General features: G+C 43.3%; 1 protein-coding gene and 1 pseudogene across 1 annotated transcript; one reads left to right on the plus strand and one right to left on the minus strand.

The window, feature by feature from the left end:
* The first annotated feature begins 15,783 nt into the window (after positions 1–15,783).
* Positions 15,784–93,291, plus strand: LOC126419417 (uncharacterized). Its single transcript, XM_050086606.1, has 4 exons — positions 15,784–15,858; positions 24,786–24,863; positions 26,133–26,687; positions 93,046–93,291. The coding sequence occupies exons 1-3, from the start codon at positions 15,784–15,786 to the stop codon at positions 26,667–26,669; spliced, it is 690 nt and encodes a 229-aa protein (XP_049942563.1). The 3' UTR covers positions 26,670–26,687; positions 93,046–93,291.
* A 21,575-nt stretch (positions 93,292–114,866) lies between these two features.
* On the minus strand, positions 114,867–114,983 carry LOC126420308 (5S ribosomal RNA; annotated as a pseudogene).
* Positions 114,984–144,179: the final 29,196 nt, after the last annotated feature.

Genomic DNA, 144,179 nt, shown 5'->3' on the forward strand with positions numbered 1-144,179 from the left:
ATATTTCTTCCTGGCCTCAGAATAAGAGAGCCGATCCAAAGTTTTAATTTCTTGTATCTTCTTCTCCTTCTGATAGGCGGGGCAGTCTGAGGATCGAGGCGAGTGGACGCCAGGACAATTAATGCACCGAGGTGGTGGGGTGCATGTATGTTCCTCACGAAGAGGACGTCCACAATCGCCACAAAGGGGCTCAGCCTCACACCGTGACGACATGTGCCCAAAGCGCAAACACCTAAAACAGCGCATAGGAGGCAGGACGTAAGGTCGCACGTCGCACCGGTAGCACATCACCTTTACCTTCTCCGGGAGAACGTCCCCCTCGAAGGCGAGGATAAAGGCCCCGGTGTCGATGCGACGGTCTTTAGGGCCGCGCTGGACTCGACGGACGAAATGCACGCCGCGGCGCTCCAGGTTGGCCCTGAGCTCCTCATCAGATTGTAGCAGGAGGTCACGATGAAAAATAACCCCCTGCGTCCTATTTAGTGCCAGATGTGGGACAATGGATACTGGGATGTCCCCTAGGCGGTCGCACGCCTGGAGCGCCGCCGACTGTGTGGCGGAGGTGGTCTTGATAAGAACGGACCCAGATCGCATCTTGCTGAGAGCCTCGATTTCCCCGAAGACATCCTCAATGTGCTGAACAAAGAACATGGGCTTGGAGGTGGCGAACGTCCCCCCATCGGTTCGAGAACAGACCAAATAGCGGGGGAAGTACTTCGCCCCAAGCCGGCGGGCCTGTCCCTCCTCCCATGGAGTGGCCAAGGGGGAAAGGGCAGGAGAACCAGAACTAGAAACGGTACCTTTTCTTTTGAAAGACTCGGCCGCAGAGCGACCTGATACGTGTTGACGTTTCATCTGCGAAACATCCGCCCTGATACCACCCACTCCGACCAGGGGCTCTCCCCACGGGCGCCACCCAGCCGCAGCAAGGGCCACCTGGCAGGATGACCATTGCCGGGAGTCCTGATGCCCCAAGGAGACGGGCATCTACTCCTTGGCCGACGTGGGGAGGGTGCAGCTCAGGTATCGGCAGTACGATCCCTGTGTGGTCAGGGGGCTACAACCTAGAGGGAACATGACGACCCCACCACAACGGGCTGGCTACCGTGCTGGATTTCTGGTGCCATGGAAAGTCCATCATGATCGCTGGTGCAGATGGAGATGCACTATGGGCGTAACTTGGACAACCCATCAGGCGTTTAGGCCCAATTTGAGGAATAGTGGGTATGGTTACAACGCCGGTGCAATGCTGAGTGCCAAGGTCTTAGTGCACTTAGGACCAGTGGTACACCATGTAAGGTGTCCTTCCCCAAAAGGCTCGTACTTCTGTAGAATTTTGAAAAATGGAGGTCAAACCCCAAGGGGGACCATCACATAGAAGGCCGAAACGGTTGAAACTCCTTTTAGTCGCCTCTTACGACAGGCAGGAATACCTCGGGCCTATTCTTACCCCGGACCCGCAGGGGGTATCTTCAGATGTGACCCCTATGGCTAGTGCTGGCGGCTCCTCGGTTGTTCTTGTGGTAGCACGATCGTAACTTTAAGTCGAAACCGTCCATAATAAATACATAAATACACTACTGGCCATTAAAATTGCTGCAGCACTAACATGACGTACTAAAGACGCGAAATTTAAACGACAGGAAGAAGATGCTGTGATATGCAAATGATTAGCTTTTCAGAGCATTCACACAAGTTTGGCGCCGGTGGCGACACTTACAACATGCTGACATGAGGAACGTTTCCAACCGATTTCTCAAACACAAACAGCAGTTGCCCGGCGTTGCCTGGTGAAACGTTGTTGTGATGCCTCGTGTAAAGAGGAGACATTCTTACCATCACGTTTCCGACTTTGATAAAGGTCGGATTGTTGCCTATCGCGTTTGCGGTTTATCGTATCGCGACATTGCTGCTCGCATTGGTCGAGATCCAATGACTGTTCGCAGAATATGGAATCGGTGGGTTCGGGAGGGTAATACGGAACGCCGTGCTGGATCCCAACGGCCTCGTATCACTAGCAGTCGAGATGACAGGCATCTTATCCGCATGGCTGTAACGGATCGTGCAGCCACGGCTCGATCCCTGAGTCAACAGATGGGGACGTTTGTAAGACAACAACCATCTGCACGAAGAGTTCGACTACGTTTGCAGCAGCATGGACTATCAGCTCGGAGACCATGGCTGCGGTTACCCTTGATGCTTCATCACAGACAGGAGCACCTGCGATGGTGTACACAACGACGAACCTAGGTTCACGAATGGCAAATGTTTCGGATGAATCCAGGTTCTGTTTAGAGCATCATGACGGTCACATCCGTGTTTGGCGACATCGCGGTGAACGCACTTTGGAAGCGTGTATTCGTCATCGCCATACTGGCGTATCACCTGGCGTGATGGTATGGGGTGTCATTGGTTACACGTCTCGGTCACCTCTTGTTCGCATTGACGGCACTTTGAACAGTGGACGTTACATTTCAGATGTGTTACGACCCGTGGCTCTACCCTTCATTCGATCCCTGCGAAACCATACATTTCAGCAGGATAATGCACGACCACATGTTGTACGTCCTGTGCGGGCCTTTCTGGATACAGAAAATGTTCGACTGCTGCCCTGGCCAGCACACTCTCCAGATCTCTCACCAATTGAAAACGTCTGGTCAATGGTGGCCGAACAACTGGCTCGTCGCAATACGCCTGTCACTACTGTTGATGAAGTGTGGTATCGTGTCGAAGCTGCATGGGCAGCTGTACCTATACACGCCATCCAAGCTCTGTTTGACTCAATGTCCCGGCGTAGCAAGGCCGTTATTACGGCCAGAGGTGGTTGTTCTGGGTATTGATTTCTCAGGATCTATGCACCGAAATTGCGTGAAAATGTAATCACATGTCAGTTCCAGTATAATATATTTGTCCAATGAATACCCGTTTATCATCTGCATTTCTTCTTGGTGTAGAAATTTTAATGGCCAGTAGTGTATAATTGCGATCTAGACTGCTATTTGAACCAAATTCGTCCAAATATCACGTAAAAAATGAAATCGTCAATTCCGCAGGATCCATCTGTCAACAATGCCACTTTATTTGCAATAGATTTCGTAGTCTGTAGTCTTCTATGTCTTCATCCTCTTCTTGACGTCCCGTTTCTTGCTTCCCACATTGCAGGTAGAATAGTTTTGTCATGGTTAGTTTCCCTAAAGATCTTGAAGATTAGGAAAAAATGTCAGTTAATCAAGCTGCTTGTTTCGATTTATATCTTTCAGCGCTCTGACAAATTCTTCTCGCAGTATCGTATTTCCTATCTTCTCTTCATCTATTTCCGCTTGACTTCAAGTTTCTTTCCTCTATTCATCCCCCTTTCGGCCTTCCCTTTTCCTGCATAGTATTGTCTTGCCATATGAAGTCCTGATGTTCATGCAGTTTTTCTGCAAATACGCGCTCTAACTTTTTTTATAACAGGGATATTTCTCTCCTATAGCTCCACATGCGCCTCCAGCTTTGCATTTCTCTTCTAGCCATACCTACACTGAAACACCAAAGAAACTGATATAGGCATGCGTACTCCAATACAGAAATATGTAAACAAGCAGAATACGTCGCTGCGGCTGAGAACGCCTATATAAGACAAGTGTCTGGCGCAGTTGTTAGATGGGTTACTGCTTTTAAAATGGCAAGTTATCAAGATATAAGTGAGTTTGAACGTGGTGTTATAGTCGGCGCACGAGCGATGGGATACAGCACCTCCGAGTTAGTGATCAAGTGGGGATTCTCCCGTACCATCATTTCACGAGTTTATCGGTAAATTATCAAATACCCGACATCGCTGCAAGAATCGGACCAACGATGACTGAAGAGAATCGTTCAACGTGACAGAAGTGCAATCCTTCCGCGAGCTGCTGCAGATTTCAATGTTGGGCCATCAACTAGTGTCAGCGTGCGAACCATTCAACGAAACATCGTCGATATGGGCTTTCGGAGCCGAAGGTCCAATCGTGTACCCTTGATGACTCCACGACAGAATGCTTTACGATTCGCCTAGGCCCGTCAACACCGACAATCCACTGTTGATGACTGGAAACATGTTGCCTGGTCGGACGAGTCTCGTTTCAAATTATATCGAGCGGTTGGACGTGTACGGGTATTGAGACAACCTCATGAATCCATGGACTCTGCATGTCAGCAGGGGACTGTTCAAGCTGATGGAGGCTCTGTAATGGTGTGCAGCATGTGCAGTTGGACTGATATCGGATCCCTGATACGTCTAGATATGACTCTGACAGGTGACACGTACGTAAGCATCCTGTCTGGTCACGTGCATCCATTCATATTCATGTCCATTGTGCGTTCCGACGGACTTGAGCAGTTCCAGCAGGACAATGCGACACCCTACACGTCCAGAATTGCTATAGAAAGGTCCAGAATTACTGCAAATGGCTCCAGGAACACTCTTCTGAGTTCAAACACTTTCTCTGGCAACCAAACTCCCCAGACATGAACATTATTGAGCATATCTGAGATGCATTAAAACGTGCTTTTCAAAAGAGATTTCCACCCTGTCGTACTCTTACGAATTCATGGACAGTCCTGCAGGATTCATGGTGTAGGTTCCCTCCAGCACTACGTCAGACATTAGTCGAGTCCATGCCATGTCGTGTTGCGGCACTTCTGCGGGATCGCGGGGGCCCTACACGATATTAGGCAGGTGCACCAATTTCTTTCTCTCTTCAGTGGACGTCACAATCTTGCGCTTCAACGTGTACCGAGAAAAAGCTGTTAGATTTCGAAGATATATTTCAATGTCTAGTCCTACGAATTTAAAGGCAATTATTTCTACATAGAAGTAATTCGTGTCGTAATTGGAAAACCATCACGACGGTTTGGGGCCTCCGACGTGTGGCTAAACATCGTTTCGCTTGGAAGCAGAAACTGGCGCAGGACGCGTGCCCTGTTCCTTTCTGATCTAAATCAGCGCAGTGAATCGCATCGCATGTAGAACTTGGTGCCGAACGGCGAACCGGTTAAAGCTGTATGAAATGCTGGAGATGGTTTGATTTTCTTGCCTGAAGTGACAATTTTTGAATGTGAATGATCCAGAAACGCAATGAACAACCATAATTTGCTATTTGCCTTTGATGTCAACGAGAAGCACCATAAGGAATACTCGTCAGCAATTTCACATCTTGAATGACCTGTCGGCTCTAGGGATTTGAACTCGCTGAAAATTCCCATATGTCGCAATGTGCTAAGGGATGGGATCAGCGCCCAACATATCCTGGCAATCTGCGTCATTTATTGTGAGAGTCTTGAGCAATTGTTTTCTTTGGAGGGTGCTAGAATTGTGGTGCTTTTTATGGCTAGTTGCACTTAGTAGTCTATGTGTGGCTAGTTGCCCTTAGTAGTGGATGTGTTTTGCTATTTGGGCCGCAAATTAACTAGCGATGTGAGGAAATAAAATTCAGACTGGGAATGGAAGAAAATCGCTTCCAGAAAAGAGAAATTTTTAATGTCGAAACTAAATTTAAATGTTAGGAAGTATTTTTTGAAAGTATATGTCTGGTCTGCAGTCTTCTACAGAACTGAAACGTTGGTGATAAGCAATCAGACAAGAAGAGAAGCTTTTGTACTGTTATGCTACAGAAGAATGTTGAAGACTGGATGGATAGTTCGAGTAACTAAGGAGGAGGTACTGAGACGAACTGAGGACAAAAAAATGTGGTACAATGTGACTAAAATATGGGATCGTTTGGTAGGACATATTCTGAGGGTTCAGGGAATTGTCAGTTGGGTGATGGAAGGGACTACGCTGGTTAAATTCGTAGACGGACGCCAAGGCTTGAAAACAAATCTAGCTTGCAATAGTTATTAGGAGACGAGATTTTTACACGATAGACTACCTTGCACAGGTGCATCAAACCAGTCTTCTGACTGAAGACTGCAACAACTACATGCACTTAGTATATTCACAGTGGCTGTAAAAATCTATCGATATTCGATCTGCAGTAACTATTGTTAAGACAATACAGTCACGTCAAAAATAACTACAGTATTTCTTATGAGACTTAGTGACGCGTTCTCCAAGGTGATAGCTCTCAAGAAACAACAAAATGGTGAATGCACTGTCTCAGAATGTAGCGCTGTTGTGTATAGAGTCGTTTAGCTTCCAGCATCGATCTTATTGGACTGTCTCGATTACATTTGGGAATCGGCATTCTTAGCGTTTCTACCGACGTTACGTAACATTTGGCGTTTTAAACAGACACAGAAACCAACAATGGAAGTGCAAAAATTTTGATGTATACGACAACTGGAATAATCATTTTCCATGTAGTATCTATGCAGAGATAAACAGATTAGCACCAGACTGCAAGGAAAGAACGGTGGCATGAAATCAGGCTGATGTATAGAAACTGGTAAGAATTCTCTTCACGGAGAACTTAGTTGTCAAGAGTAGTTGGTAAATATATCTTTCGTCCTCTTCAGTGACATTTAACGTTCAGGTTGGTCGGCTTCCGTCTCTTTCTTGTTTTTTACGTTATTTGTCTTCTCGCTATAGCAGCTAAGAGCTTGCTTCTGTTAAAAATATCGAAACGGGATTTTTAATCCAGACAGGTTTCGGCGGTAGTAAACTGTGACAGCCATCCCACACTTGTCGTTCAACAGTGAAAAGGTGAAGGTCCCCCATTTGTACATTTGCCTGCTGCGTCTGTGTGTGAATTCTTGCTGTATATAAATGAGCTTCAACCTTACACTGATAAAGCAGAAATAGTGGCCTTTGCTGATGACGCAAGCGTCAAAATGAAGCCCAACAGATTTGCAAGAACAGAGGGAGATATGAATTAGATATTCAAAAGTGCTATTGGTTGGTTTTTGGTAAACACTATCTTCGTAGAAAAAAGACAGTTCATTCAGTGCTACAAAAGGAAAGACATATCATCATTAATAATCATATATCATAGGGGAAAGGAAACATATAAAACTGATTATTGGAAGTTCCTGCTTTAGGTATAATTATTGGTGGTCTAGGTGATGAAAGCCTTAGAACATTGCCTTACTTTGAATATTTCCATTTATTGATATCACAGGGAACAGTTTTCTGGGGTAACTCCATGCTCAGACACTAAGTATTCACTGCACAGGAACGTGCTGTAAAGGTAATATCTGGAGTCCATCCTCTGACTTCACATAAGTTATTGTTTAAAAATTAGGCTTACTGACAATAGCGTCGCAATAAATTCACTCTTCTATGAATTTTTCTGTAGAGAATCCGGCAGCCGCGTGGAGTGACCGCGCGCTTTAAGGCGCCTTGCACGGATTGCGCCGGCCCATCTCGCCGGAGGTTCGAGTCCTCCCTCGGGCATGGGTGTGTGTGTCGTTCATAGCATAAGTTAGTTTAAGTTAATTAAAGTAGTGTGTAAGTCTAGGGACCGATGACCTCAGCAGTTTGGTCCGTTAGGCATTCACACCCATTTGAACAAGAATCCGGCACAGTTTCAAAATAAAAGTAGCATGAATAATTATGGCTACAAAAAAAAAAAAAAAAAAAAAAACAGCTTTCACTAATCATGACTCAATCGTACTCTTGCAGATTTAGAAGCAAAGTATGGAGTCATAAAAATATTTGCCCTCCGCCCTTGTTAATTAAAGGTACTGGCAGATAATGAAAGTAGAATCCGTTTCTTTTATGCCATTCTATAATCGCAAAAACTGTTCTCACACTATCGATTTTGGTCAATCGCTAACATCTTCAGGTGTGTTTAAAACATATACTAAAACAAGAAACCCAGAGTGGAATGGACAAGAGATACTCGTACGAACAAAATCAGCTACTTCCTTCTTCTGTGCGGATGCACACATATTCGGCGAACTCTTAAGGGACTTGGAAGAATGTCTTCCACGAGTAATGAGTGTGATGGGGTGGGACACTACGAATGTAGTATGTGGACATACAAAGTGAGAATGTGAGTCTCGCGGGAGGCGTGCGGGAGATAGTCCCTGCAGTCGCACTATCCTCTGTGCCCTCGGTGGCTCAGATGGATAGAGCGTCTGCCATGTAAGCAGGAAATCCCGGGTTCGAGTCCCGGTCGCGGCACACATTTTCACCTGTCCCTGTTGATCTATGTCAACGCCCGAACGCAGCTGACGGTACTAATATAATTCTAATAACGAAAAATATCTTGCGGACCAGGCGACAGTGGCGGCAGAGACATTACGTGAACAGCGCTAACGGTCGTAACACAAACTGGCGAACGGTACCACCGTCACTCCACCCCCCCATGTTCCTGTTCCAGTCGCGTATGGTTCGCGGGAAGAACGACTACTGGTAAGCCTCCGTGTGGGCTCCAATCTCTCTAATTTTACCTTCACAGACTTTTCGCGAGATGTACGTAGGGGGCAGCAATATGTTGGTTGAGTCTTGCAGGAACGTGAATAGTAAACGTTAATAGTAAATTACATCGCCACTCTTGCAGCGTCTTCTACTGGACTAGGATGAACATCTCCATGACGTTTCCACACTTACTGAATGACGCGGTAAAGAAACGCGCTGCTCTTCTTTGGACTTTCTCTAGTTCCTCTATCAACCGCATTTGATACGGGTCCCAGACTGACCAGAAATTTTCAAGTATTAGTCGAACGAAGGTTCTGTACGCTCCTGTCTTTTGTGGATGGACTTAGGTTTCTTTTTTTGGATGGGCTCCATCTCCTGATATTCTTCCAATAAATCTGTCTGGCACCTGCCCTACCGACGATTAATTTTACGTGGTCGATCCACGTCGAATCGCTCCGTACCCATACTCCTAGATATTTTATGGATGTGACTGCTTCCAGTGATTGTTCTTCAGTCGTTCGATCATACAGTAATGGCCTTTCTTCCTATTTATGCGCAATAAGCTGCATTACTTTATGTTGAGGGTGAATAGTTAAAACATTATAATCACTATACAGCGTGAATGCCGCCTACTGGCATCTCAGGCACCTGATGCGTTAAGGAAACTACATAAGCGGAGCAGAGGCGAATGGGGAATCATTCTAGCGACGATAGGGGCCGTAAATAGGGTAATTCATGGCATAAGCGACTGCGACAAAGGACAGATTGTTATGGACGGCGCCAGGGAACGAGTTACTCGGAAAGGCCGAAGATGGCAGGCTACTGTCTTCAGTATCTACGGAAATTGGCCGAACGGCGGTGAAACCACAATTAGGGGACACAGTGTAGGGCGTCCATTCAGCATAGTAGAACGTGGAGAAAGTGAAGCGTATCATCTTGCCTATTACCTATGGCAACCTTAGAACTGGTCTCTAAACTGTGCGACTGCAAAGAATAAAAATTTACGTAAAGCTATGTATGTATAAATCGTCGCATCGAGTAGGCACACTGCAAAAGCGATGGAATTAAAAATTAATGTCAGTTCTTAGAAAATGTTTCGTCGGTAACTGTCATTCTACACAGGCCAATGAACAATGCTGGTTCGTATCATTGTTAGTGACATTTAAGGGCGTAAGTTACTGAGATTCTCATCCAGTAAAATGCTAACTGAAATTTAAGTGAACGTTGTTTTGTATGCAGGCAGATTTTTTTGTAAAAAATAAGAAAATATGACAGTACGCGACTGGCTCACGATCGTTTTAGCCACTAAATAATCCGATCCCAGCTTTCTATGTGGCCGAAAATTTCAAATACTGTAAATAGATATGTTTAATTGAATAAAAGACATGATTTTATGTACTTATGTTTGATGGTCGCAACTCAAAAAAATTAACCACTACAATAGGAAACTGGGCCCCCTCTGCAAAGTAGGATACGCGGCGATCTGTTACAGATCTAACGGCAGAAATCAAAGTATTTCGGAGCACATTTTGACATAGGGCACCGTAGCAGACGACACTTACGCCAACTTTTGTTGTCCAAACGCCATCGTCAATAACGGTTGCTGTGGGCACGGCATAATCGACATTGAACCGCGCATCAGTGGAAAAGTATCGCCTGGTCGGATATATGACGGTTCTTGTTACATGAAGTCAATGGTCGTGACGGCACACGCCGTTGACAGCTGCTCAGCCGGCCTCTGTGGCCAAGCAGTTCTAGGCGCTTCAGTCTGGAACCGCGCCACCGCTACGGTCGCAGGTTCGAATCCTGCCTCGGCACGTTGATGTTTTGGCTACCAAGTTCGCATGCTATAAACCTGATGGAACACACGTGGCAGGCTATCGAAGGCCACCTCTGCACCCGCGAACCACCAGCCCTAAATTTACGGGAGCTGCGTGACCCGTGCCTACACATCTCGATCGCCACACGCCTCCGGAAACCTACCAAGGATTTCTCGGATTTGTGCCTCGTAGAATCGCTGCTGTACGAGGGTGGTTTGATGAGTCTGACAAAAAAAGACCAAGAAGAAATATTTGTTTAGTAAACAACTCATGTTACTTTTCAACATGGTCGTGGTCCAGCGATCCTCCAGCTTTTTCATCCCACTGAAAATATAGAAGTCTGCAAAATATTCGTTGACTGCAACTATGACATCGTCATTTTATTAACATTTCTTCCCAGTAAACCAAATCTTCAAGTTACGGGACAGGATGAATTCACTTGGGGCTAAGTCTCGTGTATACAGTGGATGAGGAACCAATTCGTTACCTAACTGATGCACTTTCATCATTGTCATCGCTAATGTGTGGGATGGTGCCTTATCCCGGCCAAAGAACTTATTTTGTGGCAACCTCGGTCTTTCAGCACCCAAGTTTAAAACTATCGAACGATGAAGCATAATAGCGTCCAGTTATGGTTCCACCTTTTTCTAAGTAATCAATGAGGATTATTCTTTGGAAATCCCAAAAGACGTTTTGTATTATCGCGAAATAGAGGAGAGAGTGTCACTGCGCTGGTGCAGGATTCGGGGTGGACATAGTTAAAACAAAGGCGTTTTTCGTTGCGACGGAATCTTCTCACGAAACTCCAATCACCAGCTATCTCCTCCGAATGTGAAAATAATTTGTTTACACTGACCTACATAGGAAGAAACGATTACCATGATAAAAGAAGGGAAATCAGAGCTAGTACGGAAAAATATAGGTGTTCATTATTTTCGCGCGCTATACGAGATTGGAACAATAGAGAATTCTGAAAGTGGTTCGACGAACCCTCACCCAGGCACTTAAATGTGATTTGCAAAGTATCCATATAGATGTAGATGTAGAAGTAGAATCCTAAAGTAAATGGTCCTGAATCATGATGCAGAGGACGCGCGAACTTCATCCAGTTCTGTTTCGATTTGTGCGACAGTACAACCATTCAAATGAGAAAGTTTAGTAACAGCACGAAACTCGGTTTTCTTCTTTCTTCAATCGCAATTTATTCATTGACAAATTGAGACTTCTGTCAACAATGCACAGTACGCTGTACACTGTTGAAATTCTTTATGCGATCCTTGGAATAATCAAGCTTATCAACCGTAAAGGCGCAACAAAAATGTACCATTGTTTCATGGCAATTTACAGTGAAACTTCTTTATTTAAATGAGTGTGACTGTACTTAAATTTCTGAATGACTGAGACTCACAATTTCCTAGCGCAACGCAATCTGACTGCTCAAAAAAAGATAACATGACTTAAAATAATTAATTCAAAAGAATGGCCCTGACTAAAAAGAAAGCTTAACACTAACCTATTCATTTCATTAAGCACTTACCTCACAAAAATCTTCAATACGCGAACTACTGCAATACAGCGAGCGTCAATACTGCCAGCTAAATAAAATTACTAAAGCCACTAACTACTAATAGGCATGTGGTTGGCAAAGGAAAGATTTTCTTGCAAACCAAATAATGTATTTTTTTTTACCTTAATAATGTGACATCCAGCTCAAACACGAATATAAATCGTCATTGACATCTAGTACAGAGGTATATAATCATGAATAATATTCAATCTCCAAGTCGAACATATACAGATCGTTAGCCTACGCTAGCACTTCAGACCTCTACCCTCCATCAATGCTAACTTCTCACATCTAACATCCATCACTGCTGGCTGTTCACCTCCAACTGCCCAACTGCCCAACAGTACTTCCATCACTGCTAGCAACTATCTTCCAACTGCCCAACAGTACTGGCGATTAACTTCCGACGAGTCCGACCAGCCACAGAGTCTCTTACAAAAGAAAGCACTACACAGCGCTGCCAACACAGAAACAAGACTTATCAAATAATCTCCGTATTACGTTCTAAAGGTCGATCAATACGCTGTTAGGATGTTCCTCGTCTGTAAAGGCATCGACGCCATCGACATTTCCCCACCAATCAAAATGCGAGGTAATATCACTTCAGAAGAATATTCTCAGTCAGGTAGCGTTTCTGCTAGGAAACATACAGCTTGGACACGTAAGATACATCACTTACACTTCGCGAAATCAATGTGTGTAATGGATGAGGATGAAAATAAGCTTTGCAATGTAAATGTCTGGAACCCGAGGTAATGTCCAAACTATCATGACGTATGAAATTTCTCCCTTTTTTTCTGTATAATTATCCAAGAATGAGCCGGCCGCTGTGGCCGAGCGGTTCTAGGCGCTTCAGCACGGAACCGCGCTGCTGCTGCGGTCGCAGGTTCGAATCCTGCCTAGATGAATGTGATGTCCTTAGGTTAGTTAGGTTTAAGTAGTTCCGGATTTTCGGAAGGCTGTACCACACAACGGCTCGTAGTGAAATTGCGTGCTTATGGAATATCGTCTCAGATATGTGACTGGATTTGCGATTTCCTGTCAGAGAGGTCACAGTTCGTAGTAATTGACGGAAAGTCATCGAGTAAAACAGAAGTGATTTCTGGCTTTCCCCAAGGTAGTGTTATAGGCCCTTTGCTGTTACTTATCTATATAAACGAGAGACGTCTTCGGAAGTAAGAGTGATTTCAGGTGTGCCGCAGGGGAGTGTCGTAGGACCGTTGCTATTCACAGTATCTATAAATGACCATGTGGATAACATCGGAAGTTCACTGGGGCTTTTTGCAGATGATGCTGTAGTATATCGAGAGGCTGTAACAATGGAAAATTGTACTTAAATGCAGGAGGATCTGCAACGAATTGAAACATGGTGCAGGGAATGGTAATTGAATCTCAATGTAGACAAGTGTAATGTGCTGCGAATACATAGGAAGAAAGATCCTTTATTATTTAGCTACAATATAGCAGGTCAGCAACTGGAAGCAGTCAATTCCATAAATTATCTGGGAGTTGACAGTATCAGTGATTTAAAATGGAATGACCATATAAAATTAATCGTCGGTAAAGCAGATACCAGACTGAGATTCATTGGAATAATCCTAAGGAAATGCAGTCCGGAAACAAGGGAAGTATGTTACAGTACACTTGTTCGCCCACTGCTTGAATACCGCTCACCGGTATGGGATCCGTACCAGATAGGGTTGATAGAAGAGATAGAGAAGATCCAACGGAGAGCAGCGCTCTTCGTTCCAGGATCATTTAGTAATCGCGAAAGCGTTACGGAGACGATAAACTCCAGTGGAAAACCCTGCAAGAGAGACACTCAGTAGCTCGGTACGGGCTTTTGTTGAAGTTTCGTGAACATACCTTCACCGAGGAGTCGAGCAGTATATTGCTCTCTCCTACGTATGTCTCGCAAAGAGACCACGAGGATAAAATCAGACCTTAGAGACCATACAGAGGCATACCGACAACCTTTCTTTCCACGAACAATACGAGGCTGGAACAGAAGGGAGAACCGATGGTGGTACTCAAGGTACCCTCCACCACACACCGTCAGGTGGCTTGCGGAGTATGGATATAGATGTAGATGTAGATGTTGATTTGGGAAACGATTTGAGCAGCCGTCTTCGGTTGTTTGCAGATGACGCTGTCGTTCATCGACTAATAAAGTCATTAGAAGATCAAAACAAACTGCAAAACGATTTATAAAAAATATCTGAATCGTGCGAAAAGTGGCAGTTGGCCCTAAATAACGAAACGAAAAGCGTGAGGTCACCCACATGAGTGCTAAAAGGAACTCGTTAAACTTGAGTTACACGATAAATCAGTCTAATCTAAAAGCGGTAAATTCAACTAAATACCTAGGTATTACAATTATGAACAACTTAAATTGGAAGGAACACATAGAAAATGTTGTGGGGAAGGCCAACCAATGGCTGCGTTTTATCGGCAGGACACTTACAAGGGAACCTCCCCATCGCAGCCCCCTCAGATTTAGTTATAAGTTGGCACAGTGGATAGGCCTTGATAAACTGAACACAGATCAATTGAGAAAACAGGAAGAAGTTATGTGGAACTGTGAAAAAATAAGCAAAATATACAAACTGTGTAGTCCATGTGCCGTATAGGCAATATCAAGGAGAACGTGAGCTCAGGAGCGCCGTGGTCCCGTGGTAGTGTGAGCAGCTGTAGAAGAAGAGGTTCTTGGTTCAAGTCTTCCCACGAGTGAAAATTTTACTTTCTTTATTTTTGCATAGTTATTATCTGTCCGCTCGTTCATTGACGTCTCTGTTCACTGTAATAAGTTTAGTGTCTGTGTTTTGCGACCGCGTCGCAAAACCGTGCGATTAGTAGACGAAATGACGTGCCTCTCCAATCGGAACCGAAAACATTTGATCGCAAGGTCATAGGTCAACCGATTCCTCCACAGGAAAACACATCTGATATATTCTATACGACACTGGTGACGGCATGTGCGTCACATGACAGGAATATGTTGTCGACCCACCTAACTTGTACACTTTGCGAATGGGTAAAAAGATTCTTCTACCTTGCCCGATTTAGGTTTTCTTGTGGATGTGATAATCACTCCCAAAAAAGTGATGAAAACATAGGAGTTTGTCACATAAACTGAAAATATAAAATTAAAGTCTTCGGTCGATGGAAGATTTGAACCAAGGACTTTTCGTTCCGCAGCTGCTCACGTTACCACGAGACCACGGCGCTCCTGCGATCCTAGTGTCCTTGATGTTGCCTATCTTCCCATGAACTACTCAGTTTGTATATTTTGCTTATTTTTTCACAGTTCCACACAACTTCTTCCTGTTTTCTCAATTGATCTGTGTTCAGTTTTTCAAGGCCTATCCACTGTGCCAACTTATAACTAAATCTGAGGGGGGTGCGATGGGGATGTTCCCTTGTTAGAAAATGTAACAGACCTATTACGGAGACTACCTACACTACGCTTGTCCGTCCTCATTTAGAATACTGCTACGCGGTGTGGGATACTTACCAGATAGAATTGACGGATACATCGAAAAAGTTCAAAGAAAAGCAGCACGTTTTGTACTATCGCGAAATATGGGAGAGAGTGGCACAGAAATAATACAGAATTTGGGCTGGAAAACATTAAAAGAAAGGTGTTTTTCGTTGCGACGGAATCCTCTCACCAAATTCCAATCAACAACTTTCTCCTCCGAAAGCGAAAATGTTTTGTTGCGACCGACCTACATAGGGATGAACAATCACCACGATAAAATAAGGGAAATTCGAATAATATAGAATTGTGAAGGTGGTTCGATGAACCCTCTGCCAGGCACTTAAATGGGATTTGCAGAGTATCCACGTAGATGTAGATGTAGATGTAGTTCTAAGTCTAGGGGACTGATGACCCCAGATGTTAAGTCCCACAGTGCTTAGAGCTATTGAACCATTCTTTTTATCCAAGAATGTCAATCAAGGCTAGAAGCTAGCGCAAGCTTAAAAGAAAATCGCAGAGGTGCAGGAAAGATCTGCGACACGTGAGACACCTGGTGACGACAGAAGGTCGGCGGCTGGTGGTGTGGTGGGCGATGGGCAGCCTTGGAGGCGGCGAGTTGCAGCCGCGGCTGGCCGCCTACCCTTTGCGTCTGCCTCGTGCAGCACGAGTTCGTGAAAAGTGCAATCACAGCTTTCATCTGGCCGCTGACTCACTGGCCACTGCTCGTCCGCGCCTCCAATGAAGCGGCGCTTAAGTGATAAAGGCTGCAGCCGTGACCTCTTGCAGCGGCGCTCCATTCACTGCTAAACTGCCGACTGCAGCAGCTCAGCAGCAGCAGGGAACCGGCGTGAAGAGTTTGAAATACCGTAGGCGTCGAAGTCGTTAGAATGGGTCACAAGCCAGGAACGGAACACGGAGAAAAATATTGTCCGCGATCTGGTTTAAGGGGGGTAGGACGTCAAGCGGGCCGACTTGGAGCAGGAGAGGCACCAAAGGACGTTTAAATTTCCATTGTCTATACATTCACAAATAAATTCATAAAACTTTGTCAGCATGACCAGGAAGGATTCAGAATTCACACTCGTAGCGGTGGAAGTTCGAAACATGACGTAACAATTTTCTTTACATGTGAAATTTCATCATTTTTTTTCACTTACTAATGGCAGCATTTGTTGCTATAGGTACACTTTTCTTCATAAGTAAGAGAGATTCTTCGATGAATTTCGCACAGCATACAAACCATACTTAAAGGTATATGAAACTCTAGAATTTTCCAAACCTATTAAAAACTGTGGTAAAAATTGAGGTAAATAACTATAAAATTTCTGTTTTTTCTAAACATGAAGTTTAAAATATAACAGTTCATTCGTTTTTTCATAAATTAAATAAATTCTAGAGTTAAATACACCTGTGAGTATGGTATCTATGCTGTGCAAAATTCATCGAAGAATCTCTCTAACTTGTGACGAAAAGTGTGCCTATAGCAACAAATGCAGCCATTAGTAAGTGAAAAAATTATGAAATTTCGAGCGCAAAAAAATTATTTTGTTATGTTTTCGAACGTCTACTGCAATGGGTGTGAATCCTGAATCCTTCCTGGTGATGCTGACAAAGTTTTATGAAATTATTAGTAAAAGGATAAACAGTGGAAATTAAAATGACCTGTGATGCCTCTCCTGCTCCAAGTCGGCCCGTTTGACGTCCTACCCCCCTTAAGGAATCTGTACTGAAAAACGGAGTAAAGGAGTTTTGCTATTTAGGGAGCAAAATAACTGATGATGGTCGAAGTAGAGAGGATATAAAATGTAGACTGGCAATGGCAAGGAAAGCATTTCTGAAAAAGAGAAATTTGTTAACGTCGAGTATAGGTTTAAGTGTCAGGAAGTCGTTTCTGAAAGTATTTGTATGGAGTGTAGCCATGTATGGAGGTGAAACATGGACGATAAACAGTTTAGGCAAGAAGAGAATAGAAGCTTTTGAAATGTGGTGCTACAGAAGAATGCTGAAGATTAGATGGGTAGATCACATAAATAATGAGGAGGTATTGAATAGGATTGGGGAGAAGAAGAGTTTGTGCCACAACTTGACTAGAAGAAGGGATCGGTTGGTAGGACATGTTCTGAAGCATCAAGGGATCACCAATTTAGTACTGGAGGGCAGCGTGGAGGGTAAAAATCGCAGAGGGAGACCAAGAGATGAATACGCTAGGCAGATTCAGAAGGATGTAGGTTGCAGTAGGTACTGGGAGATGAAGAAGCTTGCACAGGATAGAGTAGCACGGAGAGCTGCATCAAACCAGTCTCAGGACTGAAGACCACAACAACAACAACATTGATAAACGGTTATCCCAGGCCATAGCCGTGACGCACAGTCACAATTGCAGGGTGCCTATCTAACGTCTGCTAGGAGCAAATGGCTCCAAGCACTATGAGACTTAACATCTGAGGTCATCAGTCCCCTAGACGTAGAACTACTTAAACCTAACTAACCTAAGGACATCACACATATCCATGCTCGAGGCAGGATTCGAACCTGCGACCGTAGCAGCAGCGTGGTTCCGGACTGAAGCGCCTAGAACCGCTTAGCCACAGCGGCCGGCTCTGCTAGAAGGAACAAAAATTAGATTTTCAATATTTCGCATAATTATTGACCGAACTTAAAAATATAAAATGCCATCACTATCTGCTCATTAAGAAATATAATATGATGTTACGGGTTCAACAAATTAACACAATTATTACCGTCAGAAACTGTTTGTGTCCTGAGACAATATAATGCAAAGCGCTTAAACGACGCACATTATATTATTCACCATTTTAGAACGTGAGCACTTAGCAACTTCCAAAAAACTTTTCATTTCATTTCAAGCCTTTTCGAAACTAGTATTCGCTCACACGCCCCCACAAAATGTTGAAAGGAAAAACGTTTACAGCTTACTAAATTTTCATTGTCCGTGCAGTAAAACTTCAGTATATTAAATCTTCAAACAGATTTAGAGATTGCAGCCGGTCGTCGTTCGGTACATTCCACGATATTTCAACTGGGCACTTGCCAGTCATCCTCAGTTGAGCCATCGAAGATCGACGAAGATGTCCTCCGTTCCACAATCTACAGCAGTATCAGCATAAGAATCAGCATCGTGCATGGTGTTTTAATTCCTTACTTCTTTCCTCCTAACTCCATTCCCAATACAGTTTGCAGACAGTATCAACATACATGATGACTTTCTGATGATCTCACTGGATATGATGCCATGCCTTCTGAACTATGTCATACAACGATGTAATAGTGCAGATACATTCAGTGGTTCACAGGGTGATTCCGTGATGCTGTTACAAGCTCTCAGGGCTGATGGAGAAGGGCAAATGTATCAATTTGAGGTAAGGAACACTGATCCGAAATGACCGAGTCGAAAATTATAAGCGAAAATCGTTTTGATGCCGCTGACAGTAGAATACATGTACCGGTATTGTTGTTGGTAGGATTGTAAGGTAGGAAATTTTCAGAGGTGGTAGTATAGATCAAAATAAGAAGAGAAAGTCTAGTAAACATCGGCTCTAAAATGCATACCTGACGAGCTATGAGCATTTGTTCATCTTCGACATTGTGAAACACACCTCTTCTATTGCAAGTTCTTCGGTTCCCACATTTTTGGAGGATATAGAACAGACCAAAACAAGAAAAAAATGTCGAGTCAAAAGGGCTCTAAAATTTATACCTTAAGAGCTACAGGAACTTGTTCAGCACAAGAGACGTGTTCCACAGTAGCTCATAGCCCTTAAGGTGTGCTTTATGGAGCCAATGTTTACTGGTAATTTATTCATGTTTTGGTCGTTAGTATCACCTCTGAAAGTTGCCTACCCTACAGTCTTAGCAACAACAGTACTTCAATCAATCAATCAATCTCTTTATTCATCCATTAACAATATACATTGTATGGGTGCAGTAAATTACAATATAGTTTCTTATCTTTAATTGGTTTCAAAAACTTGGATAAAAAATACAAATATTTTATATCAGTATATATAAATAATATTATTTTTCCATATTCAGATATTCTTCAATGCTATAAAAACTATGTGTTCGAAAAAATTGTTTAAGATCTACCTTGAATTTATAAAATTATTTTATTTTCTTGATTGTAGAAGGCAATGGACTAAAAAGTATTTTGGGCTGGTAGTTTACACTTTTTTGGAAGAGTGCTCCTTTGTGGGTGTCTCTGTGAAAATCATCCCTGTTCCTTGTTTTATTATTTAATGTTGACAATTCCTGTTGAGTTTTCAGAAAGCATACACATTCATAGATGTATAAGCTAGGAAGACTCATTACTTGAAATTGTTTAAATATTTCCTTGTATGACACTCTGCAGGGAACCCCTTTTATTATTCTAATACCCCTTTTTTGAAGTTTGAGAGCTTGTTTTGCCGTACCTGTATTTCCCCAGACTATCACACCATATCTAAGCAAACTGTTCATGTAAGCATAATAGGCACACAGCAATGATTCAGTGTTGCAGCATTCCTGAAGCATTCTTAGCACATAACAGCATTTACTTAAATTTTTGCTCAAAACTTCTAGATACTTTTCCCATCTCAAGTGCTCATCCACCCATATACCAAGGAATTTTGTGTAGGGAGCTTGTGCAATAACATAGTTCCCTAACTCAACTTTTACTCTTGCTTTCCTTTTAATATTACTGAAATTCATCAATACCGTTTTCTCCTTATTTATGATCAAAGCATTATCACTAAACCCTTTTCCTGTCTCTATTATTGTCCTAGAGACACTCTGCTGTAGATCATCCTCAGTGTATCTTTTCATAAAAATGCTAGTGTCATCAGCGAACATCACCGTTTCTGCAACTGTCAGATGGTTTGGCAAATCGTTTATGTGCACCAAGAACAACAGAGGGCCTAACACGGAACCCTGGGGCACTCCATAGCTAGTTTTTTTTTTTTTAAATCTGAAAGATACTCTTTGCCTTCATGACAAATTTGTACTTTCTGTTGTCGATCAGAGAGATAAGACTTGTACATTTAATCCACTGTAAGAGGTATCAGAACGATTTTCATTTATAACTTTCGATTCGGTCGTTTCCGGACCGGGTTCCCTTACCGCAAGCTGATATATTAACCTTTCATTATCACTGAAAGTTTGTAATATCATTACGGATCATCCTGTATATCACTGAGCGTACCTGGGCAATTATATCATTGTACGACTCATAGTTCAGGAGATATGAAGCCATATACAGTGAGATGTGTGAAAGACTAACTTTTGCAGACAATGGAGCGCAAATTACCCAGACTATCTTCATTCAGTGTTTCACGATGACAAAAATTAGCAGCTTCCAACAAACTTTAAACATTATTTGAAACACTCACATGCTTCACGTCTAATCTTTAACACATTAACTCATTTGTAACGTAATCAAACATTTCAATCTGTCTTATACATGAGAGTTCGATTCTTTATAGAATCAGGGTGTGGAGTTTACTGATTGTCTCAGAATTCTCGTCGTGTGATTTAGGAAAATCTTAATCAGAACAGCTAGACGGTGATTTTGGCCACACTCTTTCCGATTTCTTACCGCTGCTCCACATCGCTCTGTAGCAGATAAGGGTCTGGATGGTGTTGAAACGCGTAACGGACAAAACAAAATCGGTAATCCCCAGACACATCGCGCTAAAGTCCGCGTCATGAGGAAGGCGACCCAATTTTCAGCCATTCTGCGCATCCCCCTCCACTAGCCACTGGCAGCCAGTAATATTCATTTCCTTTCCGAGCGGCTAGCAGCGAGTTACAGCCAGACATCGAGAATCTCGCTCCTACATGCTGCACTGTTGCCGTACTTCGCTACAACCGAATTATTCATTCAACTGCCAGTTTTCTTGTTTCCTTTTTTTTTCTTATAGGATTGTAGCTGTGTATGTGTATCTGTAAATGTTTAAGTTCGGTTATAAAGAGACCAGGTGACGGCAAGAAACGTGAAGTGATTCACAAGCGGGGGAGGGGGGTTATTTACCGCATTTATAACTTTTCCAAACTTGCTTTTGAAAGCAGTTCTCCTAATGTTGACATTTGAAGCCACATGAACGGACTCCAGAACCCTGTGGTGTAGACAAGAGAACTGGAAAGAGAATTGTAAACGGAAGTGTCAGAGATGTAGGAATCGTAGCAAAAATTGGTTTCGTGTCGCCTGGATAGCATCTAAATCGCATGGAACCTGTAACACAAATGGATGGTTTTAATCACGATGCTTTAAAGTACTCCTCGCCAGTGATGAATGTCAGACATCACAAAAATGTGTTACAATTATGCAGGAGAAAAATGGCTTCAATGGTAAGCGCTACGTCGATGTAAAGAACTTTAAAAGACGTTATTAGAGTTACATATTAATACCTTCAGCTGCTGACGAGCGTTGATATATATCAACGGGGTCAGGTGAAAATGTATGCCCCGACCGGGACTCGAACCAGGGATCTCCTGCTTACATGGCAGACACTCTATCCTTTTTTTTTGTTATCTCGTTTTGTTCGCTTCAGTTCGCTACATCTGCTCGGGGCGGACGGCGAAAAACATCTGTTTACGTTCGTTGTTGATCGATTAACTCAGTTTTTTTGTTACAGAGGGCACGTATCCCTCTCACCGAACACGCTGAGCTACCGTGCCGGCAAATCCATCTGAGCCACCGAGGGCACAGAGGATAGTGCGACTGCAGGGACCATCTCGAGCTCGTTCCCCGCAAGACCCACATTCTCACCTTGTATGTCCACACACTACATTCGTAGTGTCCCATCCCAACACACTCATTACTCGTGGAAGACATTCTTTTCAAGTCCCGTAAGAGTTTGGGGAATATGTGTGCAGCCGCACAGAAGAAGGAGGCCATGGCCGGTATTGCCAGAACTTTGTACTTATATGGATGTGTCCGAAAGAACAGACACCATATCCATATAAGTTAAAAGACGTTGGTTCCAGATATATTAAGAAGGGATTTTTAGCTCAAAGAAGTGACACAAGTGCAGCACGAACTACATTCCATATAAAGATTCACGATACAAGAGAAGGAGGTACTTCAACAGCGTATTACCTTGATGAAATATGGGCCAATTAGAATCACCCCAGGAAGATCTGCTGAAAAATGAGTGATATTACTGGCGGTTTTAAGGCTCTCATAGGATAATTACTCTACATGTTGACTCCTCTTCTGGTTTTGTTTCTGATAATTAACTTGTACGAGTATTTAAGTATAAGAAAAACAGCAGTAACTACCATTCGGAAATGAATGCTGTCAGTTTCGTGATGTGATTCACAGTTCTTGTGATACCTTGCTTCGAAGCCGGTCATTGCCAGTTATAATTCAACTGTTACAGAGAAAACACCAAGTACAAATAACAGAGAAGTGGATATTTTCCCTGGCTTAAAAAAATATTAAGCACAGTATAAACCAGATTCGTGCCGATCTCCTGCATCTCGTTAATGTATACAAGTCATGTGTCAGAACGTACAAACTTGACTTCCTTGCACGTGAATGTGGTCACACAGTTTTTCATTTCTCCACATATCACTGTCAGTATAGCCCCACGGAATTAGTCTGAGCAAAAGGTTAAGGCTATGTGGGAGAAAAAAAAACATTCAAGATAACACACACTGAATCGCTTGTGCATGAGGGAATAGACAACATCCCCATCCCACCTGTAGCGTGTGCACAGTCTGTGCGGCATACTGAAAAGCTTCAGAAAGAATAATTTGACGGGGAAGTGATGATGGATACAAGCCTTGAAGCTATCACTGTAAATTTACAATCAGATTGTTCGGAAACAGACTCAAATAAAAGTGACGATTGTTTAAGTTGTAGACTTTGAACAATCTAATAATATTTCATAGTTGTAAATACCCGTGCTTTAAAAAATGTGTTTGCCAACATATCAGTTGCGTATATAATAATTAGAACTTCTAGCCTTTTTGATTAGGACTTTATATCCTTTCAGTTATGCAGATTATAATGTTCAACATAATGCTTAAAGAGAAGCTAAACTTCTCCCACCATGTTGTATGCTCTAATAACACGCGAGAATGCATCTGGATAAATTAGTCATAAGTCCGATATTTCCACATGTAAACCCATGTCATTTTCAAGGCACGAACTGGATAGGGCCCTAAAATGACAGTAACTGTTACTTGTCGAGATATCCGTGGTTTTCAATGTTATCTGTCAAATTCCCTGGAGTTATTCGCTGATGATGGTTAATTGTTTGCTTGTTCAATGGATTTTAAATACAGTCTCTCACTGTATTGTCGAAATGAGTTATTTTACACTCATGACGCCCATTAACACCGAAAAATATAGCTTACTGGTCATTTTTACGATGGTATTTTACATTAGTCTTTTCTACCACTAATTCTGTTGTACATACAGTGACACACACACACACACACATACACACACCTAAACACATTTTTAAAAATTCTATTTAGTAGAAGCAGTTGTCAAACAAATATAACGATTTCGGTTTGTGCTTGAAGTTAATTTTGTTGTGTATTATATTTTTACTTATAATACAGTTCAAGTCGCAATAAATGACAATTAATACAAACAGTTTCAATGACCTTGTCGTTAGAGAACTGTCATTGTACTTCACGTCTTCAGAAAGCTGTGTCAGCTGTTCTCGACTCCTGACGTCACGCAGAGTAAATCCGTGGAACAGGAGACCCAACGTCGTCAAGATGTGAGTTAATATTTCGCTCATGACAATTGATCGAAATTGGTTTTAATATTTACTATTCCCCTCATAGATTTGAATGTATAATACGATGTACCATAGGCAAATGACTGTTGTCCACTGCAACACAGTTCGGCAACGTGCACTTCGTTTGTCCATTCTCTGCCGCAACGCATGCGCAGTTCTCATCCAAGCTTGCTTGCCACTCCACCTCTATAGGCTGCTTTACACGGGGCCAGTAGTAGTGTCCACTATAACTGGCCAGTACTGGCCGCCACCAATTATGGTGCTACTGGCCTTGTGTATAGGGGTACTGGTGCCTTCCACGGCCATTAGCGAGTGGCGGCCAGTAAAGTCAAACAGGTTTGATTTTAGTGGCCGTGAGGTGGCCAGTAGCAGGTCACATGATCTATCGGCGGCCATTATTGGACGGTTCTTAAGTGTAGTGGCCGCCAGTAGAGCTGATTCAGCCATCGTGTGAGGAGCTGTGCCGTTGTTTTTGAGCCTAGATCAAGAAGCTGTGCCGTGCTGTCGTGTAGTGACTTGATATGTCTTGTTCAAAAGCAGACAAAGATACCGGTACTTAGAAGAACGTGAAGTGGGGGCCTGATAATATTGAAACGTTTTTAGAAACATTCCGAACCCATGAACTACTGTGGAATGTACGCCATGAAGATTACTCCAACAAAACAAAAAGGGAAAGCAGTATTTTGAAACTGAAAGAAGACCTTGAAAGTCAGGATGTAGTTGTTCCCGATGTTGCGTTTTTGAGAGCTAGAACAAAGACTATCAAGACAACATACAGAAGTGAGTTTCTAAAAGTAATCCCGTCAAAAAGAAGCGGAGCTGGGGCTGATGATGTTTATAGCCCAAGCTACCTTGGTTCAAAACGGCTGACACGTTTCTAAACAGCGTCGTCGTAACTCGAGACTCTCAGTCAAATTTGGCAAGTTAACGTATTCTATTCTAAGTACATGGCCTGAAAAGTACTAAATATAAAAATAGCTAAAAATTGGCTTTTTAGAATTTTAGAATTGTTAATACATGGAAATGTTTAATTGTATTTTCCAATGTAAGCAAAAACTTTAATGGTAAAATGTAACAATTTTTTAATAATTTGATAACTAACTTTTATTGATTATTTACTAAAAGGTATTTAAAGTTTCTATATCTCGATATTTAACTGTTTATTAGAAATAATTAAAATTCTAATTTTGTAAGAGTAAAAGAGCTAAGTCGTTGTACAAAAGTAGGTAAAATCAGAAGTTTTAATTACTAAACATTTTCCACCATATTTACATTCCGATGGCCTTCACTTGCCAAGGAACTTGTCCTTCTTTGTTGGAGTAAGGAGCCACTTTATTCCTCTTTTCTGATGCCTGCTTTGAGTAGGCGTTTGCTGTATGAACACTACTTATGGATGGTAGCTCCGTTCCAAGTGTGCACCATAGTCCTGGATGCAACACTCCTGTTTCTGTGTCTTCATAATCAGCCCATCCCCTTTGAAAGTACGAACCTGGCGATACTGTATGTAACCAGTTGTGAATCGTACATGCAGATTGCACAATTACATCAACTGTGGATAAATTAACTTCAATGTCTTTTCGAAATATTTTAAATCTAGCTGCTAATATGCCGAAAGTGTTCTCAACAATTCTTCATGCTCTTGATAACCGGTAGTTGAATATGCGTTCTTCTAAGGACAAGTTTCTTCTTTAGATCGGTTTCATCAAATTTGTATACAGGGGAAATGCGTCATCTGCTACAATAATGTATTCCTGAGGCAAATTCAGGCTGTTTTTGTCAATGGCTGTTTTCAAAGTAGACAGCCTAAACACACTTCCATCATTAGCCCTTCCATTTGATCCCACATCTACATAAATGAATTTATAATCGGCGTCAACCAAAGCCAACAGTATTATGCTGTAACCCCCTTTGTAGTTGTAAAATTCTGCACAACTTCCAGCTGGACATTTGATGGCTATGTGTTTACCATTCAATGTACCACAACAGGATGGAAAATTCTATTTGATCTCAAAACTATTTTGTATATGTCTCCACTCTTCCAAAGTTTGAGGTACCTTCAACAAAATCAATAAATAAACATTAAAATATAATTTATTGATTTGTTAGTCTATGTCATAACCAAACAATATACTATTTAAATCTGCAAATCATCGCAAAAATTCTGTAATGTCGCTATTGTATTTTTCAGAAAAGTCCCACTGAAGAATGTGATGATGGACAACAGGAACCCATTAGTGTCCTTACTGAGCCTCAAGAAAATGAAGAAGAAAATACTGAAGACATGGATTATGATAGCATTGCTAAGAGCACAGTAAAAGCAACTGGAACATCGGCGCAAGAGAACCAATTTGCGACGCCAGGTGCAAAGAAAAGACGCATTTCAAAATTTTCCAAAGTTGAAAGTGCAATTAACAAATTACAAAAAATTGCAATGGATAGACCACCATCTTCAAAAAAAGTTGTGGACGAGTACGAACTGTTTGGCCAACATATTGCTGGCCAATTGAGAACACTTCCTGCCAGAAGCTCTGCAATCTTGCAAGAAAAGTTCCAGAGCCTTATCACCAATGAGAAGCTAAAATACTTGCCACCAGATTCACTAGTTACTTCTGCATCACCATATGGAAGTACTTCTTCTCATGTGTCAGATGAAGAGGAAGACCTCTCCAATTTGGACTCAGCCCTATTCACAGTTGATGATATGCTACACAGAAAACTTCAGTAACTTCTCCAGCAATAAAGAGTGAGTTAATGCTTGCATAAAGTAATGTTTCATTTGTAAGAAGTTTTGGGTCAATTATAATACCTCAGGAAAAACGGATGAAATTTTTATTTACCTCGACTAAGTATTGTAATAGTAGATTGTGGATAAAGATTTTTTTGTTTCTAAATAATACTGATAAAATAATCGGTTAAAATAATTACATAATTAATAGAAGGTATGCATAGACGACTTTCTAAAATTCTACTTTTATCAAATTATACAATAATCAACCAGTGAAACTCACCTTTCAGTAGTGTTGAAATTCACTTATGATTGACTGGAGAACTTCAGGAATGAATCTTGAAATTGTGGTGGCTGGTATGCGAAATAATAATGATAGAAACTGAAAACTATCGCCAGTTGCTAAATACCACAGCACAACCTTGTAATATTAATGCATTAATTTGTTCTGAAAGTGGTGCTCAAGACCATAAAAGTGGGTTAAAAGCTGTGAGGTATCTGAGGAAGTTAACCTTGCATTATTGCGCAACTGTTTCACCAGGTATCCAGTCTAGCTTACCAAATTCCCAACCAGACTAACATTAATTATATTCTTTTAGTACTTATCTTATGATAACCAGTGCTATATATATATATATATATATATATATATAAAGACAATTTAAATAAAAAGAAATAAATAAGTTTATATTTGGACATTTATTTTAACATTGATCATTGTTCCATTAAAATTTCAGCATATCAAACTTGATTCATAACTAAACTGGTGGCTTATTTAGGATTGTGAAAATGTGAGTATGTAATCTTACGGAACACATCACATAGGGAGCCAAGATTGGGAGACTACATACAACACTGCATTCATACAATAACACACGAAGAACGAAGAAGCATATCCAAGAGGAAATTAACCACAACCAACCGATTGAATTTTTACCCAAAGAAGTCACGTTCGTAGTGCAATCTTGTCCGTCATGAAATTACCACACACTGGTATACTAAATTCATACTAACTCTCTGTGAAATCTTCCTGAAAAGAATAGCTGAGGGCTACTTTGATGCTTACACCACATGCTTCTCGTGGTCAACTTGGTTTACACAAAGAGTCTAACTCCACAAGAATTTTGATGATTAAAATAAATTACATCGAAACGCAATTAACTAAAGAAAAACCTCAAACTGGTTACTATCGTCTTACTATTAACCTGATAGGTCAAACAATTGTATAAGCACGTGATACTGGTCTCACAAAGTACACCCCACGAGGGTTGAATATAAAGAAAAGTTGCTATATTGAAAAATATTGTCAAGACGAGACGTTATAATCTCACTCACATTCGCATTTAAGATTGATGATCTTAGTTAGAGTTACTGATCAACTCGTGGTTCCACTTTACTCACAAAGTAGTGAGAAAGCAACTACCGGAAGATATTCTGAACTTCACACTCGAATTACACTGTGTTGCAATTTAAGATAACATTAGACATTTTAGAGCTAAACCTGAAATAAAGATGATTAAATTTTCAGTTAGGCTGAACTTAAGATATCTATTGTCCTACAGACTTAGCAGACACACGCTTAGCCGGAGATCTTACCACTTCAGACGCTCGCTGCGGACAGACTGACCTGGGCTCCTACCAAGGGTGCTTAACAGATACAAACGGAAGTGACCAGTGAGGCAGCTTCCTATACCAACATGACAAGGGACGGACAGGACCATACTAAGAATAGAAATCTCTCTGCTTTTAGAAAGCGTAGCTACCTGTTCCGACATTGGTCATACTGTTCTCTAGCAGACAGGCTTGTCTGCTACCATCAAGCATGCAACTAGAAATACATTTGCTCATTCATCCTCTCACACAGAAGAGAAGGGGGATGACAGTATCTTATCATATACAGTATATAAAAGAAAGCGGATGTAGGTTCCGTATGAGACTGTGTGACGTGAATTACATATAAACTGTGTTTTAAAGTGTAGTAGTGTGACAGATCGTTCTTGTTTATGTGTAAAAGTAAAACGTTCCACTGCTCAGTCTCCTCCCACATAGTCAGAAACACTACAGTAAATTTAGAAGAGGAATTTATGCCGTAAATGACAACATATTTAAGAAATTAACATGAAAGGAATCCAACAAAGACCTTTCAACCTCTAGTTTCTGTTTGGGAGTTATTGCATTTCTCACAATAGTATCTCTCTTGGCTACCTGTGGTTCAATTATGCTCAAAAGCTCATTAAATTGTTCAACAATCATTCTTAATTGTCTCTTGTATTCTAAGGGATCTTCCACTGACAGTTCACGAATCAAAGTGAATGATGCTCCAAGGGTTTCTCTTCGACCTACCCAGTATTTTACCCACACTCTATGTTGATTTAAAATGGTTCTCACCTCCTCACTTAAAATTACAACAATTTCACCCACCACTTCGTTAAAAGTCTCCTCAAACTCACTATCACTGTCAGATTCCATATTTTTCACCAAGAAACACTTAACACTGTTTACTCTACCACCTGTGACGACACACCGGCGACCACAGATGAGAAAATATTGGAAGCCATTATTGGCTTCGTGTATAAGTTTACTGGCTGGTAACACTGGTGGTGTACACTTCCGATCGCGAGAACTGGCTACCACTTCTGGCCGCATGTACAGCAACCTTATGCGCGGAAGCGCCCTCCTACGTGACACGGGCTACAGAACCGTATAACAATGCGTCTGGCCTTCAAAATTGCCCCATTTTTGAGAGGAAGACAATCCACATGTTTTTCATCACATATGCCACATCCAGGTAACGCCATGCATTGAATATTAGATGATTGCAAATCGACAAAAATGTTATGCCTAATTCTTAAGTACTTAGTGCAAGGTTCCAAGCCACTGGAAAAAAGCGCAGGTGAGCCCTGTTTATAAGACGAGTAAAAGAATGGACTTGCCAAATTACATATGAATATCCTTAACATTGTTTTGCCGCAGCATTCTTGAGTACATATCGAATTAGAATACTATAAATCTGAGAGGGAAAAGCTGCTGTCCATATATCAGCACGGATTTACAAAGCATACCTCGTGTGAAACTCAGCTAACCCTTGTCTCGTATGATATCCTGCAACCCATGAATGAAGAACACTGGCAGATTCCGTGTTCTTAGATGCTGTGGAATTATTTGACGCTGTGTCATATTGCACCCTGTTAACGAAGGTCCGATATATGGAATAGGTTTTTAAAAAGGTCAGTGGCTTAAAAACTTTTTAAGCAATAGAATACAGTACATTGTCCTGCGTGGTGAGTGTTTATAAGAGACAAAGGCACGATCAGGAGATACAGGAGCACTTTTATTCTTCATATATATATATAAACGATCTGCTGGAAGGGATGAGCAGCAATCTGCGACTGTTTGTTGATGACACTGTTGTACAGGCGAAAGTATCGTCGTTGAGTGACTATAGAAGGATACAAGAAAACTTGGACATAATTTTTATTTGGTATGACGAATGGCAGCTTCCTATAAATGTAGAGTAATGTAACTTAATGCAGATGCACAAGAGAAACAATCCTGTAATGTTCGAGTACAGCATTAGTAGCATGCTGCTAACCGCAGTAGTATTTCTTAAATATGTAGTTGTAACGCTGCAAAGTGATGGGAAGTGTACTGTAGTAGGGGATGCAAACGGTCGACTTCGGTTTATTTGAAACGCAGGAGCCGTATTTGCATGCGAGGTTCACTGAGAACAAAACTGTATCTGTAGTTAGAGCATGACAGCGAGTGTCTTTAGTTAAATACACTCCTGGAAATTGAAATAAGAACACCGTGAATTCATTGTCCCAGGAAGGGGAAACTTTATTGACACATTCCTGGGGTCAGATACATCACATGATCACACTGACAGAACCACAGGCACATAGACACAGGCAACAGAGCATGCACAATGTCGGCACTAGTACAGTGTATATCCACCTTTCGCAGCAATGCAGGCTGCTATTCTCCCATGGAGACGATCGTAGAGATGCTGGATGTAGTCCTGTGGAACGGCTTGCCATGCCATTTCCACCTGGCGCCTCAGTTGGACCAGCGTTCGTGCTGGACGTGCAGACCGCGTGAGACGACGCTTCATCCAGTCCCAAACATGCTCAATGGGGGACAGATCCGGAGATCTTGCTGGCCAGGGTAGTTGACTTACACCTTCTAGAGCACGTTGGGTGGCACGGGATACATGCGGACGTGCATTGTCCTGTTGGAACAGCAAGTTCCCTTGCCGGTCTAGGAATGGTAGATCGATGGGTTCGATGACGGTTTGGATGTACCGTGCACTATTCAGTGTCCCCTCGACGATCACCAGTGGTGTACGGCCAGTGTAGGAGATCGCTCCCCACACCATGATGCCGGGTGTTGGCCCTGTGTGCCTCGGTCGTATGCAGTCCTGATTGTGGCGCTCACCTGCACGGCGCCAAACACGCATACGACCATCATTGGCACCAAGGCAGAAGCGACTCTCATCGCTGAAGACGACACGTCTCCATTCGTCCCTCCATTCACGCCTGTCGCGACACCACTGGAGGCGGGCTGCACGACGTTGGGGCGTGAGCGGAAGACGTCCTAACGGTGTGCGGGACCGTAGCCCAGCTTCATGGAGACGGTTACGAATGGTCCTCGCCGATACTCCAGGAGCAACAGTGTCCCTAATTTGCTGGGAAGTGGCGGTGCGGTCCCCTACGGCACTGCGTAGGATCCTACGGTCTTGGCGTGCATCCGTGCGTCGCTGCGGTCCGGTCCCAGGTCGACGGGCACGTGCACCTTCCGCCGACCACTGGCGACAACATCGATGTACTGTGGTGACCTCACGCCCCACGTGTTGAGCAATTCGGCGGTACGTCCACCCGGCCTCCCGCATGCCCACTATACGCCCTCGCTCAAAGTCCGTCAACTGCACATACGGTTCACGTCCACGCTGTCGCGGCATGCTACCAGTGTTAAAGACTGCGATGGAGCTCCGTATGCCACGGCAAACTGGCTGACACTGACAGCGGCGGTGCACAAATGCTGCGCAGCTAGCGCCATTCGACGGCCAACACCGCGGTTCCTGGTGTGTCCGCTGTGCCGTGCGTGTGATCATTGCTTGTACAGCCCTCTCGCAGTGTCCGGAGCAAGTATGGTGGGTCTGACACACCGGTGTCAATGTGTTCTTTTTTCCATTTCCAGGAGTGTACATACGAGGGTTGGAACTATTTATTTACAGCTCGTACAAAAGAAATACGTGTTTCAAAGTTTTACTGACCTTCAAAGTAGTCACCAGCATTGTGTATAACCCGTTGCCAGCGATGTGGAAGTCGTGGGATACTCATAGCAGTGCCAGTTGTGTTGACAGTTCGAGCGGCGCGATCTATTGCCCGATGAATTTGTAGCAGTTCTGAAGCGAATGCCGTTAGATTAAATTAGATTAGATTAGTACTTGTTCCATAGATCATGAATACGACACTTCGTAATGATGTGGAACGTGTCAGTTTAGTAAAAGGTGCCTATACAAGATATTACATTACACAAAATATTACATGACAATATTTTTAATTTTTTTGTGTGGGTTGGGGAAATTACCCACTTACTATATCCAAAAATTCATCTAATGAGTAGAAGGAGTTGCCATTATGAAATTCTTTTAATTTCCTTTTAAATGCTATATGGCTGTCTGTCAGACTTTTGATGCTATTAGGTAAGTGACCAAAGACTGGTGTGGCAGCATAATTTACCCCCTTCCGAGTCAAAGTTAGATTTAACCTTGAGTAGTGATGATCATCCTTTCTCCTAGTGTTGTAGCCATGTGCATTGCTATTATTTTTGAATTCGTTCGGATGTTAATAACAAATTTCATAAGTGAATACATATATTGTGAGGCTACAGTGAAGATCCCTGGCTCTTTAAATAAGTGTCTGCAGGATGATCTTGGATGAGCTCCAGTAATTATTCTGATTACACGCTTTTTTGCAATGAACACGCTTTTACTCAATGATGAGTTGCCCCAGAATATGATGCCATAAGAAAGCAAAGAATGAAAATAGGCGTGGTAAGCTAATTTACTGAGATGTCTATCGCCAAAATTTGCAATGACCGTAATAGCATAAGTAGCTGAACTCAAACGTTTCAGCAGATCCTCAGTGTGTTTTTACCAGTTCAACCCTTCATCAATGCATACACCTAGAAATTTTGAATATTCTACCTTAGCTACCGATTTCTGATCGAAGTCTATATTTATTAAGGTGTCATTCCATTTACTGTGTGGAACTGTATATACTGTGTTTTGTCAAAGTTTAATGAGAGCCCATTTGCAGAGAACCACTTAATGATTTTCTGAAAAACATCGTTTACAATTTCACCAGTTAATTCTTGTCTGTTGGGTGTGATAGCTATACTTGTATCATCAGTAAAAAGTACCAGCTTTGCATCTTCGTGAATATAGAATGGCAAGTCATTAACATATATTAAGAACAGCAGAGGACCCAAGACCGAATCTTGCGGTACTCCATTCTTGATTGTTCCCCAGTTTGAGAAATAACCAGTTTTTTCATTATTATGTGAACTGCTTATTTCAACTTTCTGCACTCTTCCAGTTACGTATGATGTAAACCATTTGAACACTGTCCCATTCATACCACAGTACTTGAGCTTATCGAGACGTGTTCCATGATTTACATAATCAAAAGCCTTTGATAGATCACAAAAAATCCCAGCGAGTGACTTCTGGTTACTCAGAGCATTTAATACTTCATTAGTGAAAGTATATATAGCATTTTCCATTGAAAAACCCTTCTAGAAACCAAACTGACATTTTGTTAAAACTTTATTTTTACAAAGGTGTGAAGCTACTCTACAATACATTACTTTTTCAAGAATTTTCTATAAGGCAGTCAGAAGAGAGATTGGGCAGTAGTTGTTGACATCAGACTATCCCCTTTTTTATGCAGTGGTTTAACAATGGCATACTTCAGTCTATCTGGTAAAATGCCCTGCTTCAGAGAGCTATTACATATGTGGCTAAGAATCCCACTTATTTCTTGGGAACAAGCTTTTATTATCCTGCTGGAAATGCCATCAATTCCATGTGAGCTTTTGTTCTTGAGAGAGTTTATCATCTTCCTAATTTCAGAAGGAGAGGTGGACAGAATTTCAATTGTATCAAATGGTGTGGGTAAGGTATCTTCCTTTAACTGCCTTGCTTCTTCTAATGAACATTTAGATCCTATTTTCTCTACAACATTTAAGAAATGACTATTCAAAATGTTTCCGACTTCCGGCTTGTTGCTTATCAAGTTTCCATTTGCTTTAATGGTGATGCCGCCATCCTGTATTCTTGGTTGCCCTGTCTCCCTTGTAATAATATTCCAAATTGTTTTGATTTTGTTATCAGAGGTATTAACCTCAGACATGATGCACATGCTTCGGACTTTTTAATAACCTTTCTTAATGTAGTACAGTAGTTTTTATAATATTTGGCTGTTTCGGGGTCATTACTCTTTCTTGTTGTTAGACACAGTTCCCTTTTGTGGTTACAAGATATTTTTATTCCTTTAGTAAGCCAAGGTTTTTTGCATGGTTTCTTATAATTAGATTTAACTACTTTCTTGGGGAAACAGTTTTCAAATTCTCTTAAACGTGTATCATGAAATAAGTTATATTTTAAATTAGCATCAGGTTCCTTGTACACCTCATCCCAGTCTAACTGCTAAAGATTTTCTCTGAAATTTCTAATTGTTGAGTCATTAATTGAATGCACTACTTTGGAGGGTAGTTTTGAGTTACTGATTGGAGCTATGTCATATACTGTAATTAGTTGAGCATCATGATCAGAAAGGCCATTCTCAACAGGACAAGAAGTTATGTTTTTAAACCTATCTTGGTCGATAAAAGTGTTATCTATCAATGTGCTGCTATCTTTTACTACCAGAGTAGTATGTCAAATTGAAAGAACCGAGCAAGACTTCCAGGTCATTCTTCCTGTTACACTCTTTCAGTGAATCGACATTGAAGTCCCCACAAATAATAATTTGCTTTCCCCTATCTGACAGATAGCACAACAAGGCATCCAAGTTTTCCAGGAATAAAAGAAAGTTTCCTGAAGGGGACCTATAAAATGTTACAATTATAAAAGAGCCCTCCTTCAGTTAAAGTTGACAGGCACATGCTTCTATATGTTGCTCTAGACAAAACTTTTTTGTATCTAAGCTTTCTACACAGTGATAACTTTTGGCATATATGGCAACTCCTCCTCTCACCTTATTCTCTCTACTCATATGTGCAGCTAGTTTATAGCCACTGATATTTACCTTTTCCATATCAGACACAATGTGATGCTGAGACAGGCATAGTATATCTATTACATTATAAGATTCAATGACATCTAAACAAACCAGGAGCTCATCTACTTTATTCATCAGTCCCGGGATATTTTGGTGAAAAATGGTAACATTGTTTTTTACTTTACTTTTGTGAGAATCTACTTTTTTCTTTAATCCACCAATATTTTGGTTAAATATGATAACATTATTTTTTACTTTCCTGTTGTGAGAATTTTGGGAGTTTTGGACCTCCTTAGCACCTGCCTGCCTGAACTTCTCATTGGACACTGATATTAGTCTAAAAAAGAGGTACATCTATGAGTACTAGTGTCCCCCCTTATGGATTTCACTAACAACCCTGTCAGTTTACCCTTCCCTTTCCTATTGAGGTGTAGACCATGCCTTGTGAAATCCCCCTATCAATAGCCTCTACAGGAACCAATCCAATGTCTGACAGAGTGGCCGCCCTACGCAACTGATCCAACTCCATATTTACCCTCCTGACAGAGCGGTTCAACTGAGGCTGATCATGCCGTACGAAAGCAGGCACCAGCCCAACATTGGTGTGGCTCGTTGCCGAGGCTATTTTCACCAGGTCACACTCAATACTGTAGCCCTGATGCCTGTCTATACTGTTTTCCACTCCACCCACTATTATCACATGATCCTGCTTTGTGAAACCCTTGCACAAGGAACCTATATCCTCTACCACCTGGCTAAGAAATGCACTTGGCTTGAAAAAGTTTGTGACCTGGTACCCGCCACCTAATTTTTCCTGCAAAATCTGGCCCACACCTCTTCTACAGCTGCTACCTAGCAACAGAACTTTCCTCTTACTTTCTACTTTTTTTGAACCAGTTGGTTTCCTAGTGAGGTTCTGTTGCATCTTAACTACATCTACTTCTACTGGAGCCTCTTCCTTACTTGTGGTAGCAAGGCAAATCTATTGGTTGTGCCAATTGGGAAACTGTCAGAACTGTCCTCTTTCTGTGACCCCTGTTCCCAGCACCCACTTCCCACCGCTGTTTACCCTCCTCTCCCCTTAACCTCTTCAGTTCCTCCCTCGCTCTGTCCAAATCAGCCTGAAGGGCTCTAATTTTCTCCTCCTGTCCAGCTATAATCCTATCTCTTCAGCAAACCCTGCAAAAGTATGGAAGAGTCTCGTTTGCCTCCCCAATTCCCACGCCGCTACAATTTCCCCAATGAAACCACCTGTCACAACAGCTGCACAAAACCCCTGAACTAACTTTCCTAGTGCAGCTCACGCACTTAGTATCCATGGTAGTTTGGAAATTAGTTACAAGATTTACTAAGTGATAACGATAATATATTAAATACAGATGCAAAAGGACACTATGTTTTGCAAACTAATATGTAAGTAAACTACTACCAAATGCACTTAAATTTGTGGTATAACGCAAAATATGCACGATCAAAAATTAGACCTAAACAGCCGAATGTAACCAAAACGAACTTTTTGCGATAAGTGGAAGAATACGTAAATAAAAGAAAAACTTTTAATGGCAACCTTGAAGAGCACACTAATGAATGCATTTAATTAGTTAATCTATATCAAATTCACTTAAGATTGCGGTATAACGCTAAGTATGCACACTCGGAAAGTAAGGCAAAGCCGTGAAATATAAACAAAACGAACTTTTAGCGATTACTGAAACAGTGAAGTGTTTCCTTCAGTTTAGAAATCGAGTTGAACGTACGAGGGCTTAAGTCAGAGGAATGCAGTAGGTGGTATAACACTTAGCAGCCCCATCAATCAAACAAATCAGTAACAGCTTACACTGTACGTGCTTGAGCACTGTCCTGCAAAATGGGGTCAGGTCCTGCAGAAAGTGTCATCACTTCTGTCTTTATGCTGTTCAATTTTGGAACACAACCTACGACCAGCATAGAGACAGAAGTGATGACACTTTCTGCAGGACCTGACCATCATTTTGCAGGACAATGCTCAAGCACGTACAGTGTAAGCTGTTACTGATTTGTTTGACTGATGGGGCTGCTAAGTGCTGTACCGCCTATCGCACCCCCTGACTTTAATTAAATATATACAAGGGCTGGAACTTTACTAATGGCAACTATTTATTTACAGCTCGTACAAAACAAATACGTGTTTCAAAGCCTTACTGACCTGAATGATCTGAACGAGTGAGCCCAAGTCACGGCGTGAAAAGCACTCTTGAAACATCACAGAACACTCGATTTCTAAACTTCGCGGCATTCGCTTCAGAACTGTTACAAATTCGTCGGGAAATAGACAGCGCCGTTCGAATTGTCAACACAACTGGCACTCCTAAGAGTATCGTACGACTTCCACGCTGGCAACGGGTTATACATAGTGCTGGTCAATGCTTTGAAGGTCTCTAAAATTTTGAAACACATATCTATTTTGTACGAGCTGTAAATAAATAGTTGCCACTATTAAAGTTTCAACCCTCGTAGAATCACCGTGACCGTAAATTCTGAGCTCTATGTAGCTTCATTTCCTTTCATTTACCGCGGTGCTGGGCTCACTTGTTTCTGGATGATTTTATGTACGCGGGAAGGCACAACACGTCGGGTTTGAGATGGGACAGACAAAGAATGCAACGAATGATATCAGGCCAGTACCTCAGGTGTTGACTTCGGACATGCAGGGGCGCCAGGGCCCAGGGTAGGGTGGTGACTGTTGAGTATTTTTACCGTCTCATCTTGCCCAGAAATCGAAATGGGCAGTAGGAGGGTCTTTGCAGACAGCTTTAGGAAGAAAACACAGCCCGCATAAAATAATGGTCTAGCCTCGAGAGCTGCTTTTGGAATTTCAGAGGACCTCTGATGCGAGGCTAGTCGCTGGTTATGATAACGTGCAAGTGGTATACTAGTCAGTGACGTCACGGAGACACCGCTGAAGCGGCTGTTTTCTAGTAGCAGGAAGGTTTTTTGTGGTGTGAATGGCGTCAGATGACGATGCGTTGCCTTTAGCGGGATTTCGTGTGTAGTCAGAGCCTCGCTAATGGACCGCTGTGTCAAAACACAGCGGTCCATTAGCAAGGGCAGGTACGGTCCGGCGGGGAAAGACGCCAGGGTGTTAGAATCCGCCAAAATTTAGAGAATTCTTGGGGAGACGCGGTAGAGGACCGCGTCTAGTCTTGTTACAGGGACACGGGGCTGTGCAGATTTTGTGCTCGTCAGCCAGGTATGTGAGAGACGGAGATCAATACATTTTAGCATATGAGCAGCGAGCGGAGTTGCAACAGCAGCAACTCGCCCTCGTCTTCACTGGAGAGCCATTCGCATGATGGCAGCGTTCACCGCAGCGGTTGTGTATAATTAGGTAAGCATAACTGGCAGCACTGACGTCACAGGGCATCGTTGGCGCACACGTGTGGAGTTCTGTAGGAGTATCCGCCTCAGATTAGCCTTCGTGTCTTACATGTGTGAGCTTAGCAGTTAGTGACCAGGTTTACAGTCACTGTTTTTCGAGTGTTATTAACAAGCTTTGCGACTGATTTTCTGATCGACTTAAGCGTCAGCAGGGCATACTCTCTCGTGCAATCGAGTAACACTCAAATCAATTAAAGTCACTAATTAGAATTACCAGAATTATTGTTTGTAAACCATTCCACAGTGTCTCGTGATTTATGCACATGATTGATGTTTTTACTGAACAAAATAACGTATTTAAATGAAATAGTTTTCTGACAAACTGCCTATTGGCTTCTGTCTCGGGTTCTTCGGCCGACGTTCATCTAACGATTTTACTGACATTTCGCCAGTACGAGTGGCTGGCATTGTCAAAGCTTCACCCTCCATTGCCGGTGGTGAACTGGAGCCGAGCTCGCGGCCGCAGACTATATGTACCTGGCGCGTCAAAGTCCGAGGGCTTCTCCGCGGTCATTTCCGGTGCGGTTCTCCTCTTGCTAGATGAACGTCGGCCGAAGATCCCGAGACAGAAGCCAATAGGCAGTTTGTCAATAAGTGACCACGAAAGCCTTAACAATTTTTAAATAGTTTTCTGTTAGGCACCTTCCCTTGAAATTAAATATTCTATGCGTAAATCCCAACTTTAGAATTCATTGCTAGGGTCAATACAATTACCGTCATCTATTTAAACTGCGCACATCAAACTCATAGTGTACATCTTAAAGGCACAGCTTGCTCACAACTAGTATTCTAGGTTTAGGTGGCTAGGGCCTCCCGTCGGGTGCACCGTTCGCCGGGTGCAGGTCTTTGGAGTTGACGCCACTTCGGCGACCTACGCGTCGATGGGGAGGAAATGATGATTAGGACAACACAGCACCCAGTCCTTGAGCGGAGAAAATCTCCGACCCAGTTGGGAATCGAACCCATGTCCTTAGGATTGGCATTCTGTCGCGCTGACCACTCAGCTACTGGGGCCGGACTAGGTTGAGGTAACTTTCCACACGCAATGGTTTCGTAAAGTGGGAGAACTTTAGGAAACTACAGTTTATCTATAAAGGAGGCTCATACAGAACACTTGCGTGACCTATGTTCGAGTACCGCTGGAGTGTTTTGGATCCATACAAGTCGTCCCCACCAATACACTGCTGAGAAAGTTTAGAAACCCGGCGTTTGCGACAGATGTCAAAAAGATCCTATTTCCAGTATCGCACATCTCGCGTAGGAACCGCGAAGACAAGATGAGAGAAATCTGAGCTCGTAGAGAAGGATATAGATCCTTGTTTTTCCATCGCTCCATTTGCTAGTACAACAGAAAAGGCTATGACTAGCAGCGGTATGAAGTATCCTCCACCATGTACCGTGTTGTTGCTTGTGGAGAATGTATGCAGATCCGTAGAGCCACCAGACTTCGGCGATTTTGATGCTACTTTACATCCACTGTTCCAAATAATCGCAGACATTTCTGTGGGATTAAGGTCGAGTGATTCAGAGAGCCAGTCGAGATGCAACAAGGTGCCTGAGTGTTTCTCATACCACGAGTGTGTTCGGACGCGTCTGTGGTTATATTCGAGGACGAGAGTCTCCACGGAAAGCTCATCACGAACTCGTCGAAGTAAGGGCAACACTTCGTCACGTGTTTACTTTCCACGGTAATCTGAATGAGTGGGCCCAACTCACGGCGTGAAAAACACTCTAGAAACATCACAGAACACCTTCTGGCTTGACCTTCACGCTCTGTATACTAGAGGTGGTCGCCTATTTGTGCCGTCAGTGCACTGGACGCCTTGCTTAATCCCAAAAGACAAAAAATGGCTGCAAATCGGACCACACTACACTCCTTCATGAGTCTGTTGCCCAGTTTCCCCATTATTTGACCCACTGAAAACTTGCGCATTTATGTGGCCTGTGAGCACTGGCTTTTGCAGCTGCACTCGTGAAATTCGCAGTTCTACACAAGCCATAGCGCTGCAAAGCAATCAGTGAGTTATTTTAAAAGAGTTACTATATTTTGTCCGGTGAGCTCACACGCTGATTAGTCGGTAAAGTAACCCAATGTAAAAGCAACCACACTACTGTTCTCTCGGACATAAGAGTGGCAGTAATCGGTGCTCCATCTCGATGCCTCTTCCAAAAGTTGTTGTAAAATACATATCTGATCTTCATCTGCAGGAAAGCGCTAGTTATATTAAGTTTCTCATTTTTGTAAACGCTGTTTAACGTCATTCTGCAGTTGTAAGTATCACAGAACAACATTCTAACTACGATTTCTGTTTCCTGTCGAGGAAATCAACTGTGCAAAGTTACGTTATATGTCAGTAGACGTATGGTGAACAAGTGTTGGGCCAGGCATGGGTTTACAAATGGTTTCATTATGTATGAATGCATGGTCTGGCGGCGACATGAATTAATAAAATCTTCTCGTGCTTCCAGCCGCGTCAGGAGGTTAAAATCCAACTAGCTTTCGACTGTGCTCTCCTCGTTTATTGTCAAGTCCTCGTAATGATAGATGTTTCGTCGAACAGAACTCGGTGTCGATTTTCTGATGTATATTCCGTAACGGCTCATTTTTCAAGATAGTGTAGGCGTAAACACCTCTCGTATTCCATACCGTGTTGCTCCACATTTCGTACTGTTTGGTCGACATAGCAGCAGCCACTCTGACATGGTCCCTTCTACACTCTAGGCATTTTAAGCACCAGATCGTCCTTCACAGGATTTTGAGATTGGATTGTAAAAGAAGATATAGAAATAAAATAAAAACACCATCAAAAAGAACAGTGGTTTGCAGCTCAGCACAGCCTGGGACCTGGGCATCGCGAGGTTGAAACGGGCGCAACGGAAGTGACACGAAAACATTACCTTATTTGGCGAGGAAGAGAGCACCAGCGACGTCATAGCCAGCCGCGTGGCTATGTAACGGCGAGGCCACGACGACAGGGCCGCTATTTACCACTTGACAATGGCCGAGGAGAGCTCGCTCGAAAGCTCGTGCGATTCTAACTACATGACGTAACTGGAAGGCCAGAATATTTTATTGGTTTCATTAATTTAGAAATTGTCATGTATCTGTTGAAATCCAACTATGAATGGCTGGGACGTTCCTCGACTTTTAGAAAGAAGAATGTTGGAAAAAGTTTCTGATGAGATCGTGTCTTATAATCGCTTATAAGCTTGAGCCTCTGTCCTTGTTTATTTACTGTCGGATGCGAATCACTGGTTTTCTTGATTTGGCACATTTATTTTATTAGTTAACTTTGTGCTTTCCTAGCCTTCCTGTCGCCCCAGTCGGTATTAATTTAAGGGAAGTAAACAGTGCGCTCCAAAGTCGTATCTGCATCGTATATACTTTGTTGAATGGGTTATATTATTTTAGCTTTTTGTATATCGTATTATCTGAAGCAGAGACTGGAGACCAGCACAGCACTTGCGCATTAGAGCGTGGTAACAGCCTAAAACCATTCGTACGCTGGCTGGTGAATCAGATCAACGACCCTCAACGAGCCTCGGCGAATCGATGTGCATCTGCCTAGTCTCAGAAGCTAAGGCCCTGTGTATCAAGATACAGAATCAGGTTGGAGTCTTATCGAGTTATTGCCGACGAGTTTTGTTAGAAGATTTGAAAACAAACATGTGACAAACAAATTGGTTCCATGTGTACTTTCCAAAGAACTTAGACACACCATCACACTTACAAATCAGTTCTGACTTCGTGTCAAAAGTTATTATAGTCGACCATAAGTGGTGTTAGGAGCATTATCCAGAAACCAAGCAACAACAGATTCAGAGAAAAACGGTTCCTTCATCATGATCGAAGAAAGCGTAAGAGCTGAGTACCAACAAGAAAGCAGTGTTTGCTCTTTTTGGATGTTGCTGTTGTTGTGGTCTTCAGTCCTGAGACTGGTTTGATGCAGCTCTCCATGCTACTCTATCCTGTGCAAGCTTCTTCATCTCCCAGTACTTACTGCAGCCTACATCCTTCTAAATCTGCTTAGTGTATTCATCTCTTGGTCTCCCTCTACGATTTTTACCCTCCACGCTGCCCTCCAATACTAAATTGGTGATCCCTTGATGTCTCAGACCATGTCCTACCAACCGATCCCTTCTTCTAGTCAAGTTGTGCCACAAATTTCTCTTCTCCTCAATTCTATTCAATACTTCATTAGTTATGTAATCTACCCATCTAATTCTTGTGTAGCACCACATTTCGAAAGCTTCTATTCTCTTCTTGTCCAAACTATTTATCGTCCATGTTTCACTTCCATACATGGCTACACTCCATACAAGTACCTTCAGAAACTACTTCCTGACGCTTAAATCTATACTCGATGTTAACAAATTTCTCTTCTTCAGAAACGATTTCCTTGCCATTGCCAGTCTACATTTTATATCCTCTCTACTTCGACCATCATCAATTATTTTGCTTCCCAAACAGCAAAACTCATCTACTACTTTAAGTGTCTCATTTCCTAATCTAATTTCCTCAGCATCACCCGAGTTAACTCGAATACATTCCATTATCCTCGTTTTGCTTTTGTTGATGTTCATCTTATACCCTCCTTTCAAAACACTGTCCATTCCGTTCGACTGCTCTGACAAGTCCTTTGCTGTCTCTGACAGGATTACAATGTCATCGGCGAACCTTAAAGTTTTTATTTATTCTCTATGGATTTTAATACCAACTCTGAATGTTTCTTTTGTTTCCTTTACTGCTTGCTCAATATACAGATTGAATAACATAGGGGAGAGGCTACAACCCTGTCTCACTCCCTTCCCAACCACTACTTCTCTTTCATGTCCTTCGACTCTTATAATTGCCATCTGGTTTCTGTACAAATTGTAAATAGCCTTTCGCTCCCTGTATTTTACCCCTGCCTCCCTCAGAATTGTCAAAAGCTGTCTCTAAGTCTACGAATGCTGGAAACGTAGGTTTGCCTTTTCTTAATCTAGCTTCTAAGATAAGCCGTAGGGTCAGTATTGCCTCACGTGTTCCAACATTTCTACGGAATGCAAACTGATCTTCCGCGAGGTCGGCTTCTACCAGTTTTTCCATTCGTCTGTAAAGAATTCGCGTTAGTTTTTTTGTAGCCGTGACTTATTAAACTGATAGTTCGGTAATTTTCACATCTTTCAACACCTGCTTTCTTTGGGATTTGAATTATAATATTCTTCTTGAAGTCTGAGGGTATTTCGCCTGTCTCACACGTTTTGCTCACCAGATGGTAGAGTTTTGTCAGGACTGACTCTCCCAAGGCTGTCAGTAGTTCTAATGGCATGTTGTCTACTCTCGGGGCCTTGTTTCGACTCTGTCAAACTCTTCACGCAGTATCATATCTCCCATTTCATCTTCATCTACATCCTCTTCCATTTCCATAAAATTGCCCTCAAGTACATCGCCCTTGTATAGACCCTCTATATACTCCTTCCACCTTCGTGCGTTCCCTTCTTTGCTTAGAACTGGGTTTCCATCTGAGCTCTTGATATTCATACAAGTGGTTCTTTTTTCTCCAAAGGTCTCTTTAATTTTCCTGTAGGCAGTATCTATCTTATCCCTAGTGAGATAAGCCTCTACATCCTTACATTTGTCCTCTAGCCATCCCTGCTTAGCCATTTTGCACTTCCCGTCGATCTCATTTTTGAGACGTTTGTATTCTTTTTTGCCAGCTTCATTTACTGCATTTTTGTATTTTCTCCTTTCATCATTTAAATTCAATATTTCTTCTGTTACTCAAAGATTTCTACTAGCCCTCGTCTTTTTCCGTACTTGATCCTCTGCTGCCTTCACTACTTCATCCCTCAAAGCTACCCATTCTTCTTCTACTGTATTTCTTTCCCCCATTCTTGCCAATTGTTCCCTAATGCTCTCCCTGAAACTCTGTACAACCTCTCGTTTAGTCAGTTTATCCACGTTCCATCTCTTTAAATTCCCACCTTTTTGCTGTTTCTTCTGTTTTAATCTACAGTTCATAACCAATAGATTGTGGTCAGATTCCACATCCGCCCCTGGAAATGTCTTACAATTTAAAGCCTGGTTCCTAAATCTCTGTCTTATCATTATATAATCTATCTGAAACCTGTCAGTGTCTCCAGGTTTCTTCCATGTAAACAACCTTCTTTCATGATTCTTGAACGAAGTGTTTGCTTGATTAAGTTATGCTCTGTGCAAAATTCTACCAGGCGGCTTCCTCTTTCATTTCTTACCCCCAATCCATATTCACCTGTTATGTTTCCTTCTCTTCCTTTCCTACTTTCAAATTTCAGTCAGCCATGACTATTAAATTTTCTTTTCCCTTCACTATCTGGATAATTTCTTTTATTTGATCATACAGTTCATCAATTTCTTCGTCATCTGCAGAGCTAGTTGGCATATAAACTTGTACTACTGTAGTAGGCGTGGGCTTCGTGTCTAAATTGGCCACAATAAGACGTTCACTATGCTGTTTGTAGTAGCTTACCCGCACGCCTATTTTTTTAGTCATTCTTGAATCAACTCCTGCGTTACCCCTATTTGATTTTGTATTTATAACCCTGTATTCACCTGATCAGAAGTCTTGTTCCTCCTGCCACCGAACTTCGCTAATTCCTACTATATCTCCATTTCCCTTTTTAAATTTTCTAACCTACCCATCCGATTCAGGGATCTGACATTCCACGCTCCGATCCGTAGAACGCCAGTTTTCTTTCTCCTGATAACGACGTCCTCTTGAGTAGTCCCCGCCCGGAGATCCGAATGGGGGACTATTTTACCTCCGGAATAGTTTACCCAGAAGGACGCCATCATCATTTAACTATACAGTAAAGCCTCATGCCCTCGGGAAAAATTACGGCCGTAGTTTCCCCTTGCTTGGGTATGAAGGGAATAATCACCCACGAATTTGTTCCCTAAAGTACCAGAGTTAACCAGCTCCACTACCTACGTAAGCTAATGGTCCAGGAATGGGTGCTCAGCGATGACAACGCTCATTGTCACAGTGTTTTGAGAGCCTGGTAGCGTTTAGTGAAAAAACAAAAAAAATTACTACGGGAAGAGCGTACCCACACGGTCTGTACTGGGGGGGGGAGTGGAGAAGGAACTCAACTCATGTTAGGTTCTCGGTGAATGACGAAGTAGGTTTGAGGTATCACGACAAATGCTTCTGCGTACGCTTGCTACTACTCAGTTCAAATGGTTCAATTGGCTCTGAGCACTATGGGACTTAACTTCTGAGGTCATCAGTTCCCTAGAACTTAGAACTACTTAAACCTAACTAACCTAAGGACATCACACACATCCATGCTCGAGGAAGGATTCGAACCTGCGACCGTAGCAGTCGCGCGGTTCCGGACTGAAGCGCCTAGAACCGCTCGGTCACAACGGCCGGCCCCATGATACTCGTCGGATCGTATCTGCCCCCTACGATTCTTATTCCTGTTCGATAGTAAAGGACGAGGAAGGAGAGTGTTTTCAGGACACAGAAGAAGAGAAACAAATCTATCGAGGCACTGCACGTCATTGCTTTGGACATCATTAAAATAAAATTTCGCAATTGCGTGAATTATTTGAACAATTGTGTTAGGTCTGATGAGTACTATTTTCTGGGAGTCGTACACTCGCAAATTCTCTGTAAAATGTAGTATGTGTAATAAAAGTTCTGGTTGCATTTGAGCATCCACATGTGTGCAGATAGCTGCGACGGGGAGGGTTGATTGCGTCCTAAATCTAGGATTCTGAGCCGTCTGGACCACAGAAAATGATAGTTGCTAGCACGGCTCGTGACTAATTGCTTACCCATTGAGCTTACATTTTGTTCCTGAACAAGCTCTGAATTCCGCACTGTCGTGTTGGTTTTCATTGCCTTCTTCCATATCCGCTACAATCTGTTCAACAAGACAGTGCTCAGGATGTACGTGATTATACACTGGCGGAAACTGAAATACGAAGAGCTGCGCAGGAGCCATATTGCCACCCTAACCGCAAAGAGTTGCCCTGAAGCTCTGTTCGCTCCAGAGCGAGGGTAAGACCTCGTACTGGACGTCTGCAGCCCCCATTAGTGCTGAGTTTTATTCACAATTTAAGCGGTACTGAAATCGAATCCAGGACCCAGAACGGTTCCATTACCAGTCAAAGACGTTACCCCTAGAAATAAGATATTTTAAAAATAGGAATGTATAAATTTTTGTACTCCAGTAGTTATGCAATCACCGATTTCTTATACTTACATTTTCTTCTTAAAGTTGGAATACAGACTCTTGCTTGGACTTGAATCTCAAATTTTTGTCCTTTTTTCTTAAAAATGTGGTTGTTCATAATGATGTTAATGTTGTTGTTGTTGTGGTGGTCTTCAGTCCAAAGACTTGTTTGATGCAGCTCCCCATGCTACTCTATCCTCTGCAAGCTTCTTCATCTCCCAGTACTTACTGCAACCTACATCCTTCTGAATTTGTTTAGTGTACTCATCTCTTGGTCTCCCTCTACGATTTTTGCCCTCCACGCTGCCCTCCAATACTAAATTGGTGATCCCTTGATGCCTCAGAATATGTCCTACCAACTGATTCCTTCTAGACAAGCCACAAATTTACCTCAATGTTTTAAATGCACTAATTTCAATCAATTTCTTCATCTGTTCATTAAATCATACGATTGTATGATAAAAGTTTAGCAGCTAAAGAATAAGACTTAAGTAGCAATACGAAAAAGTACCCTCAGGCTGCAGTTGTGGTGTTACAAATTTTATTCCAAGATCGATTTCAAGACTTCACGTCTCACCTTCAGATGTACCTCAGTACACATATTACCGATAGTAACAAAATTCGGTAAACACACCCTACGTCTGCAGCACCATGCAAGCGACACTACACCAGTGGCCAAGTGGCAACGCACATCCTGCTGCGATCTGGAAAATTGGCAGGTAACGGTCGGTTAGATGAGTACTAAGGTGTATCTGAAGCTGAGATGTCAAATCTTAATATCGATCATGCAATAAAAGTTGTTACACAATAACTGCAGCCTGAGACTGCTTTATTTATGGCTATTATTATATGCAGACGCGTTTCCTCCGTTCAGTATAATGGATAATAAGAACCACTTCAGTGCTTTTAATTCGAAAGCAACTCTAAAACGTACACTACTGGCCATTAAAAGTGGTACACCAAGAAGAACTGCAGATGATAAACTGGTATTCATTGGACAAATATATTATACTAGAACTGACATGTGATTACAATTTCACGCAATTTGGGTGCATAGATCCTGAGAAATCAGTACCCAGAACAACCACCTCTGGCCGTAATAACGGCCTTGATACGCCTGGGCATTGAGTCAAACAGAGTTTGGATGGCGTGTACAGGTACAGCTGCCCATGCAGCTTCAAACGATACCACAGTTCATCACGAGTAGTGACTGGAGTATTGTGACGAGCCAGTTGCTCGGCCACCATTGATCAGACGTTTCCAGTTGGTGAGAGATCTGGAGAATCTGCTGGCCAGTCAGCAGTCCAACATTTTCTTTATCCAGAAAGGCCCGTACAGGACTTGCAACATGCGGTCGTGCATTATCCTGCTGAAATGTAGGGTTTCGCTGGGATCGAATGAAGGGTTGAGCCACGGGTCGTAACACATCTGAAATGTAACGTCCACTGTTCAAAGTGCCGTCAGGGCGAACAAGAGGTGACCGAGACGTGTAACCAATGGCACGCCATACCATCTCGCCGGATGATTCGCCAGTATGGCGATGACGAATACACGCTTCCAATGTGCGTTCACCGCAATGTCGCCAAACACGGATGCGACCATCATGATGCTGTAAATAGAACCTGGATTCATCCGAAAAAATTACGTTTTGCCATTCGCGCATCCGCGTTCGTCGTCGAGTACACCATCGCAGGCGCTCCTGTCTGTGATGCAGCGTCAGGGGTAACCGCAGCCACGGTCTCCGAGCTGATAGTCCATGCTGTTGCAAACACCGTCGAACTGTTCGTGCAGATGGTTGTTGTCTTGCAAACATCCCCATCTGTTGACTCAGGGATCGAGACGTGGCTGCACGATCCGTTACAGCAATGCGAATAAGATGCCTGTCATCTCGACTGCTAGTGATACGAGGCCGTTGGGATCCAGCACGGTGTTCCGTATTGCCCTCCTGAACCCACCGATTCCATATTCTGCTAACAGTCATTGGATCTGGACCAACGCGAGCAGCAATGTCGCGATACGATAAAGCGCAATCGCGATAGGCTACAATCCGACCTTTATCGAGGCCGGAAACGTGATGGTACACATTTCTCCTCCTTACACGAGGCATCACAACAACGTTTCACCAGGCAACGACTGTCAACTGCGGTTTGTGTATGAGAAATCGGTTGGAAACTTTCCTCATGTCAGCACGTAGTAGGTGTCGCCACCGGCGCCAACCTTGTGTGAATTCTCTGAAAAGCTAATCATTTGCGTATCACAGCATCTTCTTCCTGTCGGTTTAATTTCGAGTCGGTAGCACGTCATCTTCGTGGTGTGGCAATTTTAACGGCCAGTAATGTATTACTTTTGAGCGTTAAGCGTCACAATTTAGCCTAGGAGTATAGAGATCTTAAATGTAGGTCTCCAACGCTAGCGCCGACTTCTGCGAGAACTGCGGAGCTGGATGTCAGAACAGCTGTTTCTCGGCGCAGACCTGGCTGGGCCCACACGTCACCTGTCGCTGCGTGGAAAGCTACGGCGTGGGCTCGACACGGCGCCGCGCAGCTGTCGTGGGACGGGAAAGTCGCGGGCGCCTCATCGTCCTGTTTGTCTCAAGGACTTGCAACAACTTCCGTTCAGCCAAGGACACACTTTACTCACAGGTTGCTGCCAACCAAAGCGAAGAAGGAAGGAAGACCAGGGTTTACTGTCCCGTCAACGACGAGGCCATCGGAGACAGCTCGGACTGGAGAAGAATGGGGAAGAATACCGGCCGTGCACACTCTAACCGTCCTTTCATAGGAGTGAAAACGCCCGTGGACTGAGAGCTGGTGACGTCACAGCGTTTAATTCCACTTTCCACTACATCCGGAGCGTGAGATAAGGAATCTGGCATGTCATATTCTTGCCTCGTGGAGAGGGACGTGGCTAATAAGATGCCACACCGTTCTAGGTTAAGCCTTGTTTACATGAAGAAATTGGGTTGCGCCACTCGTTGCGTGGAATGAGTTGCACGCAAGTGGTTTCATATACAGGGTGAAAAGTATTTAAACCCACAAACTCTGGGCGGTTGTAGGGGACATCAAAACAAATATTTTTTCCCTAATGTCATTTTTTCCTATGAGGATTATTTAAACCGGATGAGGGCGTATTACGCTCTTCAGTTGTTAAAGGCCATATTACGATCGTCAGTTGTTAGAGGGCGTATTACACTCTTCAGTTGTAGACAACTGCTGTCCACCAGTGTAGTAGTGCATTGTTTCTGTTTACTGATGGAGCGATGCACCCGGAGTGAGTACACTGATATGGTTGATGCGTACTACGTAGCGCACCACAACGGACGAGCTGCACAGCGGGTTTATCATCAACAATATCCTAATCGCCGTATCCCGCATCATACGACCTTTGCTGCTGTGTACCAACGTCTGCGTGAGACCGGATCATTTAGCAGATTACCTGGACAGGGACGCCGACACACAGTAAGAACACTGCATTTTGAGGAAGCTGTCTTGCAGAATGTGGAGCGGGATCCTTCAGTCATGACGCGTGCAATTGCCGTAACATGAGGACGAATCAGACGAATGTACGAACAGTCCTTCGAGAGCAATTGTTATGTCCATTTCACTTACAGCAGCGTGTCCACAACCTGGAACCAGTTGATTATCCACCCAGAGCACAGTTTTCTCAGTGGTACCTGGAACAGTGTGAAATGCATCCTACATTTCCATCCTCTGTGTTGTTTACCGATGAAGCAACGTTCGGGCGTGATGGATTCTTCAACATGCTCAATTCGCATGTTTGGAGTGAGGATAGCCCACATGCCACAGCTACTAGCGCTCATCAAGTGCAGTTCTTCGTTAATGTGTGGGTCGGTGTTGTTGGGGACTGTTTAACTGGACCGTATCTGCTATCTAGGCCATTAAATGGCAGGCACTATTACAATTTTCTCGCCAGAGCATTGCCAGAATTGCTGGAAGACGTCCCGCTCCCTACAGGACAACGCATGTGGTTCCAACATGACGGGGCGCCGGCACATTTCAGTCGTCGTGTGCATCGATTCCTGGACCGACGGTTCCCAGAAACGTGGATTGGCAGAGGTCGTCCTGTACCATGCCTTGCTCGATACCCAGATGTGTCCCATCTGGACTTCTTTGTGTGGGGAGAGATGCGCAACCTTGTTTACGCAACTCCTGTTGCATCAGAAAAGGATCTGTTTGCCCGGATAGTAGCAGCAGCAGGAACAATTCAGGATTCTCTTGGGTTTTTTGCCTGTGTCGGACAGAACATGATCCGACGGCGTAACCTTTGTTTACGTGTCAATGGAGGCATTTTTGAAAATCTACTGTAATTGAAATTGGGTTGTGTTAATGTGTTGTCTCTTGGTCATAAAAAAAATGGAAAAGTGTTTGTTGGTTTAATTAATTTGCCGCCATAGAAATTTTCCTCTACCGGTTCAAATACTCCTCATAGGAAAAAATGACATTAGGAAAAAATATTTGTTTTGATGTCCCCTACAACCTCCCAGAGTTTGTCGGTTTAAATACTTTTCACCCTGTATATTGTAGGCACGGCGACACCAGTATGCACTTCAGCTTCGTCGTTTTGTGAGTACCTGAGTCGTGTCTGAAATGAAAGTTTTGGCAGCTGCACATCGCACGAGTTGTGATGGAGTTTAAGCTTGTTGCGTGGAATCGCTGCATAAGAAGAAAATAAGAAACGTGTTTCGATTCCTGACTAGATGAAGAAAAGACGTCAGCTCGGTTGCCCAGCATCCTTGCTGAAATAATTTATAACGGAAGATCCAAGAAGTTCTTATAATTATCTTAGAACTGTTCACGTTTCTTCTAAATATAGTTAATTATGTGATAAGGAATAAAGGTACTGTAATGCATGGAGCACTGTCGCCAGAACTGAAATTACATATCATATTGCGTGCATTACAATCAAGAACACTCGGCATGCTGTAAGATACGGTTTTAGTTGGTGATGACGCTATTTCATTAACACCAGTAATTAACATTAGCAACAATAATTACTCGAAGCAGGCCACATTAAGAAGAGAATGGTTTGCAAACTACTCTGTTGAAGAGAGATCTTTACAGTGGCAATATTTCAAAATTCTAACACGTGTGAATGGGGAGCACTGCAGCGACGTTTTAAATAGATGAATATTGAATAAAGAATGCACCTTCTTGAATTTGTATAGTCTTCCCTCCTGTCAACAATATTCCTTAACAAAGAGTTGGCCAACTCGAACGATGGCATTTTAGTCTTGTAGACGAGAGTATTACCACAGCTAGAATTACACTTGCTTGTATTTTTCTTAATTCGGTTGTATATGTGCTCCTAACTCAATAAATTTTGCCCTGCTGCTCAGATACTGTCAAACGATCTATGTTACGATCGCACATGACGGTCTCAGCGGCAGCAATATGTTGCTTATTTTTGTAATCAGCGTCACTGAAATCTCACAAACACCTATGCAAAGCATAGATATCCAAAGGCGAACATTATTCTTCGTTCCCCACTTCATATTTCAGTTTGTCTACACTCTACGAACACACATAACCTCAAAACGCATGCAACTAGTTCTCACCAACAAGTTGCGCAAACGCGCGGCGCACATGAGCAGTGGTCGGTATCGCAGTTGCCTGCAACCTAGTGTCGTCGTGTAAACTACGTTTTACAGGCGGAAAAAAGGAGCCGCCATATTGTATGCCGTTAAACATCGTATGTGGAGGATTTTCTTACCGTAGAGTACATGGTATGAATATAAGCTGTTTCAAAACCTCAGCAAAATCAGAATCTCTCTAGAAGACTAGCGTTTTAGCTACGATTCGCTATAATAATATGGCAGGAAGTTACTATTCGGTAGGTAAATGCTTTCTGTAGTTGATGTTTTTAGTGTTACGACTTGTGCGGTACGAAAGTATACCGTTGCAGTGCTATGGCACAATGATTTACTATCGAAAGCGAGTCTTTTTGGTACAATTTGCATATTGGATATCAAATAATATGTATGTAGCTGCAGTCTTTATACGCTGTACGCCAGATACGGAAAATCATTTGCCATGTCGAAGCTGACGCGCACCAGGGATCGTCGTGGGTTACGACATCTAAAGAGAACAGTTCCAGCTTCGCAACTACCACCTTCTGAAATTTTCTTTTTTTCCACCTTTCGTCTTCTAAAAGATTCTGGGGCTTTCTTCTTCATTTGATACAAGTATTATTCCAAAAGCCGATGTTATTTAATATAAATAATGTGATTGTTGCAATTCTTGTGCAAAGGCCAGCGACTTAAACGTTTCTCCAGTGGCCAGAAATCTTAGCGCGACTGCCAGTCTACGTCTGAAACTAAACACAAGTTATACACTGGAAGGTTTTGTTATTATAAACCTCTCTGTAAAACACGAATACCTATTTTTCCTTTTTTTGGGGGGGCGGGGGGGATTCATAAGCCTTCTGGCTCGTTTGATGCGGCCTGCTACGAATTCGTCTCCTGTGTCAACCTCTTCATCTCAGAGTAGCACTTGCAACCTATGTCCTGAATTGTTTGCTGGAGCCGGCCGGTGTGGCCGAGCGATTCTAGGCGCTTCAGTCCGGGACCGCGCGACCACTACGGTCGCAGGTTCGAATCCTGCCTCGGGCATGGATATGTGTGATGTCCTTAGGTTAGTAGGTTTAAGTAGTTAGGTTTAAGTAGTTCTAAGTTCTAGGGGACTGATGACCTCAGATGTTAAGTCCCATAGTGCTCAGAGCCATTTGAACCATTTGTTTGCTGGATGTATTCCAATCTGTCTTCCTCTACAGTTTTTGCCCTCTACAGCTCCCTCTAGTACCACGAAAATAATTCCCTGATGTCTCAACAGATGTCGTATCACTCTATCACTTCTCCTTGTCAGTGTTTTCCACACATTCCTTTCCTCTCTGATTCTTCGCAGAACCCCCTCATTCCTTACCTTATCAGACCACCTAATTTTCATCTGTAGCATTACATCTCTGATGCTTCGATTCTCTTCTGTTCCGGTTTTCCCACAGTCCATGTTTCACTACCGTACAATGCTGTACTCCAGACGTACATTCTCAGAAATTTCTTCCTCCAATTAAGGCCGATATTTTATATTAGTAGACTTCTCTTGGCCAGGAATGCCTTTTTTACCATAGCTAGACTGCTTTTGATGTTCTCCCTGTTCCCTCCGTCATTCGTTATTTTGCCGCCTAGGTAGCAGAATTCCTTAGCCTCATCTACTTCGTGACCATGAATCAGGATGTCGAGTTTCTCGCTGTTCTCATTTCTGCTACTCCTCATTACTTTCGTCTTTTTTCGATTCACTCTAAATTCATTTTCTGTACTCATTAGATTGTACTTCATTCGGCATATCATGTATTTCTTCTTCACTTTCACTCAAGATGTCAATGTTATCAGCGAATTGTATCGTTGATATTCTTTCACCCTGAATTTTAATTCCACTCCTGAACCTTTCTTGTATTTCCATAATTGCTTCTTCGATGTACAGATTGAACATCCCTGTCTTACACCCTTTTTAATCCAAGTGCTTCGTTCTTTGGAGCCCACAGTTATTATTCCCTCTTGTTTCTTGTACATATTGAATATTATTTGTCTCTCCCTATAGCTTTCCCCTATTTTTCTCAGAATTTCGAACATCTTGCACCGTTTTAGACTGTACAACGCTTTTTCGAGGTCGACAAATCCTATGAACCTGTCTTGATTTTTCTTTATTTTCGGTTCTATTACCAACCGCAACATCAGAATTGCATCTGTGGTGCCTTCACCTTCTCTAAAGCCAAACTGATTGTCTTCTAGCACATCCTCAATTTTCTTTTCCAGTCTTCTGTATATTATTCTTGTCAGCAACTTGGATGCATGAGGTGTATGCTGATTGTGTGATAATTCTCGCACCTGTCAGCTCTTGCAGTTTTCGGAATTGGGGGGGATGATATTTTTCCGAAAGGCAGATGGTATGTCGCTACACTCATACATTTAAACACCAACCTGAATAGTCGTTTTGTTGCCACTTCTCTCATTGATTTTAGAAATTCTGATGTTATCCATCCTTTCTACCTATATCTGAGTTTATTGGCTGGTTCTAGATTGTATCTTGCCGGTAATCTTTTTCAGTGATGGCGAGCAACTTCGACAAAAATCTCTACTTCCGTTCGAATTCCGACCTTGAAATGAACGTGATCAAGTATGTTATTTCAGAGTGCTGGGAGTAAATGCAGCGTCGACAATATGAATATTATGCATGCGCAACGTGACATTAGACACAATACCTTAACTATACTCAGTTTAAAACCGAACACAGGATGAAAATTCAGTTGAGTTGACGAATAACTTCTAGCAGTTCCGGACTACCGGTATGTGTCTCAGACTGTAGTACAGCATTACGCAGTTTTCCTCTACCGGCAGTTCACTGTTCAGGCCATCGACGAGTCCAGAATCTTCTCCACTACTTTCTCCGCTCTTTCGCGACAGCAGCTAACAGAGCTGACGCAGGTATTTCACACGCGTCCAGTTTTGTAAGCGATCGGTGCGGTTTGGGAGCCCAGTAAAGCTGACAACAACAGCCGCCGCAGAGTGCTTAGAGAGCAGATCACGTTAACTATGTATCTCGTCCCCTGTGCGGACGGTGCTGTCTTTCGTGAGGCTGGATGTCCCCTCCGCGTCCACATCGACGTTAACTGCCTCGTCCCGTGTGAGGGCGGCTAAGGGAACCAGTATGGCTGGTGCACTCTCAGAAACGTGCTGGTACATCACACGGAACGTGCTTCCCTGCGTCGTTTGGGACCACGCCCCCCCCCCCCCCCCCAGTCATAGTTACCAATTATAACTGGTGTGCGAATAATACGTCTTGTTTACAAAAGTGGAAGCGCGTATAATAGCTACCTTAACTATAGTTATGTTTGTGATAATTAACATCCGTCTTTTGCTAATGGAGGTATATTTTGTTTATAACTAAATGTGTTTTCTCTTTTCATACCAGGCATTTTCTACGTCTACTTCTACATCTATATGGATACTCTGCAAATCACATTTAAGTGCCTAGCAGAGGGTTCATCGAACCATTTTCACAATTCTCTATTATTTCAATCTCGTATAGCACGCGGAAAGAATGAACACCTATATCTTTCCGTACGAGCTCCGATTTCCCTTATTTTATCGTGTTGATCGTTCCTCCCTATGTAGGTCGATGTCAACAAAATATTTTCGCTTTTGGAGGAGAAAGTTGGTGATTGGAATTTGGTGAGAAGATTCCGTCGCAACGAAAAACGCCTTTCTTTTAATGATGTCCAGCCCAAATCCTGTATCATTTCTGTGACACTCTCCCCCATACTTCGCGATAATACAAAACGTGCTGCCTTTCTTTGAACTTTTTCGATGTACTCCGTCAGTCCTATCTGGTAAGGATCCCACACCGCGCAGCAGTATTCTAAAAGAGGACGGACAAGCGTAGTGTAGGCAGTCTCCTTAGTAGATCTATTACATTTTAAAGTCACCTGCCAATAAAGCGAAGTCTTTGGTTAGGCTTCCCCACAACATTTTCAATGTGTTCCTTCCAATTTAAGTTGTTCGTAACTCTAATACCTAGGTATTTAGTTGAATTTACGGATTTTTAGATTAGACTGATTTATCGTGTAACCGAAGTTTAACGAATTCCTTTTAGCACTCATGTGGATGAACTCACACTTCTCGTTGTTTAGGGTCAACTGCTGCTTTTCCCACCATTCAGATATCTTTTCTAAATCATTTTGCAGTTTGTTTTGATCTTCTGATGACTTTATTAGTCGATAAACGACAGCGTCATCTGCAAACAACCGAAGATGGCTGCTCAGATTGTCTCCCAAATCGTTTATATATATAAGGAACAGCAAAGGGCCTATAACACTACCTTGGGGAACGCCAGAAATCACTTCTGTTTTACTCGATGACTTTCCGTCAATTACCACGAACTGTGGCCTCTCTGATAGGAAATCACAAATCCAGTCACATAACTGAGACGATATTCCATAAGCATGCAATTTCATTACGAGCCGCTTGTGTGGTAGTGTCAAAAGCCTTCCGAAAATCCAGAAATACGGAATCGATCTGAAATCCCTTGTCAATAGCGCTCAACACTTCATGTGAATAAAGAGCTAGTTGTGTTTCACGTAACGATGTTTTCTAAACCCATGTTGACCGTGTGTCAGTAGACCGTTTTCTTCGAGGTAATTCGTACTGTTCGAACACAATATATGTCCAGAATCCTGCTGCATATCGACATTAACGATATGGGCCTGTAATTTAGTGGATTACTCCTGCTACCTTTCTTGAATATTGGTGTGATCCTTGCAACTTTCCAGTCTTTGAGTACGGATCTTTCGTCGAGCGAAATTGTTAACTATGGAGCTTGTAAGTAGGCTGTTTAGGTTTTTTTTATTGGTAACGCCACCTCTGTATGAAAATCACTGGCTGTGCTGTGTGCAGTCTGTGGCTGCTTTGCATTGTTGTAATACTCGCCATTGTAGTGTTAGGCGCTGTGAACAGCGCGTAGCGTTGCGCAGTTGGAGGTGAGCCGCCAGCAGTGGTGGATGTGGGGAGAGAGATGGCGGAGTTTTGTAATTTGTCATGAACTGCTATATATATTATGACTATTAAGGTAAATACAGTGTTTGTTCTCTATTAATATCTTTCATTTGCTAACTATCCCTATCAGTAGTTAGTGCCTTCCGTAGTTTGAATCTTTTATTTAGCTGGCAGTAGTGGCGCTCGCTGTATTGCAGTAGTTCGAGTAATGAAGATTTTTGTGAGGTAAGTGATTTCTGAAAGGTATAGTTTAATGTTAGTCAGGGCCATTCTTTTGTAGGGATTTTTGAAAGTCAGATTGCGTTGCGCTAAAAATATTGTATGTCAGTTTAAGCACAGTCTTGTATAATTGTTCAAAGGGGACGTTTCAAGCTAATGCATCAGCATACTCCGAAAGGAACCTAACAGGTATACAGTCTGGACTAGAAGACTTGCTTTTATTAAGTGATTTAAGTTGCTTCACTACTCCGAGGATATTTACTTCTACGTTACTCCGCGCTAAATGTCGAGCTTCTGTAAAAGATCGCTAATCTTGGGGATTTTGCGTCTGTTTAAATTTGGCATATTTGTTTCGTTGTTCCTGCAACAGTGTTTTAACCCGTTTTGTGTACAACGGGGGATAAATGTCACAAAAGCGGTTACTTCCCTGTTGCTGCGTCTGCCTCGGTCGGCTGCTACGGCCTGACATAGCTTTGTGAACTATAATTCTGTTTGTGATACTAAACATAATGGAGGTAAATTTTGTTTATAACTAAATGTGTTTCCTCTTTTCATACCAGGCGTCTTCGGTGATCTATAATACATAGTAAATTATTTAATTATACGTGATAGAAACTATGACCACGCATTACAAGGTATGTTAAGAAAGGTAGGAAAATATTTTTGCTTAGCAAGAGTGACAGGATACAAATTGCAGAGTATCTGAGCAGCCAGCCTCAAATATTCAGTGCTGATAGTGAAGATGTGGAGCGCAAAAGGGAAAAGTTCAAACCTATCGTTCAATATGCGTTAGACAAGTATCTGCCGAGCAAGGTCTTAACGAAAAAGACTCACCGTGGTTCAATAGCCGTGACAGAAGACTGCTATGTAAGCAAAGAGAGCTTCGTCACAGATTCAAGGGATGTCAAAACCTAGCTGCCGAACAAAACCTGAACGAAGCGAAAATAAACGTAAGAATAATAATGAGAGAAGTGTTCAATGACTTTGAAAGTACAATTTTTGTCAACCGGTCTGCGTAAAAACCCTTAGAGGTTATGGACTTCAGTAAAATCAGTGAGGGATTCGAAATCCTCTGTTCATTCACTCAATGACAACACTGACACCGAAACTGAAGATACCAGAGAGAAGAGCGAAATAATGAATTCTGTCTTCCGAAACTGTTTCACCGCGGAAGATCGTGACACGGTCCCATTTCGCAATCGTCATACGAGCGTCGAAATGGCAGCTATTGAGATAATCGATCACGGAATAGAAAAACAACTACAATCGTTTAGTAGTGGAAAGGCATCAGGAGCAGATGAGATACCTATAAGATTCTACAAAGATTATGCGAAAGAACTTGCTCCACTTCTAGCAGCAGTTTATCGTACGATACGAAGGGCGCCTAGCGACTGGAAAAAGGACAGGTCATTCCCGTTTTCAAGAAGGATCGTAGGGCAGATGTACATAATTATAGTCCTACATAGTTGACGTCAGTCAGTTGTAGAATTGTGGAACCTGTTTTATGTTCAAGAATTATGAAGAATTATTAAGTTTTTGGAGAACGAAAATCTTCTGTGTAAAAATCGACACGGATCCCACAAACACAATTCTTACGAAATTCAGCTCGCTCTGTTCTTCCATGAGACTCACAGCCCTGTAGACAACGGCACTCAGATGCGTGCCATGCTCCTTGACTTGAGGAAGGCATTCGACACCGCCCCCCCCTCCCCCCCCCCCCCCCCCCCCCCCCAACTACCTTTTAGCGAAAAAAAATGCGAACTTACCTAGTATCGGACCAGATTTGCCATTGGATTCAAGACTTCCTTACACATGGAATTCAACACGTCGCTCTAAACAGAACAAAATCGATAGATGTAAAGGTAATTTTTGGAATACCCTGTTGGTGCATGATAGGAACGTTGTTGTTTGCATGTATATAAATGATGTAGCAGAAAGCATCGGAAGTGCCCGAAGGCTGTTTGTAGATGGTATAGTTGGCTACGAGAAAGTAGCAATGCAGAAGACTGTATCGCCTGGCAGAACGACCTCCAGAGGATTGATGAATGGCGCAAGCTCTGGCAGTTGACAGTAAATAAATATCATATTGCGCCTACATGGGAAAATAAACCCACCACTGTACAGCTGCGCTATTGATGACAAACTGCTAGAAATCGTATCTACCGTAAAATATCTAGGAGTTACTATCTAGAGCGACCTTAAGTGGAATGACCACATGAAATAAACAGTAGGAAAATCAGGCGCCAGATAGATTCATAGGAAGAATCTTAAGGAAATATAACTTACCGAAGAAGAAAGTGGCTTACAAGGCGCTTGTTCGGCCGATTTTTGAGTACTGTTCATCAATCTGGGATCATTCCCAGGTAGGACTGATAGAAGAAGTAGAGAAGATCCAATGAAGAGCGGCGCGTTTCGTCACGGGATCGTTTAGTCAGCGCGAGGGCGTTACAAAGATGCTCAACAAACTCCAGTGGTAGACTCTAAAAGAAAGGGATTGGGCGTTACGGAGAGGTTTACTACTGTTATTTCGAAAGAGCACTTTCCGGAAAGAGTCAACCAACATATTACTATCTGCCACACACATGAACACAACGAGAAAATTCGAGAAGTTAGGGCCAATACACAGGCTTACGGACAATCGTTCTTCCTAAGCATCATTCGCGAGCTGAACAGGATAGGGGGAATCAGTTAGTGGTACAAGAAGTATCGTGCGCCACACACCGTTAGATGCTGGCTAGGAGATCTGTAGTGTTTCCTAGTAGCACATTTAAATTATCAAACTATTTAGAAATATACAGTTGTGATTTATCATTTACTTTCATTTTACTTTTCTTAGAAGAACAAAGAAACACAGTAAATGAGAAGAAAAGGATCTTTATTTGTATGTTCGAAATCTATCTGTCTGCAGGCAACGTCTTTCATAAGACCGAAATTATTCTTATTGTAGTCCACACGAGACACAATAACCATAGTGTTGCCTTCCCGCCTGGAAGAATTACAGCTTTCTTGTCCTTCCGCAGATCACTTATTCTTTCTTTGAGATGTTGGATCTTAGGATTGGCGCTGTGGCAAGTGCTCTACAGATACATCATCTCCAAGAAAGAACGAGTAGCCCTGAATAATCTGCAGGACGATGAGGAAACTAATTCTGCCAGGTGATCAGTAAAAGGCAGCAGTCCTAATATCACATGCGGGATACAATAAAAAAAATTTCGGTCTTTGAATAATGTTGCCTACAAACAGAAAGATGTCGATCCTACGAATAAAATCGAGAGGAAGATGATGACTCAGTGAGGTACATAAGGAAGAATCGAGAAGGATACGGACCGTGCCCGTCCTAAGGAACCACTATGGTTGGTGCACTGTCAGAAAAGAAGTGCTACATCACACGGAATGTGCTGCTCTGCGTAATTTGGGACCACAGCGGTCTCCAGCCACAGATGACAGCTGCAACTGGGATGCAAATCATGCGTCTTGTTTCGAAAAGTGGGGATGCCTCCATGCTAGCTGGCAAAATACCTGAAGCGCAATCTCAGCGAATGCGTCAAAGTGCAGACAGAACATTCACAATTCTGCTCACTTGCACACCACCTCATTCAACAGTGGCTCCACGATACTGATATTACGGTCATTTTCCATGTAGTCTTCAGTAGCAGGGTAAACAGAATTCTGGTACATTTTGCATACATTCAGGGGCAAGCATGCATTCAGGAGTAAAGCTACTGTTATGCTAATTGATTTATGACCACTGGGTGTTCATTTCTGTCCCCCTGGGGATAATCCATCCTACTGAGAAATCTCTTTATTTGGTGGGAAAAACTCATCATTCCCCACTGTTTATTTAATTTTGAAAGATGCAAATCTTTTAACACATCGAAAAGAAGTAATTAAATATGCAAATAGATCTTATCTTTCAATCTCATAAGGAATACCATCACGAAATCGACGTTCGCCTGAAACACTCACAAAATATAATTACATTGTTACAGATCGTGCTAAACATATCTGGCAAAAAACCTCATGATCGTGTCTTTGTGCACCCGACTGCCCACTACCCTTTGAGTCCAGACCGCAAGGCTGCGAGGTGCCGGTCACCTGTGAAGGACTGCATGATGCCGGGTGTCATCTTCCATTCAAATCTGATACCAGACACACCTCCTGTTTTGCTTCCCAACACACGTCCTCCATACCAGGTCAGTGGAAGCAGCTGCTCTATGTGCTAGCCCTGCTGTGCAGATACTGACAGAGTTAGTTCAATATGTCCCTAGAAGATGACGCTGGGAGAAGCAACCTCACCACCCCTCCTCCATCCAAATCAGGTGATAGCAACTCTTCGATAATGATACCTGGGATATTCCTGTTAAAACATATGCTCTCTCTCTCTCTTTCGAGTGACTACCTTCTACCCTGTGACCATCTGTCACATGGCAGCGGAAACCGCACTAACCCCTCTTTTGTCCTGAAAAATGCTGGGCATTGGATGTCTTGGAATTAGTCTATTTGCATTACCCCTACTCAGTCATACCGATTGACTAATTAGTTAAATCTATACCCTCTTCATTGCTTCCTATTGGTGTATATTAGGACTGGCATATTTGGCGAGAAATTCTGGGGCTGTCCCAGATTTGAGCCCGTAACTGCCTGATTTCCAATCTGTACTCTTCCCCCTTCTGTATTTTCATTGCATCCTGTTTGTGGATTCTGTTACAGTTAGGACATCTGACGGGAAATTTGTTACATTAGAGATAGCTGAAAACAGTAGTGAGAATTTCAAATTTCATCTTAACTGTACTATGTCCTGAAACAAGTTGCAGGAGACAGGGCAGCGTTTTGTCTGGAGTGTTCTCACAACTCTATTATCATAAACAGTAAGTTTATCAATCGGAAATGTGATGCCGGATTGGGAGTGGTGCTGTATAAAATAATGGTTGTAATTTTTAATTTCGACAAGAACTGATGACGTCACGGTTGTGTAATTCCGACCACCTATAGGTCAGTTAAGTGCATTTTTAAAGCACTATAGAATGCCCAAGTTGGTTCTCTCTGTTAGATCAGGAAGAAGAAGGAAGGGAAAAGGTCTGTCACACGATAGGATAGTAAAAGCAACAAATCCACTTTTATTTAAACAAATACCACTCCGTCTTTCTGCTACAAGACGGAGTCCTCTTGGATGTATTGATAAGCAATCAATGGCACACACAGCAGCCGCCATCACATGGTCAGGGCACATACACATTTAATCCACGATCCATTCCGTAGAAGCTGTCACAGATGTCAGAGAGCTCAGAATCATCCGTAGGCCAATGTCACATGTTGGCCAAGCCGGCAGCTGCACACAGATCTGCCAGCGTCCACACGACAGCTGTTCCAGACACTCAGATGTCAGAGAGACTGCCAGCGTCGCTGCCTAGCCGTCAACTGAACAATTCACAGGGAGAGGGTGGGGGGGGGGGCAATATCGCCCAGCGCAAATACTTCTCAAATTTCTGCTTAAAAATCGGAGAACACTCGCAGCACACTCACATACTGAGTATCAGTTCGCTTTTCTCCATCCCAGAGTGCGACATGGTTAGATCTACTGCAACCTAGTACCCAGCATAACGGTTTGGGAGGCCCAGTAGTGGCTCATGCCTTAAGCGGGAAATGTCCATTTGGTCCAGCCACCTGCCACCTCCGCCATGCTGCCGGATACCAAGTGGAGCTATACTAGGGAACAAGCCACATATTTATCAGTTTAATTAGAATTAAATATTATAATTGCAGCTCCAATCTGGTGACAATGAGAGTAGTATGAGAACTACTTCTTCCTGACAAATGTGGCTCTGGAAATATCAGTCTCTTCATAAATCTGTATTCTCCTTACAAATGGACATAATTTGCCACGTAAAATTGTTCCTACCTCTAACAGCTAGCAATGCGATGAAGCTGCAATTTCCTATGTCAAATCTGTACCCCCTTACGACCAGACATAGTCCCACCTACATCATATACTTTGCACCTATTGGAACACCGACTGCAGTAATTTCACATCCCAACAACACAACTCAAAAAGGCAGTGCGATTGTCGGTTATATGCGTATGGAATCCGGAAAAATTATTGTATATCCACCCCCCCCCACCCCCCCACACACACTCTCTCTGTACTCCGTCTTCAGGCCACAAGTGGCCCATCGGGACCATCCGACCGCCGTGTCATCCTCAGTTGAGGATGCGGATAGGAGGGGCGTGTGGTCAGCACACCGCTACACACACACGCGCGCACTGGGAAAATTCTTCTCACTTCTAGGAAATTATTTAACATTTAGGTCTTCTGGCCTATCAGATTCGAGAACAGACTGTAGGTATTTTCAGTCAGCGCTTACGGAAGGTGCTGCGTCCCACCAAGACTCTCTCAAACAAGTGTTGTAACGCACAGCCATCCAGCACATTGTGATAATCAACAGCACTTCCGTGGACGAAAGGGTTGGAAAGCCATCACCGTTCTGGGTTATTGTACTGTAATAAACATCGCAGTTGATAGTGCGACAAAGAACATGTGAGGATCTGTATATGGAAGTCGATGAGAGGACATTCTGCGTATCTATGATGTTACTTGTATGGCCTGCCCTGTTTGTAGCCTATCGCAGACCCAGTTGAACCTTCGTGTTTACGAAATGAATTTATCACCCTTTATGGTCGGGTATACTCTTCAAAGTGTTGAAATCACAATTCCCCACGTCAAATCAATTCTCCCCTTACGGAAATTGGAAATTTCTGGGAAGGTCTTATGGGACCAAACTGCTGAGGTCATCGGTCCCTAGACTTATACACTACTACTTAAGCTAACTCAAACTAACTTACGCTAAGGACAACACATACTCATGCCCGATGGAGGACTCGAACCTACGACGGGGGAAGCCGCGCGAACCGTGACAAGACTCCGTAGACAGCGCGGCTACCCTGCGCGGCTCCCTTACTGCTAGAGATACATATACTATGTCACCAAAAGTATCCAGACAGCCCCAAAAACATACGTTTTTCATATTAGGTGCATTGTGCTGCCACCTACTGCCAGGTACTCCACATCAGCGATCTCAGTAATCATTAGACATCGTGAGAGAGAATGGGGCGCTCCACGGAACTCACGGACGTCGAACGTCATACATCTGTACGCGACATTTCCACACTCCTAAACATCCCTAGGTCTACTCTTTCCAATGTGAAGTGGAAACGTGAAGGGATACGTACAGCACACAAGCGTACAGGCCGACCTCGTCTGTTGACTGACAGACCACCGACAGTTGAAGAGTGTCGTAATGTGTAATAGGCAAACATCTATCCAGTCCACCACACAGGAATTGCAGGCTGCATCAGGATTCACTGCAACTACTATGTAGGTAGGCGGGAGGTAAGAAAACGTGGATTTCATGGTCGAGCAGCTGCTCATAAGCCACATATCACACCAGTTAATGTCAAATGGCGCCTCACTTGGTGTAAGGAGCGTAAACATTGGACGACTGAACGGTGGAAAAACGTTGTGTGGAGTGACGAATCACGGTACACAATCTGGCAATCCGATGGCAGGGTGTGGGTATGGCGAATTCCCGGTGAACGTCATCTGCCAGCGTGTGTAGTGCCAACAGTGTGTAGTGGTCATGTGGTCGTGGTTTTCATGGAGGGGGCATGTACCCCTAATTGTTTTGCAAGGCACTATGACACCACAGGCCTACATTGATGTTTTAAGTACCTTCTTGTTTCCCACAGTTGAAGAGCAATTCGGGGATGGCGATTGCATCCTTCAACACGATCGAGCACCCGTTCATACTGCACGGCTTGTGGCGGAGTGGTTACACGACAATGGCATCCCTGTAATGGACTGGCCTGCACTGTGTCCTGACCTGAATCCGATGGAACATCTTTGGGATTTTTTTGAACATCGACTTCATGCCAGGCCTCATCGACCGACATCGATACCTCTCCTCAGTGCAGCATTGATTTGCTGTTTTTCCTATCCTATCATGTGGTAGACCCTTTCCCCTCCTTCTTCTTCCTGATGTAGCAGAGACAACCAACTTGGGAATTCTATTGTGCTTTAAAAAATACAGTTAGCCGACCTGTAGGTGATCGAAATTACACAACTGTGATGTCATCAGTTCCCGTCGAAATTTGATATTACAATATCATTTTACACAGCACCACTTCCAATCTGTGCATCACAATTCCGATTGATAAAGTTACTGTTTCCTTTAGTGGAGCTGTAAGAAAACTTCAGTCAAAAGCCTGCCCTATCTCCTGCAAGTTGTTTCAGGACATAGTGCAATTGAGCTGAAATTTGAAATTCTCACATCTAGTTTCAGCTACGTCCAATGTACAGATTTCCCGCCAGATGACCCAACTGTGCCACAATTCACCAACAGGATGCAAGGAAAATGCAGAAGAGGGAAGAGTACAGATTGGAAACCAGGCAGTTGTGGAGTCAGATCCCAGATAGCCCCAGAATTTCCTACCAAATATGCCAGTCCTAGCATCCACCAACAGGAAGCAATGAAAAACTGTCCCACACAGAGAGTGCCGTTTGAACTAAGTAATCGGTCAATTTGATTGAGTGGGAGTAGTGCAACTGTAGTAATTCCAGGATGTTCAAACCCCAGAATTTTGGGGAGGGGTGGGGATTTACCAGGTATCCACTACTTTTTTCAGCACAAAAGATGGGTTAGTATGGTCTCCACAGTCATGCAACAGATGCTTACTGGGCAAGAAGTAGCCACTCGAGAAAGAGAGGGAGATAGATAGATAGAGAGAGAGAGAGAGAGAGAGAAGAGAGAGAGAGAGAGAGAGAGAAAGAGAGAGAAAGAGAGAGACAGAGAAAGAAAGAAAGAAAGAGCATGTATTTCAACAGGAATTTCCCAGGTATCAATATCAAAGAGTTGCCTCCACCTGAAGCTTTGTCTGACAGAATGTAACCAGAGGGTCGAGAAAGGCATCGGAGAAGGGGAGAGGTTGCTGCTCGCAGTGTCCTCTGCTGGTGGTGTTGTGAACTAACTCAGTCAGTATCTGCACAGCAGGGTGAGCGCATAGAACAGCTGCCTCCACTGACCTGATGTTGAAGGTGTGTGTTTTGGAGGAAAACAGAGAGTCTGCTATCAAATTTCAAAGGAAGCCAGCATCCAGTATCACACATTCTTCCATAGGCAACTGACACCTCCCAGTCTAATGCTCTGGACCCAATGGGTTGCTGACAGCCCAGTGCATGTGGTGTGGTGTGCGTAAAGACACAATCAGAAGGTGTTTTTGTCAGATATGTTTAGCACTGTCTGTAACAGCGTAATCATGCGTGGTGAGTGTTTGATGTTGATGTCGATTTCATGATGGTACTCCTTGTGGAATTGAAAAAAGAGAACTATTTATGTATTTAATTACTTCTTTTTGATGTATTTTACAAGGCCGGCATCTTCCAAAATCAAATAAACTGCAGAGAATGATGAGCTTTTCCCGCCAAATAAAGAAATCGAAACCCTATGAATTGGTATGCAAACTGAATTTCATAAATAAACAATATACTATTATGTACTCTGCAATGTGGTTGAATTTACTGTCATGGAATCCTTTCAGTCCACAGCTCACCAGAGACTGAGCGATTTTTCCTGCCGGTTTTTTCTGGGAGAGGTGGAGAGGGAGGGACAAGGGGTGAGGCGTGGGCTGTCCTCAGATGGTGGTACTGTGCACTAGCTAAGTCGATCACAGCACGTCAAGGTGAGCACAGACACGAAAAGTTTCAAGCAAGACGATACCTCCAATGTTACAACAGGGTAGTTACATAATTAGTATATGTGGCTGCTGGCCAAGATAATACTTCCACCTTCCAGTCCACTGCTTCAGCTCATTTCTCCAGGTGGGGATAGGGGCAGTGAGCTGATGGTAGAGGTTGAGCTGAGCTTTCTCCACCAATTTCCAATAGGGTAGCATCCAAATTACAGAAAATAAACTACCCTATGCCCATCCTCTCCAGCAGCTCAGCACAGACTGACTCTTTTTCACTCCAGTTTTCAGGTGAGGGAGGGGGAGTGGGTGAGGGGAAGTCTAGGAGATTTCCCAGAGGGGGATGGGTTAATTAATTGAGCAAGTTAATTAATTACTCAATTTATGTTATATTAAAAGTGCTGTTGTATCAGCAAGGGGGAGGGGTTGGTGATATCCCAAAGCAGTGAGGAAGGAGGAGGGGGGAGGGTTGTGGGTTTCTCAGAATGGATTATCCCCAGAGGATCACAAATCAACCTCCTGGGGGTCATAAATCAGTTCACATAACAATAGGTTTGTCCCTGAATGCATGCTTGCTGCTGGATGTATGCAATCTGCACAAACAAAATTACCCTACTCTTTACGAGAGTTCCACGTACTGAATACCTGGAATTAATCATGGTAATGTTCGACAACTGTTTCACTGGACTTTTGAGGCATGTTCTAGTGTCAACTTGTTTAAAAACCATTCAGCAGCCAAGATCACATAAAAAATTTTTGTTTAATTTAAGACTCTGCTGCCATCTTCAGATTTTAACATCTTTTGTTGCAAAACATGTTCATTGTACGATGACCTCACGCACAATATGTTAAGTGAGGTCAGCATAAAATGAACATTCTGTACAACAAAAGATCTTAATACCTGGAGATGACAGCATAGACTGTTGAAATGGTTGTCTTAAATTTAAAAAAAAATATTACGATCTTGGCTGTTGAATGGTTTGTAACAATTAAACAGATTACCCTTCAGTTCTAGCAAAGTGAGAAAATTCAGTAAGCTTGCTTGTTCGTCGGAGTCGGTGTCGTGGCGATGGGCAGTTGGTTATCGCCCAACTTGGTGAATCTACACCGGGAACACCTTCGCCAAAGGCGCCTGTACGCGCCAAGTTCAAACTAACGTTTTTATGGCGATTCTTAGACTACACGTTTGTGGCGTGGCTACATGGAACAAAAAAGTTTAAAGACTCCCTGAAACATTTAAATTCTGTCAGTCCTAACATAAAATTCGCGATGGTACTTGAAAAGGAGGGCAAACTACCTTTCCTGGACGAGTACCCAGGGACACAGTGCGTACAGAAACTCCACGTACACCGACTTCTACCCACGTCTAGAGCTGTGACCATCCGTCACAGAGACATTTGGTGCTAAAGATTCTGGTCCCAAAAACTCGAACACTTCCATACAACGAATTAAGACACCTACGAATTGTGTCCCTAAGGAATGGGTACTCAGTTCGTGAAACTGAACGGGCATTGCAGTCGAAATCGGGAATGCCTGAGAAACAGGTTGATACTGAGACGGAGAAAGAGAAGGAGAGAATTGCTTACCTGTCTTATATGGAACGATCGGTAGACTCCCACACGAACATGGCATCCACTGTATTTCCCTTCCGTCAGTTTCGATGAAAGTCTTCTTTCAAAAGTTAAAGACAGATCTCCGAAAGCCGGATGCGAACCGTGTTCCATGCGAATGTGGCATGTATTACTTGGTGCAGACTACTGGAACAGTCGAGGAGAGATGCAAGGAACACTAGTGGTACACCCGACTAAAACAACCAAGTAAATCAGTTGTCACCGAGCACTGCCCCGAATATGTTAGTGAAATGACGTACGAGGAGACCAGTATCGTGATGCAAAAACCAAATTTCTGGAACAGCACAAATGAGTCTATAGAAGTAAAGACGTCCGAAAATCTAATAAACAGGAAAGGAGGCTCCAATTTAAACTAGACTTGACCATGACGCTCGATTTATTAAGATCTCCCCGGCCATTACATCCAGCAGCTGCAAAACAGTGACAGAATGTGCGTTTCACGGGTTTTCGATATGACCTCTGACAAACGAAAGAATATCAGGGGGCATAGTAGGCCTCGGGAGTCGAACTGAGCTACAAACAACGCCGGGAGACCGACAACAGTTCGCTGTCTGGTTGGAGTCCAGGCAGCGAGCACGCATAGGAGCATATCTTGTAGCGCCCGAGGAAGACATCTGGGTCGGTCGTCGAAATTTTGCCCATAAAATGAAAACAACAAGTCGTCTCAGTACCCTGAAGTACACCTTTAATCAACCACGCCGAGAAAACCTGAGAGATCAAGTTCTTGATTATCGAGGTTAATGCTGGCCCGAGACTGTACTAGCTAAATTACAAACACGGGTAATAGGAAATACTCATGTTTTGTTGAGGGGAATTGCTATTTACTGTGTTTACAAAATATGCTGGGCGTCACATCCGAAAGCTCATTGCATTACTCGCCGAAAACTGACGACTTACTTACAAAATTAGACTTAAAACACATCATACTCATTTTCATTATGCTTACAGCTCACTTTCGGGAAGGAATCGTCTCTTTTTTCCTGTTTCGGGTTTTCATTAACTTTTTGTGACTATGGTTCCCATTTTGCAGTGAGTCAAAGCATCAGTACAGTCAAAAGAATTCAGTCCTGCTTACATGACCCGTTTCGGTGCATCGGCGAACGCGATACCAAGGTCCTCAATCGCTTTTTGTCTGCCTATCCGAAAATCCTGAGAGAGCGTTCCTGCAGATTATCTCTTTTTTAATTTGTTCATAACGTCTAATTTGTCTTCGATCGTTATAACAACACGTTTGTGTTTATCTGCAACCTCCTAGCACATATAAACCGTCTGTGACGGCAGCAACAAGAAACTTCTTAAAATGCCTCAGTGATCTATCTTAGAAGCGATTGTTAAGATCTGTCGGTGACTATAAATGCACGATCGGCGTCGCATTTCTCTTGCCGATGTTTAACGCCGTGCTGTCATTCCGTATTATTTCAGCTCAAGAATTGTGAAGGGGACCGTTCCAAAATAAAATATAAATCATTTTATTTTATGAACTGCTTTGAGTAAGTTTTACATTATCGGTTTTTAGCTCCTAGGGAAAGAGCTAGCCAAACACATACACAGGAAATCGGCCGCAGACATGACATAAAGAGAGATTTCCCGCAATTACCTAAAGATCAGATAGTAAACAACTCAAAAATACGAGTATTTCAGGAATGTCTGAGCTTGCACCGCCTTCCGGTGTAAAACATGATTCACATGGATAATTGTGTATTCCAGATGAAAATATTCATTCTTATTACGACAGAATACTTTTTTATGTTTATTTTGTTCAAAATTGCCGAACTAAGTCCGGATAATCTGGAAACTGGACAATTCAAATGTAGAAAATCGGGGGTCTGCTGTAACTGATTACTGATTATTGTTGAAAAACAACCAGTTGATAAGTCATGTGTGTGTCAGGGGATAAAAGAAAAGAATAAACAAGATTTTAGCTAAGGTGAATGGAACTAATTCATTTTTATCCCGCAAGAACGGAACTTACACGCAGCTAGTTCCTTCACAACGATTATTGTTCTTCAGCGGTATAGCCTGTAATATACACTGAAGCACCAAAGGAACTGGTATAGGCAGACACATGTAAACAGGCATAATAAGGCGCTGCGGTCGGCAACGCTTATATAAGACAATAAGTGTCTGGCGTAGTTGTTAGACCGGTTACTGCTGCTACAATGGGAGGTTATCAAGATTTAACTGACTTTGAACATGATGTTACAGCCGGCGCAGGTTCGAATCCTGCCTCGGGCGCGGATGTGTGTGATGTCCTTAGGTTAGTTAGGTGTAAGTAGTTCTAAGTCTAGGGGACTGATGATCTCAGATGTTAAGTCCCATAGTGCTCAGAGCCATTTGATCCATTTTTGAACAGCCTGCGCACGAGCGATAGGAGGTAGCATCTCCGAGGTAGCGATGAAGTTCGGATTTCCCGTACGACAATTTTAGGAGTGTACCGTGAATGTCAAGAATCCGGAAAAACATCAAATCTCCGACATCGCTGCGTCCGGAAAGAAATCCTGCAGGAATGGGACCAATGACAGCTGAAGAGAATCGTTCAGCGTGACAGAAGTACAGCCCTTCCGCAAACTGTTGCAGGTTTCAGTGCTGGTCCATCAACAAATGTTAGCCTGCGAACCATTCAGCAAAACATCATCGCTATAGGCTATGGAAGAGGAAGGCCCACTCATGTACGCTTGATGACTGCACGACACAAAGCTTTGCGCCTCGCTGGAGCCGCCGACACCGACATTGGACTATTGATGACTGGAAACATGTTGCCTGGTCGGACGAGTCTCGTTTCAAATTGTATCGAGCGGATGGACGTGTACAGGTATGAAGACAATCCCATTAATCCATGGACCCTGCATGTCGATAGGTAACTGTTCAAGCTGAAGGAGGCTCATTGATGGTGGGGGCGTGTGGAGGTGGAGTGATATGGGACCCTTGATACGTCTAGATACGACTGTGACAGGTGACACATACGTGAGCATCCTGTCTGATCACCTGCACCCATTCATGTCCACTGTGCATTCAGACGGACTTGGACAATTCCAGCAGGACAATGTGACACCCCCGGCGTCCATAATTGCTACAAAGTGGCTCCAGGAACACTATTCTGGCCAACAAACTCCCCAGACATAAACGTTATTGAGCATTTCTGGGAGGTCTTGCAACATGCTGTTCAGAGGATATCTCCACCCCTTTGTACTCTTGCGGATTTATGGACACTCCTGCAGGATTCATGGTTTCATTTCCCCCTAGCACTACTTCAGACATAAGTCGAGTCCATGCCACGTCGTGCTGCAGCTCTTCAGCGTAATTCTGTTGAGCCCAGTTCCACATCAATTGCATGGGATGAAAACTGTTTTGTAAGCTACAGTATCTGATCAAACGTATAAGGACTCCCCTGACTAACGCGAAACCGGCACAAGATGTCACGAAAGGCGGACGCGCCAGTGTAGGAGGAAATGTGGAGTACTGTCATGTGAAGTATTGTGTTATCAGCAGACGAGCTGTAATATAGGAGAGCTCTTGACTTCGAATGTGGACTAGTCACTGGATGTCACCTGGGTGACAAACCGATCATCTGCATTTCAACCCTTCTAAAGCTGCCCAAGACGACTGTTGATGACGTCACTGTGAAACGGAAATGCGAAGGAACAACCGTAGCTAAACGAACACCCGGCAGAGCTCATGTACAGACGGGTAGGGACCGTCGAGTACAACGTAGGGTGGTTGAAAAAATTAGCATGATATCAACGGAAGGAATCACTCGCGAATTCCAAAGTGCCACAAGCATCCAGCTAGCAAAATGACTGTGTATAGGGAGATGAAAGATCGGAGTGCAACAGTCAAGAAGACCTCATGAGCGGCGTGTTTCTGTGGCCAATGCTAAGCGACGCTTGAGGTTGAGTGGAGAGCGACGCCACTGGACACTGGCTGACTGTCTGCCTCCACAGCTCGGCGGTAGCATTACCGCGTACTACGCTAGGGGGCCCGGGTTCGATTCCCGGCAGGGGACTGGGTTTGTTTGTCCTTCATCATCATTTTCATCATCATTGGCACGCAAGTCACCGAAGTGGCGTGAACTAAAAAACTTGCAATATAACGGCCGAGCCCCAAAGGGGATATCCCGGCCTATAAATGCCATACGATCATTTCATTCACTGGTGAAACGCCCGCTAAATCACGCAGGGCTAACAGGTAATTAGGATTGTGGAAAGGGCCAAGGATTCATTTCACAATAGTAATTTATTGTCATTTAGTTCACAAATACACTTTTGAAAGAATTAAATTTTTCTTCGCGGCTAAAGGTCTCCAAACAGATGCTTTAGAGTAAGTTCAATTTTGAAAAGACATGACACACAGTTAAATTTACGAATAAAATAAATCGTATACATATATGAGATGAGCATGCTGAGCGGCTGAAGATCGCCGGATTAAATCTTCAGAATTCTAAATACACTATGATGATTACTGAAGGCAGAAGGCCACAATGTTTTAAGATGCTAGAAGGGCTGATGGGCCGCAAGGTGCACAGAAAGAGAAAAACAAACGCAATAAGATGGCTGAAGGCCGCAAGGTTAAATTCTGAAAATTAAGGAAATGTATATATTGCAACAATCGGTAAAACAAGTTTACAAATTTCCTTTTGCAACACCAACGGCGGAAGGCCCACAATAACTTGTATAATCTTTCAGAGGAAATTACAATAACCTTTCAAGAGCAGAAGGCAATAATATTTGGACTTGAAGGAAACTCTGAGAACATGTTTCCAGGGCTGAAGGCCCTCAATTAACTTTGCCCAATTGAAAATATAAAATACAGTAAAGCCCCAAAAAACCTTTTAAAATAAATTACAACAACATTAACTCTGCCAAAGAATAATTAAGGCAACAACACTCAGGAGACTCCAGGGGATCGGTCTGCCCTCCTTCATTTAGGCAAGACAGGTGGTGAGCCCAACTACATTCGATTCGTCCGAACCCAACCAAGGGACAGTCACGGACCGACCGACCAACCGCTTCTACATCTACATCTACATACATACTCCGCAATCCACCATACGGTGTGTGGCGGAGGGTACCTCGTATCACAACTAGCATCTTCTCTCCCTGTTCCACTCCCAAACAGAACGAGGGAAAAATTACTGCCTATATGCCTCTATACGAGCCCTAATCTCTCTTATCTTATCTTTGTGGTCTTTCCGCGAAATATAAGTTGGCGACAGTAAAACTGTACTGCAGTCAGCCTCAAACGCTGGTTCTCTAAATTTCCTCAGTAGCGATTCACGAAAAGAACGCCTCCTTTCCTCTAGAGACTCCCACCCGAGTTCCTGAAGCATTTCCGTAACACTCGCGTGCTGATCAAACCTACCAGTAACTAATCTAGCAGCCCGCCTCTGAATTGCTTCCATGTCCTCCCTCAATCCGACCTGATAGGGATCCAAAACGGTCGAGCAGTACTCAAGGATAGGTCGTATTAGTGTTTTATAAGTGGTCTCCTTTGCAGATGAACCACATCTTCCCAAAATTCTACCAATGAAACGAAGACGACTATCCGCCTTCCCTACAAACGCCATTACATGCTTGTCCCACTTCATATCGCTCTGCAATGTTACGCCCAAATATTTAACCGACGTGACGGTGTCAAGCGCTACACTACTAATGGAGTATTCAAACATTACGGGATTCTTTTTCCTATTCATCTACATTAATTTACATTTATCTATATTTAAAGTTAACTGCCATTCTTTACACCAATCACAAATCCTGTCCAAGTCATCTTGTATCCTGCTACAGTCACTCAAATGGTTCAAATGGCTCTGAGCACTATGCGGCTGAGGTCATCAGTCGCCAAAAACTTAGAACTAATTAAACCTAACTAACCTAAGGACAGCACACAACACCCAGCCATCACGAGGCAGAGAAAATCCCTGACCCCGCCGGGAATCGAACCCGGGAACCCGGGCGTGGGAAGCGAGAACGCTACCGCACGACCACGAGATGCGGGCACAGTCACTCAACGACGGCACCTTCCCGTACACCACAGCATCATCAGCAAACAGCCGCATATTGGTATCCACCCTATCCAAAAGATCACTTATGTAGATAGAAAACAACAGCGGACCTACCACACCTCCCTGGGGCACTCCAGATGATACCCTCACCTCCGATGAACACTCACCATCGAGGACAACGTACTGGGTTCTATTTCTTAAGAAGTCTTCGAGCCACTCACATATTTGGGAACCAATTCCATGTGCTCGTACCTTAGTTAGGAGTCTGCAGTGGGGCACCGAGTCAAACGTTTTCCGGAAGTCAAGGAATACGGCATCCATCTGATACCCTTCATCCATGGTTCGCAAGATATCATGTGAAGGCTGAAGGCCCTCAATTAACCTTGTCCAACTGAAAATATAAAATACAGTAAAACCCTAAAAAAACCTTTTAAAATAAATTACAACAACATTAACTCTGCCAAAGAATAATTGAGGAAACAGCACGACGGAGTACACGAGAATTCAAGGCCCCCAAAAAGTTACAAGTATTACTATCCCCAAACAAACGTGTATATGAAACGAGCTGCCAAAACAACACACCATGTTTGGCAGCAACAACCGGTGAGGAAAAGACACTGTCTAAAAATAGCGTTAACGTCCAGGGCAAGTAACCAGAACACTAACGGCCACAAGGCAGAAAACTCCGCTGGTGCACTTAACTATGGACAAATTATTTTAATCAGTTTCACCTGACGGCGGCTATCTCGAACACTTCACTCGTTGTTGCTCACAGGAAAACTTACACAACAGCAACGCTGGAACCAACAACGTAATGCTCAAAATCACTCAACCTTCACGCCCAGGGTCGACGAGCGACGATGCTCGTATCGATCAGAAGCTCCAGACAGACTCCGACACTGCGAAGAGACCGCCAGCGGCCCAGTCGACTACGCCGCACGGATATGTCATCGGAGCAACCGACCGACCAACAATTCACCAAAGGTTAGGCCCGGCTTAAGTGATGCGTGGCGGCAATGGTCGGGCGAGCCATGTCGACGCAGACCTCACAGCTCCAACCCGACTGCACTAGTGCCGCATTGCAACTCCTCGACTGGCAGGTCTGGACTGCTTTCCAGACGCGTTCCAACTGACTGGCAGCCCGAACTCGCGACACGAACTCGCCATCCGAACTGGCTTACGACCAGGCCCCCATAATCGCACGAGTGGTCAACTGTGAAGAGCGGACAAATTGAATAGCTGGTCGGCGGCCATTAGAGTGGTAAACTGACGCGCGGAGTTCGAATGTTTATACATCGCTTTTGGTTATAAAATGCCTTTCCTTGAGTCAGGTCACAAGCATAATGCCTCATTTAAATACGTTACTACAATATACTTTTTAATTTATGAACAAGCAGCAACTAGTCACTGTTTATGAATTTATCTTACGTACTACATGGAATCTGCCGTAGCTAAAAGTTATGTACTGGACCCCTAGCATTTTTCGTAGTTCATTTAAGATAGATGTACGCAAAATGCATCAAAATATTCGAAAATTTGCCCCACTATGTTAATAGATTTTTCTGACTCTACGTTGCTTTAGATTTTATGACGAGAAGTGCGTTATATATGGCATAGTGCTTTGGCAACTCACGACCAAATTATCAAGTTTCAACCTAACCTTGACCATGGAAACACTACCGATCAGCCAACAAATAAGACTTCAGGCAGGCATCCAGTATCGCACTAGTCAAAATATTTACTTTCGAAGATGTACACTTCTGTTTATATGTGTGGTTTTTTCATTATTTTCTGAGCAGCTTCATAGCCTCACAGAACGAAAAATGTGAAATAAACAAACATTTGCACAAGTACTGTCAAAAATAACAGTTACTTTTCAAAAATGTAAAGGTAGTAACGTATCACTTCTGAAAATGTAAGTCCCTGATCTAATCTGGAGTTACAGCATGTTGAGTAATTTACACTTTCTGTTATACATGAACCTCTATGAAGGTTAGACTTACAGCACACAAGCAATATTTACTTTCTACTTGTAACGCCGGAAATGCATATCCTCCTATTTCCATCTATTGTACTATAATTTGTTTTCCTTATTTTTGTTACCTGAATATATGACATTTCTGTGTCTTTACATATTGTAATTGTTTTACTATTTGTATATATATATATATTTATGCATTTATGTCGATGTATAATTGGTTTGTTTCGTAAATATTATTTGTATTTTTACGCTGGGTCTTGCCTAGGGAAAACTGCTATCGAGAGTAATTGTCCATAGGACTGGCGACCGTAATTTCCCCCAAATCTCAAATATCGAATTACCGCTAGTTGATTGTTGACGTAACGGCCGCACATTTACTTTCTTTATTAACCTTATCCCTATTTCAAAATTAATTTCCACCAGTTTCACTTGCATTTTTCCTTTCATTCAGATGTAACCCTTTCCTCCCTCTTTACCGACAGGTTAACTTCGGTGACGATTGCTTTTCCAAAATTCCCATTAGGTACACGCGGTTTCATTTTCACTGTCATTAAGGTCGATAAGTGAGGGGGAGGTTACACGTGGCGACCTGGTGACAGGACAATCTTCAAATTTGAGGTTGTTCTGGACACGAATTTTGCATTGTACAAATCTCGTAACAAAGTACTGGTTACGAAATGGTCGATACGTCAGCGAGAATATTAGTGTGAGGAATCCTAATTAGATTTGAGATTTGGCATTTATATTGAAAATTATTAAAATGAGTGAAGGCAACAATTACCAAAGTTTGGTAGGCTTGGATAAGGAACAATCGGTCGAACAGTGGGGAATGCGCACCGCGGTACCCATTGTTCAGGGACAGGCGGCTAGCATGAAAGACGCGACCGCCGAAACGCAACAAAGAGCAGAAACGGAATTCCACACTTTAGAAAATGTTTCGGAGTCGGAAGTGAAAATCAAATGCGAATCCCTTGATGACGAATACGGGGGGACAATTAAAGAGGAAGCCGCTACGGAAGTAAAACCGGTAGTTTCCGGGAATTTAACTGGTTTATTGAATGTTTTGATTAACGAAATCAAGAGTCAATCGGCCAAGCAAGAAGCTCAGTCTGAAAAAATTGAACGAAAGCTAGACAGTCACAACAAAGCTATTAATGCTGTTAACGACAATGTTGGAGTTGTTAACACAAAAGTTGATAAAATCAAAGAAGATATGGTTGCGATTAATAGCGAAATCGGTAATCTTAAACAGGAAATGATAGGCGTTCAGGCGGAAATTGCGAGCATAAATACTCGTTTTTATTCCGAAATTAGCAGAATCGAGAAAAGTGTAGGAGAATCAGTTGCTCCGATCATCGAGAATAGGGTGACGGAACAAATTCAATTAGTGAAAAAAGAGGATCAAAAGAAGGTGGAAACTTTAAAGGCTTTAGTATCCGAAGTAGATACCAAAGTGACGAAGCAGGCTAATACCTGCGAAGAGAAAAAAAGGGAAGTAGAAACGCTTGCAACAACCACTTGCCAAGTAATTACGAGAGTGTCGGAATTAGAAAAGAAACTTGACGAAAAACAGAGCTATGTGCCAATCTATGCACATAGTTCGGAATTGTTGACGAAAGAGGAGCGATTCGACCCCTTGAAAAAAGGCGGTATACACGCGACGGATTTCATTAAGAATTGTGAAAGAGTTTTACCCAGATCATGGACTAATGAGAGAAAAATTAATGCGATTATTGATGTGTTGGCTGGTGATGCCAAGCGTTGGGGCTTAAACCTCAACATTACGAACCTGACTTTTGACGAATTTAAAAATTTGTTTCTGGCTGAATACTGGTCAGAGTAAAAACAGCAAAGTGTCTGGCGCGAATTTGTCGTATCGAGGCCTTTCGATGCGAATTCGCGCGGTTCGATGAAGGAGTTTTGTGAGGGCTGAATCCGCAAGTTGGAATACTTGCGTGATCGCCGCACGGAATCCGATATAGTCTGGGAACTCTACAAAAAGCTTCCAGATGATACAAAACGCTACGTAGGAAGCAATTACAGAACAATAAATGATTTCCTGGAAAGAGTGGAGGACGAGGACAATTGGCGCAATAATCGCGACAGTGGTAGAGGCCGTGGTAACAACAACGGGTACCACAGCAACCACAACAACAATAACCATGGGAATAATGCATACCGCAACCATGGCAGCAATAACAATAATGGTTCGGATCGTAATAACAATCGATACAATGCAAATAATAACAGGAATGACGGAAACCAGTATCATACTAACGTGATACGGGCTTCACAGAATAGTGATAACGCCAGAGGGTGTGATCAGCCGCCTCAGCAGCATCCGGGGAGCGTATCTGCTGGGACGAGACAGGGAAACCATTAGCCGCGCCGGTGAGGGTCGACCGGGCGTGGAGAAATTTTGGCGGCCCAATAGCAGGAGAAAACCCAGGTGTCGTCGATATGAAAATTCCGTGTGGAATAATCAACGGCGGGAGAGTGTGCCAGTGTTAGGAGAAAGGAGTGCGCCCACCAGTAGTAGATCAGCTGTATACACGGCAGTAGGAAGTACATTCACTGTCAGTGAGAACAATTTAAATAGTGTTCCGGAAATCGATTATAAAGTGGCAGCTGTAATACCCACAGCGGAACTGGAGATTGAGTTTAAGAATGATTCGCAAGTGTTGAGAGAAGATCAGATGTCGGATAAAACGTCCGTCATCGAGCGAGGGGATGCAGAGAGGGATGAGGTCTGGTTAAGGCAGTTCGGTCGCTTATACGACGAACTAAGAGATTATAGGGGCCTGTAAGGGAGAAGTGTTTATGGGGAGCGCGTGCAGGATTTTCCGCGTATCGTCGCGCAGGAAGATAGTGTTTGTGAAATGATAGAAAGTTCTGGCCCTAACCGGCAGACTTTACTAGAAATAGTTGATGTTAATGGGGAGCACGAGCAAGATTGGTCGTGTTTCGTCCCGCAGGAGTTGGATGTTGAAGTAGTAACGGGAAGTTCTGGCCCTAACCGGCAGACCTTACCGAAAGTTTCAGTGGTAGAAGTAGCCGACCCATCCGACGCAAACGTCCAGTTTAAACATTGCGAAAGTATTAAGGAGAAAGATTGCGAAAATTTTAGTGATAGCCGGACACGATTGGTAGAAAACCACGTAGATTACAGTGTGTATGAGGTTAGAGCTGACGTTATACGGTCAGACGATAACAGTGTGGGTTGCGCAGATCTAGAGGAAGTAATTGCAGATACTACTGGGCACATTTCTCCAGGTAGATTGGCAGATGAGATCAATCTGGCTAAAGAGGAATCAACGAAGGTGACAATTAGTGAATTGATAGCAAAGCAACACTCGCTAGTTGACGAGTTACAGGAAAAGGTTTCGGTATTGGAGGCGAAGCTACAGACAAAGCCTCAGGACAAACGTGTTGAAATTAAAACTGTATGTGAACAGAGGCTGAAAAAGCCGCCAGATAAGCCGGATTTGGGATCAAAGCCGGATGGTTTTTTCTGGAATGACCTGGATATAGACGAGGATTTACTGTGGGAAAATAAAGAAACAGTCGAGGACAAGTGTAGATGGGTAGTAGTGTCTGTTAATATGCACGACCTACAACTAAACGTGTTGATTGACACCGGTGCAGAATTGAGTGTTGTATCTGGGAAAATATTTGAGTTACTGAAAGATAGACCTGGCATCGTAGTTATGCCAGTAACAGGAGTGAAAATTATCGGTGCTACTGGGAAGGCCAGTAAACCGGTCACAAAACAGATTTTTGTCAACTTCGAGATATGTGGGGCACGATTTGAACAAGAGTTTGTCGTCGTGCCAGACTTAACTACGGAAGTAATTATCGGTTAGATTGGCTATTAAAGTACCGTGCAGTGATTAATTGCGAAAACAAAACTTTGACTTGTATGTCACAAGATAAAACAATAGTAGTTAGTTTTGGGAGGCAGGAGATGGTGTGCATAGGCAATACCAGCCAATACACATTGTTAACTGGCCGGATGCTAGTGACATAGGTATAAATTTGAACTACTGTAACGTGAGGAATCTCGGCATTGACAATAGTGTAGAAAGTGAATTGGAAAGTATTGTAGACCGTGTGTCAAACGTAACACACGAACAAAGACGAGGCCTGTATGAAGTAATAATGAAGAATAAGAGTGTGTTTTCAGACAAACCGGAACTTGTGGAAGGATATAAATGCAAGTTGCATGTGATTCCGCACGAACCATTCTTCGTGAGACCGTATGCTATACCGCTGTCCAAAAAGGAAGCAGTGCAACGGGAGATAGATAAGATGATCGAATGGGGAGTGATTGAAAGAAGTACGAGTCCATATAATAACGGTTTGGTCATTGTAGCAAAACGGGATGGTAGTGTGCGTATTGTGATTGACGCACGCACGTTGAATAGGGTCGTTCAACGTGAAACAGACAGACCAGAGAGTATGGAGGACATTTTGCAACGTTTTCATGACGTTGAATTCATGACTAGCCTCGATCTGACGGCTAGTTACTGGCAAATAGAACTCAAAGAAGAATCTAGGCCATACACCGCCTTCTTGTTTGCGGGCAGGTGTTATCAGTATAGAGTACTGCCGTTTGGACTTAATATATCTGTGTCCGTATTCATCAGGGCCCTAGATAAAGTGCTAGGACCGGCTTTGAGTTCAAGATTAACTGTATATGTTGACGACCTATTGTTGGCCAATGCCACTTGGCATGACCATTGTGACCTGTTAGATGAAGTTTTTAGAGCATTGCGCCGTGGCGGAATGACTCTAAAGCTAAAGAAATGCGAATTTGTGAAGCAGGAACTGAAATTTTTAGGGCATGTAATTACCACTGCTGGTATTACGAAAGACCCAGAGAAACTAGAGGCAATAAGGAATTGTCCTCCACCCAAGTCTAGGAAACAGTTAAAAAGTTTTCTAGGGCTAACAGGATTTTACCGTAAATTTGTAAAAGGACAAGTGTTTAATGATGAAAATTTGAATAACCTCTTACGCAAAAACGTTCCGTTTGTGTGGACTGACGGGTGTCAGGCCGCTTTCGAGAGATTAAAAGACGAGTTGTTAAGATCTAACATACTATTTCATCCTGATTTATCGCTACCCTTCCATCTGGGAACGGATTCGTCGAATTATGGGGTGGGGGTAGAACTGTTCCAAGAAGTTGGTAAAGGAGAGGATAAGGAACACCGGCCTATAGCGTTCGCGAGTCGAACTTTATCAAAAAGTGAGCGAAACTACACGATTTCTGAGAAAGAGTGTCTCGCTATCGTGTGGGGATTCAAAAACTTCAAGGGTTACCTATGGGACCATAAGGTGATTATTCATACGGACCATAAGGCGCTCACTTATCTGAAGGATTGTAAACTGCTTCACGAAAGACTGACTAGGTGGTCGCTGTATTTACAGCAATTTAACTATGACATCTGTTACGTAAAAGGGACCGACAATTGCGTAGCGGATGCGCTGTCGCGTTTGCCCGAGTCTAATCAAGAGATATTGAAAGATGAGTCAGATGGAGTGGTCAAATTATACTATTTTAAAGAAGTTGAGGGACGTAAATTAATAATCAACATCTGTAAGAATCTACGTCGTCATCAGAACGAGGACGGTTGTTTAAATATGGTGAAAACCCGATATGATGAAAGGAGTCCAGAAGGAGAAAAATTAAGGAAGTATTACAAGATATACGATCATATCTTGTACATATGTAAGAGTGAAGATAGTAATATTTGGCGGGTATGCTGGCCCACCAAATACGTCACGGAAATAATTGACTACTACCATTTGGCGTATGGTCACTGTGGACCAAAGAAATGTACGGAAAAGCTGAGTGAAGTAGTGCATTTTAACAACATGTTAAAACGCGTTACTGACAGAGTGAAAACTTGCGATTTATGTCAGAAGGTGAAGGTTACCAACTGTACGAGTCGTGGTCCTATGCAAAGTACAGGGCCTAACGACACCTTTGAATTACTGTGTGTGGACTTGTACGGACCTTTGCCCAAGTCATCAGGAAACTTCGCCGACATTTTAGTAGTGCTAGAAGCTTTTTCCAAGTTCATCAAACTATACCCGATTAGGAAAGCTACGGCCAAAGCGGTCTATAGCAAGCTTGTGAACGATTATTTTGTTCATATTGGTAAGCCCAAGGTGATTCTATCAGACAATGGGGCACAATTTACTTCTAAGTTGTGGAATGAAGGCATGGAAAGTAATGGGGTCGAGGTGATCCATATTTCAGCTTATTGTCCGGCTGGGAATCCCGCTGAGAGGTATATGCGCGAGCTAGGCCGACTTTGCCGTACCTATTGCCATCACAACCATAGGGCATGGGGCAAATATGTAGCAGTATTTGAGAGAATTATGAACATCTTGAGACATGAATCTACGGGATTTTCTCCAGAGGAAATCCTGTTGGGTGACAGAAGTAAAAGTTTAGTGGAAGAGATAATCAAATTCCCTCCACGGATTGACATTAGTATTTGTGTGAAAAAAGATCGTTTGCGAGAAGTAATGAAGCTAAAAGCCGATGCTCGCATACGTCGTCATGACGCTAAAGTGCGTTTTGCTAAGTTTGCAATCGGAGACTTAGTACTTGTAAAAGCTCATGAGAAATCGAGCGAAATAGACAATGAAATCTCTAAATTTAAGTTTGTTTATAATGGACCATATAAAGTCATTGGTATACCTCACACAAATGCTTATTGCTTAGAGTATCCAAGCTCTGGAAAACTATTAGGTATACGGAACATTGTAGACCTGAAATTGTACCAACCTAGGATTGATTAATACCACAGAATGGGTAATTTGTACAGTATGTAAAATAGAGTGTAAGATTTAACGATTTGCTAGATTGCCATGCTTTTGACTGACCAAGGTCATTAAAGAAGTTGTAATTCATAAGTAATTAATTTTGATTAATCAATTTAATTTTAATCAATTTAATCATGATCTAATCAACTGAAAAATCCAAGCTGCTAGTTTAAGTTTTCAGCTGAGTCACAGTAGATTAAGGAATGTAAATATGATTTTGTAAATAGCTGTAAGATTCCATAAATATGTGATTTACTAGTCATTGCCGATGTACTTAGACGCTGTTTTAAGTTTCAGGCTAGTACATGCGTGTGATGATGGACAGTGTTGAGTTATCCACTGTGATAGTGTTTATGGACTCCTTGAGATTACTCGGGAGTGAGTTTTACCGAAAGAATTCAGTGAAACGGACGTTCTGGAAATGCCGTTACAAGGGCGAGAGAGATCAAGCGTGCCGCACAGGCGGGCGCAGCAATACTGGCGGGGCGGAACCTCTGTCGGCTCTTGTGCCGCTGTCCGCTCTTGTGCCGCTGTCGGCATTCTTTGTACTTGCGAGTACGGAAGGCGGAGTTGTTTTTCTTCCCGGACAGCTGATATGAAAGAATTCTGTTGTCAATATTTATGTTTTTGTCGATCTGCTGTATATTATTTTCTTGTTTAGCGTTAAGTGCACACTCATGACGAGAATATTAATTATGAAAAGTTTATATAAAATACGTATTCCATGTAATTAATTATTAATTTGCGTATTTTGATATACCTGTTTTCTATGACCATGTAATCTGATTAATTTTGTAAATAGTATTCCATTTCTTGATACTTCTAGGAATTTAGATTTTTAGAATAGCTAAACCATTTTCTATGTTTTCTATGAATGTTAATATGTTGTCAAACTGTTTTACTTTGATCAAGATGACAGAGTGGAATAAGATTAGGAGTGTCTCCACTCAATTATTATCGTCTAAAAATTGGTTTATGGTTAATTAGGCGAACGCTAAATTTTGTTGATGTTTTGAGCATATGCATTTCCGCTGTTTCTTTTTTTTTTGGACATTTTCTGAGTCTGTTTACGTTACACGAACATCCTCAGACAATGTGGGGCACGTGTAACGCCGGAAATGCATATCCTCCTATTTCCATCTATTGTACTATAATTTGTTTTCCTTATTTTTGTTACCTGAATATATGACATTTCTGTGTCTTTACATATTGTAATTGTTTTACTATTTGTATATATATATTTATGCATTTATGTCGATGTATAATTGATTTGTTTCGTAAATATTATTTGTATTTTTACGCTGGGTCTTGCCTAGGGAAAACTGCTATCGAACGATTACATCGATAGGTCGTGTGAAGACTCAAAGTGTGTAGGATCTTTGGGAGTGTTAACTCTGCCGCGTGGAGCGCGGGCAGAGCTGGGTCGGAGTCTGGCTGGAGTAGCGAGTGGAGCAGGTGTGTTGTGTGACGCTCCCGCGAGTTGCCGCGCTTTCGGGGTTTGGCAGCATGTAATTGCGCTCGACTCGCGATGATAGTTTCTGAGATGGTGTCGCGGACGGGAAGCATTAGCTGGCGCACATCAAGAGACCGTTTCGCCTGGTGACCGTGTCGAGAAGAAGGCGCGCCAACATCCAGCTTCTGCAATAGCGACGGCCGACAATGAGTGACTGTCGCCACCTCCTCGATCGACGGCTTCATACCTTCAATCAACCAACAAGGAATACTAAAAGCACGTAAAGTTTCAGAACTGTATGGCAGACCTCAGCTTTTCAAATTGTTCCATTTGCCTCGCAAAATTACAGCAACTTAGCATGAACCTTTGTTGCTCATTGTCCCAATTGCATTGCCAAGCAGGGTCCCTTTCTTTTCCAAAATGAACCCGAGTGTCGTTGAAATTCAAACGCCAGCATAATTCCATTTCACTGATTTAATTTTAAAGTTCAATTTTAGTATTCATAGCTGGCTACAATAGTTAGATTACACAAGCACAAATTAAGAGTGCGAGTTTTGTTACCGTATTGTAGCTTACCTGTGACTGCAGCTCAGCTTGGTACGTACTAAATTTTACTATTGTTAATTGTTCAGAATCGTTTAATTCAAGTTCAAAGTTAAATCTCTTCTTTCTAAATTGCGTAGATTCAAGTAGCTTTAGAAATGATTGTTGAGGTAGTCCAAGACTAACTGTATTTCGATATGCTTCAGAAAGAAAGCTCACTATTAACTTCAGTCACTAAATTAACTTTCAGTTTTCCGGTTTCATTAATTCTTTTGCTAAATTAAGTGTAGCGAAATTTATTACTTCTGACAAACTTTCAGTTTTCACACTACACGTGTCAACCTTCAGTTGCCACGCTTCTAGTGCTAATTATATGTGTAATAACCTTTCCTTTTCAGTTATTATAGTAATTGTCCATAGGACTGGCGACCGTAATTTCCCCCAAATCTCAAATATCTAATTACTGCTAGTTGATTGTTGACGTAACGGCCGCACATTTACTTTCTTTATTAACTTTATCCCTATTTCAAAATTAATTTCCACCAGTTTCACTTGCATTTTTCCTTTCATTCAGATGTAACCCTTTCCTCACTCTTTACCGACAGGTTAACTTCGGTGACGATTGCTTTTCCAAAATTCCCATTAGGTACACGCGGTTTCATTTTCACTGTCATTAAGGTCGATAAGTGAGGGGGAGGTTACATACTGTCCCTGAAGAATAGTAATACCGACCTCCCTATGAAGGCTATCCAATTTTAGCTTATGAAAAATTTTCATTTCTTAACTGCATGATAACATCACACTTACCTAGGTAAAAGAAAGGTCATCCACAGTGATAGTAAAACAGTAGTTGATAGTTTTACAGAAAAAGTGACTGCTCTGAATAATGAATCAAAGTTCAACCAGCAAAAAATTAACCCTGCTGGTATTGCTACTAAGTTATAACCAGCAAAGTTTTATTGTAGTTTTCAGTCAAAAGTTTGTAATATATTCCAGACAAATGCAGCAAACTGTTTCATGAAACTTCAAGATTTTTTATTCAATGTTTACAAACGAAAAGCATTCTAATTTTAAACCACTTTATTATTGATTAAGGAACAAAACAGATTTATTAAAGTGTTGCATTAACATTTCTGTGTGAAGGGTAAAATTGTAACTACCTGCTACATGATGCAATCTGATTTTCATATACCACGAAATTATGATCCTTAATAATAGTACAAAATGATATTCTGGCAGTAAATTGTCTCTGGCATGGACATTTAATTCTTCAAATACACTGAACTGCTGTAGTTTCTCCAGCACTTTAATTTCCACTACAAGTTTAATATTGCCTCTAGGTGGCTTTCCTCCATTTACAGCTTGTATTTCTCTTAAAATAATTTCGCACTGAGTACTATTACAACACTATGTGAAGGTATTGTCAAAGCTCCATTATTTTTCCTACTTAAAAAATTGTTATACATTAAATCATCGTAATTTCCAAAAAGGGAAGAAACACATTTTGAACACATTACAACATTTTTCAAATCCTGCACAACATAGCCAGCTATGTACACTACAATATTTTCTGAATATTCTGTCAGGATGGAGGGTGACTGAACATAGTCATGGTCTGGTATGTGGGACCAATTTTCATTCAAGTCAGATACAAGGCCTATATCAATATCATTCACCCGACTTTTTGAAAATATAACGGGATCAAACCACATTTCTTGAAACATATCCTTTTTCCAACACAATAATGGAGTTACAGATTCTGATGAACCGTTCCCAGTGCTTTTACATTTTATCTCATTCCTCACTAATAGTTGCCTATAAGTAGAACGGAACTGCAAAGCAGAAGGATTATTATTGCAACCAAACCTACCTTTTATCATGCAGAGAAACATCTCTATATGATCTTGGCTGAATTTATACATCAACAAATATTTGAGGTAATCAGTCTCAACAAGATCAACAAACAGCCCCCTAATACTGTGGATGTTGCATAAGAATCCTATTATTGGAGTTTTACGCATTGTCTTATAGATCTATTTTTCCAGTAATATCTTTCAAACCCAATAAATAAGATTCTGCCTTTTAGAAAAGGCTCCCAGATGGATTTGTTTGAGACCTGTAAAGCAGGTCTGAATGTGTGTAATTGTAATCTGATTTCACAACTTCTCTCAATGGAACAGTTGTTGAGTTTTATTTTTTCATGCATTTTCTGGGACAAACGTAAATTCCACACAACAAGGAAAACACAATTTAGGCACAGTATCATCAATTCACTGTCTGAGAAATCTGTAAAATAGTTGGATAAAATATGATCCAAAGCCTACTAAGTGTAACAGTGTGCTTCAAAGTAAAAATATTACCAAATAGCTTATCTTCATAAGCTATTTGGTAATATCTTTTAAGTCTCGGTAGCATAGTTCTGAACAAAAAAGTAAGTGTGTGTGTGTGTGTGTGTGTGTGTGTGTGTGTTTTGAAATGTGCTTTTTTCTGTAAATACTCAGCATGTAGTTGAAGTTATAATCATATGTGTAGTATAACCCTTATACTGTGCTTATCATAATGTTTATTGTGTTTAAATCATGAAACAAGCAACTAACTAATTATCATAAGACTGTTTTGTTCTTCACCCTCCTATTTTAGTAATGTTGATAAATATTTCTGTTTTAGACAAATACACCACGTGCCTCTTAAACTTCTACTAAAGCAACTAGTTCCACTGCCACAGCTGAACAAGAAATGGAAGCAGAATCCACAACAAGTACTGGTAGCGTTAACAACCATCACATTTATTCACTGCAAAAAGTCCAAGGACATACAAAAGACAGTGTAGTGAAATAATAGAAAAGAAGGATTGTGTGATTAGAAGCATACGAAAACAATTGTATGCAAAGAAAGTGAAGTGTGAAAGGCAAGAAGAGAAAATAAAGTGTTTAAAGGAGCTTGTGACTGATTTGCAAGCCACAAAATTAATCAGTGAGAGAACTGCTGGCCTAATTGAGGAGACTTTTTCCGATGTCTCTGTAGAATTATTTAGGAGAATGTTTTCTGGCAAGAACAATGAATACACTGAAAAACTGAAGTAATTTTCATTAACTTTGTATTTTTATTCTTCATGTGCATATGAATACGTGCGTAACTCATTAGACTTAGCTTTGCCACATCCAAATACTCTAAGATGCTGGTACAACTCTGTAGATGGAAAGCTAGGGTTTACTGCTGAGGAATTTTCAGCACTTTCAGAAAGAGCAAAGCAGGTAAATGGTGATGTTTACGTTTGTTTAACATTTGATGAAATGTCGATTAAAAAAAGACTAGACTGGGATGGGAATCAGTTCATAAGGTCATGTTGACAAAGGTTTTGGGGTTCAGAATGAAGAGATAGTGGAAGCCAAAGAAGCATTGGTGCTTCTTGTTGTGGGTGTAAGCACTAATTGGAAAATCCGAGTTGCATCTTTTTTAGTTAATAGCATGTCCTCTGAAGAAAAGTTTGGTGTGGTGCAGAATGCACTCAGACTCTTGCACGAAGTTAATGTGAAGTGTGTAGGCCTCACAATTGATGGTCTAAACACAAACTTGACACTTGCCTCAAAACTAGGAGCAATTAGAAATGTTAACCATTTGTAGCCTTACTTTTTGCATACCAGTACTGCCGAAAAAGTATTTATATTGCTTGATGCCTGTCATATGTTAAAATTAGTAAGAAATTTATTTTCAGATATGAAAGTGATTATAGATGTGCATGTAAATGTCATCAAGTGGGAACACATAGTTGCATTAGAAAAATTACTGTGTCAGGAGTGCCTAGTTTTGGGTAACAGATTGAAAAGAAATCATGTTACACTTCAGAGAAGAAGATGAAAATAAAATTAGCTGTAGAAGTGCTTAGTTCCTCATTTTGTACAAGCCTAAGGTACTTAAGTGAAGACCTACAACTTGATACCTTTGAAGATGCTAAAGGTACAGCAGATTTTTGTGAAATGTTTGATAGGCTACTTGACATTTGCAATTGCAAACATTTATGGCGGGTCATGGCCCATCGAGCATAGGCCCGTGTGAGCTGGAGGTTACACCATTAAGTTGAGTAACGGTTTAGACTTTGTACATATGTACTGTTTGTGTTCTTTTAATCATTGACAAAGGTTTTCTTAGGCACTTGTGGGTTTTATTGTTCTGAAGAAGGTGTAGTTATCTACGACGAAACCTAGGTTAACACTAGGTGTTATTTTGCAATCGAGACGGGTTTCTATTTTCTTAATACATTAACCAACGGTTGCTGACGCGCTGCTATGTTGAAAGTTCCTAAAAACCTCTATCCCTATTTACAGGGATGCTTGCTAATTTAATCTCAACTGCCTCTTTAATAACACTGTACCAACAGCTGGACGTGCATGCCAATATCTCGGTGTTGTTGTGTAACATAGTGTGACCACTATCCAAGCAATGTTCGGCAATAGCAGATCTACTTGGGTGCTGTAATCGTGTGTGCCGTTTATGCTCTGTACATCGGTCCTCCACGGTCCTGATTGACCAATATATGCCATGCCACCGCTACAAGGAGTGTGAAACACACACGTCTTACGCAAACCAAGATCATCCTTAACGGAGCCCAAAAGCGCTCTAATTTTAGATGGAGGTTGGAAAACACATTTCTCATCGTGTTTCCGTGAAATACGACCGATCTTATTGGAAGTGCTTCCAACGTAAGGCAAAAAGACAGTAGACTTAGGTGTCTACTCAGTATTATCATCAATCACCCGATGCGCAGTTGGTCTATAGCGCAACGTACGTTCAATCTGTCTTTCACTATAAACATTTTGACGAAACGTAGCTTCTAGGTGGGACAGCTCAGCTGGCAAAGTCTCACTGTCGGAAATGACATGTGCCCTGTGTACCAAGGTACGAATTTGCCTGTACATCGCTTGTCCGTTGCAGTTTGCCTTGAAAATGGCGGGGTGTGCTTCCCCCGAAATATCGGCAGAGATGATTGAGTTAAAGTTTCTGATCATCAGACTTTGCGCCAATATTCTGGATTGAATTCGAAGACCCCGCCGTGTCTGATGGAGTGAGGTCATGTGGCACTGTCGGTCGTGATAGGTCCGTCAGCTGGGGATGTGAAACTCGGCGGATATCTGACTGCTCCTCGGGAGAAGTTGGACTGGTGCCGTTTTTAACCCTTTCGCCTCTCTCTGTAGTCATTACCACAGCACAAACACGACACTGAAACTCAGAATGCACAGTCACGTTTACTAAACAGACATGCTTAAGACACCTTTCTTACATTTCGCGAAGGAAAGGTGCTATTGTGGACGAAGAAACAAAGCGTTTCCAGTAAGGTAACCCTCGACGTTTCTCAGCCCTGCTTCTCCTCAGCGGTTAAAAGTGTCGTACCCTTAGTTGCCATTTCACGCGATACGTTAAGAAAGACTGGGCGTTTGTTCTCCTTGTTCGTCTGAGCGAGAGCGACGGGGAACGACCGCAGTTGCTCGCCGAGCACTTGGCCGGCCATGCGGGCAGCCAGGAAGAAGAGCCCGGGGCAGGCGCTAGCGAGACCAGAGGTGTGCTACGCTCGCTGCGCCGAGGAGGATGCAGCCCACTTCGGCGTTCGCACTCATGCTGCTTTCCCTAAAAACCTCCCAAACCTGTCATCTGCGAGGGAATGTCGTGGTTCTAAAAACACATGAAATTTATCTATACAGCCTGTCCCAGGACGAATGGTCAATATTTGGGGATAACGCAGAAACCATCATTCGGTTAAAAGAGTCTAGCGTACATGGACTCTAAAATGCACACCTTAAGAGCTATCAGCATTTGTTAAGTAGAAGAGTTGTGTTTCACATTAGCGAAGATGAATAAGTGCTCATAGCTCCTAAGGTGTGCACTTCAGAGCCCATCTTAATTGCACTTTTTTTTCTTATTTTGATCAACACAATCACCTCTCAAAATATGAAAAACAAAGAGCCCGCAGAAGAAGAAATTTATTTCACAGAATCGAAGATGAAGAAATGATCGTAGCTGCTTAGGTTTGCCTTTTAGAGCCCATATTTACTTGACTTTTTCGCTTCGAATGGATCGTTCCTGTCCTATCTGGGAATACTAACCACCCCCTCCTGTGACACCCTGTATTTTGACAACTACTTTCTGATGTCTGGCGAGCCAGGTATTTTTTTCGATTTGGTCTAATAGTTTATCAATAATATTATTACTCTGCGGCTGGTCCCGACGGAGGTTCGAGTCCTACCGCGGGCATGAGTGTGTGTGTTTGCCCTTAGGATAATTTAGGTTAAGTAGTGTGAAAACTTAGAGACTGATGACCTTAGCAATTAAGTCCCGTAAGATTTCACACACATTTGAACATTTTTTGAATAATATTTGAAATATTTTGTGTGTACCTAAAAATGAATTTGAATACAGAACATTTCTCAGTTACGATTGTTTTACGATTTCAGATCGTCATTAACGATTAAACGACGGTAATATCGGTCTTGAAATGCAGTTGGCGAAGAAACCCAATGTAGGACAATATCCTCTAGTTAGTTAAGCAAGTTAAAATGAGCTATTCTTTCTCAGTGACGAATTTCATGAATGACGCCCGAGAACAGCTCTTACTGACGAAAATATTTTCGCTGTTCGAGCAATGCCTTAAGAAGACACGGATATTGAGCTGGTGCGTTTCTGGCACCGGTTTCCATTGATCGTCCTTTTGATCTTTGAGTTGACTTCGATGCTTCTTTGTCTTCTGCTCATCTTCGGCGGCGCGAATTTACCGGCAGCGAATGCGCTCTGCTGGGGAGGTGTGTCGGGATCGGCGGTGAAGGAGTCACGTGGGACTGTGTACCTAGGCCGGACGGCAAAAGGACGAATCGGACAACGAAGGAGCGGGGCCAGCGGATACGGCGTGTTGAGTCGTCAGGGCAGATCCACCGCCCATGGTGATTTGGTTTTCCTAGAGGTGGGAAGGACAAGCTCCTTCGAGTCTGTTACAAGCTACGCCGGTCGATTGAATTGGGAGTCGCCGAGTTGCTTCGGTGGGTTGCGTGCGGCTTAATTGAATATGCCAGTGTACTAAAAATCCTGTGGAATTGTTTTAGTTGTTTATCACTTATCTCGGTGTCGTGACTATCTTGACGGCAGTTGTGGAAGTGTGACTACGCCCAACCAACCGACATGAAGCGTGGTTGAAGACGTAGCTAGAAGTGCAACGAATAGTGAGTAAGTCCGGCTCTGGCGTTTTAAGGCGCCCCGAGATACGTCCTCTATTCTACCTTGTAGTTCATTTGGTAGTTTGCCGTGTAAATGTGCGCCGAGATAATTCTTGTCATCTTAACTTTAGGGCATGATTTTTAGCGAACTTATTAATCAAAGCTTAAGGGCTGGCACTGCCCAAGTAACTAACGGTGGCTAATTTGTTTCTATTCAGTTGTATTAATCACCTGTTCTCTAGATAAGATTGTGTAGTTTATGCCTCAGAATACTGTCTTCCGTTTATGTGTGTTGTGTTACAGATAACTGGCAGCAGTCGACGCGAGCATACTGGGAGCAGAGCACCACGAGGGCAGAGATGTTTATGGCCCTGTCCTCTCCTTTACATCTTGGGTTATGTTGTCACTGTTGTGTGATTCCATCTTTCTGGTTCAACTGCAGTGCAAAGTTGAGTACATTTCTATGTCATTTCCTGTCTCGTGGATCTCTCGTATTGCTTTGAATCCTTGGTCTGCTCGCGTCTATCGCTAATTCACACACAATATTGAAGCAACCTCATTTTAGGGGTATTGTCATATGGTCATGTTCTAGTTGTAATCATTCTAAGAATATTGTTGATTAATCAACTGAGTAGGTAAATTTGAAGATTGGTTTGGCCAAAATTAAAGCACCTCGTTAATTGTTTTAGTCATTTGTATATAGTCTTGTTTAGGAAAGTTGGCTAGCCAACCTTAAAAGATCTGTATTCTTACCATTAATTTGTTCCTCAGCTCATTGGAAGTAATGAGAGTTCTGATGGGAATTGTATAGACATTTGTACTATTTAAGTAAAGCTTTACCTAAGTATATTTACCTAGTCGTATTCAAATTTCAAGTTTTATGGGTCTTGGTCCGGTTAAAGAAATTTATTTGTTATTTGTCCGAGTAATCTGGCCTTTTAAGGTAATCTCCTGTATTATTGTGATTGCGATTTTATAGTGCTTTTGATTGTAATAAAATATGTAGCAACTACTACGAATTACTACTGTGATTTTAGTGTGTCACCACCATTACACATTTCAGATATTTTATGAATTTATTCTGGCCTCACTAGGCATTAGTGTAAGTTAAATCCAACACATTTTACGTTAACAGCTACACGTGAGCGAAAATTGTTGTCACTGTATTCCACATAAACTGACTCCTAATCAAAAACAACGCACTGACTGGTCGAGAAAAACACAGGAAAAATTCCAACGCTGCGCTTCAAATCTGGTATTGGAAGTAGTAACATCTGAAAGCTACAGAGTCGACGCTTCTTTTGTACTATGTCATACGAACACCTATGTAATTATGTCACAAGTAATCGCTGCTATGTGCCCTGGCAGTAAGCAATACTTCTAATACCCTTTTACAAGAAGTATATCCTGATAGCGACCAATGTTTCAAAAACTGAATCAGTAAACAACACGTACATTTGTACATAAGTGACGAAATGTGACTACGTATATAGGCCCTGCGCATAAATCAGATGTTACCTCTCTTGAGCACAAATATATATTTATTTCATTTACATTTCATACAAGCAACTGCGCGCCATATAGCATCTGAACTGGCTACAGATCAATAGAACCAGATGTCTTTATTAAGTTGCAAGTATACTTGACAGTAAAAAAAAAAAAACTGAGCCACTGATGAATGCAACCAACACAACGAAACTGTGGCGTAGGTCCTCTAAACGTCAAAACCCTCTCGGGTGCAGTCGTTTGGCTATACACAATGGTTACCACAAGATATCACCACAGAATACTGCTCATTATGGCAGTCAATCCAGATTAAACTCATACCGCGATACAACAAATATTAGAAAACACGTTATTAGAGATCAGATGGCCCCTAAGCTCGTAAATTGAACTTCACTACAGTAAGTGACACTTCAGAAGTCTTCTCGATGACGAGTTGTTGTTCGTGATCAAAATTTGAACCCACTGTTACCCGAACAAACCTTGCGTGTCTAATCAAGACTCGACAGGGCATAAAGACACGTAAAATATCGAAATGTTCACAAGTATCAGTGTACAGGGTCGAATATTCAAACCAGGAAATAAATGAAGAAACGTTTAACACGGCACCGGGAACCCCATGAAGCTTATATGGCCCCTGAGAAGTAATCACAAAAGGTATGTACTAAAGTGCAACGCACAAGTGTGGAACACCATGAAATAAAGTTGTGGTGATGGATGGGGAGTAGAACTCAGTACCTACACGAATTGTTAACTAAGTAGAATCAGATATCAGATGTTATATACGTTCACCAATAGCATGAAATGACGACAGAAATGATTTTTACCTTCCAGGGATTCGAACTCAGTACCCTTCATTATTGTCTTCTAGCAACGAACGGACATGAAATATATATTATTTCTTCACCATATTCGGCTAGAGGTAACGCAACATATGGATCTGTGTTATCTGGGACTCCAACCCCGCGCATGTTAGTCGTTGTTGACCCAACACGAAGAGGTGTCAACTATCAAATTCTCTCTCTTTTACTAGTAGTTAGGATAGCGCCGCTCGTAGAAATCTGGTGAGCTTGGTGTCTTGAGGAAACAACGAAATGATGGGACAGTATAACCTTGAAGGGTTCAGGTGAAAATTGGAATCGGAGCTCGAATCACTGTCCAGTGCCAATATTTTCAAAATCTCAAGCTCACTTAAAATACGAAATGAACGTCTTATGACCGTACATGACAACTGATTTGTGAACTAAACCAACACTGCTAGTATAAGAAAACTTGAGAGAGACAGAATTTCTCCAAATCGTGACTTCCTTCTCAGACAGCCAGAACTATTCCAATTCTGTTCCAGTCAGTACTGAATGGACATGTATAATGTTGTTTTGGAACCGCGGCACAGTCCTGCGGGAACTGAACCCACACCTAAGCCTTTACAAACTAGCCCCAGTCGAACCAACTACCGAATTTGACACTATTTAGCATCATCTTTTTGTCACAACGGAGTTCACAGCACACTGTGAGAGAAGTATTGACTTCCACTTGAGCTGCTGCTGTGAATAACCTATTCGTGGTCTATTACTCAACATCATGCAGTACGGACGCAAAGCCGTGATATCAAGCCCATCCTTTTCCTTTGTTATTTAAGCCATATTCCGTCAGTCTGCTGAGAGCATCAGTCTGACAGAAGGTCAGAAACAGTTTCGTTCACTTTCTAACCAGCCAGAAATAGAAAAATCTTGAAGATACGTGTTTGCGAAAGGCCTCGTGACTCGTGTCTATCATGGCAACACCAATTCCAGCGCCATCAGCCAGCGGCCACTTCATACAGACCGGCGTCCGTCAAAGTGATCGCGATGAGTCGGACATAGAGCCTACGATCTCCAGCGTTCTGCGCTCGGTTTAGCAAGCGTAACACTATGTAACGTTGCGTATGATATAATACTATGATTCAGTATGCTCTGTGACGATTTTGTATGGCGTGTTGCTATAATCGTTCACTCATGCTCATAAATTAAGGATAATTGCAGAATGTGGTGCCACACAACGTGGCACTACAGAAGACTGTCGCTAATAGTATAGGCACATACGGAACACACACGACACAGATCTGTAAGTCCACGGTATTGGTGATAAGTTGAGAAAATCGTCCCTAAACACATGTGCTACAAAACGCTACTGTTTCCTGCGCGTGTACCCCGACATCAATGTGGGATATTTTCACCATGCACACATACACAGGCCGCACAACGGGTTGGCATACTCTGGATCAGGTGGTCGAGCAGCTGCTGGGGTATAGGATCATTCTTGCAACAGCGCCCGTTGGAGCTCCTGAAATGTCGGGGGGGGGGTTTGAAGACGTGCAGCGATACGTCGACCGAGAGCATCCCAGACGTGGTCGATTGGGTTTAAGTCTGGGGAACAGACAGGCCACTCCAGTCGCCTGATATCTTCTGTTTCAAGGTACTCCTCCACGATGGCAGCTCGGTGGGGCCGTGCGTTATCATCCATCACGAGGAAGGTGGGACCCACTGCGCCCCTGAAAAGGCGGACTTACTGGTGCGAAATGACGTCCCGATAGACCTGACTTGAGACGGTTCCTCTGTCAAACACATGTAGGGGTGTACGTGCACCAATCGTAATCCCACCCCACACCATCAAACCACGACCTCCATACAGGTCCCTTTCAAGGACATTAAGAGGTTGGTATCTGGTTCCTGGTTCATGCCAGATGAAAACCCGGTGAGAATCACTGTTGAGGCTATACCTTGACTCGAACCTGAACATAACCTGGGACCACTATTCCAATGACCATGTACTGTGTTCTTGACACCAGGCTTTACGGGCTCTCCTGTGACCAGCGGTCAGTGGAATGCACCTTACGGGTCTCCGGGCGAATAAACCACGTCTTTTCAGTCGTCTGTAGACTGTGCGTCTGGAGACAACTGTTCCAGTGGCTGCGGTAAGCTCCCGAGCAAGGCTACCTGCAGTACACCGTGGCCGTCTGCGGGCACTGATGGTGAGATATCGATCTTCTTGTGGTGTTGTACACTGTGCACGTCCCATACTGTAGCGCCTGGATACGTTTCCTTTCTGCTGGAGTCGTTGTCATAATCTTCTGATCACACTTTGTGGCACACGGAGGGCCCGTGCTACGACCTGCTTTGTTTGACCAGCCTCCAGTTGCCCAAGTATTCTACCCCTCATAACGTCATCAATATGTGTTCTTTGAGCCATTTTCAACACACAGTCACCATTAGCACGACTTAAAACGTCTGCACACTTCATCACTGCACCGTACTCTGACATGCACCAACACACCTCTCCATATGTGGACTGCTGCCAGCGCCACCGTGCGACGACCACAGGTCAAATGCACCGCATGGTCATAACCCTAGGTGATTTAAACCGGCAAACCGCCTACCAGATCGTTGTTTCACCATATATCAGCATTATCCTTAATTTATGAGCATGAATATATTTAACTATGGTCTTACTTTGTTCAAGTTTGTAGTATAGCCCGTTCCATGACAGCTAGAATATTTCTCGTCTTTGACGTTATGAGGAGCCTCGTTTATGCATTAGAAACGGAGTCTAAAACGGTGTAAACTCTAATATTTATGACGTTGTGTCGTGTTTGTCTTTAATAAAATAGTGAAAGCAATGGTGGCACTTCGAAACACCTGTGCCCTGTATGGATGAGTGCTATCGAGAAAGTCAAGTGTGTCGTTTCAAGTTCGATCGTTTTGAGACAAATTAACACATTCAGAAAGGCAAATAGGCGTTGACGAAGGACATTTCTGCAATTTACTACTATGGTCAATGACAGTGTATCTAATAATTGGCAAGTGTGGCGACCAATTAACCTACGTGCGACACTTGCCTTCAGTAGTGATATTGAGGTTAAAAGAAAGGAGGAAGTATTACAGCACAGCGGCTCGTCGAAAACGAGATTAGGTGCGAAGCAGAATCTCCAAGTGGGAAGGATAGGGAAAGAAGTTGTCTGTGCCCTTTCAAAAGACTAATCCTGGCATATATTTATGAAGATCACCGTAAACCTAAATAATTGCAGCCTGAAAGTGATTTGAAGTACTGTATGGTAAATTTATAAGAAGAAAATAGTGAGTAAACCATAACAAACACTATCTCAAATAATGGCCTGTATATGTCCCAAAATGTATTGTTGTCGATATACAGCTGACGGCACAAAGACGATGTATTGTTGATATGCTTCACAGGGATGTGCCTTTCGCAGTTGACATTTGTTACCAGCAAATGAGATACCTTGCTGTCGCAGAGTAACAAATGCGACCTGGTAGAAGGAGCTCGGTTGGCAAACGCCTACCGCATGTCTTTCAATCTGGCACTCGCATGTGTTTACCTTTCTCGCTCCTTATTGATCAACCACCAAGAAAGTTAGTTTTGTTTTCTTTTACGAGGGTGAGTCAAATGAAAACCTTAAATTTGTAATAACAAATCGAAATTTCGCGCCGTTATCCTGTAAGTTGGTAAGCGTGCTACAAACAGCGTGCAGAATGGCCTGTAGGTGGCAGCATAGTGCAGATGCACACACACCGTCGCAGTATCAGTATAAAGATGGCCACCCACTTGCGACTTGCACCAGGGAAGAACAACGTTCTGTTATTCGGTTTTTGCGTAGCGAAGGTGTGAAACCTATTGAAATTCATCGACGAATGAAGGTTCAGTACGGTGATGCATATTTGTCACAGCAACAAGTCTACGAATGGAGTAGGAAGTTCTTCAGTGGAAGGCGCTCCTCGTCCAGGTCAGGCACAACGAGTTGTGACTCCACAGAACACTGCAGCAGTTGAAGCCATAGTGAAGGAAAACCGCCGAGTGACACTGAATGACATTGCAGCATGTTTACAGATTAGTCATGGGTCAGCACACCACATTCTGCACGATGTGCTCCAGTTCCACTAAGTGTCTGCCACGGCAGCTGACTCCTGAAACGAGAGAACCACGTGTTGATGTTTGTGAAGAACTTGTTCGGCGCTTTAAACGAGAATGTGATGGCTTCCTTGTAAGAATCGTTACTGGGGACGAAACCTGGGTTCACTTCCACCAACCAGAAACGAAGAGGGCGAGCAAGGAATGGCGCCATTCTTCATCACCAAAAACAGAAGTTTCGAACAGAACCATCAGCAGCGAAGGTTTTGCTCACTCTCTTTTGGGGCGAAAAGGAGCGTCATTTTGGAGTATTACATGCCTAGAGGGACCACTGTTACCAGTCCATCATACACAGATCTCCTAAAAAAATCATCTGCGGCCTGCAATCAAATCAAAGCGACGTGGACTGATGTCAGCAGGTGTCCTTTTGCAACATGACGATGCAAGGCCCTACACTGCCCGTACAACAGTTGCAAAAATCACAGACCTGCATTTTGAGTGTCTTCCTCATCCACTGTACTCAACAGACCTTGCCCCAAGTGATTTCCATATGCTTAGACCACTCAAAGACGCAATGGGAGGAAAGAAGGTTCGTTCTGATTTAAGAGGTACGCCACGCGGTGTATGAGTGGTTGCGCGGACTACAAAAAGAATTTTTTTCTAAAGCAATTTATGCACTTTGTAAACGCTGGAGGACTTGCATTGAGCGTGGGGGAGATTAAGTTGAAAAGTGACAGCTTTGTACAACTTCTGCACAATAAATAATATTTAAAAAAATATTTAAGGTTTTCGTTTGACTCTTGCTTTGTCGACTGTGCTTTAAAAGTGGCTTAACTCAGAATCAGCACATCGCTGCATGCATGGGATCGAAGAACTACCAGCGCATTTTCAGACGGTTATCGATATCAAGGTGGATGGAATATGTTGCTGACAATTTGGCTGATATTTGTGTCTATTTTGCTCAATAAACTAACTGGAAATGCTGTTAATATGCACTACACTAATAAAACTGGTGTCTCATCATAATACCATAAAACGAATGGCTATCTTAATTAAATGTGAAGTCGTTTGACAGACTAAAGTAGCTTAACCGGACTATGACATAAGTACGACAATGTGTCTATGAGAGCAGTTGCTGAAAGAAACACAGTTAACAGAGTGATACGATTTCATTAACATATTTGTGTATTTTCAGCAGCAGCTCTGCAGTATTTTATGTTTCTTACCTCTAGACCTACTGGCTACAAAACACAGCGAGACGCCTTATGATGGCAAAATTTCTAAAGACGTTGTTCTGAGTTCGATGTAGATGATTTTAGCTCTGTCACAAACAAGGTAAAACGTTACTCTTGCGCCAGTTTGGAACTGGGAGCTACTGCTTCTTACTCTTTACAGTGCGTCGACATTTTCGTGGACCAAGCGGTCAACTGGATCATTCATTGCCCTTGCGATGGCTGATAAGATAATTCGCAATTTAGACAAAGAAAATAGTGTAGTTTCTGGGTGAAAGTACTCTACCCTGTCTGTAAACATATATTTGATAAATGACACACCAAAGTGGAATTCATTCAGAATCTTTGATTGATGTACCCCCAATAAATCAAGTGAATCTTGCAAGATAACTTTCTGTCATTCCAAGAAGTATCAAAACTATCACAGTGTTACCAGACACCAGTCATGTTCCACAACATTATCATGATCCTATCATAGTCGTAGCAGGACGACTATGTTTCTACAGCAATTTCTTTCTTTACTGGGCTAAAAATTTAGGATTATATCTTGTGCATCAATTATCCAACTGCTTAATCTCTTTTCCTACGACGTCATGAGGGCATTCTTGAATTTATGGTGAGGGAGAAGAATTGAAAGTTGCTCAGAGCGCCGCAATACATACAAAATAAAATACGCATACTTCACTGAGTTACAGATGCATTTCATTGTCATTGATATGTAGCAGAGCTTGTCAACAAATACTTTGTTCCAACGTTATGAAATACCCCGAAACATATCAGCTATTGACATCAAACAGCATGGTTTGGAAAGCATTACTTTTGTGAGACACAGCTGGAACTTTTTTTTTTCGCACGCTCTCAAAGTTATAGAGTTCCAATAAGGCTTTTGATATCATTCCTCATAAGTGACTTCCAACATTGCTTTCCTATGGACTATCGTCTCAGTTGTGCGACTGGATTCGTGATTTCCCGTCTGAAAGGTCACAGTTCGCAGTAACTGACAGGACGTCACCTAGTGAAACGGAATTGATGAGTGTCTCTCCGCAAGTAAAGTGCTATATACCTTCTGCTATTTCTAATATAGCAGACAATCAGAACATATTTCTTACATTTGTGACAGGTAACGCTGCCGTCTCGTAAACTCATTAGAAGGGGAAAGTAAAGTGAAAAATGATGTTTAAAATGTATCTTGACGGCGCAAAACGTGATAATTGACCCTAAACAACAAAATGTGTGAGGTTCTCCACATGAACTTCGTAACACAAGTTCGTAACACAAAACACCTTTTTTGTGCCAGCAGTTGTATATCAATAACAATAAATTTTGGGAAATATACATGCCATTGTTTGAGATAATGTTTGTCATGCTCGCCCACTAGTTTCGCCTTATAACGCTACAATACAGTACATTGAATCACCATCAGGTCGCAATGATTTAGGCTTATGGTGACCTCCTTAAATTTATGCCAGGATCGATCATTTGAAAGAGCACAGACGACTTCCTTCCCTATCCTTCCCACTTGGAGATTCTGCTCCGCACCTAATCTCGTTTTCGACGAGACGTTGTACTGTAACACTTTCATTTGGATGAGCTCGTCAATAAGCAAAACTGGCGCATTTGGGGGACTGGGAATACTCATTTCGCGATCGAGAAGTCTCTTCAACATCAACGAGTGACTGAGTGGTATGCAATGTCCAGTCACAGAATAATCGGTGCGATATTCCTTCATGGCAAGGTATGTGAAGGTTTTGGAAGACGATTTCTTCCCCTTTATCCAAAGTGACCCTGATTTCGACAAGACGTGGTTCATGCAAGACGGAGATCGACACCATAGGAGCGGGAGAGTGTTTGATGTCCTGGAGGAGCGCTTTGGGACAGCATTCTGACTCTCGGGTACTCAGAGGCCACTGCCTTGCACCTCAGTTGGCCGTCAGGTCCTCCAGATCTGTACACATGCGACTCCATTTTGTGGGTCTAAATTAAATACAAGGGAACAGCAACAACATCGAAAGCATTGCTGAACTCTAAAGAGGCATTCAGGCGGTCATAGGCAGCATCAGTGTTCCTACATCCTGTGGGTCATGCACAATTTCGCTATTCGTCTGCTGATGACGGCAGGCATATCGAAAATGTCATCGCCTAAATCCGAACAGCTGTTGTGGCGTTTACATGTTCAATAAAGTGTGTGCACGGCGTAATTTGTTCTAATTTACGTATTTTTATATAGTTCAATAATTGTCACCTTGTAGATTGTATGTTACGCAACGCCGGCCGAAGTCGCCGCGCGGTTCTGGCGCTGCAGTCTGGAACCGCGAGACCGCTACGGTCGCAGGTTCGAATCCTGCCTCGGGCATGGATGTGTGTGATGTCCTTAGGTTAGTTAGGTTTAACTAGTTCTAAGTTCTAGGGGACTAATGACCTTAGCAGTTGAGTCCCATAGTGCTCACAGCCATTTGAACCATTTTTTTTATTACGCAACGAGAATAGTACCACACATGTTTAATGACAGACAAGGATAATTACAAAAAATTTTAACGTCGGCAATGTTAAACCTACGAGGCTGAGTCAAATGAAAACCTTAAATATTTTTTAAATATTATTTATTGTGCAGAAGTTGTACAAAGCTGTATCACTTTTCAACATAATCTCCCTCACTCTCAATGCAAGTCCTCCAGCGCTTACAAAGTGCATAAATTCCTTTAGAAAAAAATTCTTTTGGTAGTCCGCGCAACCACTCATACACCGCGTGGCGTACCTCTTCATCAGGACGGAACTTCTTACGCCCATTGCGTCTTTGAGTGGTCCAAACATATGGAAGTCACTTGGGGCAAGGTCTGATGAGTATGGTGGATGAGGAAGACACTCAAAATGTAGGTCTGTGATTGTTGCAACTGTTGTACGGGCAGTGTAGGGCCTTGCATCGTCATGTTGCAAAAGGACACCTGCTGACATCAGTCCACGTCGCTATGATTTGATTGCAGGCCGCAGATGATTTTTTAGGAGATCTGTGTATGATGGACTGGTAACAGTGGTCCCTCTAGGCATGTAATGCTCCAAAATGACGCTCCTTTTCGCCCCAAAAGAGAGTCAGCATAACCTTCGCTGCTGATGGTTCTGTTCGAAACTTCTTTGGTTTTTGGTGATGAAGAATGGCGCCATTCCTTGCTCGCCCTCTTCGTTTCTGGTTGGTGGAAGTGAACCCAGGTTTCGTCCCCAGTAACGATTCTTACAAGGAAGCCATCACATTCTCGTTTAAAGCGCCGAACAAGTTCTTCACAAACATCAACACGTGGTTCTCTCGTTTCAGGAGTCAGCTGCCGTGGCAGACACTTAGTGGAACTGGAGCACATCGTGCAGAATGTGGTGTGCTGACCCATGACTAATCCGTAAACATGCTGCAATGTCATTCAGTGTCACTCGGCGGTTTTCCTTCACTACGGCTTCAACTGCTGCTATGTTCTGTGGAGTCACAACTCGTTGTGCCTTACCTGGACGAGGACCGCCTTCCACTGAAGAACTTCCTACTCCATTCGTAGACTTGTTGCTGTGACAAATATGCATCACCGTACTGAACCTTCATTCGTCGATGAATTTCAATAGGTTTCACACCTTCGCTACGCAAAAACCGAATAACAGAACGTTGTTCTTCCCTGGTGCAAGTCGCAAGTGGGTGGCCATCTTTATACTGATACTGCGACGGTGTGTGTGCATCTGCACTATGCTGCCACCTACAGGCCATTCTGCACGCTGTTTGTAGCACGTTTCCCATCTTACAGGATAACGGCGTGAAATTTCGTTTTGTTATTACAAATTTAAGGTTTTCATTTGACTCACCCTCGTATAAACAAAAATGCAGATGTAGTGTCAGAATAAATTAGTGTTGCCCAGAAAGTAATGCACAGCATTTTTTCTTCAAGAATTCTTTATTGAACATAATGAGAATTACAGACACCAAAGAATGGTTTTTCGCCTATACACTCTATTTTTCCACGTAATCTCCATCCCGCTCTATGGCCTTCCTCCAGCGCGAAACGAGGCGTGTATGCCCTGTCGGTACCATCTTCGTCCTGGTGGCAGAACCAGTGCTCACTGTCTGAATCACCGTCTCATCGTCCTCAAAATGTCTTCCACAGATGCGTCTGTCCTCGCGAATGACATCAGCAACTCGCTGCAACTTGTTAGGTATGACAGCAGTGGATGGTCTCCCCGACCACTGCAAATCGTGGAGCCCCGCCTAACAGCCTCCTGATGACCTCACCCTCCGTGCTCAGCGACCAACTGTACTTCTGTCGACAGCAAATGCTCTATAGACTTTGCGCAAGCTTTCGTGAATATTCTCCACAGTTTCTTTCTCTATAGTGAGAAATACAATGGCAGCACATTGCTTGTAACGTAAATCACCTACAGACACTATTTTGAAACTGTCCTGCAGCTACGCTATCTGTCGAAAGTGACGAAAACTTGGCGCGCTTTCTTAGACGACTTTAGATAATACATACATAACGTTTCGCACTCGTAGCATTGTTTCCGGTTGAGAAAAAAAATGTGGTAATTACTTTCTGGGCAACCCTCATATAATAAAATTTTAATTTGCCTGTAGATGTAATTTCCGACATACGGGGTGATCAGAAACAGTCTGAAAAGCTTTTAATAGTGTTGCAGGATAGTCTGTTCTGAGAAATAACTGTTACGGATGAAATTCGATACGTTGCGCCATTCCCCAGTTAATGAGCATTGAAGTTAGCCAATCAGGCCGTTTCGCGTTCATATTCAAGCGGCCCACCATATACAATTAGTGTCAGTCGTTATAGCGTAGATGATAGCACACGAAACTGCGCAGCCTTGCGCTCAGGTTCAGTCTTTACTACAGTTACACGTCCAATTTTTGTATCGATCTCGTTCGGTCTTAGGAAACCGAACTATGAACGCGTTTGGAAACAGCGACTCTCACGGATCGCTTCAATTTGCGCGCCCAATGGCCTAATTGGCTAACTTCAGTGCTAATTATCTCAGACTCGGGCCAACACATCTCAATTTTTTCTTAACATTTTTCTTAGCACAACCTACGCTGCACCTTACAAGCTTTCCGGACTGTTTCTGACCGTCTTGTGTAGGCAGACGCATAATTCGGCCACGGGGTGGATGCCGTACAGCATCAGTGAAACTGTAAGTGTTTGCGCTATGCATAGCCTATAAATGCGAAAAAAGGAGTTACACGTTGCAGAATCAAAATAAATGCATTTAACTATTAACTAAAAGTAAATATACAACGCGAGAATCGTGACAGCTAAACGAATTATTTTCACAGCGCAGCCGCTGTGTTGAAAACGCAGTCTCCAGAGACATTGTACTGACGAAGATCTCAATATATTACGAGAGCGGAATATGAGTGAAAACACGACACGCGTCTTGACTAAAATAGAGCTATATAAAAATTGACTGGATGCTGTATTTAAAGTAATTATGGATTACTGATTGCAATATCCTCAATTGCTCATGAAACCACTGAACTGAAAAAAGATACAATATATGTTTTCCAAAATGCAGTAATTTCAGCGCTTGGGCTTCTGTTTGTTTTGATATCCATCGCTTGCCATTTATGTATGAGTCAGTTGCAGCGTCAAGTGCTACTTGTATCGGCGTTAGAAGTGCAGACGTAATGTTCCAGAAATCCCAAGGTAGACGAGTGAGTAGGATGTCCACACACTATCTAAGAGGGCGCTGTCACTGCTTTACGCAACTGAGTCTCAGCTGACGGCCTTCGTTCGGTTTTTCTTTAGAATCGAAGAAGGAACAGTTAAATATTCCGCATTCCTAACAGTATGTTCACAGGTTGTCAGGAAAGTATTCGTTCTGGCTCTTAACACATGATCTGTTTTACGGCCATGAGCACATAAACAGAGTCAGCTAATTACAGGAGTGGAGCGAGTTCCGACCAGTGGAAGATAAAGCCGGAAGCCTGAGGTACGGCGTAGTTGCCAGCTTAGAAGGCTAGTCAGGCACTCTTATGTAAGGAGGCCACAGAAGTCAGCGGTCTCTGTGAAGTCAGAGCTCATTCTAGTAGTGAACTGCATGTATTGTGTACATCCTGCTCCTGATGGTTTACGAGCTCTACGTACAGCAGTTGAGTGCTGTTGCTTGACTACAAATTATTTGTTTTCTTTTCTCGTATGACAGTTTTTCGGATATTTCGACTGCAACATCATGTCCGATGCCAACATTGTTGTCACCGAATTGTGTCCGAAATGCTGAATTTATTTCTGGAGTTTGTGATGGGGACCACCCACACGTCGATTGGATCTAGGACCCTGTTCAATGATTCAGTTGCTAAAAGCAATCAGCTAACCTGGACAGCAAGGCGCTCCACACAACGCTGCGTGAATCATTTCATGTGAATCCCCAACATTCGCGCGGATTTTAGTTTGTTTTTACATTCTAGAGAAGTGTGAGAGACACGCTAGATACACCAAGTAAGGAGCCTCAGTATGCCTGTTGTCTCGACAGTCAATATTTCGCACTCCAACTTCTCCTACGTCCCCCCCCCCCCCCCCCCACGCACCACCATCACCATCCCACCCCTCCGCATCCATTCGACACCCACTCCTCCACGACAGAAGGAAGGAGGGAATATCGGGGTTTAACGTTCCGTTGACATCTAAGTCATTAGAGACAGAACACAAACTCGGATCTTTTCAAGTAAGGGGAACGAAATCGGCCGTGCTCTTTCTTTGCTTGTAGTAATTAGCGGAAATTAGCCCGACACGGATTTTAACTGCCTGGCGTCTTCGTCTCGAGCAAATTTCGAAGATGACATGATTCCACGCGGTATTCAGTTCGTAATAACCGTCACGGTTCATTAGATTTTCCGCAATGCGTATTTAAACGGATTCTTTGATAATGGAGTCCCAAAAGGTTGTTGCTGTGGCCAAAATCGAAGTTTTGTCATACTCCGTTGAATGTCCGTTGGAAATACAATGTTCCGCAACTGCAGACTTACTGGGTTGCAGTAGGCGAGTGCAACGTTGATGTTCTGTACAACGCTCTTCCACTGTACGCGTTGTCTGTCCTATATAGGCCATACCACACTGACAAGGTATTTTGTAAATTCCCGCCTTCCGCAGTAACAAATCATCCTTCACCGATCCTAACAGATCCGAAAACTTAGAAACTGAACGAAAAACCACTTCCACATGAAAATTATTAAGAATCCTCGCTATTTTGAAGGAGATATTTCCAACGAAGGGAAGAACAGCTAGGGACTTGGTTGGTACGTTCTCCTCTTTATCCATTTCCCAGTTCCTAGTTTTAGTTGAGAAGGCCCTGTTAATTTGCCGGGTCGAGTATCCATTGTCTCGGAACAACGTCCTTAAATGTGCAGGTTCCGTAGGGAAATTCTCTGCATCCGACAGCGTATGCGCCCTGTACACAAGGGTTTTAAGCACACTCACGGTTTTGGATGGGTGATGGCAACTTGAAGAATGCAAATACAAATCAGTGTTAGTGGGCTTACAATAAACAAAACGTCCGACGGAGCCGTCACTCCTCCGTTCAACCAAAACAACCAGGAATGGAAGGCAACCATCTTTCTCTAGTTCCATAGTAAATCGAACAGTCTCATGGATGGAGTAAGATGATGAAAAAACCCTATTAACTTTTCTTCTCTGTGGGGCCACACTATGAAAGTATCATCGACGTATCTCCAAAAAACAGTTGTTTTACAAATCGCTGATTCAAGTGCTCTATCCTCAAAATCCTCCATAAAAAAGTTAGCCACTGTTGTGTACATACAGGGTGTTTCAAAAATGACCGTTATATTTCAAACGGCAATAAAAACTAAACGAGCAGCGATAGAAATACACCGTTTGTTGCAATATGCTTGGGACAACAGTACATTTTCAGGCAGACAAACTTTCGAAATTACGGTAGTTACAATTGTCAACAACAGATGGCGCTGCGGTCTGGGAAACTCTATAGTACGATATTTTCCACATATCCACCATGCGTAGCAATAATATGGCGTAGTCTCTGAATGAAATTACCCGAAACCTTTGACAACGTGTCTGGCGGAATGGCTTCACATGCAGATGAGATGTACTGCTTCAGCTGTTCAATTGTTTCTGGATTCTGGCGGTACACCTGGTCTTTCAAGTGTCCCCACAGAAAGAAGTCACAGGGGTTCATGTCTGGCGAATAGGGAGGCCAATCCACGCCGCCTCCTGTATGTTTCGGATAGCCCAAAGCAATCACACGATCATCGAAATATTCATTCAGGAAATTAAAGACGTCGGCCGTGCGATGTGGCCGGGTACCATCTTGCATAAACCACGAGGTGTTCGCAGTGTCGTCAAAGGCAGTTTGTACCGCCACAAATTCACTAAGAATGTCCAGATAGCGTGATGCAGTAATCGTTTCAGATCTGAAAAATGGGCCAATGATTCCTTTGGAAGAAATGGCGGCCCAGACCAGTACTTTTTGAGGATGCAGGGACGATGGGACTGCAACATGGGGCTTTTCGGTTCCCCATATGCGCCAGTTCTGTTTATTGACGAAGCCGTCCAGGTAAAAATAAGCTTCGTCAGTAAACCAAATGCTGCCCACATGCATATCGCCGTCATCAATCCTGTGCACTATATCGTTAGCGAATGTCTCTCGTGCAGCAATGGTAGTGGCGCTGAGGGGTTGCCGCGTTTGAATTTTGTATGGATAGAGGTGTAAGCTCTGGCGCATGAGACGATACGTGGGCGTTGGCGTCATTTGGACCGCAGCTGCAACATGGCGAACGGAAACCCGAGGCCGCTGTTGGATCACCTGCTGCACTAGCTGCGCGTTGCCCTCTGTGGTTGCCGTACGCGGTCGCCCTACCTTTCCAGCACGTTCATCCGTCACGTTCCCAGTCCGTTGAAATTTTTCAAACAGATCCTTTATTGTATCGCTTTTCGGTCCTTTGGTTACATTAAACCTCCGTTGAAAACTTCGTCTTGTTGCAACAACACTGTGTTCTAGGCGGTGGAATTCCAACACCAGAAAAATCCTCTGTTCTAAGGAATAAACCATGTTGTCTACAGCACACTTGCACGTTGTGAACAGCACACGCTTACAACAGAAAGACGACGTACAGAATGGCGCACCCACAGACTGCGTTGTCTTCTATATCTTTCACATCACTTGCAGCGCCATCTGTTGTTGAAAACTGTAACTACTGTAATTTCGAAAGTTTGTCCGCCTGAAAATGTAGTGTTGTCCCAAGCATATTGCAACAAACGGTGTATTTCTATCGCTGCTCGTTTAGTTTTTATTGCCGTTTCAAATATACCGGTCATTTTTGAAACACCCTGTAGTTCCGCGTAGTCAGCGTGTACACAACTTTCCCACTAGAGCGCGCCCCGCTAAGCACAACAGTGCAGGCGCAGCGCTCGTCCGTCTCCGCACTACGAGATGACGCTGCCATAGAGACGGACCAAATTCTGCTTCCGCCGATCAGCGTGTTACTATGTAACACAGCCAATGAGATTGCTGCTAACGTAGAACCTTTTCTCCTCGCGGATCACACTCGCGCAGTGATACATGAACGCGCGAGGTATTATAACGAGTGTACAGACCTCCGATTAGTCAGTCTGCATTTGTCTGCACCAGTGTGTACCAGTCTGCATTAGTCTGTACCAGTCTGTACAAGTTCTACATTTGTCTGTACCAGTCTACAGTCAAGTTTCAGTCTGCGCCTAGTAAGATTACTATATTCCTGTACATAGCCATGAAGATAAATGTATAGACACTTTTGTCAAGTATCAGAGATATATGTGAGAATAAGATTAACGTATCAATACCAAAGGAACTTCAGATTGTCAATTGTAACTAGCATCCAGAACCAAGTTAAGTAATTATTATGCTTGTTATTATTTTAATAAATGTGTGTGAAACATAAAGTTCTGTTTAAAGCTGGTCACGGTCAATCTTCTACTCTAAGCGTGCAAGTGGCATTTCTATCGTCTGACCTAACGGCAGAAGATAAACACGACACGATAAGACCACGAGACATATTGCTGACACTCGCCTACTTCGTTAGAGCGACAAGTCAAATAATCTGATGGTGTGTGTACTGAAGGTCTTACAGTACGCACACCACAGCCACCATAGGACACAGAGGTCTGCCCATGGTGACACCGTCACACTGTTCAAAATATTCCAGGTTAAACATAAAATAGGTTGAGGAAAGAGCAATTTGCTCGAGACGAAGACGCCAGAAGACTTCGATAGCTGCGGCCAGCGACAATACCGACAGCAGCTTACTCAGAACCGGCAACCAAGCACCTAATCAATAGACTGCAGCTCCAAATCAAGGCTGCGGTGCAAGACCACTGCAATCAGGCATGGGAGAATAAAATCTCCGCCATTGACCTAAGTGATCCATCTGTTTGGCAACTCACAAAAAGCCTTTTGAGATGAGGGCAACGGATCCCCCCCTGCCCCGCCGGCCGCAGTGGTCTCGCGGTTCTAGGCGCTCAGTCCGGAACCGCGCGACTGGTACGGTCGCAGGTTCGAATCCTGCCTCGGGCATGGATGTGTGTGATGTCCTTAGGTTAGTTAGGTTTAAGTAGTTCTAAGTTCTAGGGGATTGATGACCTAAGATGTTAAGTCCCATAGTGCTCAGAGCCATTTGAACCATTTTGATCCCCCCCCCCCCCCAGGTCGGTAATGACTTTGTGTCCGAATCTAAGGCTAATGCCTTGGCCGATGTCTTCACGCACAACTTCACCCCGGTCGATGACCCTGTCGACCCTGACCATATCTGCCTGGTGACAGCACGCCTCCCACAACTCCTTGCCGTCCAGGACCCTGAGGATCAAATCACCCCCATCAACAAAGAAGAGGTTGAACTGCAACTGCGGTACCTCAATTCCAAGAAAGCTGGCGGCCCTAACAAGTTGACCAATGCCCTCCTCAAACAGCTACCCCCAGCTTCTATTCCCATCCTGACGGCCACCTTCAACAACATCCTCACAACCAGGCAATTTCCCACTGTCTGGAAACACGCCGAGGTGGTCGCCATCGCCAAGGCTGGGAAGGATCTTCGTTCCCCTGCCAGCTACCGTCCCATCAGCCTCTTGCCCGCCATTTCCAAGGTGTTCAAGAGGCTGTACCTTAAACGACTGCTCATTCACATTGCCCGAGAACGAGTCCTCCCTGATGAGCAGTTTGGCTTTAGACAGGGTCATGCAACCACTCACCAATTCCTGCGCCTTGTAGAAGAGGCAATGGACGTCATAGAACGTAGGGAGTACTTCAGGGCCATACTCCTCGACGTGTCCAGAGCGTTTGATTTTGTCTGACACGAACGGCTGCTCTACAAGTTATTCTCACTCGGCTTTCCAGTGTCCCATGTACGGCTAATAGCCACATACCTGGAAGGTCGCACCTTCCACGTTAGGATCCCTGACGAGAAATCTACACGACAGCCTATCAGGGCAGGAGTACCAGAAGGCAGCGTACTTCGACCGCTACTTTACTCCCTCTTCACCTCCAACCTGCCTTCTGCGCCGAGGGTGTACTTAGCCATCTATGTAGATGACGCAGCGCTCTTCTCTCGTTCTCAGAGTGTGACAGGTCTTCAACAGCAGCTCCAGGGGGGCAACAGATTCCCTAACCGAATGGGCTAGGACCTGCCGTCTGGCATTTAATCCCTCCAAAACCCAAGCCCTTATCATCTACCAGAGCCATATTCCCATTAGGCTCCCACAGGTGTCGGTCCTTGGTACCCCAGTCCCGTGGACTCGTACTGCGAAGTACTTGGGCGTTACCCTGGACCAGCGCTTCACCTGGCGCCCCCACATCGATGACGTACGTCGAAAGGCGATAGGGAGGCTATGCCTGCTCTACCCCCTCATCAATCCCACCTCTTCACTCCCTACACACCTTGCTGTCAGATTGTACACCTCCCTTGTTCGTCCCATCCTTGAATACGCGGCAGTGGTGTGGGGCAATGCTGCCCTCACCCACCTCCGCCAACTCCAAACCGTCCAAAATCGGGCTCTCCGGCGTGCCCTCCACCTCCCTTTCGACTTCCCTACCCAAGAACTCCACATCCTGGCCAAGGTGCCATTTCTTCACTCCCGCATCCTTTCCACAGCCGCTTCCTTTTAGCAGCAAACCCGCCACTCTCCCAACCCTTTAATCCTTTCCCTGGGCACCCGTGTCCACCGTCTGGCCACCATCCAATGGCATGACATTCTCTTCCGCCCCCCATGGCTCCCCATTCACTAGCCACTTCATTTCATGTTATTTTTTCTTCCTCATATCATAGCTTCATCTCATCACCACGTCATGACATTCAGCCCCCGCTCACGCCACCTCCACCGCCCCCCCCCCTCCCAATGTCGGCCTAATCCGTACAGGCCTTTTCCCTTTTCACTTCTCCATCTGTCTCCGATTTCTTTCTCTTTCCCCCCTCCTCATCCCCCTACTTCACGGCCTCAAGACCGTCTGCCACCGCCGTCACCGACGCCGCCATGAAGATGAGACCAGAATAATGGCCTTTCGTTTTCATTCAAATCTTACTGTTCCTCCTCCTTTCCTTTAATCTGTCATTTAATGTTAATTTACCAGCTAGCCAATGGGCCGTTCGTTTTCCTCACTCTCCTACTGTCCCTTCTACTGTCCTGTCATCTTTCATTTTTAAATACTACGCCAGTCAGTCAATTGGGCCGTTCGTTTTCCTGCTTCTTCTACTATCCCTCTGACTATTCTTTCATCTTATAAAAAAAAAACAGCACAAAGCCAAGCCACAACCAGTACCACGATGTCATCTCCCCGCCCCCTCCCAACACCACACGAAGCTTGAAGGAGAAGCGCCCTAGAGGCGCTAAGACTTCGCCACCAGCAGCGGGTCAGCCCTCCATCATGTACGTCTGCGTCTGCGTCTTCGTCAGTCCTCGTTCGGCTCACCTGAAGATGGCTGGCAGTTGTCTAGCCGAAATATCGGGGAACGAAGTTTACGACGATAGGCTGCAAGTCCGAAATCTTTTTGAACAGTTGAATCGCAGGGAAAAATTTAAATTTTACTAATACAGATACGTCGTTCCATGATATTTCATCTCTGTGCCAGAGTTTATCAAACGTGTTGGGCTGCGAATGGTAACTTACTGGTCTTTTGGCAATTTCTTGTGCACACCCATCAGTGGATGAGGCATTTGGATAACGTGCTGGCCAGGGCAACACTGGTAAATTTGTATCACATTGAAATGTAGCTTCAGAAAGACTTCGTTACAGTGCTGTAACACGGCAGAAATATAACAACTGCTGTCCAAACTATCGGCTGTGCAAACCAGTGCTGATCGTGTACCAAATGCTACCCCATAATACGAAGCAAGGTCCTGGACCATATGACGATGACACAGTCTGACGATGTTCGTTCTTTTGGAGTCTCCACACACGATTACGTGCGTCGTGATCAGGACTCGTCTGAAAAGATGGGTCCACTGTTGTCACAGGGAGCACCACTATCGTTGCACCTCTATCTGCTGCCGCGTCAAGGGAAGCTGCAACAATGGTCGCCTTGCTGACAGTTCGTGGTACTCCTAACGTCGTTGCACTATCCGTGTGGATATTTGTGTTGCTGCAACCGAGGTCATTTCCTGACGCATTGTATGTGACGTAGCTGTCCAGTCTTGCATGTGTCAGTGAACAACATGTCTCTCCTCTAGGGCACTAGTCACAGGGGGCTGTTGAGATTGTGCATGGCACTGAAAATGACACTCATGAACTCTATAGATTTCATATTTGTATGGCAGACATTGGATCCCAACCAACCAGCAGCATTATTGCCAAAATATAAATTGCAGTCTCGATAGGCCAGTCTCTATCGCAGTCGAATTTCAGTATCTACTGTTTATCCTTCTTACTTGAGACATAACAACAATTTTGTTACCACCAAGCAACGTTCTAATGCGATATACTGAATGCAGATGGTACTCCTACGTGCTCTATGTGGTTGTGCTAAACAGCTTCTCACACCACTTTACATTTGCTGCACTCTATCATCACCATGTTGCAATTTTAAGTGCTTGAATGTAGTTGTGATCGTTCTCTCTGCCTTTCGTACAACTTTGTTCCGTAATTGAGAACATTGGATAATTATTTTTTAGTGGCATATAAATTTGACAACCACACAACAGCTGGCGTTATAGATCGATTACCAGCTAAGCATTTCATTGGGAATAGAGCCAAGCGGTTCGATGCAGTGGTTTGGGAGACATGGAATTCAAATCTCTGTCCGTTTATTCTATTCATAAAGCACTCCGTCTTCAGGCCACGAGTGGCCTACCGGGACCATCCGACCGCCGTGTCATCCTCAAAGGAGGATGCGGATAGGAGGGGCGTGGGGTCAGCACACCGCTCTCCCGGTCGTTATTATGGTATTCTTGACCGAAGCCGCTACTATTCGGTCGAGTAGCTCCTCAATTGGCATCATGAGGCTGAGTGCACCCCGAAAAATGGCAACAGCACATGGTTGCTGGATGGTCACCCATCCAAGTGCCGACCACGCCCAACAGCGCTTAACTTCGGTGATCTCACGGGAACCGGTGTATCCACCGCGGCAAGGCCGTTGCCTTATTCTGTTGATAGTATCAACGAATTTTGAACGGTGCAATAAAAGCTAGCGCTACGTTTGTAAAAATGTCAATATTCATGGCCTTTTATACTCATTTTTTACATACTGGTGAGCAAAACTTAAGGTAACTTAAGCATGGTGTGCCACTACCAATAAATATCGTTTAAACACAACGTGGACGATACATAGAAGGAACAGCTACAGTAGTAGTGCATAAAGACACTGAAACAAATACGTAATCAGGCGAACAGAAATGACGCTTTTGTTCAAAGACAATAATGACGCCGGCCATTGTGGCCGAGCGGTTCTAGGCGCTTCAGTCCGGAACCGCGCGGCTGCTACGGTCGCAGGTTCGAATCCTGCCTCGGGCATGGATACGTGTGATGTCCTTAGGTTAGTTAGGTTTAAGTAGTTCTAAATCTAGGGGACTGATCACCTCAGATCTTAAGTCCCATTGCGCTTAGAGCTATTTGAACCAATAATTACGCTGAAGTCACCGTGATTCGTGATGCTTCCCTGACATTGCAAAATATGGGAGATGGTTTTGAACAGGGTGTGTGATCGCCACGGATGACAATGCATACTCTGCAACGTGCCATTCCTTCACCAGCGCGGTCGGCATCTGCTGCGTGATCCTTGCTGCATATCGACAAGCAGCAAAACGTCTTCCCAATGGATCTCCCACATGCATGATGGATGATGTTTGGTTTGTGGCGCGCTCAACTGCGCAGTCATCACCACTTGTACAAAGTCCCAATTCTTATACAGCCCAATTTTTTACACTGACCAATCTAACCACTCTCACGAATGATGATGGTGAAGTGATGAGGACAACACAAACACCCAGTCCCCAAACAGAGAAAATCCACAACCCGGCCGGGAATCTAACTCGGGACCCCGTGATCGAGAGGCAGCATCGCTAGCCACTAAACCACGAGCTGCGGACGTGCTCGGTTGGCTTTAATTCCGGGGAAGGGGACAGACCAGTCCAGTCGCTGAATATCCTCTCGTTCCAAGAGTCCCTCCGTCTGCACTGTTCAATACTTTCAAGCACTGTCATCCATAAAAATGAAGTCATGGCCAAATGCACCCCTGAAAAGACGCACAGTGCGGAAGAACTGCAATGTCATAATGACGATGACTGGTAAATTCAAAAATTTGGAGTTCAGTACGCCCTTCAGTACGCCTGGACCAGTAAAACGACCATGTTAGCCAAAGTTACTTTGCACATTACATGTTCCCACCTGTCGCCATATGAGGGTACGCCCAGCATTGTCGAACATGATCGTTTCTGGTCCACGTGTAATGGTGTAGTGTTGTTGTTGTTGTTGTTGTTGATGATGATGATGATGATGATGATGTTTCGTTTGTGGGGCGCTGAACTGTGTGCACATCAGCGCCCGTTCAAAGTCCCAATTTTTACACAGTCCAATTTTTACACAATCCAGTCCAGCCACTGTCACGAATGATGATGATGAAATAATTAGGAGAACACCAACACCCAGCCCCGGCCAGAGAAAATCCCAACCCGGCAGGGAATGTAACCCAGACCCCTGTGATCCAGAGGCAGGAGCATTAGCCAATGGTCCACGAGCTGAGGACATGGTATGGTGTGGAGGGGAATAATGTTCCCTGGGTGTATCAACCTCCAGATGTTGCAACACGGTACACTCACCCGTCAATGTTATTGTGACAATGAACTCCTCCCCCAAGTGCCTCTTTTCTGGAGTGCATTCGGCCCTGACTTCAGGACGGACTTCTGGAACGAGACGATATTCGTCGAATGGACTCTCACGAGAAGATGTAAGGTGAGCTTGGGAGTAGTATTTTAGCCTGTCCACATGCATCAATGGTCTTTCACAAGTTGTCAACTGCGATAGTGAAGGCACTGAACGTCCTATCGCAATAATTCTTAACCTGTCTTGTGGCCAACATTGAGCACGTTGCAGAACTTCCATTGGCGTCCGTGGTAATCACACGTCCTTTTAAAAACCTTGTCCCGATTTTTGTCATGTCCAGGCGAGTATCATGAATCGACTTCAATGTAATTATTGTCTTTGAAGAAAAGTATAATTTTAATTCTACCCATCCAGTATTTATTTCATTTATCTTCTGCGTCGAGTTGTGTTACGTTGCAGTGGCACATCAGGTGGAAACTACTTAAGTTTTTGCACACCTGTGTATAACGGAAGCATTTAGTATGTACGGTAATGAATTATGTCAACAAAAACTATGTGTAAGTATAAGAAAGTAGTGTTGTTATTTCGACCGTTGATGTCAGTCTGTAAGCTACGTAGCGTAACTCACTTGGTAACACCAATGTCAATAAGGCAGTAAGCCTATTTTACTTCCGGTTTCGAGCTACTCTTTTGATCAATCAAAGAATGGATCACCACTGATGCCCTTGCAAATTCTCAACATTGATAACGGTTGCCTGGAGAGAAGGTGAATAAGGTATTACCCAGCTTTCGTGTTCTAGAGTTGCCTCTCGTGACAATTACGAAGTAGTTAACCAATGTTAAATGATAATGAATGAGTGTAAATTATGCCTATTGCGTTAAATCTCTTCAGACGGCGAGGGACTGTCTGTGTTTCAATAACAACGGCTGTTAATTTAGTTCCATTCATCCTATTTGACTTCCCAGTCATCTGATAGTTTAGTAACGACATTGCTTCATTACACGTGGATGGAGGCCCGATCCACGGCTATCCAAAGACTTGGCTACGACATTGCTGGTCATTTTCCTAATATCTTTCTGAGGCTTTATTTAAGACTGCGTAAGTGGCACAGCTGTAACCGGCCTAGTAAACGCAACACGCATTTCCACAACGCGTAACAGTGAATTTGGAAGGGCCTTTAGGGAAAAGGGTATTGGCCAAGACAGCGGGAACCAGGACAGTGGGGCGACGCGGCCAAGGGCGCGAGAACCGCTCGCACGGTCGCCACAGAAGGACAGGCCCGTGCTGGCAGGCGGGCTTAGTCATCTCAAGTAGTGCACAGTCTAGCTGTCCGTCCAGTCCCTCGTAGACAAAGCCGAGCGATGTGGCGCAGCGGTAAGACACTGGGCTCGTATTTCGGTAGACGGCGGTTCAAATCTCTGTCCCGTCATCCAGATTTAGGTTTTACCTGGTTTACTTAAACCACTGCAAGCGAATGATAGGGTGGCTGCCTTGAAAGGCAAGGCCCATTTCCTTCCCCAATCCAAGATAGGAATCCGTCTCTAATGACGTTATCGTCGACGGACTCAAACCTTAATATACCTTCCTTCGCGTGGATACACAAAGCTGCTAGTATTTAGATTTCCAGAAGGCTTTCGACACTGTTCCTCAAATTGCGTGGCTATGGGGCATCACCACGGGTGTGCCACTGGATTCGTGATTTCCTGTCACAAAGATTACAGCTCGTAGTGATGATGATGATGAAATCCCATACTTCTTTACAGAGCGTAGGGGAACGACACGGGAGACCCGCGCCGCCTTACTAGGCAAGGTCCTAGTGGAGGTGGTTTGCCATTGCCTTCCTCCGACCCTAATGGGGATGAATGATGACGATGAAGACTACACAACAACACCCATCCATCTCGAGGCAGGAAAAATCCCTGACCCCGCCGGGAATCGAACCCGAGACCCCGTGCTCGGAAAGCGAGAACGCTACCGCGAGACCACGAGCTCGTAGTAACTGGTGGAAAGCCATCGAGTGAAACAGAAGTGATATCAGAACGTTCCCCAGAAAAGTGTAAAAGGCCCTCTGCCGTTCCTTAAAATGATTTAAGAGACACCCTGAGTAGCCATCTTAGAGTGTTTGCAGTTGATGCTGTCCTTTACAGTCTGGTAAAGCCATCAAAACATCAAAACTAGCTGCAAAATGATTTAGACAAGTATAATCGAGCGAAAAGTGGCACTTTAAACAATAAAAAGTGTGAGATCATCCATGCCGTACTACTCGATAAATCACATAAATTTAAAGGCTGTCAATTCAGTTACATATCTAGGGATCGCAATTAGGAACGAGATGAATTGAAACCGTCACACAGAAAATGTAGTGGAGGAGACGAAACAAAGACTGCATTTTATTGGTAGAACACTTCCAAGATGCAACAGATCTACTGCAGGGACTGCCTTCACTACACTTGTCTGTCTTATTCTGGAATATTTCTGCTCAGTATGGGGTCCTTACCGATAATGCTGACGAACACATCGAAAAAGTTTTTAGAAAAGGGGAGCTCGTTTTGAATGATCGCGAAAAAAAAGGGGGAGGGGGAGAGTGGTACGGATATGGTTGTCGGGCGCTGTGGCCGAGCGGTTCTAGGTGCTTCAGTCCGGTACCCCGCTGCTGCTACGGTCACAGGTTCGAATCCTGCCTCGGACATGGATGTGTGTGATGTCCTTAGGTTAGTTAGGTTTAAGTAGTTCTAAGTCTAGGGAACTGATGACCTCAGATCTTAAGTCCCATAGTGCCTAGGGCCATTTGAACCATTTGAACGGATATGGCGTGGAAGATGAGGTGGGAATCATTGAAACAAAGGCGTTTCTGCTTGCTGCGTGATGTTTTCAGAAAATCTGAACCGAGTACTTTCTTCTCCGAATGCAAAAAATATTTCGTTGACTCCCACCTATGTACGAAAAAATTATAACAGTAATAAAATAAATCAAAACGTAGCACGCAGGAAAAGATTTCAGTGTTCGTTTTCCCAATGTGCTGTTGCGGAGTGGAACGGTAGAGAAATGCTCCGAAAGTGGTTCGAGCCAAGCACTTTAATGTGTGATGTAGAGGAACCAGTACTGTCGCACATGAGTTCCTACTAGAGCTGTAGCCCTTTAGCTTTTTCTATGTAGTTAATGTACGCGCGTCGTTCAATAAGTAATACCCAACATTTTTGTCTGAGAACGTATTTATTGTTAAGAGTCAGAATTTGTTGACAATATACATCAACACGTCTTGTTAAAGTTCTGTTTATCTACGTAGTCTCCACCACGTTCTATGGTCACGCGCCAACTTTGTGGAAGAGCGTGTATTCCCTGCTGGTAAAATCTCTTGGCCTGTAGGCGTAGCCATACTTCCACAGCATGACTGTCACTCTCGTCGTCTTCAAAGTTTGTTCCCCATAGAGAATCTTTAAGCGGCCAGTCAGCATGAATAGTGGCATCCGCATGGTTCAGCATGTCTGGAGCAGTGGCTGTCACAGGGTGTCCCGAGCGTGGCTGATCATAGATATTTGTTTCTGCATTTCCTGAGGGTGTAACTTTCTTTACCCATCGCCCAACTGTTCTCCTATCAACTGCAACATCGCCATACGCCGCACACAAACGTTTATGGATATTCACTACGGTTTCTTTTTCTGCAAACAGGAATTCAATAACACAGCGCTGCTTGTAACGTGAGTCGTATGTAGACGCCGTTTTGACGCTGTACTACGGCTCTGCAATCTGCCAGAACCGTTCGAAACTTCACCGGCGCTCAGAACAAACATCAAATGTGAAGCACCAATGACATTATGTATATTAATGGCTTTTTTAAAAAAGAAGTGGGGCATTGCTTATTGAACGACCCTCATATGACGTCTTCTTGGGCACCATAGAACTACTTCCTGTCAATTCGAGACTGCAGGTTTGAGTTTTCATAACCGACAAACTGCGCAGCGATTGCACAGTACACAATATTTGGGTATTATGCATTGTTAACTGCCCCACACAGAAGCTGCGCTTTGTTCTGCACCATAATTTACGTTGTTTATGTGACGTACATTGACGCTACAGTGCTCATCTTTGACACGCTAGTATATCGTGTGTCGCGAAAAGTGAAAAATTTGTGTATTTCGCACTTTATTCAGTTGTATTGTGTCCAAGCAAATTTCTGCTGTTTCCTTTGTGTTCGATTAAAATCACTTGTGTCAGATAAGGTCGCCTCGAATACCTAGTCCCTAAAACATCATCTAAAATGAAGAACTGCCTTGAGCAGTTAGTTCAGTAGTGGAAATATCTTAGATCTTTTAGCTACAAATAGGCTGGACCGTACCGACAACGTCAGTACAGAAACGGGGATTAGCATCACAATGTCTTTATAGCAACTATGGTTACTAAAGTGAACAAATCAGTCAAGAAGGCAGTGTTTTTGCTAGAAAGAGCAGATAAACAGTTACTAGCATCTCACTAAGACAGTGGACTGGGATCACTTAGTTGCAGTAAGATGGAACTAGCGAAATTATGGGCAAAGTTTAGGCAGATTGTAAACCGTGGTCTGCAGAATTATGTGCCTACTAAGTGGGTTAACGCTGGAAAGGATCACCATGGGTAAATAACGAAATTCGGAAAATGCTGAGGAAGCAGAGGTTGTTGCACTCGGCGGTTCAGAAGAGAGGGAGCAAATACGACAAGCAAATGTATATAGAGTTTCGTGCGTCTGTGAAAATATCTATGCGCGAAACTTATAATTAATCCCACCGTCATACTTTAGCAAATGATCTGGCAGAGAGCCGGAGAACATGCTGGTCCTATGTAAAGTGACTAGGCCGTTCTAAGGCTTTATCCAGTCACTTGTTGACCAGTCTGGTGTAACAGTTGAATATAGCAAAACAAAAGCCGAACTTTTAAATTTCGCATTCAAGAAAGCATTCACGCAGAAGAATCGTACAAACATACCGTCATTTGAACATCGGACAGACTCCAGTGTAGACGACATGGTAAGGAGCATCCCTGGCGCAGAGAAGCAAGTGAAAGATTTGAAAGCATATAATTCATCAGGTCCGGATGGAATCCCATTTCGGTTTTACAAACAGTACTCTACGGCACTGGCCCCTTACCTAGCTTGCATTTATCGCGAATCTCTTACCCCGCTTAAAGTCCCGAGCGACTGGAAAAAAGCGCAGGTGACTCCTGTATATAAGAAGGGTTACAGAACGGACACGCAAAATTACGGACCAGTATCCCTAACTTCAGAATGAGATTTTCAGCCGGCCGCTGTGGCCAAGGCGCTTCAGTCCAGAACCGCGCTGCTGCTACTGTCGCAGGTTCGAATTCTGCCTCGGGCATGGATGTGTGTGATGTCCTTAGGTTAGTTAGGTTTAAGTAGTTCTAAGTCTAGGGGACTGATGACCTCAGATGTTAAGTACCATAGAGCCATTTGAACCATTTTGAGATTTTCATTCTGCAGCGGAGTGTACGCCGATATGAAACTTCCTGGCAGATTAAAACTGTGTGCCGGACCGAGACTCGAACTCGGGACCTTCGCCTTCTGCAGGCAAGCGCTCCACCATCTGAGCCACCCAAGCAAAAGTCACTCAATTTTTTCATTACAGATGGCAGCTAACCCTCTGAGCGAACACGCTGAGCTACCGTGCCGGCGTGATAAGTGTCATCGGGACTCGAATCGTCACCTTTTGGTTTATTCGTTGTATTTGGTCGTAGCGGTCATCACATGAAGTTCTTTTGTTGATCCTTTCACTCAGTTTTTTTTTTATTACAGAGGCCAGCCAGCGCTCTGACTGAACAAGCTGAGCTACCGTGCCGGCAATACAGTATTGAAACTTCCTGACAGATTAAAACTGTGTGCTGGACCGAGACTCGAACTGAGGACGTTTGCCTCTCGCGGACAAGTGCTCTATCAACTGAGCTACCCATGCACATACACAGTTTGCCGACCGGTGTGGCCGTGCGGTTTTAGGCGCTTCAGTCTGGAACCGCGTGACCGCTACGGTCGCAAGTTCGAGTCCTGCCTCGGGCATGGATGTGTGTGATGTCCTTAGGTTAGTCAGGTTTAAGTAGTTCTAAGTTCTAGGGACTGATGACCACAGATGTTAAGTCCCATAGTGCTCAGAGCCGGAAACATACACAGTTTTAATCTGCCAGGAAGTTTCATATCAGCGTACACTCCGCTACAGAGTGAAAATCTCATTCTGGAAACCTCCCCCAGGCTGTGGCTAAGCCATGTCTCCGCAATATCCTTTCTTCCAGGAGTGCTAGTTCTGTAAGGTTCGCAGCAGGGCTTCTGGGAAGTTTGGAAGGTAGGAAACGAGGTACTGGCGGAAGTAAAGCTGTGAGGACAGACCGTAAGTCGTGCGTGCGTAGCTCAGATGGTAGAGCACTTGCTAGCGAAAGCCAAAGGTCCCGAGTTCGAGTTCGGTCCAGCTCACAGTTTTAATCTGCCAAGAAGTTTCATCCCTAACTTCAGTTTGCTGCAGAATCCTTGAACATATTCTCAGTTCGAATGTAATAAACTGTTTTGAGACAGAATCTTATGTCCACGGATCAGCATGGTTTTAGAAAGCATCGCTCGTGCGAAATTCAGCTAGCGCTATTCTCATACGATATCCTGCGAACTATGGATGAAGGATAGTAGGCAGACTCCATTTTTCTAGATTTACGGAAAACACTTGACATGGTGCCCCATTGCAGGCTGTTAACGAAGGTACGAACATATGGAATAGGTTCTCAGATATGTGAGTGGCTCGAAGACTTCTTAAGTTATAGAACCCAGTATGTTGTCTTCGGCGGCGAGTGCTCGTCAGAAAGAAGGATATCGACAGGAGTGCCCCAGGGAAGTGTGATAGGATGCTGTTGTTCTCTGTATACATAAATGCTTCGGCGGACAGGGTGTGCAGCAATCTACGGTTGTTTGCTGATGATGCTGTGGTGTGTGGTAATGTATCGAAGCTGAGGAGCTGCAGAAGGATACAAGATGATCTAGACAAAATTTCTAGTACGATACGATATACGATATTGCAGGGCCTGTGTTATTCGGATTACGAAGAAAAGTTCCTTTGGACATGCGTACATGTTCAATGGAACAGGCACTGTGGCGACCACAGCCGTTACGAAACACATCAAATGAATTCGCAATTGCGAATAAGGACTACCACCAGCTGTAGAATGGAATGTTTGTGTTCCCTTTTATTTTCTTCATTTGCTGCATTTTTAAATTTCTCCTTTCATCAGTTGAATTCAGTATCTCCGGTGTTATCCAACAATTTCTGCTAGGCCTGGTCTTTCTTATCTATTTGGTCCTCTGCTGCCTTCACTACTTCATCTCTTATAGCTACCCATTGTAACACCCCAATTACAGAAACCCTAATAAACAACCCCTTGTTGTAAAATAAGTAGGAAAATTAGTTCAAATGGTTCAAATGGCTCTGAGCACTATGGGACTTATCTTCTGGGGTCATCAATCCCCTAGAACTTAGAACTACTTAAACCTAACTAACCTAAGGACATCACACACATCCATGCCCGAGGCAGGATTGGAACCTGCGACCGTAGCGGTCGCGCGGTTCCAGACTGTAGCTCCTAGAACCTCTCGGGCACCCCGGCCGGCGGAAAATTAGTTATCGTGACAGTGACGGCAGCTACTGACGACAAATTTTACACTTGTGATAGTTTGATTAACAGGAATGTCATGTGAATAATAATATTTGTCACGAAATAGAGACTGAATGAAAGAATACGATAGGATACGGAACAAAATTATTAAAGAAAGAATTGCAAAATAATAAATAACGAAGGCTAAAGCCCAGATGATAAATTTTCCAAAGATAACATTTACCATAGAAGAGAGTTGATGCCGCATCGAAAAGGAACTTCGATGTGACTACAATGTAACTCGGAAATGGAAATGTTAGCTTCAGTTGCTATCTAGTCGCCCTCTAGTACTACTGTGATCGTAGTATGTACGTAAGCGCTACTAGATTGTTTTAAGGTAATCTGAAGTTTGAAAGTTTTGCAATATAGACTGAAGCATTATTCAGAAATCATACTAAAGCAAAGTCACTTTTACCGTTAGCAAGATAACGGGATACGGAGATTCGCGACGAAGTTAAATCGTGTGGGATGTGTGATGGCACTTAGCCTTTGTGATCCTGAATAAGGACGAACATTCAAGGACACTGAAAAAGAAAGAACGCCTACAGAAAAACAATTTTTAGCCTCGAGTAGGTAACATAGAAACGCCAACACGAAGAACGTACAATTGCGCCGAGTTGTCAGAAGTTTTCGTCAACGACGGGACTACTGATGCAAACGGAAGCAATTCCCTGAGTGAGAAATCGGTGTGCGTGCTCAGTGTAGGGACAATTAATTGCAAGGAACAATAAAATTGGATTCAAACTTTAATTCTTCGTGTCGCCTACATAACTGAATAGACTTTACCATGTGCATTAGTGAAAATTAATTGACTATTAGAATATTATGAAGTGAAAAGTGAATTTATGGTTATTTTACAGTGAACAGTCATCGATTACGACGCATTCTGAACATTGCTTAAGTACACCTTATCTCTGGAATTACGTCGTGTAGTTACTGAACACGCGACGTAGTGACCTCTTGACGACGGAATAGCAATTTATCAACGTAAGATCCTCGCGATTCCATAATGTGGCCACGACTTGAGTGATGGATTGAAGATTCAAGACTTTATATTATTAATATTCAACATCCATTATCTAACCGGGCATAATAAAAAGAAGAACTACAGTTAGCCAGTTCGCGCAAGCTGAAAAGTCTGTCGCGGACTCACAACAAAAGAAAACCACGTGAGGAGTTTGTGTTTTTCTACTAGTTACAGGATGGCGTTGTCGTGAGCGACGGACGCCGTCCCACGTCATGCCGACTGGGACAACCATCACCGCGGAGTCGTGTCAACTCTAAGGAGACGCAGACGCCACACCATTCGTCTTCTACTGTGTTCCTTTCCCCTGTTCTAGTCATCCGTTGCTTAATGCTCCCTATGAAACTTTCAAGATCTGGTTCTTTCAACTTATTCAGGTCTCATCTCCTTAATTTCCTACCTTTCTGCAATTTCTTCAGCTTTAAGCTACAGTTCACAACAAAAACATTGTGGTCAGAGTCCACATCTGCCCCTGGAAATGTCTTACAATTTTACATCTGATTCCGAAAACTAGTCTGCAACCTTCCGATGTCTCCAGGTCTCTTCCACATATACAACCTTCTTTCCTGACTGTTAAACCAAGTGTTAGCGATGATCAAATTATGCTCCGTGCAACGTTCTACCAGGCGGCTTCCTCTTTCATTCCTTTCCCCAGTCTACATTCACGTACTGCTTTACTTCTCTTCTTTTTCCTGCTGTCGAATTCCAGTCCCTATCACAGTTAAATTTTCGTCTGCCTTAACTATATGAGTAATTTCTTTCGTCTCCTCATACGTTTCTTCGACCTCTTTATCATCAGTGGAGTTAGTTCCTACATAAAATAGTACTACGGTCGAGGTTTTGTGCCTATCTTGGCTCCAATAATGCGTTCACTGTGCTGTTCATAGTTGCTTTTCGCGTTCGTATTTTCTTATTCATTATTAAAACTACCCCTGCACTACCCCTATTTGATTTTATTTTTATAACCTTGTATTCACCTGACGAGAAGTCCTATTCCTCCTGCCACCGAACTTCACTAATTCCCACTATATGTAACTTCAACCTATCCATTTCTCTTTTTCAATTTTTTAACCTACCGATTAAGTAACATAACATTCACGTTCCAATCCGTAATATACCAGTTTTGTTTCTCCCGATGACGACATCCTCGTGAGTACTACCCGCCCGAAGATCAAAATGAGGGACCATCTTCTCTTCGGAACATTATACACAAGAGGTCCCATCATACTGTAGAGCTATAAGCCCTCGGGAAAAATTGCGACTGTACTTTTCTCTGCTTTCAGCCCTTCACAGTACCAGCACAGCAAGACCGTTTTGGTTGACGTTACAAGACGAGATCAGTTAATCATCCAGACTGTTGCCCCTGAACCTACTGAATAGGTTGCTGCCCCTTTTCAGGAACCACACGTTTGTCTGGCCTCTCAATTTAGTTGAATCTACGGTACGACTATCTGCACCACAGAAACATGCAAGCCACCCCACCGTCGGCAAGGTCCTAGTTTTGTGAGGGGGTTTCCTACCTTATCCTTCCCTGAGTATAATTTCTTCTCCGTATCAAATGATCTCGTTGTCGACGGGACTTAAACCCCAGTGTTAAATCCTTCAAACTGTTTTCATCGAAAGAGGAAACCAGGCACGGGGGACGCAGCAGATTTATAAATAGCAGTGGCAGGAAGAGGATGAAGGCCTCAAGACAATATCGTACCTACAACTGTAAGTAGGCTGTTTAGGTTCTTATATTGGTAACGCCACCGCCACGTAGCGCTCTGTATGAAAATCACTGGCTGTGCTGTGTGCAGTCTGTGGCTTGGTGGCATTGTTGGAATTTGCTATTGTAGTGTTTGGCAGTTGGCTGTTAACAGCGCGTAGCGTTGCGCAGTTGGAGGTGAGCTGCCAGCAGTGGTGGATGTGGGGAGATAGGTGGCGGAATTTTGAGAGCGGACGATCTGGACCTGTGTCCATAAGAAAGAGTAAATTTGTAATATTGGATATCATGGACTGATATATATATATATATAATGAGTTTTGAATACTATTAAGGTAAATGCATTGTTTGTTCTCTATAAAAATGTTTCTTTTGCTAACTATGCCTATCAGTAGTTAGTGCCTTCAGTAGTTTGAATCTTTTATTTAGCTGGCGGTAGTGGCGCTCGCTGTATTGCAGTAGTTCGAGTAACGAAGGTTTTTGTGAGGTAAGTAATTTGTGAAACGTATAGGTTAATTTAGTCAAGGCCATTCTCTTGTAGGGATTATTGAAAGTCAGATTGCGTTGCGCAAAAAAAAAAAAAAAAAAAAAAAAAAAAAAAAAAAATCTTCTGATTTTTTCCTTGTAGTTTCTGTAATTAGTGTAGCTACTGTTTATTGCTAGCGCGTAATTGTAGAGAGAATCTCCTTTGTAGTTGCAGTCTTTCACTGTTGTACAGTAAAACAGTTGTGGCCTGCAAGTATTTCGCAGCTGCACTTGCGATTAACTAGATATTTTCAGTGCTCTGTTAATGTATTTTCTTATTTTTGCTCTTCAAATTGTGCTTTTCTGAGTTATCGTGTGAAATATTGTGACAATAATGGCGTGTGAAAAACGTAATACTAGGCTCCAAAGTAAACTAAGAAATGACAGTGAAGACGAAAGCAGTGTGTTAGCGCCACCGTGCAATGAATTAACTAATGTTCAAAGCAGTAATCTGGTAATTGTGCATAGGGAAATGGAGCGGGCTGCAAATAATGGTGTAGACAGTGAAACAATTAGTGAACAGGGAAGCATTCTCGATCGATCGGTCGGCAACAGCTCGCCTCAGGAATCCGAAATGACAGTACACGATCTTGCAAATACTTTAGATTCAGGTTTTGCGTCCTCACCGTTTTCTCAAATAAGTCAAGACACGTTTTCTGCTTTTCAAAATGCGAATATTGTCGGTTCAAATGCATTGCTGAATAGCACTGAGGAACATGTTTCAGACACCAGTGCACTGTTATTACAGTTAATGCAACAAATAGGACAGAGGCTACAAAAGTTAGACACAACGCTTGAACAAAATCAGAAACAAATGGGACAAAATCTTCAAAAGTTAGACACGATGGAACAAAATCAGAGGCAAACACAGCAACAGCTTCAAAAGTTAGAATCATTGGAACAAACGCTTGAACAAACACGTGAAGGTTTAACTGGTTCAAATGGCTCTGAGCACTATGGGACTCAACTTCTGAGGTCATTAGTCCCCTAGAACTTAGAACTAGTTAAACCTAACCAACCTAAGGACATCACACACATCCATGCCCGAGGCAGGATTGGAACCTCGACCGTAGCGGTCTCGCGGTTCCAGACTGCAGCGCCTAGAACCGCACGGCCACTTCGGCCGGCGAAGGTTTAACTGCTGAGTTACTTAGAATCAAGTCAAAAAGTCTGTAATGACGTAAAAACACAAATTTGTGAGCATTTTCAACCAATTTTTTCAAGTCATGAAAATGCATTACAGAATCACGAAGCAGCCATAAAAGAACTGCAAACCATTTTCATGAAAATCACCTTGCAAGCTAAAATTGACTCAGTTGCATCTACCGATTCGGTTACGTAACTTGCAAAAACTCAGGAAAACTTAAAGGACACAGTAGATACGATTTCAACAAAAAAGGACGCTCTGAAACTTGGTTCAGAAAAACACACTGAGGAAATCTGTTCACTATCAGAGAAAGTAGCCGAACTTTCGGATCAGTTTACTAACTCATCTACAAAGGTAGATGATGATCTGAATGACACAAGACCTGTAGCCTTCACTGACACAGAAGAGTATGAACAAATTAGAAAATCCAAACAAAATCAAAATCAAATCAATACACAGTACAAAAGAGAAATCCGGGAAGTACAACATCAGTTGACGCAGGTAATACAAGAATTACATATTTCAGAGGACACTCGCGCTCCAATACGGGAAGAGGGACATAGAAATACGGAACAGCCACAAAATAATAACACGAGGCACTTCAGAAATTATGAAAGAAATTGGCAAGGTACACCGAATTTTGAGATGGAACCGCTGAAACGAAGTAACAATGACCGATATGCGACTTGCCGACGTGATGACTATAAGCTGTTTATTACTACACGTAAATTCAAAACATTTAAGAATTCCAGCAACGACATTCATCCACAAGCGTGGCTTCATCAATTCTCTCATTGTTTTCCTCCCAACTGGTAATTAGAGCACAGATTAGAATTTTTGTGTGGCTATTTAGAGAATGAACCAGCTGTAAGAATGCGATCGGTCGTTCACAATTGTCACAGTGAAGGAGAATTTTATCATGCCTTCCTCTCAGCATATTGGTCTCAAGCTACACAAGACCGAGTAAAACATAGCGTCATAATGATGAAACATTTCGAACAATCTGAATTTTCCAGTCGTGTGAAATATTTTGAAGACATGTTGCACAAGAATCAGTACCTGTCAAACCCATACAGCCCCTCAGAACTCATCCGCATTTGCTTAATCAAATTGCCTGAACATTTACGACATATTATTTTGGCAGGACGTTGCAAAGACGACATCGAAGCTTTTCAGGGACTCTTACAAGAATTGGAAATCGACACTGACAATCGCGGGACGCGAAAACAGGAGCACAACAATTACAGGTCACATGCGTCACAATTCCGTGATGAAAGAAATAATAACTGGACACGACAAGGCTATTCTCACAACACAAATCATGACCAAAACAGACACCACGCGTTTGACAACCGTTGGCAGAGTAATAGTTACAGAGAAAGATTGCACTTCCGTAGTAATGAATATGACAGAGATAACCATGGAAACAGACAATATGGGAAACAAAACAATTATTATCAAGGGAGACAGAATAACTTCAGACGCAACAGTTCAGCGCGCAGTTACGATTCAGGGAGAAATTCTACACCACATAACCGACAAGAAAGAAACTAAAGGAACTACCGACATGACGACAGACGATATAATCAAAACGACAGACCTGAATTTCATCAGAACTGGCGGGATGCAAACAGGGCTGGGCCCTCTCGGCAAGGTGAATTTGTAGAAGTTAGGTCTCCTAATCCCAATAACGACGCACGCCAACAAAGAGATAGCAGAAAATGACTCGCACCGCAGGCAGCCACGTGCGCCGGCTGGCTCAGAGAAAAATAACGTAGACGCTAACTTTGAGAAAAATTTTAGCATTCTTTACCGATGTACCATATACCACATGATAATTCCGTTGAAGTTGAAGTTGCGTACTAGGAAGAGTGAAGGTTTACACCACATTTCACATGTAAAACCGTTTATTGAGCGATAATCTGCTTTTTAACTTAGTTTTTGCCATAAAATTTTTCGCTTCACGCTACTAGTACAATTTGTCACACTGAGAAACTGTTAACATGCAACAATGTTTTGAAGTTAACTATCCAGTCTAGACCCTATGGAACATATTTAGACAGTATTTACGAGTGCATTGTTATAGTGAATAGACGACACAGTGTTATTGTGTGTGTACATTCTTGCTTGTTAGTTGCATGATTACGTAACGACTATAGGGCTCACATACTTAGAACATGTACCAGTACTGCTAATGAGATTTTAATGCAACATTTTGGTTTACTTGAAAATACATTCTGGATTTAAAGTACTTTCTGAGAGATACCAGATGACACAGTGGTTAGTTTATTTGACAGCTACGCGATTATATCACGACGCTACTAATGTGTGACACAATTTACATTATTGCTTTTGCGCTGTATCTGTTTTATATCTGCACAGTTTTTCTGAATTCTTCTGGAAAGTAAAACACGTTTTAGTAGTAACTTTTGTGGTATAGCTACAATGAGACAGCCTTTTCCGTAGCACAACAATATGTTACAGCACAGTACTTTCCTCATCACGGAAATAAGCGTGGTAACTTAGATATCTATACGCAAAGCATTTCACTTTTATTTATGAGGAGGTGAGTATACTGACTTCAGCAGAACTTTGCTTACAGAGGACGATAACTACGACAGTTCCACAAAATTATCTTACAGCAAGACGCACATTTAGCGCTACAGGACACGCATTTGAGTGATTAATTTTGTACTATTTTTTGTATTTATTTTGTATTTATTTTTAATGATTTTTGAATTACAATGATACAAAGGTTTTCCGTGATACATTTCATTCCATTGCTGTAATCTGTAACACCTGAGGTTATAGTTACATTAATCCTCAGGGGGGTACACGCTTCCTTTGTGTACCATGTGTTTGGCAAGCACAAGGAGCCCTAGCTAATATGGTATTTGCTTATACAACTTTACACATCGGTACCATATTTCTCTAACACAGAATTACACAGTTATCTGATTATTTAGCAGAGAAACTAATCTAATCTAACCTAATTTATCTACGCTCTGAACGCCCAAAAAGTGATTCTTGATGACTAAATCGATCTAACTTCCAGCTCCCGTAACGTAATCTCATCTGTGGTGTGTATGCATGCAAATGCGAAGGGTGTTCAGTAAGTAATGTAACACTTTTTTCCTAAAGCACGGTGGTTTTATTCAGGATTCCAATACACCACATTATACTTTTTTTTTTTGCTTCAAAACCCTATGCGACGGCCTTACACCACCATACTGAGAAGTTCGTTTGCACTTTTGTGGCGGCAAGCATGCTGAAGTCGTTTCTTCAGTTTCCTGGGAGTAGCACAGCACACTTCAGAGCTGATCGTTGCACCATGAGAAGGTTCAAATGGTTCAAGTGGCTCTGAGCACTATGGGACTTAACTGCTGAGGCCATCAGTCCCCTACAACTTAGAACTACTTAAACCTAACCAACCTAAGGACATCACACACATCCATGCCCGAGGCAGGATTCGAACCTGCGACCGTAGCGGTCACGCGGTTCCAAACTGACGCGCTTAGAACCGCACGGCCACACCGGCCGGCGCACCATGAGAAGGGTCGTCGAAAGGAATAGTCCTTTCAGAGTCCCAGAAGACCGTCGCCCTGATTTTACCAGCCAAGGGTGCGGCTTTGATCTTTTCCTTCGGAGGTGAGGTGGTGTGGCGCCACTCATTGGACTGCCGTTTTATTTCCAGTTAGAAGTGATGAACCCAATAGCCATCGCATGTGACGATGATCGACAAGAAATTGTCACGATTAGCCGCGTAACGCGTAAACAATTCCGCGCAGATGGTCCTTAGTTGCTCTTATGGTCTTCTGTTAGGCGGTGAGAAACCCAGTAGGCGCACACCTTTGAGTATCCCAACTGGTGGACGAGTGTGGCAGCACTGCCAACAGAGACGTCTAGGTGAGCAGCGGGGTGTTTTATTGTGATCCATCGATCAACTCGAATGAGAGAGTTCACACGTTCCAACACTGCAGAACTCAACAACTGTGTGCAACTAGCAGTCCGCGGAATATCAGACAAGTTTGCACGACCTTGTTGTGATGATGACAGACTCTTCGTCCCAACGACTCACTGTGCTTTTGTTCACTGCAATTTCTCCGTAGACATTCTGCAACCGTCTATGGATATCTGGTTTTCCGCCAAAAGCTGATGTCACCGTATGCTAAAGGATATTACACTATGTGATCAAAAGTTCCAGACACTCCCAAAAACATACGTTTTTCATATTAGGTGCATTGTGCTGCCATCTACTGCCACGTACTCTATATCAGTGACCTCACAAGGGAACCTCCCCATCGCATCCCCCTCAGATTTAGTTATAAGTTGGCACAGTGGATAGGCCTTGATAAACTGAACACAGATCAATTGAGAAAACAGGAAGAAGTTGTGTGGAACTGTGAAAAAATAAGCAAAATATACAAACTGAGTAGTCCATGGGCCACATAAGCAACATCATGGACAAAGTGTGCTTAGAAGCGCCGTGGTCCCGTGGTAGCGTGAGCAGCTGCTGAACGAGAGATCCTTGGTTCAAGTCTTCCCTCGACTGAAAATTTTACTTTATTTTTGCATAGTTATTATCTGTCCGTTCGTTCATTGACATCTCTGTTCACTGTAATAACCGTGCGATTAGTAGACGAAAGGACGTGCCTCTCCAATGGGAACAGAAAACATTTGATCGTAAGGTCATAGGTCAACCGATTCCTCCACAGGAAAACACATCTGATATATTCTATACGACACTGGTGACGGCATGTGCGTCACATGACAGGAATATGTTGTCGATCCGCCTAACTTGTACACTTGGCGAATGGGTAAAAAGATTCTTCTACCTTGCCCGATTTAGATTTTCTTGTGGATGTGATAATCACTCCCAAAAAAGTGATGAAAACATAAGAGTTTGTCACATAAACTGAAAATAAACAATTAAAATTTACACTTGATGGAAGATTGTTCTAGGACCTTTCGTTCCGCAGCTGCTCACGTTACCACGAGACCACGGCGCTCCTGCGTTCCTACCGTCCTTATTGTTGCTTATCTTCCCTTGAACTACTCAGTTTGTATATTTTGCTTATTTTTTCACAGTTCTACAGAACTTCTTCCTGTTTTCTCAATTGATCTGTGTTCAGTTTTTCAAGGCCTATCCACTGTGCCAACTTATAACTAAATCTGAGGGGGGTGCGATGGGGAGGTTCCCTTGTCAGTAGTCATTAGACATCGTGAGAGAGCAGAATGGGACGCTCCGCGGAACTCACGGACTTCGAACGTGGACAGATGATTGGCTGTCATTTGTGTCATACGTCTGTACGCGAGATTTCCACACACCTAAATATCTCTAGGTCCACTGTTTTCGATGTGATAGTGAAATGAAACGTGAATGGATACCTACAGCACAAAAGCATACAGGCCGACCTCGTCTGTTGACTGACGGAGACCACCAACAGTCGAAAAGGATCGTAATGTGTAGGCAGACATCTGTCCAGACAATCACACAGGAATTCGAAACTGTTCAGGGTGCACTACAAGTACTATGACAGTTAGGCGGGAGGTGAGAAAACCTGGATTTCATGGTCATGCGGCTGCTCATAAGCCACACATCACGCCGGTAAATACCAAACGATGCCTCGCTTGGTGTAAGGAGCGTAAACACTGGACGATTGAAGAGTGGAATAACGTTATCTGGATTGACGAATCACGGTACACAACCTGGCGATCAGATGGCAGAGTGTGGGTATGGCGAATGGCCGGTGAATGTGATCTGCCAGCGTGTGTAGTGCCAACAGTAAAATTCGGAGGCTGTGGTGTTAGTGTGGTCGTGTTCTTCTGGAGGGGTCTTGCACCCCTTGTTGTTTTGCGTGTCACTATCACAGCTACATCGATGAGTTAAGCACCTTCTTCCTTCCCACTGCTGAAGAGCAATTCGGGAATGGCGATTGCATCTTTCAACACGATCGAACACCTTTTCATAATGCACGCCCTGTGGAGGAGTGGTTGCACGACAGTAACATACCTGTAATGGACTGGCCTGTACGGAGTCCTGACCTGAATCCTATAGAACGCCTTTGGGATGTTTTGGAACGCCGACTTCGTGGCAGGCCTCACCGACCGACATCGATACCTCTCCTCAGTACAGGACTCCGTGGATAATGGGCTCCCATTCCACAAGAAACCTTCCAGCACCTGATTGAACGTATGCCTGCGAGAGTGGAAGTTGTCATCAGAGCTAAGGGTGGGCCAACACCATACTGAATTCCAGCATTACCGGTGGATGACACCACGAATTTGTAAGTCATTTTCAGCCAGGTGTCCGGATACACAGTGTATCATAGTTTAAAAAACACTGCGTCTCCATGCGTCGTTTCATTTGTTTTAAATTGCGTGACACAGTTATCGTTGAATGTCATAGTTGGTATTGGCATTGTTGATCACATTAGTCAGTAGCACATTCTGTCTCTCCCAAAATACACTGTGCTGTTACTTCTGTAAGGCGAGATCCCGAACTCATGAGTACATGTATGCACATGGTTCATGGTTGCTAGAGCACTGCGTTGGCCAACATTATCACAACACAGTACGTTAAAGTGTGTCTGTACAGTCGTAATGTTAGCTGTAATTGCTGTTTTTCAATCGGATTTAGATGTTACGATGAGACAACTGGTATACGTGCCCAAATATATTTTGTAGTATTTGGACGACGGGATATCATTCAGGCATTACTGATATTTATCGAACTTTTTTCAGCTTGTATTTGAAACTGGTTCTACATCATTGTTCAACATTCTGCGAACTAATTAGACTAACTGCCCTCTTTTAAGAACGAAATTGCTTAACTTACGCCATTAGAGGGGGGTACACACATAATTGGAAATGGTCGCAAATTCAATTTTCAGAATCAACTGTCTCAGACTAGTGCATAATAATTTTCTGCTCAGTATTTACTCCTGTAAAACAGTTAACTAGTTTGTTTTACATTAACTTAACGTGAGCGAAAAGTTGAAGCCTAATCTTCATTGCTTTTCGTGATGTTAGGCTAGGTCTGGACATAATGATAATCTCGAACATTAACTTGACGATAATAGACGGCGTTGGATAATGAGTTTACTGTGCAGGGAAGTGTAACCTTTCCTTATACCAACTGACGTCACGCGCTGTGTAACATCCACTTTCTACAGCCGCAAGCGTTATATCCTATTTAGGTGAAAGTATCCGAAGCAATGAAGTCCTTTTCCTCGTAGGGTTGTAGGGAGTGAACAGCAGTTTCTATATAAAAATTGTATCTCGGTATGTCTACAATAAAACAAAGCACCAGTTCTTCAGTATATCGGCAGGTACTCTTTTTTCTGCAAATTACTGGAATAGCCATGTTTAAGCGCCGTCAGAATTGTAATATTGGTGTACACATGAAAGAAAAAAAATCTGCATTTTCTTTCTTTATTATATAAGAAGCAGCACGATCAAAGCGTGGATACAGCTAAAGTTATCAACGTAGTGTACTACCAAACACTGTTTTTCCCTTAAGTGCTCGTACCTATTCCTCTCATTATTAATTCCTTTCTATGAGCGTGTTGTGTAAGCTTATTACTAAAAATTAGATTACGTTCTTAATAAAAGTATCCTCTAGTGTGTGGACAGCTGAAGTTACAATAAAACAGTTGAAATAGTTTACTGAGACAAAGCTCCTACCGGAGTGCCGATTTGTGCCTCTCGCGATCACGGCTTTGACGATTGTGCTGAACTTAAGGAAATGATACTGGCTATGAAAAGAAGAAACCGGACAAATTGCCTAGTATTCTACTAGCATTTGTAAAGTTGAACTTTAGGATCTGACGTCCAGGCTTGATTCCTGCTTTCATAATTTCCGTGTATGTTTTTACTCTTGGGCTATTCCCAAGCGCACAAGACTGCAAAAAGTCAAATAAAAGTATACGTAAACCACCAAGAAGCTCACTGCATCAAAGAAATGAATCACTACTCTGTGTCACTAGGAAAATGTTACAACGCGAGACGTGTAAATACGACGAAAGCCGACAGCCTGGGAATGACAGGTCTCAGTCAGGATTTTCTCGGAACTTTTTTTTATTGAGTAACTATTGGAGGAAACTGGTTTACCCCGATTTGAACCTGGTAGCAAGCAAGGCTGTCAACACAGAGCGGCGGATCTGAGTGCTCATACTTTCAGTATGCTGTTTACAAATAACCGTTAATCGCACGTCTCGTTCCTTCTTACTGCATTCAACTTTAACTATACATGTCCTTCTAAATATAAACCAAAATTTAAACGAGGTTGGCTCACTTTATTTCTTCATTTGTGTCACTTACACACATTAATCAATTTAATAACAGGATAAAAAGTTCCCTGTTCAGGTGCCGTGTGTAATTCGAATAAAATCAATAGGTTTCGATGACACTCTCCTCCTAAACGTGACTTTTCTTTATTGTCATTGCGAGGTTAGGCTGACAGCTCCAGACTAACGCAGCAGAGAGCATTTGTTAAATGTGAAACTAACGTCATCCGAAAAGTTCAAAGATGCTACATATATACATACACTACTGGACAATAAAATTGCTACACAACGAAGATGACGTGCTACAGACGCGAAATTTAACCGACAGAAAGAAGATGCTGTGATACGCAAATGATTAGCTTTTCAAAGCATTCACACAAGGCTGGCGCCGGTGGCGACACCTACAGCGTGCTGACATGAGGAAAGTTTCCAACTGATTTCTCATACACAAACACCAGTTGACCGGCGTAGCCTGGTGAAACGTTCTTGTGATGCCTCGTGTAAGGAGGAGAAATGGGTACCATCACGTTTCCGACTTTGATAAGGGTCGGATTGTAACCTATCGCGATTGCGGTTTATCGTATCGCGACATTGCTGCTCGCGTTGGTCGAGATCCAATGACTGTTAGCAGAGTATGGAATCGGTGCGGTGGGCTCAGAAGGGTAACACGGAATGCCCTGCTGGATCCCAACGGCCTCGTATCACTAGCAGTCGAGATGACAGGCATCTTATCCGCATGGTTAAAACGGATCGTGTAGCCACGTCTCGATCCCTGAGTCGACAGATGGGGACATTTGTAAGACAACCACTATCTGCACGAACAGTTCGACGACGTTGCAGCAGGATGGACCATCAGTTCGGAGACCGTGGCTGCGGTTACCCTTGACGCTGCATCACAGGCAAGATCGCCTGCGATGGTGTACTCAACGACGAATCTGGGTGCACGAATGGCAAATCCTCATTTTTTCGGATGAATCCAGGTTCTGTTTACAGCACCATGATGGTCGCATCCGTGTTTGGCGACATCGCAGTGAAAGCACATTGGAAGCGTGTATTCGTCATCGCCTTACTGGCGTATCACCCGACGTGATGGTATGGGGTACCATTGGTTACACGTCTCGATCACCTCTTGTTCGCATTGACGACACTTTGAACAGTGGACGTTACATTTCAGATGTGTTACGACCCGTGGCTCTACCCTTCATTCGATCCCTGCGAAACCCTACATTTCAGCAGGATAATGCACGACCGCATGTTGCAGGTCCTGTACGGGCCTTTCTGGATACAGAAAATGTTCGACTGCTGCCTTGGCCAGCACATTCTCCAGATCTCTTACCAATTGAAAACGTCTTGTCAATGGTGGCCGATTAACTGGCTCGTCACAATACGCCAGTCACTACTCGCGATGAACTGTGGTATCGTGTTGAAGCTGCATGGGCATCTGTACCTGTACACGCCATCCAAGCTCTGTTTGACTCAGTGCCCAGGCGTATCAAGGCCGTTACTACGGCCAGAGGTGGTTGTTCTAGATACCGCTTTCTCAGGATCTATGCACCCAAATTGCGTGAAGATGTAATCACACGTCAGTTCTAGTATAATGGATTTGTCCAATGAATACCCGTTTATCATCTGCATTTCTTCTTGGTGTAGCAATTTTAATGGCCAGTAGTGTATCTACGTAGTGTACTAGCAAACACGGTTTTTCCTTTAAGCGCCTGTACGTATTCCTCTCGTTCTTAATTCCTTTCTATAAGCGTGTAGTGCAAGATTATTACTAAAAATTAGATTACGTTCATAATAAAAGTATCCTCTAGCGTACGGACACCTGATGTTACAATAAAACAGTGGAAATATAGTCTACTGAGACAAAGTTCCTACCGGAGGGCTGATTTGCGCCTCTCGCGATCACGCCTTTGACGATTGTGCTGACTATGAAAAGAAAAACCGGGACAAATTGCCCAGTGTTCTACTAGGATTTGTGAAGTTGATATTTTTGGTCTGACGTCCAGCCTTGTTTCCTGCTTTCATAATTTCCGGGTATGTTCTTACTCTTGGGCTATTCCCAACCGCACGAGACTGCAAGAAGTCAAATAAAACTATAGTAAACTACCAAGAAATGAATCACTACTCAGTGTCACTAGGAAAATGTTACAACGCAAGACGTGTAAATACGACGACAGCCGACAGCCTGGGAATAACACGTCTCTGTCAGGATTTTCTCAGAATTTTTTTTTATCGAGTAACTATTGAAAGAAACTGTTTTACTCCGATTTGAACCCGGTAGCAAGCCAGACTGTCAACAGAGAGCGGCGGATCTGAGTGCTCATACGTCCAGCATGCTGTTTACCAACAAACCGTTAATCGCAACTCTCGTTCCTTCTTAATGTAATCAACTTTAACTATACATGTCCTTCTAAATGTAAACCAAAATTTAAATAAGGTTGACTCACTTTATTTCTTCATTGGCGTTGCTTGCACACATTAATCATTTTAATAACAGGATAAAAAGTTCCCTGTTCAGGTGTCGTGTGTAATCGAATAAAATCACGAGGTTTCGATGAAACTCTCCTCCGCCGTTGTCAAGGGCTAAACGTGACTTTTCTTTATTGTCAGGTCGAGATTAGGCTGGCAGCGGCACACTAACGCAGCAGAGAGCATTTGTAAAATGTGAAACTAAAGTTATCTGAAAAATTCAAAGATATTACATATGTACATATATTTAAAATTCCGAAAACAGTTCCCGTGTGTTGGAAATTGTAAGTAATATATTATCGTCTTTTGAAATTTAAGAATTTGACGACAGCCTGCATAAAGAAATGGAGCAGTTCACGTCGCTGGACCGATTTGTGTGAGCAGTAGGAAAAGAGGGATGTTGCAGGTAGAACTCGTTTTGGAATGGATGTGAAATAGAAAAGTTGAGGAAGAGAACCCAAAAGCAAACTGTTGGAAAGTGAGGGAGAAAAAAGAACCTCGGCATGGAGAGGGAAAAAAATGGAAATGAGCGTTTGGCGTCATTGGCCGGCTGACCCCTTACGATGCAGGTCTTATCACATTCGACGCCACGTTGGGGATGAAATGATGATGGAGACAACACAACACCCCGTCCCTGAGCGGAGAAAACCACGACCCAGCTGGGAATCGAACCCGGGCCCCTTAGGACGGCAGTCCGTCACGCTGACTATCCAGCTATCGTGGCGGACAAGGCGAAGGAGATAAATGTTCTGTGAAACTTTTTGAACAAAGCCGTCTAGATCACCTTATGTACCGGCTGCGGCCGGTTTTGGATGAATCAATCCATCTTCGGATATACACTTAAGCACAGGACTGCTGTCTCCACTGGTGTCAGCTTGTGTGTGTCGTTACAACTGAATGATAGTCGATTATAGCACTAGTCCTGTACTTTAGCTTACATCTGAATACTGCCTAATTTGTCAGAAACGTATGTTATCTAGACTTTACTGTTCACAAAATAATGAAGAAAGGTCACTGACTTCCCCTGTGACGCTTTGTCGCTATCTGTACTTTGCTGAAGCTGCAAGAAAGGACAGATTTCTGGGCGGTTTTCGTGGTCAGGTAGGTGGGGGTGACGTGATTAAAGTTTCTTTGATATCGGTTTTTGAGAGTGAGTAGGTTTAAGATTGAGAGGAAGCGTGGCAGAGTGCTAATTAGAGATGAATGCCAGAAAGGTAGAAAATACTGAAGCGTTTAATGTGGAAAGGGGTGAGAAGAAATATTAGTACAGGATATAAGTTAGGGATAGTAGACTAATACGGAAGGTAAGTGGACCGCCTGGCATTCTATTTTTTGAAGGGGGCGTAGATCCAGCGAGACTTACTGTTAAGTTCCGCAAGACAGCGTATGACGAGTTACCTTATGTCATGTCATCATGTTATCGACAGGCGCCCATAAATTACGTTTGCGATCGCGGGCCAGCATCGTATGTAGCGCCACCACTCATAAATGTTAACAATGTATGCATTCCTCCGTGCCCTTTCTTTCTCATGCATCCTGCTTCATGTATTATAAGCGCATAACCGGTATATCTATTAATTGAAACACAGCCTATTTTCAACAGCTTCGCTAATGATGGAGTTCTATTATTTCGAATTGTGTATCACCATCATTGACTGTTGAAAACATAATTTTGTCTTTTATTTCTTTAGACTGCTCTCAGCCACCAATGATTTTTTTTCGACATTTCGAACCTTCAGATATGTTGGTGTTCAGAACAACCATCGGAAACAGTCCGCATCGACTGCCCAATGTAACTGTTTTCCACTTTTGTATGGAATATTACAGACTCCTGGGACTCTAGTGCTCAGATTATCTTTTCTTTTTGTGTGTCACAAGTCTTCTGACTGGTTTGAGCGACCCGCCACGAAATCCTCTCCTGTGCCTCCCTCTTCCTCTCACAGCAGAACTTGCAACCTAATTCCTCAATAATTTGATGTATGTGTCCACTCTCTGTCTTCCTCTACAATTTTTATCCTCCGCAGCTCCCCCGAATATCATGGATGTTATTCCTTGACGTCGTAACAGATTTCCATCATCCTTCCCCTTCTTCTTGTCAGTGTTTTCCATACATTCCTTTCCTCGTCGATTCTGCAGCAAACATCCTCATTCCTTACCTTATCAGTCCATCTAATTTTCAACATTTCTCTGTAACACCGCATTTCAAATGCTTCTATCATCTACTCCTCCTGTTTTCCCAAAGTCCATGTCTCATTACCATACAATGCTGTGTTCCAAACACACATTCTCAGGATTTTTTTTCTCAAACTAATGCCTATGTTTGATTCTAGCAGACTTCTCTTGGCCTGAATGCCCATTTTGCCAGTGCTATGCTGATTTTTATGTCATCCTTTCCCCGACTGTCATGTGCAATGTTGCTCCCTTCGTTCCAGAATTCCTTAACTTCAACTGCTTTGTGATGACCAATCCTGATGTTAAGTTTCACTCTGTCCTCATTTCTGCTACTTGCCATTACTTTTGCCTTTCCCCGATTTCCATCAATATTCTGTACTCACTAAACTGTTCATTCAGTTCGACAGATCCTCTAAATCTTCTTTACTTTCACTCAGGATAGCAATGTCATCAGAAAATTTTTACATTGATATACTGAGAGTTGGCAATACTCTCTTAGGATGTAAAGGTTGGCTACAGCGCGCATACACAAGCTCTGGAATCTAAGATATTGTTGTCGCGCTTCGCAACGCACGGATCTACTAGTAGCAATTTGGAGGCCAGTGTAGGAGCCCGCCTGCTATGGTGCGCACGAGTGTTGGGCGAGGGGTCGTCGCCGAGCTGCCGTACTGCCGTGTCCGCCAGCAGCGACACAGGATTTGGTAGTGAGTTGATATTTTTTATGATTTGCAGCGCGCTTATTAATTTAAAGAAAAGGGTTTGTGTATGGGCGAATCAGCAGACGGTAATTTTGATAATGATAGGAGTTGAATTCTTAAGGGGAAACCATTGTTAGATTAAGTATTGATTTTTGTCATTGATTTCTTTTGTAATTGTCAGGGAATTGTTTCACAATGTATTCAATTGAGAAGTATTTCAGTCTGTCTCAAGAGTTTGATTAATTTGTAATATTGCTTTAATGCCACTGGAGGCAGATTTACAACCGATACGATTGTTCAAATAGCTTCTAGCGTTTTGTTAATTGAAAGAGAAAGAATCGCTTTCAGAATATAGTTTTTTGTTTGGGTTATCATTTATCGAGTTTAGATTTGACCAAACCCTTTCTCTTGAATTACACTCCTGGAAATTGAAATAAGAACACCGTGAATTCATTGTCCCAGGAAGGGGAAACTTTATTGACACATTCCTGGGGTCAGATACATCACATGATCACACTGACAGAACCACAGGCACATAGACACAGGCAACAGAGCATGCACAATGTCGGCACTAGTACAGTGTATATCCACCTTTCGCAGCAATGCAGGCTGCTATTCTCCCATGGAGGCGATCATAGAGATGCTGGATGTAGTCCTGTGGAACGGCTTGCCATGCCATTTCCACCTGGCGCCTCAGTTGGACCAGCGTTCGTGCTGGACGTGCAGACCGCGTGAGACGACGCTTCATCCAGTCCTAAACATGCTCAATTGGGGGACAGATCCGGAGATCTTGCTGGCCAGGGTAGTTGACTTACACCTTCTAGAGCACGTTGGGTGGCAAGGGATACATGCGGACGTGCATTGTCCTGTTGGAACAGCAAGTTCCCTTGCCGGTCTAGGAATGGTAGAACGATGGGTTCGATGACGGTTTGGATGTACCGTGCACTATTCAGTGTCCCCTCGACGATCACCAGTGGTGTACGGCCAGTGTAGGAGATCGCTCCCCACACCATGATGCCGGGTGTTGGCCCTGTGTGCCTCGGTCGTATGCAGTCCTGATTGTGGCGCTCACCTGCACGGCGCCAAACACGCATACGACCATCATTGGCACCAAGGCAGAAGCGACTCTCATCGCTGAAGACGACACGTCTCCATTCGTCCCTCCATTCACGCCTGTCGCGACACCACTGGAGGCGGGCTGCACGATGTTGGGGCGTGAGCGGAAGACGGCCTAACGGTGTGCGGGACCGTAGCCCAGCTTCATGGAGACGGTTGCGAATGGTCCTCGCCGATACCCCAGGAGCAACAGTGACCCTAATTTGCTGGGAAGTGGCGGTGCGGTCCCCTACGGCACTGCGTAGGAACCTACGGTCTTGGCGTGCATCCGTGCGTCGCTGCGGTCCGGTCCCAGGTCGACGGGCACGTGCACCTTCCGCCGACCACTGGCGACAACATCGATGTACTGTGGAGACCTCACGCCCCTCGTGTTGAGCAATTCGGCGGTACGTCCACCCGGCCTCCCGCATGCCCACTATACGCCCTCGCTCAAAGTCCGTCAACTGCACATACGGTTCACGTCCACGCTGTCGCGGCATGCTACCAGTGTTAAAGACTGCGATGGAGCTCCGTATGCCACGGCAAACTGGCTGACACTGACGGCGGCTGTGCACAAATGCTGCGCAGCTAGCGCCATTCGACGGCCAACACCGCGGTTCCTGGTGTGTCCGCTGTGCCGTGCGTGTGATCATTGCTTGTACAGCCCTCTCGCAGTGTCCGGAGCAAGTATGGTGGGTCTGACACACCGGTGTCAATG

Source organism: Schistocerca serialis, chromosome 9, assembly GCF_023864345.2.
Source record: "Schistocerca serialis cubense isolate TAMUIC-IGC-003099 chromosome 9, iqSchSeri2.2, whole genome shotgun sequence".
Classification (NCBI taxonomy): Eukaryota; Metazoa; Arthropoda; class Insecta; order Orthoptera; family Acrididae; genus Schistocerca; species Schistocerca serialis.

Excerpts from the sequence above, each read along its gene's own strand:
- LOC126419417 (XM_050086606.1), top strand. The coding sequence starts at position 15,784 with ATGGGCAGCCTTGGAGGCGGCGAGTTGCAGCCGCGGCTGGCCGCCTAC. Across the intron at positions 15,859-24,785 it reads GTCTGCCTCGTGCAGCACGA|CCCAAGCTACCTTGGTTCAA; the intron begins GTTCGTGAAAAG and ends TGATGTTTATAG. Across the intron at positions 24,864-26,132 it reads GAGACTCTCAGTCAAATTTG|AAAAGTCCCACTGAAGAATG; the intron begins GCAAGTTAACGT and ends TGTATTTTTCAG.